The sequence below is a fragment of the Dromaius novaehollandiae genome, chromosome 17 (assembly GCF_036370855.1).
Source record: "Dromaius novaehollandiae isolate bDroNov1 chromosome 17, bDroNov1.hap1, whole genome shotgun sequence".
Classification (NCBI taxonomy): Eukaryota; Metazoa; Chordata; class Aves; order Casuariiformes; family Dromaiidae; genus Dromaius; species Dromaius novaehollandiae.
Window position 1 is genome coordinate 12,804,396 of NC_088114.1, and position 117,078 is coordinate 12,921,473.

Genomic DNA, 117,078 nt, shown 5'->3' on the forward strand with positions numbered 1-117,078 from the left:
CCGCCGGGGCTGCGGGGTCGCGGGGTGCGCTCGCTCCGCCGAGGCTCGGGGGAGGCACCGGAGCTTCCCCAACATGGAGGCAGCGGGGCCGTGCGGCTGCCCGAGCCGCCCGAGCCCCCGGCCCGCGGCCGCGCTTCTCCCCGCCGGGGGGGGGGGGTGGGGAATCGCGCTGCCCGCTGCGCCCCCTCCCCCGCAATGCCGCGCCCGGCCGCCCGCGCGGCTGCGAGCCGAGCGCCGGGGGGCGCCGCGCCGGGGGCCACCGCGCCGGGCGCCCCGCAGCCCCCGGGGCGCGGAGCGGCGCCGCATTGGGCGGCTCGCGCCTGGGGAGGGGGGTGACCGCAGCCCCCCCGCCCCGGCGGCCCCTCCTCTCCCGGCGGGGCGGGGGGGGAGGGGGCGAGCCGCAGCCCGGATATTTGGGGGAGGGGGCGAGCGCGGCCCCGCCACCCCCGCGCGCCGCGGGCGGGGGCCGCGCTGCCGGCTCGGCATTGGCGGAGCGGCGCCGGGGAGGGGGGACCGCAGCCCCCGGCCCCCGCGGGCGGGCGGGGTGGGGGCCGGCCTGCTGGCTCTGGCTGCTCTTGCATTGGCGGATGCGGCGAGGGAGGGGGGCAGGAAGCGGGGGGGCAGGGGGAGCCCGGGCGGCCGGAGGGGGGGTCTCTATGAATAGGGTGGGGGGCTCCGGCGCCGGAGAAGAGCGGAAAGTTGGCGGCGGCGGCGGCGCGGGCGCGGCGGAGCGGGCGGGGCCCGGAGCGGAGCCGGCGGCGGCGGCGCCTGGTCGGGGAGCAGCGGCCGGGGGGCCCCGCTGGATTTTTGTAGGGGGGGTGGTATCGCCCCCTCCTTCTCCTCCCCCCAGGGGTGAAAGTGCAAGAGGAAGTGCAGCCGCTGCCATCTTTCCTCCGCTCCAAACACACAGGGACGGACGGAGCCGGCAGCGCGGAGCCGCAGCCGCCGGAGCCCCCTCCCTGCCGGCTCGCTGCCGCCGCGCCGCGCACGCCCCTTCCCGCGGCGGCCTCCGCGGCCGCAGCGCCTCGTGGCGGCCGGGCCCGGGCGGCGCTCGCGCGCCGGCGGCCGCGGCGGCCCCGCGCGGCGCGCGCCCCTCCGCCGCCCGAGCCTTTTGTCTCGCCCCCCCGCCATCCCCTCGCGCTGTGCAGGGAGCGCAGCGCGCGCCGCCGCCGTCGGGCCCGCACAGGGGCGGGGAGCAGGAGGCGGCGCGCGCCGCCGGCGGCCTGAGAGCGCGCGCCCCCTGCGGGCGCCAGCGCGGCGGCGCAGCCCCATGGAGCGGGTGAGCGAGGCCGCCGCCTGCGGCCCCTCGGCGGGCTGCTACACGTACCAGGTGAGCCGGCACAGCGCCGACATGCTGCACAGCCTCAACCAGCAGCGCAAGAACGGCGGCCGCTTCTGCGACGTGCTGCTGCGCGTGGGCGACGAGAGCTTCCCGGCGCACCGGGCGGTGCTGGCCGCCTGCAGCGAGTACTTCGAGTCGGTGTTCAGCGCGCAGCTGGGCGACGGGGCCGCCGGCGGCGGCGGCGCGGAGGCGGGCGCGGAGGCGGCGGCGGCGGCCGGCGGGGCGGCGGCGGCGGCCGGCGGCGGCGGGCGGGAGCTGGAGATGCACACCATCAGCTCCAAGGTGTTCGGGGACATCCTGGACTTCGCCTACACGTCGCGCATCGTGGTGCGGCTGGAGAGCTTCCCGGAGCTCATGACGGCCGCCAAGTTCCTGCTGATGCGCTCCGTGATCGACATCTGCCAGGAGGTCATCAAGCAGTCCAACGTGCAGATCCTCGTGCCCCCCGCGCGCCCCGACATCATGCTCTTCCGCCCCGGGGCCGCCGACCTCGGCTTCCCGCTCGACATGACCAACGGCGCCGGCCTGGCGCCCAACGGCAACGGCATCGCCGGCATGCCCGAAGACGAGGCCGCGCGGGCTGCGCTCTCCGCCGCCCAGTCCTCCCTGCCTGTTCTGCAGGGGGTGGACCGCTTGCCCATGGTGGCAGGACCGCTGTCCCCACCGCTGCTGGCCTCGCCCTTCCAGAACGTCGCTGCTAACGCCCCTGCTTTAAGCACCAAGAGGGGCAGAGGTCGTCCCCGCAAAGCCAATCTCTTGGACTCCATGATGTTTGGTACCCCAGGGGGCCTGCGAGAGGCGGGTATCCTGCCTTGCGGCCTCTGCGGAAAAGTGTTTACGGATGCTAATCGTCTTCGGCAGCACGAGGCTCAGCACGGGGTGACAAGCTTACAGCTGGGCTACATAGACATCCCACCCCCGAGACTGGGTGAAAATGGCGTCCCTGGTCAGGATGACCCTGATGCACCCCGAAAAAGAAGCAGGACAAGGAAACAGGTGGCCTGTGAGATCTGTGGCAAGATTTTTCGGGACGTGTACCACCTGAATCGGCACAAGCTGTCACACTCTGGCGAGAAGCCGTACTCTTGTCCGGTGTGCGGGTTACGGTTCAAGCGGAAAGACAGGATGTCCTATCACGTTCGATCTCATGATGGCTCTGTGGGAAAGCCCTACATCTGCCAGAGCTGTGGAAAAGGCTTCTCCAGGTAAGAGGGAACTTAAGAGAGTTGTAGGCGTCAACAAAGACCTGAGAAGTTACCTGTCCCGTCCCTTGGGAAGTGAGAACAATCCGTACTTAGGATAGTTTGACTGTTCCAGTTTGAAGTGTCTCGAGAAATGAGACTTTACAATTTCCATGGGGAGGCTATTCTGCAGTCTCTTGAAAGGATTTAAAAGTAATTAAGACGTAGAACTGGGAGTCAGTTGGCTTCTGGGTAACATTCCCAGCTTTGTCCCAGGCTTGGTGTATGCGTGTCCTTGGGCAAATCAGTTAGTCTCTCCCTCAAATGACTCTTCTGTGAAATGGGTATTGAAATAATTACCTACCTCACGTAAGTGTCTAGAGACTTCTGATTTGTAAGTAGTTTGAAGGTGCTGTTGAAGTGCAAAATATTAGCACATCTCAAGATTATTATTTTTCTCGTATCCATTTTAAATTTTCTTCTTCTTAACTTCCCTTCATTTCTCTTAGTTCGTAATGTTTTTTATCACCCAAATGTGAAGGAAGAGGTGAGATTTCAAAGGCTGCAGCATCAAGTATCTTTTAATACATGATCTTTGTGTCCTTTGGGTTTACATCCTTCTGAAGGGGATCCTGTTTCTACCCTGCAACATACGTAAGATCTGTGCATTTAATGTTGCTGATTTTTTGTTGTCATTTTTTTGTTTGTGGGAGTTAATTTAATAGGTAGAGTTGTTTGAGACATGTAGCCATGTTAGTTGTATCTGACAGTCTGAGTTAATGAATTTGAAACTTTTTTTGAAGTTTGATGCTCACTTTGAGGCTAGAAGTAGTGGGGGCTGGGAGGGATGCACACACTCCGTGTTACTTCTATAGCAGCAGTTGATTTGCTCTAACAGGAGGGAAAGAATCAAGATAAGAAATATGAACCAAAAGTCTGCCAGGAGTTAGAATTATCCTAGCTATATAATCTTCAAAATTGTGCATCTGTTATCTCTCTTTTTGATAGAGGGACTTTTTTTTACTGAAACAAGTTTTAAATGTAGATTTTTCTTTTTAAAAAAATCAGCAATTATTAGTGAGTGCATTTTTTTTAAGGACTGCAGATTGAGGGATGGAAGATCTAGGACACAGATGAAATTTCGAGTCTATGAAATAAAGTATTTTTCTTATTAATATTTCTTATATATCTGAGATCATCTGCCAATTTTTATTATTTTTAGTCACACTTAAAGATTTCTGCTGTCGCTGTATGAAAGATTTCTATGAACAAGGGAAAGTGAAAGGTGTTGAGTTCTCGTTTTTTCTCAATGAGTTAACATGAACTGGCACTAATGATGTTATGAAAGTAAACAACGGAAACGTCTACCCATCTTTGTAAAATCGAAGTAGAGAATCTTTCATAAATTTCAGTACTCAGTCATAGGTGTTGCACAGAAATGAGCAAAAGCAAAGCTGGAAGCATGGTATCTAATTTTAGTATCCTTTGCTTGATCCAGAAGCAGCACAGCACGTGAGGTGGCTAGGTATGAAGTACCTAGAAGGACCCCCAACCAGTCTTTCCGGTTACACAGCTCCAGCCCGCTTGCTGGAGCATCAGGTTTAACAGCCGGACTGCAAAGTTCAGTATATTTTCTGTCCGCAGCGCGTGAATTCCGTCCCGCGTCCTCTCATTGGCGCAGCTGGAAAGTTGGGGGAGGAGAGGGTGGAGAACTTGTTTCCAAGCAGTTTTGGCCTCATACAATGAAAAGCTTTCTTCCCACTAGGAGAAACTCCCACCAGGAAAATCTGCAGCTATTCAGCCCTCTCTTCTTCAAAGTAGGCTTTACTGATTGTGAAGAATGGTCTAACTTTTTTTTTTTTTCCAGTAATAATTTGCTCTTCCATTGCACCTTCTACTCGGGACCTTCAGCACAGTTTATTTGTATTAATGCAGTCTCTCAACCAAGCTGTGAGTTTGAACAGTATTATTTTCACCTTGCTGATGGAAAATGGGTCACAGTTTAGGGTCAGTCTTTTTTCACAGAGGTGCTTAAAGTTGGATTCTTACATCTGTGTTTGGGACACAAACCAAAAGGGACCAATTTTCAAATATTCAGCAACTGTAAATCAAAGTGCCATGACTGTCTAGATCTAAATAGGATTTTGGAAGGAGACGTGCAGGTTTGAAAACTGTAGTTTGCACTTCCTGTTTCCTCTGATCACTGAGTCATAATTTTGTCCTGAGAAAATGCTGCTGCCTTAGCAAGTTGGAGAGAGTGCTTATCAAAGTAGAGCCCCAGTTGTTGGTGATCTGGTGCTTGAGAAGTTTAAATTTACTGCTAAATTTTTAATATACCCACCACAGAGAACTTCTCTTTTTGGTTAAAATAATAAACTCTTATTTTAGTATTTGTTTTAAGTGTGCGTATATGTACTTTTTTTTAAGGCCAGACCACTTGAATGGACACATCAAACAGGTGCATACCTCAGAGAGACCTCACAAGTGTCAGGTAGGAGTTGGGGGAGAGTGTTAGATTGATGTTTGGGTAATCTTTTTGTTTGTTTGTTAAGGTGTCGGATTTAAAAGTGTGAAGAGAATTACCAAGTATCAATAAAAAGACCATGAATGTGTGAATTGAGATAAATGTTTATAAATAATAGCATTCGACAGTGACAGCTGCTTTACATCCCTCCCACCCCCCTGGCCCCCTGTGTCATCTGATGCTTTGGTCCTTCTGCCTCCCTTCGCTTCTGCCAGATGTTCTTCCCTGCTGCTCTATCCCAGTCTCCACCCTGGACCTCATCCTGCCACTCTGACCCTGGGCTTTGAGTCAATGGCACAAATGATACCCCTTTTTTTTCTTTGGTATTGCAGTGGTAACCAGCAGGAGGCTCCAATGCTGACTTCAGTTTTTTTAGAATAATTTCAAATAAAATTGGTAATTTATCATCACTTGCCAAGATGCTCTTTTTTGTCAGATAGCCTTCAGAACATTGCACTGAGCAAAACTGGAAGTTTTTTTATCCCAGTGAGAATACAGATAACACCACCATGGTATCCTTTGTAATACGATGTCATAATGTTGCATATAGTTTTTGCAGTTAATAAATTATTCATCAGGATTTGGAAGAACAAATCAAGAAAGGTCTTCTGTAATTCATTTGTAGAAGGATTTAAGAGGTACTTGGAAGTATTAATTAAAGCTAAAGTTGAGAATTGGCTTCCATTTTCACCTACTGTCTTCGCATTGCTATTGTTGTAGGATAAACTTCTAAAACATTTGTTGGGCCAACAGTCTCCGTGCTTGGTCTCTGAAGGAAGATTTTATATATTTTTCTTTTACTTATTTTAAGAAGGTTGGAGTGAGATACCTCCCATTTTCTTTGAAGATGGTGAAGGTTGGAGAATTTTTTTTCTGTTGTAAAATTTCTAAGAACACGTCATGAACCTAGTCCATCCTACTTGACTGCTGCCTCCTAATTTGCATTTTTTTTCTGTCTCTTGACACACCTTTGCTATGTTTCCTCCAAACTGAGAGTTTTGGAATGTTTTTGCAACTTTAAGTAATAGAGTGAACAAGTTTTCAGACATATTGAGCCACCTAAAGGTTTCTGTTGACCTCAGTAGGATTTGTGGAACCTCAGCACCTTTGAAAATCAGGCCATTGAGCCTTCACATTGATTCATCAGCTTAACCGATCTAAAGTCTTAGGTTGGTTTAAGCTTCCTAAGATGATTTAATGCTATGAATTCATTGAAATTGGAAAATTCCACTCGCAGTGACTACCTCACAATTTGGGGATAACAAGGGGCCTAAGTAGATGAACTGAAGATGACTAAAGAATTTTAAGAATTTTGCCCATAAGCATGTAGTTGTGTGCAGGTACAAAAATGAGTATTTAGGACCCCAAACTGTCCTTTGCCAGGTGATACCTGTTACATGTTTTAAAGATTTCTTTTTTTAAATTGTTTTAAGAATTTTAAATATATATACTGTGTAAGCGTGAATCAGAGGATACACTCGGAACTAAAAAGTCAGGAAAAACGGAAATTGTACAGCCAAGCTCAACCCTGTCTCGTTGCATGCATGTATTTTGTGGTAGTATTTTCTAAGAACAGTCCTTCACATTTTGTGTTTGTTGTTTAAAGTGTCATGATATTATAGGCACTGTTCATTTCATTTTAGAGCTATAGTCTGTAAGTTACAAGCATGAGGGCAGAGTTGAGGTTGCCTCTTCAGGCTTGGTTCGTTCTTCATTTTTGACTGCTTAACCTTGCAAGGTTAAGTTTTCATTCATATCAAACAAGATGTAGAAAATCTGTTAAAGACCTGCTGCATGTCATCACTCAAGAACTCCTTGACAATATCCTGTCTGGTTTAGAAAGTCTTCTTAAACATGCACAGATCTGATATATATGGTACAAACCACAGAAAGGATGCTTTCACACTGAAAATTTGTTTCAAATCTGGAAGCTGATGTGTAAATTGATAAAATTCTCCTTCCGATTACCTTTATAACCAGTAACACTTCTCTTCCTTGACATTTTTCTAGACACAGAATTTGGCCACTAAGGAGGAAAGTAGCTTAATATTGGCATGTTGTTTCCCCACTTTCCATTCTGTTTTTCCGTTGATTTCATTTGGAAATTTAGATCCCCATGAGAATAGATTGAGCATCCATTTTGAATCTGTTGAATTCCTGTTGAAAATATATGAAAAAAATATTCCTGCTGCAGTTACTGTCAGACTGTGTTTACTGCAAAAGAGAAGGACTCTTTTGGTGAATAGAAAAGCTTTCCAGAATCCTGTATCCCAATGGCATTCTTGGAAGTGGCACTACGTAATGATTTAGACAACATCCACTAGCCATTTACCTGATCTCTTCATGCATTTTTGCAAACCAGTGTATATCTAACATTTTGTTGATGTGGCATCATAGTACGTTTTGGATTATCAAAGCAAAAGTGGGATGGTATTGGCACAACTTCAGGATGGATAAAATGAAACTGTGAGAAGCAGAATAATTTTAAGTTAAACGTCATTGTAACAGCTACGGTTTGCAGCGCTCAGCATGTCAACCTGCACTCATCCCCCTAAAATAACAGGTGGGCATCACAGATACTGAAAAAACTAGTCTAAGATTCAGCAGCGGTAGCACCAGGTGCCAGACAAAGACCTGATTCCAACTTTTTCATTACTCTTAAAACAGACTCAGAATGGGGAAGGAAGGCCTCCAGCAGAGCCAGGGCATCTGAGAAATCGGATCCAAGAAGTTGCTTTGGTGTCCAGACAAGACACCAAATGGAACTCTGGATGCTTTTCTCCTGGATTATTGTACTAGTGATATTTGAGTTTTTAAAATCTGACAGCTGAGTTCTTGATGTAGGAGAAGGGGTAAGTCAGCTTGCTGGCCATGATGGGATAGTTCAGCTTGTTAACTTGCCATGGGAAGGGGTGCGGCTGGGTATTGGCTTTTGAGTGTGAATGGTATGAATGTGAGACTGCAATTTGGGAGGAAACAGTGATCTGAAAACCTGTGGATGGAAAAGGGAAGGGGGAGAAAACAGACGTTCATTCCTTTTCAGAGGCAAGAGGCAGGTTGTTCATCTGGCAATTTAAATTAAAAAAAAAAGAGAAAGATGCAGGTTAAATTACAAAAAGACTTTTGAAAAATAAAAAATATTTAAAATTATTTAAATTAACCTAAAATTGGCATCCAAAGTCCAGTGCTTTTCCCATTGATTTCAATGCAGAATGAGTTTCTTCCTGTCCTAATTTCTCTTACTTCCTGCCTATTAGCAGGAAAATGGCAGCCACCATGGAATAAGCTCAGAGACATCCACAACCATAGAAAAGTTGAAACTTCAAGAGGTATTTCTTAAACAATGTTTTTTAAACTTTATATATATTCTTTTTTTATCTATTTATATACCTGTACAATGTTTGATAGGAAAGCACTGGAGTTTTCTTCTATTATTAACAATTAATGATAAATACTTAGCACTCATTTAGCACTTATATCTTTTATAAAATAAAACTTTTTACTTTTTTACTTTTTTTGCTCTATACCTTTTACAAATATTAACTATTTGAGTATTAACTTTGGGTTTTTCTTTAAACCTAGTCCTGTCTCCCATTGTTATGATTCAGCTAAACTGGTTCTTGCTTTCTCCACTGGACTTTTTTTAAGCTTCTTTGCAGATATACTTAACTATATAGTTTATCTAAAGGTGAACTTTGCAAAACTCAGCAAGAAGACTGAGAAGTCAAACACAGAAATGATTGTATTGCCTTTCCCTAGCTTTCCACTTGTTCAGTTCAATATGGGACAGATCTGTTTTTACTTCTGGTATCCCCATATTTATGTGGTTTGTCTCTGGTCTGCTTCATAAACTGATGCACTTCCAATACTTTTTTATGGACGCTTACTGTGGCGCAGTATTAGAATTATAAATAATGGACCTTTGGGCTGTCATCCTTGATTGTCTAGTAATACACCTGTAGCTGATACCTAGCAGGTTGACTAGTATCAGTCCTGGAATCCCGACTTAAATGAGTGTTTACTTCTAAAAACATTTTTATAAATGAAAGCTGCACCTGTTTTGCTCAGCGCTGTGTCCTGAGATTTCGACTGAAGAGAAATTTTTCATGTTCAAGGGTTTGCTTCTTCACCACTAGTGATTTATGAATCTTTGCCTGGTGAGCTTAGTTCAGCTCTGTGTATCACAGAAATCCAGGTTATTATACTGTTGTCTTTTTAAGTATATTAAGTCCTGATCCTGTGAGGTGCTAAGTCTTCTGCCTGCTGCAGAGTAGCCTCAGTTCTATGGGAGCTTACTGTACTTAAGCATCTCATAGGATTGAACAAGTAGTGTCTACAGCCTGTTGAAATCAATAGATACTTTCCAGTTGCCTTTAGCTTTTTTGGATTAAGCTTTTGATTAACTAAATTACATGAAATTATATGGGTTATTCTCCTCTATATTGTCAGTTTATTTTAATTTACTATTTTGTAATTTTAGTAGTTGTTACTTTACAAGTCTATTCTATAGTGAAACAGGTGTCTTGTTTAGTTACACACTGATCCTTAAAAAGACAGTATATATCCAGTTCCCATGTCACTTAATGTTCTCATATTATCTCGTAGGGGACTGTGGTTATACATCTTGAACTGCATTTTTCTATATAAAGAATACTCCACTATAAATCAGATGCTGTAGACTCTTGAATGTCACTGTTGCCCACTTGGTGTGGTCATTCTAACGTATGTTGCTTTTGTTTTTCTCCTGCACTTGTGAGCAATGGTTTCAGACTATACCTTTAATAACTTACACAGTGTATTGCTGATGCTTATTACTTTTATTCACATGTTAAAGATACAGCAAGCCTTTCAGAATTGGCAGGCCAGTTTAGTAGGCCACGTTCATGGTCTGTATACCTGCCAATCGCTAGGATTATAATAATGGGAAGGAACCCTCCCTCATCTGTCATATGACTTTCCTCTGGGGAGTGGGCAAATAGGACCAATATTATCTTATGCCAAATCAAACTTGTTTCATGGTAGTAAGTGGAATATGATACCTTGATCGGGGTAAGTTATAAACAGATTACAGTGTCATGCAGTTATTTTGATATCTGTTCCCTTCTGAGGCTTCACTTCTACACTTAACTTTTGTCTGCCCTGTCACTGTGGATACCAGGATGGCTCTTTGATACTGTCTTTGGTCATCTTCTCATCCCAGCCAATTCTCCGATGCTTCATTTATGTGTTGTGATAGTCTGAAGGGGAGATCCAGTGTAATGAAGTCAGACTGATCAAATCAAAGAGCAGAATTTAGGAAAGTGACAGAGAGGACATTTTGAGCTGTTTAAAGTGATTGTAATGTCTCAGTGAAATGGCAGAATTTACAGTAACTGGAGTGGTTTGTGCTATTTCTGTTATTAAATATTACTTAAAGTTTTAGTATCTTCATCCTCAATGAGGAACTAAGGCTTTACAAATCTGTCTTGATTTAAATTTTACTGACCGTAGTATGTTAGAGCTGTTTGCCCGCTTTCTTAATTCTTTTGAGTAGTAACATCACATCTTGTGTAGTGTGTTGGTGATCTGAATTTTCTGTTTGTGGGGAAATGGCTCATGAATCATGTCATTTGTGTAATTGCACAGGATCTGAGATATTAACTCTTAAGAATGCTAAATAGATTCAACAATATCAGTGTTTTTAGCAGAGTTGATAAGTCACATGGTTCTCATTGTACCCGCAGACTTGTAATGCTTCCTTTGCCACGCGTGACCGGCTGCGCTCACACCTAGCATGTCATGAAGACAAAGTTCCATGTCAGGTGTGTGGGAAGTACTTGCGGGCAGCATATATGGCAGATCATTTGAAGAAACATAGTGAAGGACCAAGCAATTTCTGCACTATCTGTAACCGAGGTAATGAAGAAACTGTTTCTTTATTTCAGCGGGCTGGGGCAACAGTTGAGGGCAGCTGTATGGCTATGTGATTCTGTCTGCAACAGGAGGAGGCTGTACCCTGCGTGTGTACACGTTCTTTCTTTGTTTCCTTATTGAATACGTAGTTTGAAACTGATGGAGTCATAGGTCTGGCCTTTTTACATGGCTAACAGTACCTGAGTAAATTCAGTTTAAATGTGAACCAAATTATTTTTAGACAGTTTGAAGAATTGTATTTGCCAAACTGCAAGATCCTTATAAAATAACCACTTTATGTTGCTTTGCCTTTGTTCAACATACACCTTTTTGCCAATACCTGGTTGGAACTGAGACCTGCATTCAGTTTGGGAGAAGAATCTTTGAAGTACACACCAAGTTGAAACTGATAAACTGTACGTGAAAGAGCTACGTGATGTTATCAGTCTTGCTTAACCTCCTGGTGCAGCAGTAAAGTCAAGCTGCTCCTCTCTCTTAACCCAAGAAATGGCTTTGTACTAACTTACATTTCTAAAACAAATCTTGTAAAGAAGAGCACGAGTAACATAATTTTATTTATATAAATACAGTTTTGGAAGCTTTTCCATCTGTTCGTGGTACTCTCAAATTGGAGAAAGAGTTGTAGATTTAGGCATTGTGGGATGTGAAGCAAGCTGGACAAATTTCAGAAAGAAAAGTCATTTTGTCTTACCAGTATCTTTATTTTATTTATTTATTTATTTATTTTTGAACAAAGAATATACAACTTCAAAGTATGTTGTTGGCTCAACAGACATACTGGAGCACCTAATGACTGTAGGAGGAGGCTGCTGTTGCGTTTTGGGATCTGATTCTTGGTTTCTCTGAGGAGTTAGTTTTGGATAACGTGTGTTCCCTTTTCTAATTGAAGAGAGGTGAAATCTTTTGCGGGAGTGTAGGTGTTCTGTATTTAATGTGAGGACTGTACAGGAATGGAGCTTTGGGGTGATTAGGAGATGATGAGTAACGTGAGGCATCAAATTGTAAAGGAGACATTTTCCAGTAGCTGAACCATCTGTTAGGTCCTGAAAGCTGTATTAACAGTTCTTGTGGAAATGATATATGGGTTGAAGATCTTCAGATTCCGAAACTCCAGGTAGATGATACAAAATGAAACGTGGCCGTCTTTTCAGGTAAAGGCCCGTCTTCTGAAAAGCTGCTTAAACTTATCCCCGTTCTTTTTGCGGTAACAAGACAGAAGACCCTGTCCAAGATCGAACCCCTATCTTGCTTTCCTTCGGTTGGACCTGGTTCTGAACAAGAACTCATTGGCTGAGGGGAATTGTCAAGTTTGCAGGGTTTGTAAGCCTGAGTTTCACCTTGAATACCACTGGATGTCACTGCAGCTCTTCAGAAATTCAGCCAGCATGGCAAAGACAGGTCTGGCATTCAAACAATGAAATGATTAGAAGGATTATTCACATTTTACAGGTTGAAATGTACAGTGGAAATGTAAATAAAAAGTACACTTCTGTGTGGAAGGATAGGGAACCTGTTGCACAGCAAAGTACAAGCAGCTACTTTCTTCCTGCAGCTTGTGTATTTCGTATACGTTATCTGTGAGAATTTAGTCTGCTGCTGTAAATTTCAGTTCATGTCAGTACTTACAAACAGTAATCAATCTGTTAAATTGTTGTTAAAGATTTACCCTTTGTTAAAATTCAAGAGAAAGGGAAGTTACAAAGTGGATTTGTTAAAAAACTGTTACGAACTCGGTATTATATCCTGTGAATTCTGGTTACAGCTTTGTGATCTGTGGTGTCAAGATTTATAGTTCAGTGTTCTAAAATCAAAAGGTAATGTTCATTGTTCTAAATATGTTTTAAATTGTAGAGTATGAAGATATGCAACATGCTGAAAAATTTTGAATTACAACCTCTATTTGATAGGCACTGAGATAGTCGGAAGCTACATGATTTTCCCTGCAGTCCCCCCACCGTGACTGTGCTATGATTATGGTGCTTGTGCAATGCAATTTTGTTTTATTCTTCCCTCAGCTAATGTGCTGGTGTATTTTTGAATTGAAACTTCATCAATGTTGGATATAGTAATTGTCAAGGAAGAAGGCAAAGATTTTTAAAAACTCCTTATAGAGAGAAGTTTGGATGCTGACAGAAAAAAGAAAGTCAGGACTCTGAAATGGAAGAAAAGGTGGCTCTCACACAGCTGAACATATCCTAGTGTTAAAGTCAGAATGGGAAATACAGGCTTAGAATCCATCACTTTATCCCATCAGACTGAGGACTTTCCTGTGGAATTTAATAAAGTACATCTTGCTCTCTTAAAGGTTTAATGGATTTAGGAGATAGGGAAATCAGTACCTTGACTGAAAGCAGTAGCCACTGGTTTACTATGAAAGGTGTGTTCCTATTTGCTGATTTTGTTTATTTACTTATTTATTTTAGAAATGGCAATATAATCTCCAAAAATTGCCATCTGTGAGTTGATAGTTTTTCCAGATTATTTTCTTATTTAGGATATTTCTGCTTAGAATAAATATGTAAGCAATCAAGTCTCTTTCAGTCAGGGAAGCTGTGCAGTGTTTTTTCTGAGAAGAGGTGTCTTTAAAGAAAACATGCAGTATACTAAGTAATTAGATTTCCATGTTTTTGCAGTTAGGAAAAACATCTTCACAAAATGTATCTCAAGATTTGTATCTATCCCCAGTGAGAAAGACTACTAAGTTAGAGGACAGCGATCCTGCCCTCCTGTGTTAGTATTGATGGCATGAGGCAGATTGACATTTCCCCCTCAAAAAATAAGTTTTTTAGAGTTTTTTGAAAGTTCTTCAGTTCTTGTTAACATTGAGTTGTTTAAATGAATGTTATTTTTAAGAATGCAACTAATGTGTGCTCATGAAATCTAAGCATCATTTTAAGATAAAGTCTCTTCAATCGGTTTATATTAAAAAGACCTGTTACTGCTTATTTGTTGCATATTCTTCTCTTACCATCCTTAGTAACTTGATTAGCTTGTGTGTTTTGTTTTTTTTTCTTCAAAATAACCTAAAATAGAGATTAATCACTTCGACAAGTCTAGCGCTGGTACTTCTGTAGTAAGGTGTAGCAATTAATAAGAGCAACTTAGAACATCCATTTCTGCACATAGGCATTGTCTGTTTCACAGAAATCAAGTTAGCAGAAGAGTAAATTTTCCTATGACACATTAGGTGGAATATTTTTTACTATAAGATGAATTATTTTATTTTTCATGTTGGATGCAGGGTTGATTAAAGCTGGAAGCCTATTCCAGATGTCCTAGCTAAACCCAAATTAGAGTTTTTGAAATGGGAGCATCCTGCAATTATTTGTATAGCCTATCTCCTTATAGGTGGTATCTAAGAGATCAGCAGCTAGATCTCATTTATAGGAAGCAGGCCATTTCCTTTTTATGCATGTTTTTAATGTTGGTTCCTCTGGTTTGAAGAAATATTTATTCTGCAAATCTGTGAGATGTGTATGGATAAAGCAATAAATACATTCCTTTGTTTAAAAAATGAAAAATACTGCCACTTTATTATTTGCATTAGCCTGATTTTGTTTTTAAAGAGTTTAACAAGTAGAGGATTACTGTTTAGGAATCTCCTCCACCTCTTCCTAGAGCAGGCATTCATGATTAAGGCCTGATGAATGTAAGTCATCATTAGTGTCTCAGAAAAAAATAGGATAAAAATAAAAAAAAATCTCACTTTAGCCAGTTTCCTATGAAGCAGTTGGCACTCTTACTGCTTTGATGGGAGTTGATGACTCACACATTCATCGGTCAAGTGCATAAAAGGGGGCTAACACTTTGCATGCAGTTTTCATTATATAAAGCAATGTAATCTGCAAATAGAATTGCAGAGGTCAGAAAATACAGTGTATTGCAGAGATTCTGACTCTAGATTTTCTTGTGTCATTTGTGGTGTAGGAAAACACTAAATATCTGTATGTAGTTCTCTCTTATGGCTGGCTGTGAGGTTTTGATGCATTGCCATATGAAGAGGCTCATCTCCGCATATTAGACACCGGTATGAAATAAGGGAAGTATCTTATAGTTGGAAGTATCACTGTTAGAGCCGTGCATTGTGTCCTTCCCTCTACCAGTCAAATTTTGGTTCTTTATCTATAGTGAATTTTGGTAGATAGAGAAATATATTTTCTGGTGGCATTTTATGTCTGAAGGTAGATCTTGCATTGTTTCAGAGGAGAATATCCTTATCTTAATTCCCCAGATGACGTGGCCTAGATGATTTGGCTCCCTTGTATTTTGTGAGTTGTTTTTTGTTGGTTCCTTTAGTTGTGGTTTTCTTGTTGGATCTATTTTCTGTACTTTTATCTTCAACTCAGGGATCTGCAGTAACTATCTTTTGTTCATTCTTGGCAACTTGCCATTTTTCCCCTCTGGCAGGTTGCCGTGGAGTTCTGTCTTGTTCTGTAGGTCCTATATATGCAATTCTTAGTAACTTCTGAAATTTGTAATAACTTCTGAAGACTTTGACCCCCGGGTTCCAACAAAAGTGTTTGCAGAGGGATATTCTGTAGGTTAGGCACAGGGAATTCTAGTGTAAAGCTACATTCATTATTAAATTCAGCACCTGAAAATAATGGCTGCTATCAGAAAATTCACCCCAGAAAGGTGTGCCAGTACTGGTTTTGCACCCTTCCTAATAAATTGTTACATTTCACCAAATTTAAATGCAATTATATCACTATAGAAGTGGCTTTGCAGTAGCATATCTATTCATATTTAAAGAGAAGTATTAGTATGAAAGTTGTCTTGCAAGGGCTTCTGCTGTAAATGCTGTATTAGTTTAAAAAACAGTACAAGTTTGTCTGCAGACCTTGCTCACATTAGTAACAAAAATTCTTAAGTCTTGGTTTTTCTCTGTTCAGAAAGGGAACCTGAAGCTCTGTGTCTGTGACAGTGGAACTTGTAGTGTGTTGTTAGTTCTTAAAGGAAAATCTAACATGAAAATACCATAACATTCTGTCTGGAATTTAAAAATGAAGGTTGTTGTCCATAGGCTTGCCTGCGTAGAAATTCTTCGGAACTTTGTCCTCTTTGTGCCTCATGTATGGTCCAAATGCTTCTAGTACTAATTGCAAAACTTTTTAAAATATGACTTTAAAAACATTCCAAAATATACTTGAGAGGATTTATTGCATTATAGGAAAAGGTCATAGTTGTGAGACTTAAAAAAAAAAAAAAAAAAAAAAAAAAAAAAGGATAAAAAAGATAAAAAAGCACATGCTCAAATGTCAAAAACTGTTGTGTTTCAAAATCAGTGGTTTGAAATATGTTTTTAATTTCCATGTTTTGGGTTTACAAATCAGAGCTAATAGATGTTTTGAAATTTCATCAAGAAAAAATAGTTTTTCCAAAGTTGTGCTGACTGCAGACAATCTAAGGTTTTTAAAACTCAGGATGAACTGAATGGGGGAAATACTATTTCTCAAAAATTTCTATAGAACAAAATTATATACCTTAAAAAAAAAACAATAGTTTTAACTTTCTGCCTTCCAGGAGTCGTTATAAATGCTAGAAACCTAAGGGTAAGCACACTAAGTGCTAAGAGGGGGTGTTATTAAATGGCATTCCTTCAAAACTTAACAGCGTGAAAGAAACCATTTTAAACTACCTCTCAAAAGTATGTCATACGATGAAGTCATTTTTTTAATTAAGATTATGAACCCCCCATAAACTGGTGAAGAGACATGGGTGCCCTTTGTGTCATGTCTCTTCTGCCTTTTTTCCTGAACATTTCATGTGATCTGCTAGATTTTTTTAACATAGGATCTGTTTCTCAAGGAGGCTGTTACTCTTTCATCATGACTTCCAAAAATGAAGTCTAATGAAGGATATGCATTGGATTCATTGCCTGATTATGTCTAGGTATCCTACTTGAGCATGCTATAGGCAACGAGAAATCAAGCTAGTAGTATAATGGCAACTTTGTAATAGGGAGTAGGAGCAAGAGAAAGATAAGAACAGGGAAGGCAGATGTGTGTCTTTGCTGGTGGCAGGATCTCATCTCCTTTTATCTTGTTTAGGTTTCTCCTCTGCCTCCTACTTAAAGGTCCATGTTAAAACCCACCACGGTGTTCCCCTTCCCCAGGTCTCCAGGCACCAGGAGTCCATCCCGAATGGGGGAGCAGCGTTCCACTGCGTCAGGACCTATGGCATCAAAGGCAAGAGACTCCCTGCTCTGCACCTTGCTGCTCTGTGCAGAACTCTGTGTTGTGGGATGTTGGGCTGGGCGTGAGGAAGGGGAGGGAGGAAGGACAAGGAAAATACTAGGAAGCAGCTTAGGGAGATGCAGAGAAATCTTGTAGGGTCATGTATGTAGGATGTAATGTCTATGCTTGGATACCAGCTTTGAAAGGTCTGGGGGAGTGAGGTGGGCAGGTGAGGGTACTTGAGTTCTTGGCAGCTTCTTTCACTTTAGCGATGGAAAAGGCCATGTTAGTTCATCTTGACCGTCTTCCTAGGAGCAATCAGTACTTGAATTTTACCTGAGGGATGCGGATCCTTGACAGTGACTTAGTCCAATATACTTGAGTCTCGCGTCAAACTGTGTTTCTGATTTCTGGTGAAGAAAGGGGGAGCCACAGACCGCAGTTCATAAAGATTCTTGAATGGTGAAAGCAACATCCATCCTCTGATGAGGAACCGTACAGCTATCTGTAGTTAAACTTCTACTTTTTAATGCTGTTGTTGGGGAGGAGAGGTAGAGGATGAAAATAGCGCTATTACTGTTTTGTTTTTAACCTGCCTTTTTAACCTGCCATTACTTCCTGCAAAAGCAAATGCAAGAATTATTTTTGTAAGAATACCTGAAGAGTACTTAACTTTTGAGTATGTAAAATTTTGTGTTACTCTATGTAAGATAGCTTGCTTTTTGCTTCTTGGTTCTGAGCTATCAGTATGCCAGGTAAAGCTGAAACAGCAGAAAATTCTTTGAAACCATGTTTGTCCCAGAAAGTTATGGCTACTCTTGCCTAGGACAACACAGCAGTCTGGATTAAACAAAGTCTGTGCTCTGCCTTATGCCAATGGGATGCTCCAGCTGTGTATTTTTTTTTTTCCTATTGAAGTCCTCATAGAGTTACTACACAAGCCCTTTGGTTCTGGGTGGTGTGCTGATTTAACAAGAGATTTACTCCAGCTCAGTGGTGTATTGATTTCATGCGTATCCTGTTTGGTTCGTAATGCCGAGTCCAGAGCAAATCTGTCTTTTGGGTTGTGCCAAGTGCTTCTTTGGTCTTATAGAGTTAACAGTTGATACAGCTTATTTGTATTCAAAGACTTGTTTAGGGAGTATGTCTGGGTTTCCCACGCTCATTCATCTGCGCTAAGCAAAAAGTGTGGACAAACTTTCTTGGCATAATGTCAGAGAAGAATGGGGAACACTCCAAACATACCAATGGCTTTGCCAGGATATGTATCCAAATGACTTAAAATAGTGTCTCTAAACTCTCTCCTACTTCACGCTACAGTGTTTAAGGATGAAACGATTTTAGGTTATGAAGTCTGCATCTTAACAGCCTTGTACTTAACTTGCAAAAAGGATCCCCACCAGATTAAATGCAGTTGCACCTCTGAGATTGCAGTAGCTCCCTACTGCTTTGCTGAGATATTAATGGGTAAAATATTTCCAGGTTTCTTCACAGCTTGTCATAGCTTGTTATACTTTATTAAGTTTCTAGGCTCTCCCCGAAAGTATTAGCTATATTTCAGAAGTGTGGGAAGTGACTTCTGTCGCTAAAAACTCATTATCAGGTCTACATTTTTATGATGCCTGGGGTATAAACTTTGTAAGACACCTTTTGGGACTAAAAGAAGTATTATATACACCTGAGACACATCATGGATGCACTCACTATCATTATAAATCCTTGATTAAAAATCTGGACGTGCTCTGATAGCAACTGTATTGTTTGTAAAGAAAACTATGGTCAAGGACTTTAGAATGCGGGGGATTGGTGATGTTAAGTTAAGATCATTCTTTCGTGATGGGCATTAATGAATCAGATGGTGACCGACATCACCTATTTGAATGCTTGTTAAATAAATGTTTTGGGCAGATGAGGTTCTGAAAATTTCTTTCTCTTCTTTTCTTTTCCCATAGAAGGCCAGAAATGTTCACATTCGGACCCGATTGAGAGTTCTGATTCATATGGAGACCTCTCTGACACCAGTGACCTCAAGACTCCTGAGAAACAGAGCACCAATGGGTCCTTCTCCTGTGACATGGCAGTCAGCAAAAACAAAATGGAGACGGAGGGAGAAAAGAAGTACCCTTGCCCTGAATGTGGCAGCTTTTTCAGATCAAAGTCTTATCTGAACAAACATATACAGAAAGTTCACGTCAGAGCCCTTGGTGGCCCGTTGGGGGACCTTGGTCCTGCTCTAGGATCCCCCTTTTCACCCCAACAGAACATGTCTCTCCTGGAGTCATTTGGGTTTCAGATCGTCCAGTCAGCATTTGCATCATCCCTAGTGGATCCAGAGGTCGACCAGCAACCAATGGGGCCAGAGGGGAAATGAGATCAGTTTGACCTTAACAAAGCAAAGCAGCAGTCTGGCTATAATGATAAGATGCTGTGAATGAAAGAGAAAATAATGAAATTTGGTTCTATAGCTGAGAATTTTTTTATTCATTTTAGCTTCCCTCTTTGTCTCATGCCCCACCCTACCTTTAAACCTTCACTGATGAGAGGGAGAAAAGGCTTCTTAGCTGATGAATTACAAAAGATCGTGACCTTGAATAGGAGACATGATTTAAAACATCAAATAGAGCTTTAGAGGCTCCTGCCGGTGTTCCATCGTGATCTTCTAGAATAAACAAAAGTTGCCAGCACTGATCTGAGAATTAGAGACAGTCCTAGTGACCCAGGCACCTGGGGAGCTACAGTTTATGCTTTTGTTCTCTCTCTATTCCCCACCTTCCCTAACCCACCCCAGAAAAACACAGTAAGTTTTAAAAACAGACCCATTATTGACTGAATATAACATTCAAGAAAAAGCCCCATGGTACCTAGCAGGTTACAATGCAGTTGTCCTTTTATAAACAGAAAGATCTTAAGAAGGTGAGAGAATTTGAACCCCTCCTGCCATTTGTGAGGCTGTGAGTGCTGCAGCAGGACTGAACTGCTGAGGAAAAATCACCATTCAGAACAGGTTGTTTTTGTTACTTTTAACCATTAAACTTGCTGTCAGGTTTTTAATTCTCTATTATTATTATTATTTTAGGACCTGTTGTAGTGAATTGCTACTGAAAAGCCGGTCTAAGGCGATATACAGAGCACTCTTAAAGCAGCAGTCACATTAGGGTTAGTATTAATTTTTTTTAGATGTATCATAATTAATAACTTGGCTAGTTGATTGTTTTAAGTCTATGAAAGAAATAGTTTTATGCAAAAAAAAAAAAAAAGTAAGGAAGAAAAAATACCATTGCAGTCTGCTTGACTGGTGCTCATTTTTCATGTGGGGACCTAGAGTATAAACATGATCAGCTATTGGGTAAACTCTATGTACCACTGACTTGTTTAGTGTGAATAAACCCGGGGGTTCAAAGAGTGATTTTGGTTTAATCGGATTGGACTTTATTAAAGAAGTTAGTATGTTACTTTATATCCCCTCGTTTTGTCTGGTTTTTGAGCAATTTAGCCACCTGTCCAAAAGGTGTGCAAATGAGAACCAGTAAGTAGGACGTTAGTCCTTCTCTTGACTGTACTGTACTCTCAGTGACCTGGACTTTTGGGCTCCAGTCCTGCTCTCCTGATCTGCCTTTAGTCAGGTTTGCAAAACCAGTCTTGCTCCTTTCTTTTCCAAAGAAGAAGGGTTTCTACTGTAAGAGATTGGAACTGCAAGCAGCAGATCTCTGACAAAGAACTGATTACAAAATACAAAGAAGCTGGGCTCTAGGCTGTCAGAGGTTCCATTTCATCTGAAAATACCACTTGTGCAGAAATAGCGTCCCTTCTTGGCCCTCCCTTTTCTCCCATGTAACTTGTCAAAGTCTTTATGTACCAAACCCAGGTATAAGTGTTGTATAATAACTGAACACAGGGTTAGGAGTTAGGAATACTCTGAGTTATAATTATGGTTCTGCTGTTGATGCTCAAGGTCACATAGGACAGCTCACTGAATTTATTCCTTAATTACCTATCTCCGAAATTAAGAGCTTTCCCTGCACCACCAGATTGTTGTGAGGGTTAACTAGCAAAAGTTTAAGCAGTGATTTGGTAATGTAAGCTGCTATGTATCTACTGAATATTGCTAGAAAGGCCCAAATGAAGAGCCTGAGTCCCACACCAAACTTACATTCTGTGAAACAATAGCTGTCTCCATCGTTAACATGGTGCTGGATCAGGATAGACCACGGCAAGCTAGGACCTACATCCTCTATAGGATGCATGTCTCTGTTAAAGGCAAACATTGCCACAAGCTGCTATTGTGGTGCTCTGCATTGCCCAGTTGTTCCTAATCCAAACCCCGCAACTAGCGCAGAGCTTAATTAAGACATTGGGGGATACATGTGATACTTTTTTTTGTGCTTGTTCCTGAGTATTTTAAACCAAGGATGAATAATCAATGGCTTTCTCTTTATAGCACCAGCACTTTCTAAATTGAGAGCATGTTGCTGTGGACTTGACATTTTGCTATTAATCTGGCTTAGGAGACTGAAGGACATGCTCTTCTCCATTCATCTTCCCCCAGAATCCCTGGAATAGGTATGATTCTCTTTTAAAAAGGGAATAAAAATCCCACAAAACTTCAAACCAAAGCTTCATGGAGTTGCTGTTGCTGCACTGATAAGCTTAGTGGACAAGTAGAAACAGAACATTTCAGAAAGGTAACAAACGTTTTAAAATACCTTACTAATCTAGACCATGACCAGACAACCCTGTGAGCTGCCAAGCTTGCATCTGATAGGAGCAAGTCAAGATAGAGCAGGCTTTCCAGTCAGCAGAACAATTCATCGGGATCGGCAAAAGCAACTGCAGCCACACTGACTTACTGATAGCTCGTGTTTAAGACACCAGGAGTAAGCCAACAGGAAAATGTCTGTTGAATTGAAGCTGTATCCTGAAAAGGGTTTGAGAAGTTTTGTGTTGCCTGTACGGGAATTGCTATATAACTGAACCTAGGATGGGAGGAGAAAGGAGCTTTAAGTAGAAAGGATATGGGAAGTTTCTGTCTCTGGTGTTCCTATATGCACTTGAAGGGAGTGCATTAGTCATAAAATTCAACTCCAAGTGCCAAGTCCAGAAAAAAGGACACTTTCATCCTGGTTTTAGCTCCACCGACTTCAGTGTTACTAGCAGGATGAATTTTGGCCATGTGTATGGGAATTAATTTTGAGTGCTACAGATCTTGACCTGATGAAACAAATGAAAAGCCTTGAGCTAAAAAGGAAACCTTCTAAAACACTAGCCATGCACTTTGCTTGTCAAAGAAAATGCTTACTAAGTTGGCATGAACAAATGGAATATAAGCTGCTTACTTCTCAGTCTAGTAGACAGGGAAACAGATAGACAGTAATTTAACAATCCTGAAATGGCAGTTCTGGATCATCCAGTGTAAATGGGAGAAATTTGCACCAACACAGTGAGCAGTGCAGACTAATGCCAACAGTGTAGGAAAGCAGATCTTTAGCAATTGTGTGTTTTAAGAGCTCTTGGCTTCTTTGGGGGCACATTGTTCATTTTTTTAATAGAAATTTAATCTACATGCAAATTATTTGTTCTCTACTTTGGGAAATGTCTGCTTCTCATAGAAGAAGACAGGTCCAAACAGAAAACCTGGCCTCAAGTTCAGAGTTCAAAGGGAAATACTTAACATGCCCTGAGCTGCAGCCTCACTCAGCTTTGTTTCTGTTGTGTTTTTAAGTGGCATGTCAGTGTATAGATGATGACTCTCTTTTTGGGCCAGCCCTTCTTTGCTTATATTCTTTGATGGGATTGCAATCCAGTGCTTGAGTCAGTGCATTTCTCTGCCCAGAAGTGCACTTCAGTTCATACAGATTTTGATTATCAAAGTAGTAGTATTTCTTTGTATTACAGAGGTGCTTAAACCCCTCAACTGAGGCTCAGACCCTTGTGTATGAGGTGTGATGAAAACATACAAGAAAGTTCCTATCTTCGACAATTTATAATATAAACATAAAGATAGGACAAGAAAGGAATAGTTGCTATCATTTTATGGGTTAATGAGTGAAACACAGGAGTAACTTAAAAACGCATGCATGCTTAAATGTGGTGTTGAATTTAGGGGCTCAGACTTATCATCAGGTTTTTCTTGTTGCCTAAAGTAATTTTATCTCTACGTGCTGTTAGTCCACAGCAAATGCAAGGTAAAACAATTTAATATGATTTCATAATGAGTTAAATTAAGTGACATTACCTTGTATTTGTCACGTGCTAGACATGTGCAAACAGACGACTGGTGTGGCTCATCTGATGCATAGTAATGTGACGGAGCGTGAGCTCTCAGTCTTAAATGATTTGCCTATGACTGTGTCAAAATTGATTGCAGAACCAGAAATTGAACCCAGATTTTCCTTCTCTCAATCCAGTGCCTTAACCATAGTAGGACAAAATATTATGTGTTTGGGGGATTGTTTTGTTTGTTTTTTAAAGCCTAGAACTATAAGATGGTGTGGAGTTGGTCTTTATACCCATCTTTGGAATAATTGCAAATGCCCAGTCACAGTTTTAGACCCATTTTGAGTGCCAGTGACTTAGGGAATAATTGTTATTTCCCAAGCATTCTCTAAAATTATTGTTCCTCCCTCAACTGCTATCAGCCGTAAGGAATGACTTGAATAGAAGAACTGTGTAACTGAATGTCTATCTAACTCAACTAATTGAATTGATAGTATGAAAGCTAACCTAGATTTTGTAGGCTCTGTTGTAACTTTAGTGTCTTGTTTTTTAACTAAATCTTTGTTCCTAGAAATCAATATCTGAACTTATGTGTTGAGTCTGGAGTGGGGTACCACTTTCAGCTTTAATTTTTTTAAGGTGCTTGCTTGAGGAAGTAGATGCCAAAGTAAATTTCAGAGGAACTCCAGACTTCAGTGTTGGAAGAATGAATAGAGAGTGAGAGCTCTGGGCTTCATGAGAGATAAATGGACAAAGTAAAAACCAGCTACCAAAATTTTATATAATGGGAACAGGAAAGGCTTTTCTTTATCACTCACAAATATAGTAGAATATTTTCAATTGTTCAGGATGACAGAAACTCTGAGAGCAAGTGCCGAACAAAACTGGAATGTGTTGGCTTTTTCAGCATTAAGAATATACCTTAACAGCATTATGAATATTTTAACATAAATTAAGCCAGCTTTGCACCATTCACCTTTTGCCTGGGCACAGTACCTGAGTTTTAATTGACTAGAATATAAACTCACATTGAATCTCTCTGCTTAACTCTCAGTTCCACCCCAACAGAAAGAACAAATCAGTGGAGGGGAAAAAAAATAGTAAGACTTTAAAAGGAAAAACAGATTTGGGAAGAATCCCAGGCATCCTGAGAGTCCCACCTTTTATCCTGAACATCCTTTTCAAAACAAGATCCTGCTGCTGTTGTGGATGAGCCCCTGGGTAGAGATTTGGCTTTCAGCCCCACCTGCTGCTCCATGTCCCTTTGAGAAGGCAGCGTGTTCTGGAGCAGCGAGCTCCCGGACTGTACGCCTGAGGCCACGCTTTACTGTTGCAGAGTCAGCAGCAACATTGGCTTAATGTATTCCTGCCCGCTCCCCTGTCACCTTCTCCCTCCACACGGATTGCTTTGCCAGTGTGTGTACCTACTCAGATGCATGCAGCTCCGCAAACAACTGTGCTAGCTATGAACCAGACCAGAGAACTATTTGGCTTCCAAAGTATCCTTTAAAAAGTAGTTATGTGACATAAGTGCAAAGCGGTGCAGAACAGGAGCAGGAGCCTTGGCTTTAAGGGGTTATGGGGATGGCTGGAACTGTTAAAGCCTTATATTGGAAAACCACAGTTGTTTGCCTTGTGGTAGGAGATAATGACTGCCTATTTGTAAAGAATTAACACCTTGTGTCATCTCTAGCCTCCTCCTTCTTTTTTCCCATCTGTAAAATGAGATGATGATAACCCGTGGGTAGGAATGTTTCAAGATTTGAATGGCATGCCGAACTCTGCTGGCAATTGTGCTGCTGAACTCTGCTACAAACGTTTGCCCCTCTTGACTTTAGGCATGATACAAAGTTAAACATTTGGCCACATTTTTCCTAAAAGGTGAAATATTTAAATTAATTTAAAGACTGCCTGCCCTTATTGATCTGCTCTCAGGGTTTATGTGAATGAAGCTTTTCCTGGGTGGCCTCTCTGCTTGCTCTGCAGTTTTGCAGACCTGGAAGTGCTCTGAGCTGAGATGCGCTGAAGGAAGGAGGTAATTGGTGTCTCACTGGCATTCCAGTGACTCCCTCCCAGCCCCTGGGTTCCACATGGACCATGGGGTCATTCATAAAGCCACTGGCTGCCATATATGCTCTTGAGTTTCCTGCAGTCACATAGTGAGCTTGGTAAGTGCTTTTTAAATAGATCAGTCTCTTATTGTTGTTAATAGATTTCTGGCTGCTGTGTCTACAAACTGGTGCCTTCTCCAGGCAATTTTTACATGCCCTCTGCAAAGTTGTCACACTGACTCTGCTGGCTCTCAGATATCAACCAAGCCTTGCTCTTGGGCTCAGAATTTCTCTCTTCAGTACTGTTGTACTCTGAAAGTTTGCTGCAATTAATGCTAATATACAGTGTAAGAGAGAAAATAAAAGGCCGTTCTCAGATGTCCTGTAGAGTGAACAACTGAAACATGAGTGTGGGATGAGCCAGGAAAACTGGCATTTTTCCCTGGCTCTATGCCGTATGGAAGAGACAGTGCCTTGGAAGGGAAGGAGGAGAAAAGCTTGCCATTGGCTCTGATGAATCCCAATCCTGCTTCTGCTGAAGTTGATGGGAATCCTCCCGTTACCTTCAGTGCAAGCAAGAAAGGATCTTAGGTGAGGATGGATGACTCTTTCCCTACTTCAGTGAAGTCTCTTGCCTATTTATAGGCCTGCTTCTATTGAAACCGAGCCTGTTTAGCCTTTTTGGGTTCTTAGGGACCTGTTTGTATAAAGCAACTTACCTACCTATCTTTTTTTTTTTTCTATTGTGTGTATTTTTTGTATGTTCTGTTGGAAGGTGAAGCCTCTGTAGAAGGGGATACAAAAACTGATTTTTAAATAGTAATAAACCAAAAGAGAATTAAACTCCGCAGGCTGCATGCCTTCATTTCCTGGAGACAAAGATTAGTGACCATGAGTGCACGGAGACACAGCCTGTATTTCTCATATTTCCAAATATTCCTCTTTTCAGAGACAGTTCCTGCCTTTGTCCATCTCTACAGCACTACTTGAAAATCTGTAGTGTCGTGGGCAGGTTGCAACACTGTGTGCCTGAATGACCTTATTTTAACTAGAAAATCCTCTCTCTGAGGCTGTGTGATGAGATTTTTTAACTTCTTTTAGCATAAGTGGATGGAGTAACAAATATCTGTGTGAAATTCAGTATTGTCCCTGTTTAATACCTGGAAGGCAGTGGAAATAAAAATGAAATAGGATACATAAACATATTTTGCAGTGTTTCTGGCCTGCCTGCCTCAGGTGCTAGGTCACTAGTCAAATGCACGGTGTTCTAAGCACAATTACATTATAAAGAAATAAGAAGAGTGTGAGGTGAAACTTCCCTAACGTTCGTCAACTCTCTGCTCCTTTCTGGTCTTTCTGCCTCCTCGTGATTTTACCGGTTTGGATCCTAACTCTATAAATGGTGAACTCTAACACCACAGTAACAATAGACATTTGTTCTATTCTGTAGATACATTTAAGGAACTGACTCTTTGCTTTTGTAATAGACGTAGAAAGTCTATGTACGGGTCCACGTATGAGAGTCGTGAAAGGAGCTATCTCTGCACGCCGATGGCATGTGGGCAACTTAAAGAGAAAACAAAGAGATTTGCCTTTCTGCAAGGGAAAGAAAAGGCAACTTCCCAAAATAAACGCAGCCCTCCCACGGCCTTCAGGCAAGCACCTGTGGAGAGAGAGGTCTTTCACAGTACCCTCTGTGCCAATGTTCTTGTCTGCTTTCAGGACAGAGGTGAGAGTTCTGCATTGTAAATGTGTTGTCTGTGAATCCTGCACTTCCATGAGTAAAGACGAGTAGCTCTGCTGAACAGTTTGGTATCTGCTCACATGCTGAATTACAAAGATGCCTCAGATCCCAGTCCCCAAAAGCCTAGGAAGGTAAAAAAAACGTAGCCTGTGTGAATAAGGACCAGCTCATGTGTTACAGATTTTTTTCATGGATACATGCGTATATCCCCATTGCTGTTCTGCTGGCATGGGGTAAAGGAGTTGCTTGGTTATAATCAGTGGTTGTGTTTTTTAGAGGTGGTTTATTTTCCGCAGCATCTGGAAGCCTTGCATGTTTAAGTGCAACTCTATAACCTCATTCTTTCCACAGTGGAAGCTAACTCTTACTCTGATAATATTCCATGATTATTGATGTTTAGACAGCAGAGTTTTAGGCCATCAGTTCTGTTTGACTGTGAAATCCCATGGTGAGTGAAATATTAGTAGAAGGACATTTGAATAATCCTGTCCGATTTGCTAGAAGTTCTTTTGTCTGCTACTAGAATAGAAATCTTGATTCCCTTTGACTCAAATCTCCAGGCATAGATTTTCATGCTGCCTTTTTCACATTTCTCATCTGCAGATAAACTATTATTTTTAGATCAACATTTGCTAACCAATAAGAACATTGGCTTAGCTGACTGCCTAGCTTTGCCAGTTACTGCTGTGTACAACAACAAATTAAGAAACCAGAAGCTACAAAGCTACTTTATACATTACAAAACAGCACATTCTCCTATTTTTCTTCCTGCATTAACGTTTAGTTGTGCTCTTCATCTGAGCCAGCACTACCCATGTAGGACTTGGGAACATCTTAGACTTTCCATGCGTACCCCTTTTCATGATTCCTTTTCCTTGAGTACTGTTTTGTGATGTAAATACTGCATATCCAAGGCTTTCAAAGCAGTTTGCAGATATTTCTTTGTCTTCTGTGGCATAAGTAGTGTTAACATGGAAAACTGAGGCAGAAACTTGCCTAAGGTCAGACAACAAATCAGTAAATGAATTTAGATTAAGGCTGCTAATTCTTGACTCATAGACCCATGTGTTCTCTGATTAGATCACAGTATCTTTCAAAATAACTTCCCTTCCTCCACCCTTAAATACATGCTCTGTTTTTTGTCAATAGCAGCCTGCATCTGCAGAAAGAAATGGAGCAAGTGGAGGCTGAAAGCTGGGATGGGCTATCCGTCCCCCTTCAGACAGCTCTGCCTTGTTCCCAAGAGCATCGCTAGGGCTTTATACCTCGCTAGGAGATGCACCCGCTGGAAAGCAGGTAAAATGAAGTGTCTGCAATTCAGATAAGGATTTTGAAATGCTCAAGCGGGGGAGAGGGCTGAGGGCAGTGATACCAACCGAGACCCTCACGACAGCCACCACAAACCCGCGGGAACACGGATGTGTGTGGGCACTCGGGTCCGTGGGGACCGCCGAGGGCCTTGCGCTAAGGCGCCGTGCAGTTTGTCCGGGAAGGACAAAGAGGAGCTGCTCTTAGAGAGGCCGCCGGGTGTAAAATCTCCTAAGTCAGTGGCTGCTGGGAGTATGTGGTGCTGATCTCGGTGCTGGGGCAGTGTAGCCGTGCTGCCCCGGGAGGCGACAGGACACAGCCTGCCCTCCCGAGGCCTCGTCCTTCCCCCCAGCCCACACAGCTCGGCCGAGCAGGGCCTTCAAGTGAGCAGAGCAAACTCTCCGAGCCAGTCTGAACCAGTTCAGATATCACAGACGGTTGTTTTGCTTCTGCAGACTTCCTTGTTAGTCCTTGGAGGCTGCGGCTGGCATTTACTTAGCCATAGCTCATGCTGTCAGATGGGGGGAGGGGAAGCCTCTCCTGCGCGTGTCGGCAGGGGGATGCAACAGTGCAGCGGAGACTTCTCCATCGCTCCACGCTGGCTCCTTTGTAGTGGCCGCCTCTGTCTTGATCTTTGGTTATACCTCAGCTCACAATTTCATAAACTTCACGTCTGATCTGTTTATTCCAACCTTTTTTCCTTTTCTTCTAATTTTTTTTTAGGTTAGGAATAAAACATATTTGTTTCTGACTCCTACGTCATTGCTTACAGAAGGCTTTTTATAGGTGAGACCCACGGCTATTTTTATGATCCAGACAGAGGCAACAAAGGAGTAAAAAAAAAAAAAAAAAAGTGCTTAGCTGGAGTAGTAAGTACTTAATAGTGTTTAGTAGCATTTGATGCTTACCATCTTTTAAGCTTAAAACAAAATTGCTGTATTATTTTGCCCTTGGTGGATGAGGCCTCAGAGCGTACTATCTTCAGTTTCAGGCGTCACAACTTACAAAGGATGCAGGAAAATTGCAGAAAGGGTGAACTGGAAGGAAGAGAGGTTTAGAAAAACTGCTTTTGAGGGAAAAACTGAAAAAAAGAATTTGTTTTGCCTAGACAGGATAAAGGGAGAGGTGGTGGGAATGTGACACATGACCTGCTACAAGGAGGGCAATGGTCAGCTTTCTCCATTTTAAGCAATCCCTTAATTTAATTATGTTAATTTGTCTAGGAAAGAATGCTTAGATTAGAAAATTGCTTTTGCTTATTTCTGCCAGTATCTAGTTAGTACGATAAAGTAATAAAGCATATTAGTTCATTCTCTAGGAGTTTGGACAAACTTTTCCCAGGGAAGATCTGAACATACTTGGCTGTGGCCAGAGAAGGGGGGTGGGTTTGATGGCTTTTTGCAGAGTCCCTTCCAGAGCTGTACATCTGTGGTTGCCTCCCCTTGCGTAGCGTGCTGTGCTACGTGTCAGCTTCCCGGTGTTTTTCTTCTTTAAGAAAATGTCCTATACACTTTGAATTTTTCCACAGGTGAAAAAGTAGAACAAAATAAAGCCCAGCGGAGAGGCAGGAGAGAGAAAACAGACATTGTTCACTCTGGAACCTGTGTAAGGTAAATGGCAGAAAGGTACCAGCACAATTGAAACTGGTTCACACTGAGTTTAGGGGGGTTTGTCAATCTCCCCCATTCCTAAAATAGCGTATTAATTCTCCTGTGAAGTGACTGTGGATGGTAGCATGTGTATGCTTTGTGGTGCACGTATGTGTATGTACATACATACTTTTATATGTAAAGTATGTGAGGGTGTAGATGCAGAGCTAATTGCTTGGTTATAGTTCAGATGGTTCCTTTAAAATCAAGTCTAAAGAACTAACGTCAGGTTTCATCTCTAAGGATGCAGCAAGAAGAGCAAACCCTTTCCCCAAAAGCAAAAAGAGCAATCAAGTCTGCCTCTGACAGCTGCCATTGGCATCCTATTAAACTTAACTCTGTGAAACTGCCAGGCATAAATCTTCCCTCATCCTGGAGAAAACTAGAGATGAAAGACAAAATTATACTTAGAAGTCAGTCATGGAAAGACTTTGATCTTCGCCATTCATATGAAGGCTTTGCATTTCTCCCACATTCCCCGTTGTCCTTCCGTGGACTAGAAACTCCAATTGTTTGCTGGAACTTGGCTGGGTGAAATGAGAAGTGCAAATTTATCTTGTTGCATAACAGGAGAGCTGGGAAAGTCTGGGATTTGTTTCCACAGAGATTACTGCCCAGCGCACAGTCCTGGGATCAGTATGTACAGGAGGAGGTGCTTTCTGTGCAAAGTGGCATGGAAGCTTTAGCTAGTCTTATGAAGTGAACTATGAGAAATTAATTGAACTATAAGAAATTAACAGCCCTCTGCAAATGGTTTTGGACAGACTATGCCTTTGGATGCATGTGTGTTCCTGTGATTTCCATCGGAATGGAATTTGGCCCTTACAATCTCTTACGAAGAGGTATTACATGCAGAGGGCCTGATCTGACAGTCATTAAAAATTCTTGCTTACTGCAGTAAGCGTTGCCTTTGCGGAGAGAAACTGGAGAGCATAAGGAGCAGAGTAGCTGAGAGTCTGTGCACACGAGGAGCGAAAGAGCATAAAGCAGACATTTTAGCTGGTGATGTCGGCCAGGATTGACGCACAGGCGCTTTTTCCCAACTTAGCAAGTCTGGCTGCAGTATTTTTAATCTGACGTTAGTAAATTAAGTTTTCTTGTGGTGTTAAATCATATTGTTGAAATGTGAATCACACAGAAGTGCTAAGGCTTATGGTTTCATGTTCAGTTGTAGTGCTGCTTAATTAACCTGCTCCCTCGTTACCCCTCTGTCATGCTGCTACATCTGTTTTTTCTGTGGCTGCATTGTGGACTGGATCCAGCAGGTGACCCGGCTGAAAAGGGTTGAAGTGCGGGTGACCTGTCAGAAAAGGGGACCAGCCAGGCTGGATCAGCACACGGAGCCGCTCATCACACCAGTACCTGTGCTGGCATGACAGGGAGCACTGCCAGGATGGAGACATCTGGGAGCGGAAGGGAAGGACTGCTGCTCCAGCCAGCGCTGCCCCGAAAAGCGATTTGTCAGGTGCTGAATACAATGTGCAGCTTCCTGGCATAGAAGTACTTTTGGTGTGTTTGCGGTTTTCCACGTGATTGCAAGGTACTTTAAGGGAAGGAAACTTCTCTGACCTCCTTTAAGGGGGGGGTTGTTTATCCCTCGTTTAATAGATAGAAAGTGAAAGAGCAAAGAAGCGAAGCAGACAAGTCGGCCAAGGTCAGAGGGAGCTGTGGGAAAGCCAGAAGCAGCACCGTGTGCTGCAGGCCGGGGCCTTGGCCACCGACCCATCAGTTGCCCCCGGGGCACCTTTGAGAGCTTTGTCAGGCAGGACGAGCGTTCAGCTGCTCGTGTTTCCCTCGTGTGAAACAGAAACATTGCTGATGACTCTAGATGCTTGTGTGCAGTCACTGGCATCGCAGCATCTGAACACCTTTGTTTGGAAGCAGAAGCGTATATTGTAGCTCGTTTGAAAGGTCTGCAAAAAGGTTCTATCGCTGTGGCTGAATGCCTGCAATGTAATTACCGTAAAGCTTTTTTCAGGCTTTTCACTTTGTTTTTCTATAAGCAGACGCAGCTCTTAATGCATGTGGCGTCGAAGCAAAACAGTCGATTCAGAGGGGCGAGAAGAAGGTAAATCTCTAACGCGGATGCGCGCAGCCTGCGTGCGCCCCCCCACGCGCGGCCCCCACGCGTGGCCCAGGGACCCCCGGGGGGAACAGGGAGCAGAATTCAGCCGTTCGCGGTGCCTCTCCGGGGGGAGGGCGACTGCGGGACCCCCGAGGCCCCCCCGACCCCCCGGCCGCGCTCCGCCCTCCGGGCACGCCGCGGGGCCGGGCTGCGCGCCGGGCGGGGCAGCGCTCCCCGCCGCTCCCCGCCGCCCCGGGGGCCGGGCCGGGTCCCCGCCCCGAGCCCTGCGCCGCCGCGGCCCTGCGCTGCCGGGGCTCGGGGCCGGGAGGCGCCCGGGGGCGGGCGGCGGGCGGCGGCGGCAGCGTTAGGACCCGGCGGCTGGCGGGCGGCGGGGCGGGGGGGCAGCGCAGCCCGGCGGTTGTTTACCGGGGCGGCGGGAGGGAGCGGGGCAGGTCTGGCCGAGCGGCGCGGAGCGCTGCGCGCCGAGGATGCTGCGCGGGGGCCCGCGGCGGGCGGCGCGGGGCGCGCTGCTGCTGGCCGCGCTGCTGCTGGCCGCCGCCCGCGGCGCCGAGGGTGAGTCGCCGCCGCCGCCGCCGCTTTGTTCGCGGGGGCGCCCCGGGCGCGGGGGCGGCGCGGCTGCCCGCCCGCCCTCCATGGCCTGGTCTCTCCGCAGAGTGTCTCCGCGGCGACGGCGCGTCCTACCGCGGCAGCCGGCGAGTGGCCTCCGGCGGCGCCCCGTGCCTCAACTGGCTGGCGGTGCGGAGCGGCGGCGCCGCGCTCCCGGCAGGTGGGTGCGGGGCCGCGGCCGGGGCGCGGGGCCGGGGCCGGGGCCGGGCGGTGCCCGCGCTGACGGCCCGGTGCCCCCCCGCAGCCGCCGCGGACCACAGCAGCTGCAGGAACCCGGACGGCGCCGCCGCGCCCTGGTGCTACGTCCGAGGCGCCGCCGGGGTCCCCGAGCGGAGACCCTGCGACATCGCCCCGTGCCCAGGTAGGAGCCGCCCGGCCCGGCCCGGCCCCCCGGCCCGGGGCGCTGCGGAGGCCGCCGCTGCCCCTCCCGGCCCCGGGGCCGTGGGTGGCGGCGTGTCCTGCCCGTCCTGCCTGCCGCCCCGGGGCTTGTCACAGGGCGGGGACCCCCTGCACCCCCCTGCACCCCAACAGCCCCCCCCGCACACCTACATCCCCCATACACCCCCCCGCACCCCAACAACCCCCCCGCACTCCAAATCCCTCTGCACACCCTCCCCCTTGCACACCAATAACCCCCTCACATGCACCCTTTGCACCCCCACCCCCTTGCACAACAGCCCCTGCACACCAACACCCCCTATACCCCCCCGCACTCCAACAGCCCTCCCCACATACCCTCTCCCTTGCATATCAACAGCACCCCTGCAAGCACCCTGTGCATACCAGCACCCCCTATGCACCCCCCTTGCATACCAACACCCCCCTGCATACAGCACCCCCCCACACACACCAGTGCCTCCTGCACAAACAACCCAGGCTGTGGCAGGCCTGCTTCCCATCCACGGGAACAGGGACCCGTGTCCCCAGGGCTCCCCTCTGCCCCTTGCCTGGCCATGCTGCTCCCGAAGCACAGCCCTGTGGGCGCACATCTGCCTCCCAGCTGTGCCATGCTCCACCCCTGGAGCTCTTCCCTTAGCGCCAGGAAAGGGCTGCACAAAGCCTTGACCCCCGTGCCGGTGCGACCCCCATGCCGGTGCCGTCTCGCTTGCTGCCGTGGGCTCTGGCCATGTGTGAGGTGGTCTGGGCATCCAGGAGCTGCAGAGATGTTGGCAGAGCATCAGGGTGGGGCGGTTACTGCTGTCTGAACTGTGAATGCTGGGCTGAGCTGGGGGGAAGGGGGAGGCTACAGGCAGGGGGGGAGAACTTGGAAAAAAGATAGCTGAGGGGAGGACAGTAAAAGAAGGAAACCCCAAAGACTGGATTCCTCCTGGGTAGTCGAGTGTGTCGGAGTGGGAAATAACCTGCCAAGAGAAGAACTGTAGCTGAAGCCTATATCCGGGAGAAGAGATGTTGGTATTGACCGAATCCAAAGTAACTGCTACTTTTTTGAGACATTTTCTTTTCAAGGGGGCTCTTGTGTCTCAAGTGTATGCGCTCCACTGTCCCTCAGGATTGCTATCCCTGCATGTAAACACTTCCCCCCACACGTACACCCTCCGTTTTCCTTCGCTCCTCGCCTTTTGCCTGCTTTTCCCTGAAGATAAAGCAAAACAAATGTTGCTGCCAAGATCTTTACTCCAAACACTCAATCCTGCAGCTTTGGGATCGGGGGAGTTGACTGACCTTTCAGCCAATTCACCATTTGCATGTTTAAGGAATCTGGCCATTTTGTGTCTCGGAGTGCGCACCTTTTTATTGTAGCCCTCTCCCGCTGCTCTCCTTGGTTGAGCTCTGGCTGACCTGATGCAGAGTAGCTTGCAGTGTGGGAGACCCCGATTTCCTGTCTCACTCCCCTTCTGCACTTCCATTTCACATTCCACCGAGGACTCAAAATGGCTGCAGATGGTATTGCGAGCTGTGGGGTGAGATCCAGGGCCCGCTGAGAGGTGGAGGGAGTTTTCAGGTGTGGATGCATACTGTGAATGGCATATCCAAAAGGTATGGGTTTTTTTTCATTTAGGGCTGGCCCGCACAGGCGGTAGATATGTTCCCCTGGCATAGCTTTTACTGTTCTACAGCTCTGATTTAAACTGTGGCACGAAAGAGGAAGCTGTCTTGCAAATAGGTCTCAAGGCTGTTGATAAAAGTCCACAGGGCTGGGAAGGAGTCTCTACCGTGAACATCCATCCTTATGTACCTTTCTTGGAGCTCTGGCTGAGGAGGGAGTTGGTGTAGTTATGCTAGTCAGTGACTGCTGCCTGAAGTGTTGCTGTGACTTAACCTGTCTGTCATGCTAAAGGAGTTCGCTACATGGCTGCAAGGAAGGACGGGGAAAGAAGAATGTCCCTGGGTTGTTTTCACACCAGCTGGAGTCTCCTTCCATCAAACCTTTCTGTGTCAAGAGGATTGAGGCAGAAGAGAGATAAATGCACGCCTGGGAGGTTTGGGATGGAGATGCTGATCATCTTGTTCATGTCTGTTCAGCATGATTGAAGTTGCAGCCTGTTTATTGATCTGTGCACTAAATGAAGTCATTGTGCATCCCCTGGACTGATGCCCTGAACCTGGATTTCATTCTGCTCTCTGACTCCTGTCTTGTCTGTGGTGGTGCCTTGCACTCCCTGTTAAACAGATTCAGGTTGAAGCAAAGTGGGGGAGGAGTGTGTTTCTTTCCTGTCTTGGTAGGATTTAGGATTTCTGGCAACAGTGTAAGAGGGAACAAGTGTTTGTCAGTGTACAATAAAGGCAGTTCAGTGATACCAGACTAGATCTGTCCTACTCACTAGGCACATGCTACTTTGAAGTATTCACTTCTGCTTGGTATTTAGCACGTCTCTGTTTTCTTCTCAACAGATGCTACTTCTACCGCAGCCCCAGTTCCTGCGACGGAGGCTGATATTTCTCAGGAGGTCGACCAAGTGTTTGAACCGGCTGATACCTTACCCTCCCGGAGCGAGGCAGCCGCTGTGCAGCCCGTCATTGGGATCAGTCAGAGAGTGCAAATGAACTCCAAAGAAAAGAAGGACTTAGGGACACTAGGTACAAACCGAGAATCAAACACTGGATCCATTCCTGTAATTCTGGCAGGATGGATTTCTTTTGAGGCTCTGAAAGCAATGTGATAGCTGGATTTATGGCCTCTGATTTTGCCTCTTCTTTCCTCACAGGGTATGTGCTGGGGCTGATCATGATAGTGATAATCATTGCCATTGGAGCCGGTATTGTCGTGGGATATGTCTACAAGAGGTCAGTGGCTTCCCTCCTTTGTCCAAAAGCTGGCGTAGGCGTGAAACAATCTGTACAGATCAGGAGTCTGAGCGCCTTCAGACCCAGCCAGATCCTAATGAAAAGGCAGATGGAAGCATGAATTCTCATACGTTACTGGTGCTGCAAGGGTTTGTCTTGTCACACTGAGAAAGTAACTATTTAAGAATTAATCCCATTCTTCTCCTTTTGACCCATCAATATGAGATTCTTTCCCATTTAAAGTTTCAAACTGCTCTTCTCTGTTTTTTGTTTGTTTTTGTCCCTCAGTGTGGCTTTCTCAGATGCTTCAAGGGGAGCTGAATTCTAGGTATAAGCTGGAGGGAGCAAATGGGTGAAGTGCCCTCACAGGAAGTTTCTTTTGCAATCAGAAAAAAAAGAGTTCCCCCAGCAGGCCAGCATCCCTTGTGGTCTTCTGGTTCCACTAGTCTAGCTAGCCTTAGGAGAAAAATAAATGGCAAAATCTTTTCTGAATGTGCATTGTGTCCCATATAGTGCTTTTCTGGGCGAACAAATTATATTTTGCCAAAGCTCCTGTCTGCTTTGGGGTCAGTTTTGATTCACCCTCAAGTTATGACTTGTGCAGCCACTTCACTGTGTTGGGCAGAAACCTTTCTGTAGCTCAGCAGCATTTGAGCATCAGAAGTGTTAGTGGTAATAGCAAGCAGCTTAGTTGTAAGAGTCAGAGCAGAATTAGCAAATAGCAGTGAATGTGGTTGCAAGTGGAGGCCCAGGCTCCCTCTTCCGGGAGGGTTTGCTTTGTATTTTGGCTGTTTGACAGCAGTCTGACACAGCCAAGCAGAAGGAGCCCTTTCCCAAGCTGGGACATGTCCTTATGTAAGTGTTTATAATAAATGCAGACAGAAAAAACACAGGGAGGAGTGTTACATAAGGGGCAAAACACAGAGTGCTGCTTGTCGAGGAATCTGATTTGAGGTGTCACTTCAGAGAATGCTCTCTGGTGTGCTGGCAGGAACGGCGGCCGCTGCTGCACGCGTGTAGGCAGCTTTGACAGGCAGCCAAGCTGCGTGTGTGCTGACTGGAAACCCCCGGCAGCTCTGCCTGGTTGTGATCGCAAGCCCCGAGAGGAGTGGGTGGTGCCTGTCTCACCTTGCTCCTGTCATCGGCAGGAAGGAGCAATAGACTGAGGTTGAGCCTTGCCCAAATGCAGCTTCACTCTGCGCTGCAGCCCCAGACGGCCCGCAGCAGGGCTGCAGTGCGGGATTACCTTCTCTCCCCCTCGCTCCCCAGTGCCTTGCTCTCAACGCTGCACGTCCAAGCTGGCAGGTGTGGGCGGGTGTGGTGAGAAGCCTTTAATGGGTTCAGTAGCTCTGTGGCTTTCAGTGTACACAACTCTTCTGGAGGCAATGTGCTATTAATGCTATCCATTTTTAAAGCGAGGCAGCTCTTCAGCTGTACAGATTACAGAGGTGTCACGTCCCTTAGCAACAGGCTGAAGAGTGGGGTGGGTTTGAGGAGCTGGTTATGCTATAAAGGTGTTAGCTGCAGCCACAGCAAGCAGGGCCAGCTCTAAAGTAGGGTTTAATACTTTCAGTAACAGCTTCATTTGCTACGTAAGTCTGTTTGCTGCAACAAAAGGCAGAATCTGCCACCACAGATGTATTTGTTCCTGTCAGATGAAGCAGGCCACAGAAGCTGTTCTGCACAGCAGTGGGCTCTGTGCTGTCTCAGTGCTCCCCTGGGCCTGCACTAGCCAGTGCCTCGAGATTATAAAGTATTAGGATGCAATTGTCAGTGCTGTGGCTTGAAGGAGAAGCCTGGCTTTACAGTCATGATTTAGCTGTAGCTCTGTCAGTGAATGAGCCAGTGTATGAGGGAGGAGCAGACACTGCTTGGCTGCTTCTTGTAGAGGTACACCCATAGGCTGTTCTGCTTACAGCAGTAAGAAGCAGGGAACGTTTCTGGGCCCTCTGTGTGTGGCTGAAACATCTGTTTGTAAGAGCTGAACCTCTTTCTTTCGGCTGCATCACTCTGTTGTGACTCCACAACCAAGCAGTGGCACTCACCCTTTGCACTTTTTTTGTTGTTGTTGTTTTAATTTCTAGGGGGAAAGACCTGAAGGACAAGCATGAGCAGAAAGTCTATGAGCGTGAAATGCAGCGCATCACACTGCCACTCTCAGCATTTACCAACCCTGCCTGTGAGCTTGTAGATGAGAACACAATCGTGGTGCACACTAATGAGACGCCTGTGGAGGACACGCACGATGGTAGTGGCCCACTCATGGGGCAGGCGGGTACCCCTGGTGCCTGAGCAGCTGGGGCAGGAGAGGTACAAGCTGAGCGAAGCCCCCAGCTTCCCACTGTGAGCGCAGGGGGCAGCGTGTGTGTTCATTTCTATTTTGTTTTCTTTTTGATGAAAGCCAGATGGAGGTGATGCAGAGGGATGGAGCAATGGGCTACTCATCACAATCTGTCCGGGGGAACCATTCAGTGCATGACCAGCTGGGGACTGGTGTGGGGGACCCTGCTGCTTCCTCCCACCTATCTCCATGGAGTGCCAAGGGGGCAGGGGGGATGATGGGCCAGGCTCACACCTGGCCGCAGAGCCCATTGTCCAGAGCACGGTCTTGGCTTCCTCTTTTTCTGTTCCTTTCCTGTTGAATGGGGCGCACTGTTACTTGCGTTTCAGCTGGAACCCCAGGAGGGAGCAGTACTGCAGGGACTGAGGGGAGCTTCGTGTCAGATATAGCTAGATAATTACACTCTGATTATAGTTCCTGCCTTTTCGCTTTAGTGGCTGAGAGCTGGAGACACGGTCCAGCATCCTGCTACTGGATCAGTTTTTTTTGAGGGAAGAGTGTATTTGAGGGATGGCTCTGGCCAGGAGCAGTATGTTTAGCCCAGCGTCAATTTGGAAAAGCTCTTCTCAAGCTGCTGACAAATCCAGGTCTTCCAAGGCTGAGGCCACATCTCCATTCCCCTGTGGTGCTACATGCACAGCCAGAGTTGTAGGTGTCCAGGCAGTCTCTGCCTCCTGCTCACTTACACACATCAGGAAACCAGAAGGCCAGCAGTAAATAGTTGTGGAGTGAAGAAAAATAACCTACCCTTCAGTTACCTACAGCAAGTTGAGCACTGAGGGTAGCTAGCGTCAGCTTCCAAATTCTCTTGACTTCCTACAGGGCCAGCTCTGGTCTGAGTGGTCAAGCCAGCTGTGGAGGTGACCTGGACACAGCAGCTCCTGCTCCTAGGGCAGGAGAGGGCAGCTGCTTTTGCAAGATCCCAAAGTGATGGCAGGGCTTCTGGCCCAGCCACCTTCACACACACACTCTGTTTGTGCAGCAAGACTCGCTTACAGAGCCTGGCCCCCTTAGAGTGGTTTTGTAACAATTTTTATCAGTGTTTCAGGGAGTTTGGAAGGGATGGCTGCTGCCGTGTCTCCCAAATGGCACCGAGGCAAGGCTAGTTCAGGGAAACATCCATCCCCATTTCAGGGGATTCAAGCCATTCAAGTGAGTTTTCTGGCCCTCTGCTGTGTAGCTGAGGGACTAATAGGGAACAGCACTTGGCAGCAGGGGTTTTTGTGTCAGTGTTTGATTCAGAAAAGGGAAACATTTTATTTTTAAATGCCTTTGAATACCATTTCTTTGTAAAATGTTTTAAATACCTCAAAATGAGAAGGTGCAGATTATGCTACATTGTGCTAAGGCTTAAAAGAAAAACGCTGTGTGGACACCTCTATGGGCTGTGGCTCATCTGTACGTTCCTTCCTGCCGGAGTACCGCCCTTTTGCTTGTTGCTGACTTCAAAGTGAGGAGAGGGGAAGATGCTACTTCAGCTTGCCAGGCACAGAGGTAAATCCGTACAAGCAGTGCCTCCACTCACCAGTGCTGACAAGGGGGCAGGGAGCTCATGCCCCTGCTGCCAGCAGCTGCCTTAGGACTGGGACACTGTTCCCAAAAAGCAGCTGTGGGCACACAAGCTAGCGAGCCACGCTGACTAAGCAGGCAGCCCCTGGGAAGACACGCTCGGTTAGCACCCCTTCCTGCGCTGATGCAGGTCTGTTCTGCTTTGGTGCCTCTCAGCAGCAGCTCTGGTCCTTGGGGGCTGGATGGACACAAAGCACAGCAGGTTACAGGATGCACTGACACAGCTAGCTTTTTCCCTTTGGTCCTGGCATCAACAAACGCACCTTAACTGCATATTTGGAGAGCATGGTTACTAAAAAACAGGCTGTATTCTTATCCCTGCTGCAGAAAAGTAAGCAGCTGGGCCACTGGAGAGAGGCTTAAGTCTACTCTTAAGTTTGCTTTTTTTAACAGCTTCTTCCCTTTCCACCACTCCAGCTAAATAGTGCTGTAGAGCATTTGCACTACATCAGTGCTACAAAGCTTCTGTGCAGTCTTGTAAAAGTGGCAGCCCTTTGGCTCAAAAAAGTGAGTTCTTGGATCTTATCTGATCTCTGCAGCTCTGACATTACTGTTTTGATACAGCACTAGAAACCCCAAGAAAGCTACAACTTCCTGCTTTACCTACCACAAAGAAAACACAGTCTTGTTTCCATAGCATACATTTATTGCTTTTAATTTAGTTAGAACATGGAGCTGTGCAAATCACAGTTCATAAACCCCACCCACACATCACCCAGGGCTCTCCCCTTCAGGGATCCCCTCACAAACCAGCCTGGGAGGGGGAAAGACAGGGCAAGTCCTATAGTAATACTGAATCCACTGGATCCAGTTTAGGGAGGCTCTCCCACTGACTCACAGCACAAGGAGTCCCCAGTGTTTCTAAAACACCACTACACAAACTAAAAACACCCCCCTCACACACACCTTTTGTCAGGTGATGGCTGATCCCATGTCATTTCACACAGTACTTTAAATTCATGGGTAGGGGGAAGAAGTCAAAGTAACAGCAAAGACGTAACACCCATTCCCCACCATTCAATACAGAAGGGGGGGCAGGAAAGGAGCACACAAAATCCAGTTAAACCATGAGGTTTGTGGAACTTAAGAGCAGGACTTGAGCCAGCTTTTTGTTTGGTTCTGCCAACCCCATGTGCTACTGCAGAAGTAGTTTATTTCTCCTCCTCCCCCAGGACAGGTGGTGGTGAGTGCTGGAAGACAATACCCCTGCTGACTCCCAGCCCTTTCTTCTCCCCAAAAGCAGGGCACAACCCTGAAGAAAGTTTCTGCTTGGAGACTCAGCTCAGGTGCTGCAGCAGCAGCTGCAAAAAAGGGACCTTCAAAGGAAGTAACTCACACAGCCTGCAGGGAAGGATGAGGCAATGGCAACCGAATTACTAGTTCTCGAGCTGCCACTCCCAGGAGAATGGGACACTCTCCAGCACTTTCCTGTTCACCACCAAGTCCATCCTTGAAGTAAGTGGGTGCATACCCCTTTACCATCATGCACACATGAAGTCTGAGCAATTTCAGACCTCAAGGGGGATTCTTCAGCTTTCTGAAGAGCACCATCTGCCACCCTTTCGGTCACCTCATCTCCACAGGCCAAGGGCTCCAGCAGCCTTAGTTCCCCAGGGACATACACAGCCAGTGCAGTTCCACATATTCAGGTTCAAATCCTCTCATCTGGATTAAGGTCCTTGGGCAGGCAGACTCATTGTGCAGGCTCAGGGTCTGAAGATGCTCAAGTGGTTCATTTGTTGCCTGCCTGGTTCACCATCAGGAGAGGCAAGCAGAGCTCAACCTTAGTGTTTCTGGACAGGCTTTTGGAGGTATTCAGAGATAGAGAAAGAAAAAAAAAAAAAAAACCACACACACACAAAAATCATACACACTTCCCCACAGACAAGATGTTTCAGGAGAGCTGCCCAGTTCCTGGGGCCTTTCACTCCCTCCCCTGACACACACACACACTAGAGGCCAAAATCTTAATAGGCAGTTCTGGAAAACACACACATGAACACACACACTGTCCTGGTGCGGTCTGTTGCCGGGTGCCTGATTTCCCCAGCTTTCGGAGCAGAGTAGTCAGTCTGGGAGAAGCAGTTTCAGAAGTGCTGGTCTTTACCAGGAGTCTCCTAAAGCAATTCCCTCCCTGGCAGACAGGCCAGGATGGCTTCACAGCTTGCAGCCAAGTTCTAAGGCACCACAGTAAAGAAGCCTGAAAGGGCCAGAGAAACACATTTCTCAAGCCAGAAAAATAGTGTTGAGCAGCTTTCCTAGGTGCAGTTGGCAGGAAACAGCCCTCTTCTCTTCTGAAGCATGCCACAAATCCACAGTGAATCAGGAGGTCCAAGAGGGGGGGCAAGTGTGTTGGATGTGGGGGGGAGAAGCAATGCAGCAAACGCACAGCGTGGTGCCCCATTAATGCCCTGGAAGTGGCTGAAGTGCATCTCCCTCCCTGTCGCTCATCTCAGCTCCCACAGGAGTGGTGCAGGCAGTAGGACGGACTGACTAGGTTGCGTTCTCAGGTAGCTTGTCACGGCTCAGTCCATACTGCACGCTCACGTTGTGGTCCAACTCTTCCAGCTCAGATGGGAGGGGGATGGCCAGTTCTCCCAGGAAGAGAGAGAGCGCTTCAAAGCAATCTTCCAGCTTGGAAAAAGTGGGCCTAGAAGGAGAAATGAGTAGATGTGAGTGGGGAAGAAGAGGAAGAACAGCATCTGGAATAGCTGGGTCAGGTGTCTATCCAGGCTACTGTCCCCTGCAGAGAGGTGTGAGCTTCCCCATTTAGTTTCAGAGACTGCAGAGATCACATCTATCTGGGGTTATCAGTTTTTACAGGTGATGACGAGGGAGGCCTGGCCCTTTTTGAACCCACCTGGCATCAATACTGTTTTGAAGCTACAAGTTTCACAACTGAAATCACATGTGGAATATTCACACTTCAGACCTGCTGCCAAGGACTGCCCCTGCTTTTCATACATGAGAAACTGAACAATCACTTCCTCCTTACCATCTCCATCTCAGACACTGGTTCAGAGGTCTGTCGTAGACAGAAGTCTCTTCCAAGCTGTTGAGTCCTTAGTCTCCCTTCACATGGAAGCTTCTGAGCATTCCCACAGAAGGTAGGAATACAACCCTCTTCCATCCTCTGTGCTGAGCAATCCTTCCACCAAGGACGTAAGGACACATCCTTCAGGTTTACAGGGAGCCCTCCTGCCCAAAACCTACCTGCTCTCTGGTTCCAGTCTGCAGCAAATGGCAGCCAGAGGAAAGAAGGCTGGAGGACAGTCAGCAGGAACAAACTTCTCCCAGAACAACTTGACGTTAAGGCCAAAATCCAGTGTGCGTGGGAGGCAGTCTGGATCAGCATACACCTGGCCTATGATCTAGTGGGAGAGGAGAGGAATGCTTAAGTACAGCAACAGTCCTGGAGAGTTAACAAGCAGGAGACTCCATCATCAGGCAGGGGCTTCTTCAAAGTATTAGGGCAAAAGGGAAAGAGCAGAAATATTGGCACTGCATGAGTCCCTCCTGTCTAGGGGGGCTAGCTGCACAATGGAGCAAGCAAGGCACTGAATGCAGACAAACTTCATGTGAAATTTTTGCAAGACCTGGCAACATGGCTGCTGTTGTGGAGGGAGGCCCAGCCACCTTCTCTTTCTCCCCAGGGTTTTCTGCTGGAAGGTACACCACAATGTGCATCTCCCAGAGAGCTGCACAGCATCTACCTGCTGGGCCAGCTACTCTACTGTCTGCTGCTGGGGACAACGCAGCCCCTCCCGATCGCAGGTAACTGACACAACCTGCATCACCGTTCCTTCCCTCCCCCTCCCACACAATCTTACTATATCACCAGCAAAGCTCTATCTTACAGAGCTTGTGAACCATGCTGTGAAGGCAACAGCACCACAAACTGAGCTCTCTGCTACCAGCAAACTCAACCCACCCACAGCCAGAAAGGAGAGGCAGGAAAGAAGAACAACCATAACAAACGCTCAGGGCTTGCAGAGCCAGGAGAGGAAAAGGATGGGTGGAACAGAGAGAGCCTGCCCCAGTGCTCAGAAAGTCCCAGTATTCAACACATTCCATTGAGGTGCACTCACCAAGTCCAGCACTAGGTGCCATCAAGCAAAGCTCAGAAGTGCCAGACAGACATGAGGGGTAGGAAGAGACAAGAACCCTCAGCAGGCAGCTGTAGGGTAATCTGGACCAAGAGAAGGTCAGCATTGCTACAGTCTCTCACATGCAGAAAAGTATCAGGTTTAAAGTCTCATCAGGTATCATGAAAAGGGTGTTCTTATTTATAAACACCCCAGCTTTCCTATGCCAATAACTCAGCAGGACAACCAGGTCCTGTAACTAGACAGTGGAACACCCATTATGTATTTTGGCAGAGTTATTTCCTTATCTGTTTTGAGTACACTACTGTTTTTTAGCATCTTTATTTTGGTGACAAGGGAAATGCTTATCTGCCACTATCCCTTTGTCTTTTTTCTAGATGAAACAATTTTTTTAATCTGTCATACAGATTTTTCAAGTTCCCAAATCCATCACTCACCAACCACAACATTCCCTAAGAGGAGGGCCCAGTTTAAATAGAGCTCCAGATGAGGCCACAAAGATTTATACTGAGGTATTTTCTTCATGTGCTTCATCCGAGCATGGAGGAAGAAACCATGCTGGTCTCCCCTCACATTCCTGAAACTGCTGTGTTATCTGTACACATAGCAACCTTAAAAAGCCACAAGGTATTTTCATTTTAAAAGGTGTATACGACAGTAGAAATGCACAGGAAGGGTAGGGTGTTCTTCGCTCTGCAGACAGAAAAGCCTGATACAGCAATAAGATCATGCATCAGCTCAGAGATATACTAAGCCTACAGACTTCAGGGTGAAAGCTTCATTAATCAACCTGCAAAGAGATTTCAACTTTGAAATCATCTGCCATCCAGGATGGAAACTCTGAATCTGTTGAGATAGTTACACAGCTGATTGTTCTTTTACTGAGGCGATAGGAAAAAACACTCAAGTTTTAAAGAGCAACTCCTCTGGCCAAACGGCCCCCAGGGCTCAGTCAGAACCAGCTGGACTTCTTTACAGCTTCTTTCAGTCCAGAAGATTCATGATTTCTTTCAGTCCAGGAGGAAACTCTCTGGGACCAAAAAGTTACAAGACAGGCATCTTCCTTGAGGGAGCAGAGACGGAGTGAGCTTGTTTGTACTCCAGCCTAACTCATTGTTAAGTCCCAGGCCGCAGACCCAGCCACTGGGAGCTGTCTGATGCAACGCGTGGCGGAGATGACAATGGGGAAGGAGAAGCACAAAGGTATCACATAACGACCTAAGCCTTACCTCACAGAGAACAATCCCAAATGAGAAGATATCCACAGTCTCATCATAGCTCTGTCCTGCAGGAAACATGAAATGCAGCTCTGTGAGACAGTTCCCCATCCAGCTATTCCAGGACCTGCTAGCATTGTCCCAGGCTTGACCTCCAAAGCTTAACTAAGCCTATTCCCATGAGGGCCCTATGAACAGAAGATATAGCAGGGCTTAAATCTGGGCTGGGTCAGTTGCCCCAGGATGGGAAATGATGTATGTATACCAATTGCATCTTCCCCCACACAACCACCACGTATTTTAACCCTGCTTCTTACTTCTACATGGGAAAGCCTCATGTGTCAGAGGTTTGAGCAAATTCTAAGGACACCTCTGGAAAGCTTTTGCCCAGTCCCATTGATTGCTGTTCTGGTGCCTCTCTACAGTGCGTGTGAGTTGTTGTTTGGCTTCCCTGGCAGTCAGCAAGTGCCCAGTCCCTGCTGCAGTGACTGCAGAGGTAATAAATTACACACTAGCAGCACTTTGAATCTGGGAAAGCAGACTGGCTCCTGCAGGCTATTCTCCATTTACAGACACTCCCCCTCCCCAGCCAATACTGGAATAATGGCTAGGAGTACAGAGCAGTGAATCTGGTAAACAGCCTTGCCTCGAGAGGTGATGTCAGACTGCACTCTTGCTGTTCTGACAAATGCCAGGTCTGAGGCAGCCTCTGAGAAGCAGGCTCAGACTCCAGCAGGGGCCTGCAGGCCTTGAGAAGGAGAATGGAGCAGCATACAAGAAAGCAACTCAGAGAAGGGTTGAGTATGGGGGAGAAGATCCATGTCCTCCCTTCCCTGGTGGACTAAGTCTAACCAGTTAGACAATGTCACAGCCAGCCCAACTGCCCAGCCTTGTCAGAAGACCTGTTCATCAGGAGAAAATTGTGCCCATTGTTTCACCCTTACCTCAACTCCTGCAGAGGCAGTTTTTCCCCTGAGGGACATGGTTCATCCCTAATGCAATTGATTGTTGCATGCCAAAAATAGATTTCCAGTGCCCTCAGACACTCCTGACCCTGAGGCTCCAGCAAACCTGGTAGCAGATGGCTTCTCCCTGGATCTATGCAACAGCACACCTAAGCTTCATCCTGGAGTTCAATAACTCCCTGCCTCACAAAGGGCAGTCATAAAGCACAAGGCTATTACAGAAATTGACTTCAGGTTCATCCTTGTTTCAAGCCTCTCTTTCTTCCCCAGACCATAGCAAGTTTAGGTCTACCTGGGCCATGGCCAGTTTAGGTCTATCGCTCTCCTGAGGAGTCCTGCTGCCTGCTAGAAAGATTGCCTCTGCTGGTACAAAGGCTTATCGGGGCAGGTACAGCAAGAGGAAGTGCAGCTGGGGCACTTCTGTGTACAAATAAGCTCACATATTAGCAGGTCTAAAACCATACGCTCTAATAGGTTTGACTGTTAATAAGGGATAGGAGCTTTCGGTAATCCTGTCATCCCTATACCTTGTCGCAGGCTGGCTCCTCATCTGCATCTGGTATCAGTATCTTACCATTTAACATCTCTGGGGCCATCCAGTATGGGTTCCCAACCACCGTGTAGCGCTTTTTCCTGTCACTCTTGCGCAGCGTTCGCTTCTTGGCGGAAGGCTTCTCCAAGGTGGGCTTTTTCCTCTCCTCCACAATCAGCCGAGACAGACCAAAGTCAGCCACCACCACCGTCTTATCCTACACAAGGAATTTAGTACAAGCCACTGGTTCCTCTCAGTTCCTTTCAGGAGCAAAAAGGCTGCAATTCCTATTCACTACTGACTATACTAAAAGGGCTACTGGCAAAGTTTCTTGCAGCCAGATGAGTACAGCAAGCCTATTTGGACAGGTGTAGGACACCCACTTCACAATCCCAACTTGTCATTTTCTCTCTTCATTGTCTAATTTCTTCCTGTGTGGTCATCAACACTAATCCCATTAACCTGGCTACACTTGCCAGAGCAAGCTTGGACTTTTCTTTTCAGATCTTCCTATTCCACCTGGCTGGAAATTAACTGAGACTTTGAGCTGGGTCATCTGAAGCCTAGATACCAATCTCATTCCAGCCAAGTGACCAGAGGCAGGACTTGAGGAAATGAAGCTACACAAAAATCTTCTGACCTAGCACTTCAAAAAGAGGGAGCACGGACAAGTGCATACATACCCACACACTTTTCTGAATCTTGAGTGGCAGTAAAAAAAGTCTGCAAGTGGTTAAAAGAACAGAATAAGCTGTAGAGAACAGTTCATAGTTGAGATAAGGAATATAGCTGATCTAATTCTCATAATATGACTGTTAACGGGAGATGCTACCACAGGAAAGAAGGTGAGAGAGCAAGATGGAGAAATGGTGAAAACAAGATCAAATTGGAATATCCTATGTGAAGAGGAAGCTCTGTAGTTAAAAGGTGCCCTGAGATCAGTTCCACATCCTGACAAGAGAGGGCTCCAAACTGAACATTACGTGGAGAAAACCAGAGAAGGAAGAGGCTGAGGAAGGAAGCAGCATGCTGTGGGGGAGAGGTGCAGCTCACCAACTTGATTAGGCAGTTATGTGAATTCAGGTCTCTGTGAATGATGCACATGGAGTGCAAGTAGGCCTGGAACAGAGGGAGAGAACTTGGCGTCAGGGGGTCCCAGACAAGAACCTTCGCATCTACAGCCCTCAGCACAAACCCAGTTCCTAGCAGCCAGGGAACATCCCCAAGCCCTCACACACCACACTGCTGAAGCAGCTAACCCTGGCCCTGGAGGTTTGCTCTGTGATGGAAGGGGCAGTCTGACTCACCATTCCAGAGGCAATTCCTTTGGCAAAGCTGACCTTCTGCTGCCAGGGAAATGGGTCCTGAAAGACAAGTCCTCAACAGTCAGGGGATATCTTACCAGCCAGGTGGTGACAGCTATTCCTTCTTAGCAGAGACTCTTACAGCAGTCAGAGAGAGATGATACAGCCCCAAGAAGGCAGCACCTCCACACTCCAGGCCCCCTATAGCTAGGGGAAGCTTTTCCATGAAGCTCCACAGGAGAAGACTAGCAACAAACACCATAAGGTGGACACAACCACAAGGCAGTGACAACCTCATCCCAGAGGGAGCAGAGGTCTACCAGACTCCCTCTCAGTACACACTCACCGCGTTGCGGAGGAAGTCCTTCAGGGTGCCCCCCTCGATGTACTCAGTGAGGAGATTCAGCTTCTTGTCCTTGTACAGTACTCCGATAAACTTCAGCACATTGGGGTGATCCAGGCTGCGCATCACTTTCACCTGGAAAGCAGAGATATCCCAACCCCAAAGAAGAGAATGGAACAAGTCCTGACAAATCTTCTGTGGTGACATTCATACTGCTCCTGCCCCAGAGGGGAGCACTCCAGTCCTGGAGGTTACCTCAAGTGATCACAGACTACACTCAAACCTCAACCTTAAGGCAGTCAATTACCTGTTGCCTCTTCATTTCCATATTGTGTGATTAGCCTGATCTTAGCCTTTAAGGAGACAGCCCTTAGGTTTGGCCAACTTTTAAGACACAATTGCTCTCCAGAGCAGCTAGCTGTTCTGTACTGCATGAGTCAGGGTGAGAAGAGCAGCACGGGGTGCTCAGGGATCCCTTTAAGCTAAGTCTGACTTCAATAAACATGGTAAGTGGCCACCAAGAAAACGGTTTAGCTTAATTACAGCAGAAGCCTTAAACATTGCATGGATATTGGCCCTCACCATGTGTATTTGTCCACAAGGCTCAAGGGATAAATCCTGTATATATTCACACAGCTCAATTTGCCTTAGACTCAGAATGCTTTTTATCATTGAAAAATTAATGAACTGGGAGCTGATGCCATGTCTATTGCTCAGTTTAGGTGAGTCACATTTCACTGCAGCAAGCATTCAGCTAGAGTCAGGCTTTTCCCAGTGTGACGTCTCCCTCCTCACTGCCTGATTCTTGCCAGGGTGCTGGCATGATCGCTCTCCCACTGGAGAAGAGAGGGAAAAATTAACACCATGCTATTAGCTCCGAAACTTCTTGAAATCTTGCTCCTACCTCTGTCAAGAAAGTCTTCTGTGTTTCCTCATCACAGCGAATCAGCTCCTTCATCACCATCACCTTTCCTGTTGCTTTGTGAGTCACCTGGTGGAAACAGACACCACAAATACAGGGAAGGTCTCAAATACATAGCTCCAATGCTCTTGCAATTCTTCTGAAAAAGAGGGTAACAGCTCCCTCCATCCAGAGAGGGATGTAGATGGGAGAAGATTCACAGCCCAGGGAGCTGCAGAAAACAACATAAAATTTCTCCTTTCAGAATTCAGCAAGGAATCTGTAAGTGAGACAAAAGCTACCTAAAGCTGACAGAAAGTCATACCAGGAGATCAGCAGCATCCCAAGTACCAGAGCTGAAGGTTCCATTTTAGGTAGCACGGGGCTGAGCGTGCACACAGGCCATCGAAGCCTCTGAAGGCATCAGTTCCATACTTGTGCAAGCCTTGAGTTCCCTTACAGAAAGGGTTTTCTCAACATAATGCTCACATTTTGTACACAGACCCTAACAGTTATGTTCTGTATCAGCAAAGGCACCAACGTTCATTTGCATTAGAAATCAAACCAAACAACCCAGAACTACATTTTAACGTGCTTTGGTGCCACGGGGACTTTGGAGCCTGCTAGCCTCTGATAAGCTTATCAAACTGACTCTCATGCAAGCTGAGCTGGGATGAGCAGGCTATTCAGTTAAGACAGGAAGCAGTTGTCTTTCCATGCTCCTTGGGAGTAGGGTATTGCTACCTGCAAGGAAGGTCCCAGAATGGTGGCCAACACCCAGAAATCCACCATAAACATCAGACAGTACACCTTCCAGCTCTTAAACGTGAAAGCATTTCTAGTTCCTCAAGAGCTGTTTGCCCTTATCCAACCAGCTCCTGGCATTTTGCTGTGTTCTGGAGGCTTCTTTTAACCAGATCTCTCCTCATTCCCACAACCCATGGAAGCAAGGTAAAGGGGCCAAATTCCAATGAGCAGGCTTTCCTGGAAATCCTCTCCCCCTTCATTTGTTTAGCTTGGACAGCTCAGTCTATCTAAGATCCTTCGATAATTAAACAAGCACCTTCTCTCTAGGAACAGAAAGGAACTATTCTGACCAGATACAAAACTTGTTGCATCAAAAACATTCAATCTGAAGCTAAAGAAAGTTGTTATTTCTTTTTGCTCCACACCTTTTAAAATAAAAAGCCTTTCAGAATACCTCCAGATCTGCAACTCAGAACAGAGGACTGAGTTATGGTATTTAGGAAACTGGTGAGCTCTTGCAAAAATTGTGGCATATCAGTGCTGTTTGGAACCATTGGATTTAGCAAGGTGGAATATCAATGCATGGAATGACAGAATAACACAAGAGAAGCAAGAGTATGATATTCTTCTGCTCCGGTCTGGAACGAAGCATCCAAATTTAAATAGCCAGCCAGGGAACACTACACATTTCAGCAACATGGAAGCCAGGGACATTAATACCCAAAGAAAAAGGGAAGTGAAAAGACAAAGACAAGACAAGGCTAAGTGTAATTCTTAAGCTGACATACCAGCAAAACTGGAATAAGTGCCATCATTGAACCCCAAGAGGGGGATTTTAACTCCTAGAGCATGCACCAGAACAAGATGGCTATCAGGCAATTTGAGTGGAAAAAAAATGCCTTTGTGCCATTAACTGTGTGAACACAGATGACAAAAGCATGCGACAGAGGAAAGGTTCTGCTTACCTGGACCTGCTATTTCTCTATGAGCAGAGGAGAAGAGAAATATGCTCATTAGTATAGATCAAAAGCATCAGGTTTGTAGTATTGTCTCACCAACTCTCATGGAAGCATGAGATGGATATGGTGGCTGGACACCTGAAGTTTACGCAGGTATAAGGAGAGAGGTCCCATAGCATGGCAAATGGCAATCAGAGGAGCTCACACCACCTTTGGTAAGGCAGAGGAAGCTGCTCCCTGATGCTATTAGAGATGCCAGGATAAGAGCTCCTGCAGCACCCTCAGTCAAGACCAGAGAGTTTAAGTATAAGACAGCAGAACTGCTATTAAAGGAGATTTTAATTCTGAGAGTCACGCAAGCCCTGACAGCTACCACCATACTGGCAAACCCATTTAGGCTCTGCTGGGTGTTCACAGATGGTCACTACATCCTCCACACACTCCTGAATGTCAGGCTGATCCCACACTAGGGGCAGTGAGAAGTGCTGAACAGAAGGATTCTTGTAAGAGCAAGTTTCCCATTACCCCCACCTCACCCAGATGGTGGCTGCGACACAGGCACTCTGGAGCTCTAAATCTAACCCAGGAGACTGGTGTGCATGGACAAGGCTGGCATTCAAAAGGGACACAGTCAAACCCATCTACTGCCAGAGACACTCAGAGACAGGGAACGAGACAGAAATGGATCTCACTGAGTGAACCAGGTGAGTTCCCAAACTGATCACTATCAGCAGGGCAATGAAAGGCCACTAACACAGTGATAAAGCCTCCAGTGATACACAAACACTGGTGATGTGATTAATGTTTGGGGAGCTCCCTCACCTTGATTGCTTGCCCAAAAAATCCTTTTCCTAGTACTTCGCCATGAATCAGGTCGCAGGGTCGGAAGATCTGCTGAGAGCAGCTAGAAGAGGAACGCAGGGATTCAGAGCGACTGATGTCACGGCTCAGAAGGAGTGGTTCCTTTGGAGAACTGGGACCAGGAGACTTAGAAATGCTGTTACTTCGCCTAGAAAGCAAAGGAGACAGGAAGATCAGGGAAGCTGTTAGGAAGCTTTCGGTTCAACATATATTATCATTAGCTCCTAAGGAACCAGTTTCCAAAGGTGCTTCAGTATTCATATCTCAAAAGCCAGACACACTCCGAGCACCATGGAAGCTCTTTACAAATCCCCAGTAGCTTCCAAGCCAGAGCTGCCTAACAACAACACATCTTCTGCCCTGTCAGTCAGAGGGGGAGTTCCTGAGAAGGAAGAAGCTGTGAAGAGGCAGCTCTTGCTAGCTCTAAACAAAAGTTAAAACATTGTGAAATGACTGAATGAGCAACTGAGGGCCCCAGTGTTAGACAAGATTTTTCCCAAAGCTGAAATCCCAGCTCTCATCTTCCCCCAGCCATACAAGGATGGTAAAAATCTGACCTTTCCATTTGCTAGCTATAAAACTAAGCAACTTTTCTAGCTTAAAGGTAGAGGTCCTTATTTTTATTAATGAAAGATTGCCAGCCTGGAAGGGAATGGAGAGCATACATGACAACAGCAGGACCAAGAGCTCTCCACCTCTTTGCCAGTGGTTTACACCACAGATTAGTCACGTCTCTGCAGTCATCTGCAATCACAGGGCCCAGGCACAGAGCAGCCTAGCCAGGTAGCACAGGGCCAAGCCAAGCTAGGTCAGATGCAGCGCTTCCAAGTCTCTACCTGAGGGAGCGCCGGCGGAGCGTTCCTTCCAGATTTTCCTTGATGTCCAGTGGAGAGATGGAGTGGGAGGAGATAGGAGGTTTTATGTGGGTGGGAAGCCGGGAGTCCAAACGAAGTCTGTCTAAGCGCTGCGAGACAGGGTCATGCTCTATCAGCAGTTGAAGCGTCTGGCTTGTCTTGCGAATCAAGTCTTCCACCTGAAATCAAACCAAAGGACAGGATGATAGCAAATAGGAGGAACATGAATGACAACAGATAGGAGACACAGCAGAATGCCCCTCGGGATTCAGAGTAGCGAGTTCAGTGAGATCACTCCATAGTTGTGGTTTAGTTGCGCACACCACAGCTGTCTACCAGACAAGTCAAGCTAGCTAAACAGAAGTTCCTCATCCTATCCAGATTCTCTTCTGTTCTGGTCAGCTACAAGAGACCAAACCCTTTTTTCTGAGAAGTGGCCAAAAGCTACATGAATTTCCATCCTGAACAGTACTGGGAAAAACAACTTTGCAAAAGAATCATTAAGCTACACAGAGATTTATCCGAGAGACATCAGCTGTGCTCCTGACATCCTCCTCAACACCAACAGTAAATAAAAACCTTGGGTAGTGAAGGCGATGGTGGTCTCACTATACCATTGCAGCATCACTTGATATCTATATAAAGCATTTACTTGTAAATACAGACACCAAATACATTTTTTTGCAATGTGAAACTCATCCCTAGGGTCAGCTGAGCCTCTGTCTATTCATAGTTGCCTCTAAAGGGATCAGAGCAGCACACTTCGCTGGCAACACACAGATAGTCTTCGCAGCCCCTCTGTTCTTAGATGTCAGAGCTCCACACCTTCCTTATCACCTTTCTTCGCCTTTGAATGCCATGAATTCAGAACTGCATCCCAGCTGCCTTTCCATCTGCTACATTTCCCTCCTCAACTGGAAGGGAGCAAGCTTATCTTCATACTAGCAGTAGGAATGAACACGAGTGCTACGGATCTACACATAGACACTATAAGCAGGGTGAGAGAACAGTGCCAAGAGATAGAAAAATTGTACAAAGGTAGATGAGAAAGATGCTTCGGGACAGAACTCTACCCACCTCCTCCACCTGTAACGTACGAATAGGAGCTCCGTTAATCTCCAGGATACGATCCGCAGGGTGGATGGCATTTCGGACATCTGGGCTGATGTGCATCCTGTTAACTCTAAACATGGGAAAGGGAGGGGAGAAAGAAATGGAGGGAAAAAGTCAGCTTAGCCTGTTTTCTCAAAGGCCATTTGGTCTCTGATGCTTCCCTTCCTACTGGTATTTTGAGATAAAGCAATGCTAATCTACGAAGACAGTGAGCTACCATTAGAGCAAGTGGTTAGGTCTGAGCTGATTTGGGGAGGGCTTTTCATGTGTCCAATGGCAAAAATCGCTAGTTCATTACAATTTCCTAAATGTTGCATGTTCATTGAAGGAGACATCACCGAGAAAAAAAAGCTACCATTTAAAGTCACCACAAGAGCAGAATGGAGACCAAACACAGATGGCTATTGGCTTCTGTATGCTCCTGTTGCACTGAGACAGATTCCCGTAGTAGTTAAAGCAGCTGGCAGGACAGCAGCAGAAGTGGAAGTTTTACCAGCTCCCTCTGCAGAGGGAGGTACCTAGCACGCAGCCTTGTCGTACTCACTCTTTCACCTGGACTCCCGTGGCATAGCTGGAGCAGCCACCTTCAACAGACACGGAGAACCCCCTCTTGCCATCAGTGGCTGCCGGCATGGAGATGAGGGTCAGCGTATAGGGCAGCTGCTCACGCAGAGACTCAGTTGAGTGTTTTTCTATCATCGGTGTCAGCACAATCTGGTTATGGCATTTTCCACTAAAAGAAGCAAAGAAAGTCACCGTGGCAGTGTCCCATCTCTCCCTGCCAAACCCACATATCTAAGTTCTCTTGCTGACCCTAAGCTATAATTTTTAGTGCTCACCCCCCTCCCCCAAAAGGGAGCTTCCTAGAGTTCCTTATTGTAGCATTCAGCTGAACCACCCTGAGCCAGCTGACAGACCAGGGAATGTGGCTTACACGTACAGCCAGGTGCAACACACATTTTCAGTGACGAAGTGTACAGCTGCATCTTACCAGTAGAGACTGGAATGTTGCACAAGTGCGTAAGTGTCCCCATCTTCAATGATCACTTTGCAGCTCATACAAGCAAAGCACTCGGGATGATACTTGTATTCGCCTGCCACCTGCACAGACAGAAAGGGAAGCAAAGCAGCTTAGTAGGGCAAAATCCATCAGGGGATGCAGACGGGGCTTCCCTCTTATTAGCATGTTCATCCAGATCAAGGCCAAGTAGTAGAGAGTTTTACTAGAGAGTAATATTAGCCCATTCTACTCTTCCTGAACCCCATCCTTGGCACCTTGGTCACAAAACTTCTCTGAAACAAACATCAACATGTGAAGCAAAGCTTGTGCCCCAGGAACCTCTGCTATATTTGGCAGCTGCTCAGCTATCAAAAATACTACTCTGCTGCAGCTTAGTAAACAAGATATTAAACCTTCCTGTTCAGTTGCTCTTGGCACAATAACTAATGTTATGCCTGAATTAGTAAAGCTGAAAGGGCTTTTTTTTTTTTCTTTTTTCTTTTTTCTTTGGCAGACAGGCAACATACAAATTCAGATACTTTACCAGCCAGCTGACAGGAAAAAAAACCAAAAACCTGAAACTGAGGCAATAGAATACCTTTAAAGAACATTTGGAATCATTGATCCGGTCTGTTGTCCTTACAAAACTTCCCCTATTGACAGTATTTTGTAAAGACTTCCACAGGCAATGAGAAACTGTCTGTGCTCTTCTCAGTACTTCCCTTTGAGGTAGCAAACCTGTTACTGAGTACCATGCTGCTTTTATTTAGGCATAAATAACGGTTACTTTCATTCTTGACAGTTTTAAAGGTTAAGTTTTTGGCAAGGAGGGGAACATTCAGGTGAACCCCATCCGTGCAGGTGGAAATCAATGCTTCAAGCAAGCAGGACTAACACTACTTCAAGACAATTCTGGCCAGAAAGCCACTGTGGCCATGGCCCAGATGGGACTTGGATGGCAACCTTCCCCAAAGCCAGAACCAGCACTGCTGCTTCTCCTGAGCTGAGGTAGGACTCCACAGGGAGACGGAGAACCACTGCATGGAGGGGCTGAGGCACCGCGCTACAGAAGCTGAACAGAAGTCCCCTCAGTCACCTTCCTATTTCTCATGCCTGTGCATTTCAGGGCCACACTCCCATCACCTATATATCCTCACAACTCCCTCCTTTAAGAGCTGTCCCCCTTCAAAATAAATCTATACCTCAAAGGTGGACAAAAAAGGCTAATTTTTAATCTCTTACACAAAAGCTGAGTAGCAAGTAGAATATTAACATGAGGTTTTTTTGGTTATCTGAGTAGCTAGGAGAACTCCCAGCTGAGGACAAGAAATTGAGGGCAAGCATGTCAGAGTCCTTACCATCACGGGTCCAGTCATCAGCAGAGAGCAGCCATGGCAAGATTCCCCAAACTTCCCCCAGTAGTCTTTGTGACAGTACAGCTTCCCGTCTTTCTCATAGTACCAGTTAGTGAGGGGATCCTGACATTCAGAGCACCTTGAAGGAAAAAGGAACAAGGTTCCAGTTAGCAACAAGTCACAAACCAACAGAAAAGGTTCTCTCGCGCGTAGACAAAACCGACATCGCCGCCGCAGCTTGCTCCGAGCTGTTCTAGTTACAGATGTACCAAATCCATTTCCCAATGCATGTTCAACTGAAGACTGGCACCAAAACCAGGGTTTGTAAGGAGAGGTCGTATCAGCCACCACAGTTGGAAAAGACAAGTTTTCAGACATATGAAATTTCAGATAGGTCTCACTCATTTCTTAAAATACATCAGTTGGTTTAAGGTATTACCTTGCCTTAAAAATTTTGTTTCTCTTTGCAAATGGCAAGACCCACCTCTGCTTTCCTCCTCCTTTCTTTGCGGATGCAAGCTCTGATTTGCAGAGTATTCCAGCACATGGACAGCTTCCCTACCTTTCTACTTAGTGTTTCTATAGCATCATGCCATCTTGTGGCAGAGCACTTGTCTCCTCAGCCTGAAGTAGGAGGGAAAACAACAGAGAGCCTGGATCCACATCCCTATGCAAGGCAAAGCCAGCTTTGCACCAGCCATTAGGAGAAGACCCTCTAATTTTCTATAGATAGCCCTCTCCCAAAAGGTCAGCTGCAACATTATCCTTTTGAGGAAGAGCTTTCAAAGCAGCTCGCCCTTACAGCTCCACATACTTCATTCATCCACCATTTAACTGTGATGAAAGTCTCCCACCTCTCTCCATCTATCTCTCTCCCCCTCCTTCTGCTCAGGACAGAGCGTGCACGCACACACACTCAACCCCTCACACACCCAAGTACTTCTCTAACTTCAGGAAGGGAGCCTCAAAACCCTTCAGACATCAGTGTTTGCCCTCTTTTCAACAAGCAACCATTATTAATCCTTTATCTACAAAAAGCAAAGGAAGAGATGCAGCAATGCTATTGCAGATACCATTTTAGCAAGGCAAAAGCAGAACCCAGATCTTCAGGCTTCCTGGACACACATCACCCTGCCTTAACAGGACACCCTGGGCAAGGGAGTTTACCTTCTTCAAGTTTGCCACACAGAGGTGCGACCTAATAGAGAGATAAGGCAGAGGCAGGACTACACCCCCTTGGCAGCTGCATCACTACCAATCATTCCACTAGCCCCGGGCAGCACGTAGGCAGACTTCACCAGGAAAAATAGCCTGGTAGAGGCCATCTCTGAGCGCAGAACCAAAGGCAGGTTAGTCACCATTAACCATGCTTCAAAGAACACCTAGAGGACCTACGTCTTTGTCAGCACAATGCTTTCCCAAAGGTGAAAGGAGGAGTTTCTCCTGCCCCCACCCCAACAGCTGGCTCAGCTACCGCACTGGGGGGAACCCGTCACGCTGCCGGGAGTTTTCGGCCAGGAGCGTGCCTCCCCAAACAGCAGGCCTCCCCACAGCACTGGGGGCAGCTAGTGGAGTGGGGGAGCACTTTTTTGTGCTCCTACGTCTAAGGTGAGAGCTACTGTCGGCTTCCTGAAAGCTTATTTGTGCCAAGACATTCCTTGTAAACTCCACCAGTTCGTAATAGGCACGCTGATCTAAGCAGCGGGTTGTGCTCCAACACGGAGAGCTATTTGCTCCGTCTCAAGAGCAAAGCAACAAGGCGAAGTTGCGTGTAAGCAGCCTATAGTTCGAGGGGAAAACACACCTCACGAGGTACTTAGTGCCGTATCCTACCCTCAGGAAAGTCGCTCTTTCCAACATATTGGGCTTTTATAGTGTTTGTTCTCCCAGCTGAGGAGCTCCAAATCCTGTCCCCACTCCTTTCCTCAGCGATGGGAAAGGACTTCAACACGTGCAGCAGCCCCTGCCAATCCTGTCCGAGGCAGGGGGAGCAGTGACTTCCTGCACGGTGATACAGGTTACGCTCATTGTCACAGCCTCAGCCTCGGGCACTGCCAGGGTTACACCCTGCTACTGGCATGCAAAAGACCTGGAGGGCATGGCAATGCATTCTGCCTTCCACCACTAGCCTGTGGCTTTCATTTGCAGTAAATATCCCACGCTGAATGATCAAGTAGGCGAGTGGGAGGGAGAACAGAGCAAGTGGAGACTAACAGCAGAGATCTCTATCAGCTTGTGGCAGAACATCTGGCTGAGCATGGGCAAATGGGATCCCTCACACTCGGCCGACCGCAGTGTGCATGCCTGTACCAGCGCGCGCTCCAGCAGCGATTACATCTGCAAACAGGGAGCTGTGACCAGACCTGCACTTGGGATGCAGACAGCAGTACTGGAGACAGGGGACTCCTTCACCAGGGCTTTAGGAGCTGCCCTTCCATCAAAGTCCTCTCCAAGCAGGTGGGTGAGGGTTTTTTTGGTTTTGATACTTTTTGATTTAAGAAAAGTGCAACACCTTCCCTTCCTCACCTCTCTCCAACTTCAGCTTCAACTACTCCCTTTTCACCCTAAGAAAATCTAAAGTTGCAGCAAAAGCAACACTTCTGCACTTTGATTTTGGCTCCAGAGGACCAGGTGCACATGTGCCCCCCTCACCTTTCCCCTACTTCTCCCCAGTTTGATCCACCCTTACAGCACTTGTTTAGTTTTGTTTCCATCCAGAAGTAAGCGCTGGTATCCAACTGGCAACACACCCTCAGCAAAACGAAGGTGAGGGGGTGGAGTCGGCGAGCAGTCAGCTCTCTGCTATGCGGTTAAACAAATCTGGGCAGGACAAGTCTGCAGCTCCCGGCTCAGGACCCCACCCAGGGCAGCAAGGCAGCAGGAGCAAAGCGCAGCCAGGCCCCGCAGATGCTGCTAGCTGCTGCGAAGGGGCCTCACCGGCTGCTCCATTAAACACCACCAGCGAGGGCAGCGCTGCGGCCCAGCTGCGGAGCGGCACCTTCTGCTGCTATTTACCACGCGTTCCTCGAGGTGGGAACGGCTGCAGATCTGCCAGCTACGGAGAACTGACGGGCAACACGCAGGTATACGTACAAGAACTGTTTCAGCTGTTTCAGTGCCCTCGCCCAAGCGATAAAGGCACCGCGTGACTGTGCCACAAGACTCAGCACGCAGATACAGCAAAACCTCACCGCAGGAGGTACGAGGGCTGCGCTCCTTCCTTCCCCCCTCACTAGCGAGCACGCGCCCCAGCACTGCCACTTCCAGGGCTCACAGCAGCCGAGACAGGAACACTATTGCACCTGGAGGCATTAAGCAAGCTAATCTTTGCCAGTCACCATGGTCAGAAGAAAGGAAGATTTCTTGCTCCTCGGTCTTTCAGATTAGAAACTGCTAGTCTTCTCCTAAATGATTTGGTATTCTTATTACAGGGCAACCAAGCACGGTAATCGAATTTCTCGGAGGACTGGAAGCAGCCACGCCTGACGTGTTTCCTCTTGCTGCCCAGCCCCTGTTCCCAGGGCTGCAGGACCCTCCTCTGATCATACAGCCCCACGCTGACTCTTCACCTCCCAGCCTCGGCAATCGAGGAGGAGTTAACCTGCCCCCAGAGCCACGGGCAGCACCTGGAAGGCCGTGCTCAGGCACACGGCAGGTGCAGAAAGAGTTCACAAATCGCTGCTCGATCGCTGCTCGGTTTTGTGGGGGGTAGGAGGAGGATCAGGTCACAACAGGTAACCAGCCCGGTTTTCAGCAAGAGAGAGATTGAACTGATGTGGCAAGCGTCTCCTTTACATCTAAATGAAAGCCAATACCCTCACGGAAGCGAAGACCTCCCTGGCACCGAAAAGAATGATCCCTTTGAGAAGGGCTCATTAATAAAGTCCCCCCCAGGCTGTCAGGCTAGATCAGTTAACGCTAGACAGGCAGCAAAGAGCTGGGCTCCGATTCTGCGGGCAGAGCAGGGGCAGGACAGCAGCCTGCAGCCTAACCCCAGCCCCCAGCTAACCCAGAGGCTGCCAGGCCCGGGTGAGAAGTGTGTGCACCGGCTACATAGGATACACTAGCCGAGGAAAAGCAGATGCTACAAATTGCAGACTAATTATGAGAAGACTGAGCATTTAAACCCCGATGATGCAAAACCATCTCCATACCACCTAGCACAAGGTATATCTATGGCTTAGCACGGCTACGCACATGCTAAGCCACAGCATGTGCATTCACGTACAATTCTGAATAACGAACGGCTGCTCACTTCCCTTTTTCTGAAAGCAGATGCTTTTTCAGAAAGTTGCCTAGATAAGCTTAGCAATTTGCACAACAGCACGTACTCCTATGAAACAGGAATCTGAGTCCTGAGCACTTCCTAGATTGTTTTAACAAAAGTCTCCTTACCCCCAAATCAGCACCACAGTGCTTGCAGGAACAGGATCAATAATAATGGAGAAATCCGGGTGGGGGGAAGAGGAGGGAGACAATGAAACTGCTGGCCTTGCCTTTCCCCATCCATCCACCTTATCAGCACATCAGCAATCAGTCAGCATGATGGCTGTGTCCAGCCCCACTAAGAGCTTTCACCATGGAGATAGAATGCAAGCAGAGCTTTATTTTGCAGCTAACACCTTCCTCGAGCCTTATTTGTTTGGCCAGACCAAGAAAGGACATGAACATAAACCAAGTATGACGGGGCAGGAATCCTTTCCGTGTAAGTGAAGTGTACTGCAAGTCCCTAATTACCTGCAAAGTACCTGATTTCTTTTCTCAAACAAGATTATACACCGCCTCGCTGCAGATTACCTCACCTTCCTGAACACGCAGCAGCGGCATGTGGCACTCCCTCACCCCGCGCTATGCCCAAGCACACGTAGCGCTGGAAGAGACGTTACAAGGAGCAGCCATAGCAATCTCAATCCTCCGGCACGGGGGCGCAGAGCAGGCACGGGGTGGGGCAGTGCCCACAGCGCTGCTCGGGCAGGGAGCCCGCTCGCCTGGGCTACGCGGACGCTGCCTCACCACCCAGGTGCCGTTCCCTTACCAGAGAGGGGCCAACACAAGCTGGCAGCAGGACTCTTCCCTGCCTCCTGCTCACAGCGTGACAGGCTCGCAGCCTGAGGCCGGCCGCTCCCTGCACACTAGCGCTGGACTTCATTCTTCACACCTCGCACACTTAACTGCTTAGACAGCATTACAGGGGAGAAAGGACAGTCTGGAGCTCCACTGCTAATCCCGTGCAAGACTTACCGAAAGGGATCCTTGGGAGCGAAGTAAGCTGGGGCAGACAAGTAACTTCCCATCTTCAACACTGGATAAACCGGCTCAGCCGCAAACCTGTCCAACAGCCTCTGAACAGCACTGTTCTGCCAACATGGCAGCAGCAAGCGCTCATTTCATCTTGCGCTGATTCAGATGCCTCATCGCCCTTTGAAGCTGCCCAAGGAATGCCAGGTCTCTCGGCTGCTCATTCCTTCTCAGATTTTTCCTGGCTCCCATGGCTATAACCATCTTCTCCTGCACTCAGCAGCCGCTGCACCCTTGGGAAGGATAGAATAACTGCTAACCAGGCTAGTTGGACATGCTTCTGCAATAGTTCCTACAAGCTCTGCTGCCTGCTAGCTATTGTCAAGTTTTCCCTTCTCTAGTTCCACCCAAGGGTGGGAGGAGCCACTGCAGGACAGCGAGTGGCTAAGGAGACTGAACAAGCTCTAATAAGCTCTACTTCTTCACGAGTGGTGGAACATTGATCCAAAGGGAGACTGCATTAATAAGTGCTGAAAGGTAGCAGCTTTTGCCAAAGTAAGAGCCAAGTGCATTAACGTGAAACTACTCTGCGCAGCAGTGGTATGATCTGATGGAGAAGTCGAGGAAAGCAGAGTCTGACAAAGACTGCTAGCCAAGTCTCCAAACGCATCAATTTAACATTTACTACATACCTTCCTAAATCCCACATAGCGAGCCGGGTTATACCACCTTCACAGTGCCTTCAACTTGTTTGCTCATCTTGCCGAAGGTAACTCCACAGTGCGCTTCATCCAAAGAAAAGTAACTTCCTTTCCAACACTGTTTCAGCACAGAGACCACTGCAATCATTTAACCCAATCTTCATCTCCTGAGTGAAAGCTGAGAGGTAGAAATCAGACCAGACAACTATTCCCTCCTGCTTGCAGCACACGTAGTTAGAGCACTTTGCTTACTCTGAAGCCAAGCGTGATCTCTAGTGGCCTAATCAGCTAAAGCTGTTTGCAAGATATTCAGAAATGCAACAAACATACACTGCTGCACTGAGCCCTCCCATTTTTGTACAGTCAGCAGAGCCCAGCATGCCTGAACACAGCCTGAAAAATCATGCTCTGTTCCAGAGGCAAGAGCACTAAAATATGCTTTTACGGGAGATGCTCATCTCAGCTGGCATACTGTTCAAGGGACACTTGGGGCTGGGACAACGAGGCAGCCTTGGCTGCAGACTTGACAGCTGCTGCTAGCTATTTCAGTAAACAGAAAGCCAGGCAGCCTTTTGGCTTTTTTTTTTTTTTTGGCAAGGACAAGCAGCAGCCACATTTATGGAGAAAAAGAAATCATCATTTTCTCCCATTCAGTGCTGTTACTAAGCCTGGCTGTAAAAGTGCAGTGAAACCTAGTGCTGCAGAGCCCGATGCGGTTGTCAGTTCCAGCACGGGTCTAATTCCTTCTGACATTTCACACAGCCCTGCTGGAAGCAGCAGCCCGGTGAGTCTGTGTCTAGGAATGCGCTCTGGTCTCCCACATTCGCTATATGTTGCACGCTGAAAAGGGGCCAGCGCTCCCAGTCCAGCGCTCCCAGGCTATCGGCACCTCCCCACGACGCACGCATACCTCCGGCACATCGCGGAGCCCCTGCCCTGCCCAGCATCACCCCCACGCGAAAGCTTCTCCCCACAACCCTGCTGCCAGGGGCTGAACTCCCTCCAAGGGGGATTCCACGTGACCTCGTAAATCCCAACTCTGCAGACGAAACCTTTGAAGATTTCATTCACAGATGCGATAAGCAGCCAGCTAGTCTGTGAATGAAGCCAGCAGATAAAGCCTAACTTCAAAGTAATAAAAACCACCCAGACAGCTAAGCAACTGGGAAGGGATTTTGTTTGAGACTTCCTTAAAGCCAAAGGACACATAATCAAATATCTATTCAAACAGGAAACATCTTATCAAAGTAATTTTACTTTTGCAAGTCCCAGCAGCAGTCAGCAAAAGTTAGTTTTTCTACACAAAATTCTCTTATGTTACTTTGTGCCTTTTTTATCGTCTCTATGACCTATTTGAGAACATAGCGGCCCTGATAAGAGGGCTCTGGAAAAGGTGTTAATCTTAATTCACTACATCAAATTCTGGGTCTGGATTCCTGCCAGAATGACTGTACTTCAAAAATACCGATAAACAGGTGGCAGAAGAGGTGAGGAGAAAAAACTTCTTCTGTATAGTTTTACCGATACTATCCTGAGTGTCAAAATACGTTTAAGTAAATTTCTTTTTAACCAGCCTAAGTCAGATGTCAGCATCTTCTCTCTTGCAAATGCTGACAGCATTTCCACTACAAACATGCAGCCATCATAAGCTGCTACCTTCCTTACTATGTCTTGGATTTGTATATTCATTATTCAGACTTTTATCTCTGGCAAAAATATACCTGGCAAATAAAGGGAACAAATGAAAAACCCAGACAATGACTTAACAGGAAGTTTACTGCAAATTGAGTCTCAATTTCACAGCTTTTACAGTTTTATTCCAGTTTCATGGTGTCCATCAGCATGCCTGCGTACAGATGCATTGCTCAGCATATCTCCAAACCTAACACCCGCAAATTTATCCTGGCACAGAGGGGCAGTTCAGTATGCCTGTGGGATTGGTATAAACTGGGGAAGGGGCATCTGCTTGATGCCTGAAGAGGCTGCAGCAAGTCTTTGTTTCAGCATGGGTACAATCTGAAGACATTCCAAATACTTTAATGCAATCCCAGTGCCTCATTGTATTTCCGAGGCACTGACATCAACTAACGTGTTTTGCTGGTGTTGAAAGACAGAGCCGACTCCTGACATCAGCTGCTGCAATAAATACCACTTCAGTATGCATTCACCTGTGAGTGAGCATTCTTGCGCACAGCGCTTCAGTAAACTAAAATGAACAGTGAAGCTTGGATCATTCACTTCACTGCATCTCACTTCTAAACACAACCAGAACAGAGCCAGAACTTCAGACCAACGCAGTAGTGCCTTCTCGGGATCTAATATCACTAAGCACAACATGAAGATGGAGAGGTAGTTTTTCTCTCCTCCATACTTGCCTAATAGCTGCAGACCGCATGAATATTTGTAGGCTAGGAGGCCGCAAACCACAGTAATTCAGCCTGTTGAAACTCTGTGATTTGCAGAAGCAGTGACTTCTGGTCTGTAAAAGCAGCATGGCACCTATGGCAATTAAGAGTGGCACTTAAACCACTGCTTCTTCACTTGCTTCCTAAATCACTGCTTTTGTCTGTGCAGACCGCTAAACTCCTCAGGGAAGGATCCCGTCTCATTCATGTGGAAAGCCTAGCACATACTGAGCTGTAATTCTAATTACACTGATACAATAATGCTTTGACAGCAGTGCCCTGAAGGACAAGCTGCACAAGTCAACTGGAAGAGTTGAGACTGGAATGCCCAGCTCCTCCTTAAGGAGGTGTCGCTGATATCCTGTAGCTGCAAGACTCCTCTAGGGAATTGGCCACTGCCACCTGCAAAGTGCTTCATTGTCACTTAGGATTTTTAAACTCCTTAAACTCAGTTCGTGGTGATCTGTGTGCAGACATACACTTAGCAAGAATTTCTCACTTAAATCTGATAGCTAGCTGCTGAATTTCAGTAACAATGAAGACACCATTAAAATGACATTCCCCAAAGTCTGCAGGATTAGTAGAGAAAAGCACCAAGCTTTAACTTCTAAGACCCTATCATGAGCTGTCCATAACTGCCAGAACCTGGAGGAGACCAGGAAGAAGGAGATTCTCACCTTCCTGCTTCTACAATAATTCAAATCCTCCGTGTTACAGCCAATATTTCCCTTGCTCTCAAACTCAGCTGTTGTGTGTTCAAACCTGACTGCCTTCACAGTGAAAAGCTAGAGGAAGCTTCGAAGCATCAAAGGTCCCCACATTCCAAATGCAGCTTAGCATACACCTTTGCTTCAGTCTGTATTTGTCAGCATATGCACATTTCAGTTTCACATCCTGTCACTATAGATCTATTTGTCCTGTTGTCTGTGGGGAGGAAGCAGCTCTTGGAAAATGAAGGCTTATGCCAAACAATTTGAACCAACAGAAGTGATCTAAAGTCTAGAAGATACAGCCTATGAAAAAGAAGCTAGAACTAGGGCTTATTTAGTCTAGGGGAGTACATGATTGCTGCTTTCAAATATGAAAAGATTACTTGGAGAATAGAAGGGGGAGGGGGGAACCTTTTTTTGATGTCCATGGGGAAGGTGGCTAGAAGAAATGGATTTTTATTGCAGCAAGGGAGTCTTCAGAAGATAGTAGAGAGAAATGCCTAACACTAAGGATAATTAAGTACTAGAAGATATAGCCTAGGAGACTGAAAACCTACAGTGATGGGAGACTGTTAGACGACCAGTTTCTCAACCATTCCTAAGCCACAGAAATCATTTGCTTCAAGTAGAAGCTGAAGTTTAATAGATTTCCTGAGAAACATAGAAAATACATCTGGAAAATACCCTCGTAAGTCATCTAGTCTATCCTCCAATCCCAAAACAGATTCAGCTAACTATACATAAGCAATTCCTAACACAAGTTTGCCTAGCTTGTGCCCCCTCTCCCCCAAAATGTAGGCAGAATTAAGGTGATTCACTAAGTTTTGCTGAGCAAAAAATATTTTTATATCAAACCAAATAACCCATCCAGTATGGAAAAGAACATGTCTCTGCTCTGCGAGAATCAGTTCATTTGAACTGACAAATTACTAGTCGCTTGCTTTCTATGCAGTAGCTTAGAGGACTGGGCGCCCTCAATGCATGGAACATCTCATTCAGTTCCATTTTCTGAACACTGGCAATTCTCACGCTGCACAGGAGCGCGCAGGGAGCAGGTTACAGAGGATCCGAGGGATCTGCTTCTGACCTTGCTGCACTGGTCATAGATGGACAGAAGAAGAATTGTTTCAATTCTTCAATTCACTTCGGAATACCAACAGGAGACAGAGCCAGTTCTTCTGCACTTTGTGAAAACCGTTTCACGTGTTAGGTATTCATCACATGAAAATAGCCTTCTGGTGGTTAGGATACTCTGTGTGCAGTTAACAAATCTCAGAATGGTTAGAACATCGTATCAAAAAGTGCAAGCACCTGACTCCAAATGGTCTGTCAGGTGAACTGATATAATTCTAAGCAATAAGGCAATTTTTATTGCCATTTAAATACACTTCATCTTATTAACTTAGACTTTTTGCATGTGCAAACATTTTCTTAAAAGCTTCAAGACCATATTTAGTTGAATAGAACATCTTTCACTGGAAAAAAATCAACTTGCTACTTAAAATTGCTTAAGTATATAACGTAGCCCCTGATTATCATAAAAGATTTAACGTATACTTAATCAGATACCAAGAGCTTACTTTTTTAATCAAACAACTGTTTATATTATTAACTTAGTAACAAGCTACTTCATAATATAATTTTAAAAAGTCAGAAAGCCATGACAACTTTTCTCCAGGTCAAGCTCCATTGCACATGCATTAAAAATCTGGTGCATTAAGCAAAAAGGAAATATTTGTCCAAGCTGAATTAACAGTTTCTGGTTACCATCATCTCCAATGCTTTAGACCTACTAATCACAAATTTTGGATTCATACAGAATGTCCTGTTCTTCCTTTCCTCTTCCAGAAAAAGGAAGATTATCATCTTCACTCTTCAGACTCCTGATGATTTTTCAGCTGTTAAACTGTTTTGTGGCATAGACTAAATAGTGTGTATTTAAACTTGTAACTGTAAAACCACCAGTAGCATATCACCATCAGGAACTCTGGTAGAAGATACACTGCCAACAGTTTTTCCTTCATGAGTTTTTTTTTTTTGTTTTGCTTTGAGATATTAGCAGCATGCCTGTGTTGCTTGGCTACTTAAATTAGATTTTATGGACCATAGTAATATACATCCTCTGTTATTTCACAGTTAGGAAGGAACAGCTGTCTTCCTTCCTATAAAGTTCTTAAGCACTGTGCTGTAGTAGGAATTCCTACCACTGTTTCCAAAAGTTTTGTTAATCTGGCTCAAAAACAAGCTTGATCTGAATTCATGGTTTTCAAATGATCAAAACTACATTTTTAACAAAGGCTATTTCCATAAAATGAAACCACACAGCTATATCTGGCTCTTCTCATCCCCTCCTACTCAGATTCAAATATGAAAAAATCCCTATGGAAAGGGTGAATAGTCTTTAACTTCATTTGTCTTCATCTGTGGGGAAAAAAAAGCCATGGACGGCAAAACATCAAGTGTCAATAAATTGTTCAAATGTATCATTCAAATCGGCACCTTTTATTTTGTGATACGGAAAAAAGTCAGTCAAACTGAAAGCAGCAAGAACAGCATGCTCTAGGTCAAAAAGAAAGTTTTCCTTCCAAGAACCCCCTTGGATAAAAGTGATCCAGACCTAGGAAAAAGATACATTACATAAAGCTTTGAATGCTCCACCAAGATAAGGAAGGAGAAGTAGCAAGGTAAGTTCCAAACCCAGGGAAACTATGCCACAGTGAAAAAACAATGACCTTTGAGAATGGATGCTATTGCAGCAGAATTCAGTAGAATTTGCAGGCATGAAAGTACATTCAGAGTTAATGCATAACAGACTCTGACAGAAACATCTGAGAAACTTCCTCAGCCAGCTCTGAACCAACGGATTCAAGCCTTGAACCAGCTAGCCAAAGAACAACTTAAAACATCCAAGATACACGAATAGCAATTTGCTTGTCCCTCCAGCCACACCAGAGTAAATACCGGACTCTGGGACAAAGCTCCTGTACATGCAGTTTGAGGAAGGAGGGAAGTGACAAAAAACTTAAATCCTCAGAGACATGCACGTACGTCAGCTACTGCCAGTGCCAAGCACGATCAGCAGCCTAGCCGACCAAGAATAAACAGAGCTAACGAGCCTGCAGAGGTGCCAATCAGCATTAGAGAAATTATGTGCCAGGCCAAAGAGTCAGCTAATCCACAGGAAGCCTGTAAAAAACACTCCGCAAGAGCTGCCGGAACTCACAGCTACCAGCTGCCAAAGGCTTCCTACCCTTAGAGGGTTTTTAAAGTTTGGCTCTGGGATATTAAGCACAAGACTGCTGCCCGGTATGGCTAGGGGATGACAGAAGAGAAGGGAGAACAGTGGCGACTGGGAATTTGTTTTCATGTACAGTCCTACCCTGAAACTAGGAAAAAGGGAAGGGTGGCTACCTCCGCTGCAGGTTCTAGTTGTTCATTCAGCATGGCAGCTTAACAGGGTGGTAGAGCTAATCAAAAGCACACGGCATAAGAGAAGCAGATGACACCAGCAAATGCAGATAGTTGGAACATCTCAAAAGTACATCTCAGAGAGAGTTGGCATCTTCACTTGTATTTAAAAAAAATAAATAAATAAATCAGATTTTCATTGTACACTATAATCTAGGGCATGTCAGCCTAGACCCTAGACTCAGCCACACAAGTGCTATTTCATAAGTTGTCACTAAGGGCAGGATTTCCCTCCAACCCAGCTGCTACCCTACCTCAACAGTCTCAATTGCAAGAAGCACCTAGACATTTGCAAATCAAGACCCACATCAGAAATATAGTCAAAGAAGAGGCAAGAAAGCAAGCCTTACTAGCACATGCAAATTTGGGTTTGACTAACAGCAGAATCTAGGGAAGCTCAACAACAGGATGCTAGTTTGTTAGGGAGAAGACAAGACCAGTGTTCAGAGAAGCTGATTCTGCATAGCCATACATGAATATGCAAACCAATAGAAACCGAAAAGATTGGGATTCGCAGCAATATAAAGCAGTAATTGCGATGATCAAGAAGTCATTCTACATAATAGCATTTTCCAAGCAGACAGAGCTAGCATCACTTTGGCAGCCTAATATGCGTTTTTTTATACACCAATAACCATAATAATAACAAGTAACATTGAAGTGAGGATTATTATTATTATTTTTAACCAGGACAGTAGATTCCTCTTGGCACAGCGAACATTCCTCCAAAGCCACACTTTGGCTTCTTTTCCCCCTCATCTGTTTTGACAACGTCCAAAACATCAGCCTCTCCAGATTCAAGCCAACGGCTGCTCCCATAAAGAAGCCCATAGGAGCTGCAGGTACTCAACCCCTCTCAGAAATCCAGGCCCCCTCAGAAGCATGGTTCCGGAGCATGAAAACCAGACTGACTATTCACGAGACACAGAGTGGAGACATTAATCCTACGGCCAGGAAGCAGAGCATGTCAGAGACCCCTTTTTGTCCTTGCTGCTAGCAACACTATCACAAGAGATTTCTGGCAAGTTTGTATGTCTTAATAGTCTGAAAGGGAGAGAAAGCAAAAAGGCAAGATCTCCCTCCATATCAGCCACACCCTGATATCCCTCTTGTACCACACGTGGAAACAGCAATGGGCTATCCCGACTGCCCGGGCATTACTTTGGAATGCAGCTGTAGAGAAATATGCAACCTGGGGCTTCTGCTACCACCAGTAAATCAGAGCTTTCATTTGTACTTTATCTGTATTCCCGAGTGTGTTGGCGTCAGCATGGCAACACTTTGCCAGACAGTTTCAGACTGCTATTAGAATGGAAAGTCGGTTCCAAAGTGCTACTGCCAGCACCAAAGTACAGCTGTGAACAGGGGAGCGCAACTGTTCTGCGAGAGGCTCCAGAACAGGTTAGACACAGATGACAGCAAGGTATTGTCACTAGCCTAACTCCCTATTAACGTTGGTACTTCATCCACTAGGTTCCTAGCTAGTTTATTAACACAAGGAGAGTTTAACAGGCTAAAATTTTACCCACCGAAAGCAGGAACTATGCCAAGCTTCATTAACAGTCCTGTAGATGCGCTGACCAGCAGCAATGCTGTCCCCACATCCTAGGCATCTCCAGACCTCTTCACCTGTATGCAGGAATAAGGTGAGTTAGAGTAACCATCTTACATCAAAGGAAACAAGGATTCCTGCATCCCTGACAAAGAACATCCTTAAATTATATAACTGACATCAGAGCCTTCACACACAGAAGTTAAGCCAATACCAGCCACTCTGTAACCCCAGAGGCAGAAGTTTCTAAATTGAACATCTAAGAACATCTAATATACTCTTTTTTTCCCTTCAGATTCCACACCATCAGCTTCCTCATATTCTGCAGAAGAAAGCAATATTATTTTTCACAAGGCCAGGAAGCCAAGCTACTGTTTCCCCCATGCCACTGACTCAGCACATAACATTTGCACTCATTTGTATAATTAACTGGATTTCCCAGAACAGAAATAAAGGAAAGGCAAACTTTATTCAGTAGAGAACAACTTGACTACCAGGAAGGAATTACACACTTGAACAGATATTCCAGTAGAGACTGTACAACGAACACCAGACTGGAGCTAGATTTAGGGAGAGGGGCAGATGCTACTGGCCTATTATCCCTTCAGAAAAAGCTGTGTGTAGTCAAAGAACTATAACAGCTTCTGCTAGAAGTGCCAGAAAGCCCCCGAGACAGCTGGTTCTTTAGAGGCATACAAGCTAGAAAACCTGTACAAAGACTCTTGCACAAAGAGTATTTGGCACAGTGATAAATGCTATCCCAAATCCAAACGGATATGCGTACTATTTTAAAGGAAGATTCCAGGATCTAGATGGGCACAAGATGGTGCAAGGAACTTGTTACACAGCTGCTTGGCAGATCTCAAACTTGTTTCTTCCTGCTACCAGAAGTTTACTTGCAGTAAGGTTGCATAAAGGAGGAAGGGGAAAGAAAAAAAAAAAAAAGCATGCTTAGAGAAGGAAAACCACTAACCACGGACTTCCAGTTTCTAAAGAACAGAAAAACCCAGCAGTCACTCAATTACCCTTTCTTTCTAAAGCATACATTAAGAGAGAGAGTTTTTCTCTGGGATCAATTGCAAGTATCAAATATTTGCAGCTGGGTGGAGTTGCACACTTGCAAGCAGTAAGCTGTCAGATGCACTCAGCTTCCTTCTGTAACTTCACCCTGTAACTTATACAGATATAAGATAGCTCTTAAATGGACCAAATCCTTTCCCACCATTTTCCTGCAGTTACTACCTCTGTAAGTTCACACAAAACAGGGGGAACACCTACCTATTAGCTGACCTGAAGTTCATTTCACAAGTCACTATTAGAGAATCTACAGGCTAGAAACCACCCAGGATATGCAAGTCCAGTACAGAAAAAACCAACACTATTTCTAGGGTTACACTTTTCACTTACTCCCCAGACTTTGCACGGCCAAGTCAAGACTAAACAGGTTCAAATGGTTACTCCAAGCAGAACCCAGCTAACTTTTACTCTCCAGAAATGACTCAGCTACAGCAGAAGCAGTCAGTTGTATGATGCTAGAGAAGAAAGCTATAGAAGGCCAACAGGTTAGTGTTTATAAAGTCAGTCTCAGCTTCATGGAAAAGACAGTTTCTTTCTCATAGTCTCTCTTTAGCTTCATAGTTTAAACTGAGAGAATGTTACCATCTCCAACAGATACAATTCAAGACATACGACCAGTAGATTATTATCAGAAAAATAGTTAAAAATAAAAAAAAGGACAATATCTAGTGCACCAGTAACACATCAGTATTGCGAAGGATTCTGGGACTAGTTAATGAAAGCCCCTGTGACAGCAGCCAAAAAAGTGGCATTCAATACGTACTGTGACATAGTAGTTATGATTACTGCAACGTGGATGGGTGAAGCATCACCCTCAAATGGTAGGGCAACAACCTGGGAGTGTTTAAAACAAAGAGCAGGGAACCAAATTAAAAGTAAGAACAAGAGAAGGAAAAAACCTGGATTCAGTGAATAAAGTAAAAGCTAAATATTCACCATAGACTGTGTAGAGGTGCTCAAGGCAAAGTATATTCCCCTTGCTCACCTATAGCTTTCTAAACATTACTAGATATTGAGGCCAAGTTCCTTGAAGTTACACAAAACAGAAGTCATTAGACTGCTACGCATTCTCACCCCACTGTGTGGGTCAGTTACAACATTTAAAAATAACTAAGCTGGAGATGTCCTCATACGTTGTCCCAGGTTTCAGAGATGAGACTTGTTGCTCAATCACAAACAAGCACCACCCTTGTCAGAGGATGAGCAGTACCCATAAAGGTCTCTAGGCAGGCTACACTGCTAGACAGGATTCATTCAGATGTGACATTTGGCATAAGTTGCTATTTCATTTCTCAAGAAAGCTTCAACTCGATACCTGGGAGTGCTTCTGCTCCCCCCTGCTATCTGGAGCAGAGCGACTTCCAGGTGAGCTGGGATCAGCACCACTGGATGAGAGTTAAGAGGCACTTGCAAAAAGCTTGCACTACTTCACACGTGCCTCTGTGAAGCGAGATGCTTTTCAGTGCACTACAACAGGCTTTGAAATGAAAGGCAAATCCACGTATGCCGGTGACATAACGGACAGGGAGCAGGAGCACTCCTCTCCCAGTAACATAACACGAGTCCTTGAAGCCAGCTGAACTACTGCTGGAATTCCTGCCATTCTGCAAGCCGAATCAGTCTGCAAATCAGACATCCTTCAGCTCCATCCCTCGAGGAGAGAGAGCCTATTTCAAGAAATTTAAAGACTACTTATTACACTTCTACTAACTAAAAGCAACAGGTATTCCTCTACAAGGATCATGCAGCTTTACAAATTAACTTCAAAGACTCTGTGTACTAGTCACTTCGAGCTGCAATACTGGAAGTTTAACCGCATCCAGTAAGGCTGATTATTCCACAGAAGGAAATGAATAATACTGTATCCAACTGACATTGCTTAGGTATCCAGGAGAAGTGATGGAAATGAAAAAAACAGAGCAGGAAACAGTGCGAAGGAAAAGCAGACAGACACGATCAGTGTAACAGGTCTGTCAGGTCCCCCAAGACGGGAGGAATGCTACGGAGACGGCCAGCGGCAAACGAGCACCTCCTCCAGCAGCAGACCCCGCCGAGCAGCCGCGGGCCCGACCCCGGCGGGGAGCAGGGAGGCCAGGCCGCCGCAGCAGAAGGGACAGAGCAGACAGCCCCAGGAGACAATTCCGCTAAGGAATCGCGACCAGGAAACAGAGGCGGCCTCGCCTAGCAGAGCCGGGCCAGGCAGCCCGCCACTCCCGGGCAGGAAAGCACGGCGCGGCCTCCGCAGGCGCCCGCCCGCCCCGCGCCCCCTCCCCGCGCTCGGGGCCCCGGTGCCCGGGCAGGGCCTCCCCGGAGACGCGCAGCAGCAACGCGGCAGAGGGAGGCACCCCGCGGGCGAGGGCCCGGAGCCTTCCGGCGCCCGCGGCGGCGAGCGCAGGGCAGCGGCCGGGCCCACCCACCGCCCGCCGCCAGGCCCGGGCGGGGCCGCGCGCACCCCGCACCTGGCGGCCGCCGGCCTGAGGGGAGCCGCAGCCTCGCGCTCCGCTGCGCCCCGCCCCGCCCCGCGCGAGGCTCCGGAGGGCGGCGGCGCTCAGCCCCAGGCGCCCGCGGAGGCGCAGCACAGCGGCCGAGCCCTCCTCCCCCTCACCTGGCAGCTCCTCCATCGCTGCCGCCGCCGCCGCCGGCCGCCCCGGGGCTCGCCCGCGCGTGACGTCAGCCGCTACGGAGCGCGCGGTAGGTCACACCGCACCTGGCTCGGGTGCGCGCTCGCCCACCTCCCCTCCCTCCTGTCTCTTTCCCCACTTCTATGCCTGCGCCGTGCCCCGCCCCGCCCTCTTCCTCGCCGCAGGCCAATCGGCGCCGCGCCAAGCCCCGTGCTACACCGCGGGGGCGCTCCCGCCCCTTCCGCGGCGGCGGGGGCCAATCGGGGCGCGGCCCCGCCCCCGGCCGCTCCCCCCACGCGGCGTGACGGGCTCCCGCCCCCGCCCCTCCCCCGCCCGGCGGCAGGTACCGAGCAACGGCCGCCGGGGCGCGCGGGCGCCGTGACCGGGCCCGGCGCAGCGGGGCGGCGCGGCGCGGAGAAAGGCCCGAGGCGCTCAGGTCAATGTAAAACCATTTTTTTATTCTAAATCACTTTCACAACAGTGAAAATTAGTGAACAGGAACGGTGACGCACTGAACGGGCCGCGCGCGGCCGGAGTACGGGGGCGGGGGGGTATAATACAAAAAGCACACCGAGAAGAGGGTACGAACCGGAGCGTTAACACTTTCAGACTGCTGCGCTCTTGGGCTGCCGGGGGGAGAAGGGCTCTCGGTCACGTTTCTGCGGCCACCTCAGTCTAAAGCCGTTGCGTCAGTAGATGGCAAACCCCCCAAAGCATTAAAATTCTGTATTTTAAAACATAAGTGTTAGTTGAATCTCGCTGAATACCTCTTCGGAGCCTGCGACAGTTGCTTTTCCGTCCCCTTTATAGGAAAAAGGCTTTAAAGGGGTACCCTGCTCCCGCCGGGGTGAGCCCGGCTTCGTCGGCACCGAGGCAGAACCATCCCTGGTACCGGCGCAGAGCTTTCCCTCGCCATCAGCAGGTGGTGCTGCCTCATCGCCAAAGCCAAAGCTGCGGCGTTTTTTGCAAACTACGGCCGGTTGCTTGTAAGAACGCAATAAATAGCCTTTCTCCTAGAAAGGGTCCTGCTTCCCGAGTTAGGCACTTGAGAAGAAGCAGACGTCAAAAGTTAAGCTTCTCAAAAGTGCCACACAACAAAAGTTGAAGCATGGCTTCAGCTATTGATAGTTGAGTGATATATTCTGCCAGATTATCATCATCAAGTCACGTATAATTTGACTGGATGTGGCAAAACACTGCAGAAGGTTTGCAAAATTCTACTTGCCAGATGCACTTTTGGAGGCGGGCAAGTTAAACCTCAGTCATCCTCTGACAGGACGATACTAGAAGTGAACAGTTTTTAATTACAGAAGTTAGCTTCTACAACAATTAATCAAGGTGCCCTGCCCGGGAACCTCATCCATAAACAGGAGAAAAAGCCTAACTATGGAAACAAAGCTTCTATGAGTTGATTTGTTTTGTCAGCTGTCAGTCTACTGCCAAGGAAGTCACAATATTCATCCTGCAGGAAATCATTATGACTGTCAGTGATCTGAATCAAAATGATCTAAAAACAATAAAAGAAAAAAAAGACTTTTGGAATTGCCTAGTCAGACGAAAAATCAAAACTGTTCATCTTGCTAGGGAACCCCTCTTATCTGCTGTTCTGAAGGAATCTACACAAATACATCAGGAATACTTTTTAAAGCTATATACCCAACAGGATTCCAAAAAGGCTACAGTCTCGTGTGCTCACCTTCTGAAACATTTTTCCCTCAGCACAGACATGGTTGCAGTTTCCTCCAGTATTTCCAATGAATATCTTTGGTAGATATTGCAATGACTCTTGCACTATAGCCATTCTGCTGTGGCATAGAGCAGCTCTACACACCTGTAGAGAGAAACTCTTCCAAATGCTCCCTACTGTGGCTAGCAAAGGTAGGATTTCATCTCCCCTCCCGTATAATTTTACAGTATGACAAGTTTAAAACATCAAAACTCTCTGTAAAATGTCCCTCGTTCCTCTCCCCCAAAAAGCTCATCTCAGATCTGTCAGTAGGATTTTATTTGGAGTACATGATCTTGCTTAATGTCTCACAACCTTGGGAATAAGAAAAGTAGCTACAGTGACAAGGTTGTGAGGGGATTATCCGTGAGTGCAGCCAGACTGCCGTGTAGAAACAGGGAAGACAACACTGTTTTGTCAGTGGGGAACCGAGCTGGGTGAGGCAGACAGGTGTGTCGTACTGTTCGGCAACCCCACCCAGCTCCACGACGAGAGCATCTTCCAGTGTCTGGCTCCAACAAATGCAGGTTTTAAGAAAATGCAGCATAAATTTGTATCCTTTCTTATAACAGCCACTGGAACCACTTCAGCAGGAAGTTTTCCATCACTCCATCAAATAACAGCAAGAAAAGAAACCAATCTCCAAAGCTGGTTCCATTTGCATCACAACTCATGCCCGAGGAGTCTCAGCAGTGCTGCAGATGACTTCCTGAAGAAGGCTGGATGTTGATGTGAAGACATTAAACAACATCCACAACTCCAGCTGATCCATCGTGGTTGCCAAATGTGAGATACTGATCGCACTGCAGAACTTTGCTTACCTGCCCAGCCTACCTTGGGGCAACTGTCTTTCACGTAAACCTGCTGTAACTGATTGGCACAGGATTTCAAAGCAGCACTCCTTTTAGAAGTGGAGCTCAAAGCTAGGCCCATGGTTTGTGGCAGGAACCTGTTGTACAAGATAGCTGAGCTGAAATACGCTTTCAAACCAATGTTTAATTTCCAACTCTGGTGCAAAGTGCGAGATTCCTCATTGTGCTGTGGTACCACCAATTTCTGGAACCTGTGATTAGCTATGGAACCAGACACCAAGAAGTTTAAAATGGGAAGGGGATGCAGTTTGTAACTGTTTCAGAGGCCTTGCTGGCCATGAATATACAGGATAATGGAAAAGATTTATGCAATCAACAGCCAGAACATTATCACCAGAGCCACAAACAGGAAGAGGCGGGATAGGAACTGCTCATCCACATATTGAGGAGTCCCTGGAACAGCTGGAAAACAGGAAGTGAAAAAAAACAAAAACAGTTCAGTTCTTTCCACTTCTCCAGAAGATTGTATATTCAGCATAGAGCACATTCATAAGTTCACAAATATGCAAGAAATCCACCTGCAGAAGAACTGTTGCTGTCAAGGTTTCCTACCCTTGGGTTGCCTAGCCAGGCCAGAAGGTCGAGAAGCATCAGTTCCTCAAAGCAAAACTGGCACTAGGCCTGCTCATGACTAACGGCAGCAGGCAGCTCTGAGTGCTAAAGTCCGGACAAGTCTGTTCGGAGTACTCCTGGGGATGAAGCTGAGCTAAGTTCATTGTTGCCAGGTGTTTCCATCCTGAGGAACTTTACAACCTCTGCCTCAGCCTGCCTTCCCTCTCAAGGTGAAACCCTTCTCTGCATAAGCAAATGGTGCAGAGTCAAAGCTGCACGCGTAGCCTTGACCAAGAGAACTAATGAAAAGCACACAAGCGTAAAGCTCTGGATGGGCCTTTCTGGAACTGCTGTATTGAGTCCACAGATGAAAAGCAGATAAAAGCGTTGGTTAAACGATGGATGTTACATCAGCATACATTTACATACTCCTCAGTTCAGGCACACCCCATGCAATTTTTCAGTGCAAAGCAAAGTATAGCTAATAGGCAAGTTCATTTGGCCCAAGGACAACACAGGTCCTTTTCAACACACGTATGACACGAAGAATGAGCTTGTTTTTTCCCTCGTATTTCCTAGGCCAAAACGCAATGTATCCTCAGCCCATATTACGCAGTCAAGTAGATTTACCAGGTGGAATCTTCCACACAGGAAATCCAGAAAATGCTGGGCAGTAGGTTTTCTTTTCAAAACAGGTAGACTTAGTTTTTGTACAGTGCTGATGGGGAGGAGTCTTTCTGGGGATTACCAAACAATTTTTAGAGAATGAAGCCACTGAACTGGTTTTTCTTAATTAAGAAAACAGTTAAATTATTTCACCAGAAGGTTACTTCTTGTGGAATACAGATGACTGTGTAGGAGAGAAGCTTCTGAGAAAGAAAAGGAGCACTCTTGGCTTTCATTATTTTTGAGACAGAGCACCAGTTTAATTTTTTCCTTCTCATGTTTTAGAAAATAGTCCTTTCCTGCTGTTTTCAAAATACGGATCTCCTCCACACACCTTTACCAACTCCTTTTTTAATATTAGAAACTCAAATTCAACTTGTCTGTTTTTTTGATTTGTTTTGTTTTTTCTGGAGTACCAGAGGAGAAATTTAAACTGAAGGGGAGAAGTCAATGTCACTATCCCTCTCCAGTTCTACTGTCCTCTTAACAGGGCCTTCAGCAAAACACGGGGAAGCGACAAACTTTCTTCTTATATAAGTTCTCTTACAAATGTTGTAACATACAGACTGTGTTCTCTACTGTGTGTTTTCCCTAATCCCATGTCTCTATATACAACAGTGAGTTACTTCACCATTCAAAAAATTTTGTCATTTAGCAGGCTGTTTGTTTAAAAGATACAAGTAAGTTTGTAAAACATTTGTTTATGGTAAGACTCTCCTAGAAGGTAGGATGCACAGTACCTGGAGGAGGTCGCCCATCGTTTATGTTGAATGCTGTGGCAAATATACCAAAGGGAAACGCCCCGATTCCAAACGACATTTGGAACCCACCATCACCAAACCCAAAGCCCTGGAATCCCTGCAGAGAACAAAGCAACAGAAGATTAAAAAAGGTTACAAATCATTTAAAACATATTTCAAAGTATTTTGCAAAACTGCAGACAAACATTCCCTCTTGCTGGCTTTCCTAAGCCTGAAGGAGTGGCATCCTGTCTGACAACTTTCAGTTTGCCACTGTTCTTACCTACCTCCCTAGTTCTCCTGGTTATGAAATGTTTCACACAGTAGCAACTTTCCCAGAGCAACCCAAAAGTTTGAGAAAAAGAAAACCAGGAAGTGCAGTTCTTGCTTGAAGGCCACAAATTAGCAAAAGCATCTTCTAATTTCTCAACCTAAAACCAGCATATATCTGACGACATATCAAAATTAACATTACCAATACTATTTAGAACATTTAAATACTGCAATTCTGTATTAATAGCTATTAGCCATATACATCTAAAACAAAGATATTGTGAAAAATAACCTATATTGATTTTTCTGATATACAGGCATCACGTAAACATTTTCAGTAAAGGGATAAATTGCCTGGGGGATGCATGGAGCACTGTAGGGAAGAACAATACTAAACCAAAAAAAAAAATCGGAACCTATAATTGAGTTGGCATATAAAGTCATCTGGGGCAGGAATGCAAGACAGGATAAAAGAGAGGAAAGGTTACAGTGCAACAACACTGACCCATGGGGGTCCAGAGCAAAATTCCCTGTCAAGTCAAAAGATAAGTCATCTGCATCAAGATGAACTGCAACATATAAAAGCAGCATATTGTTGAAGAACCAACTGTATATAAATCTTAAGCAGTTGTGTCATCTTTAACTCTGGGGAGCTCAGTGTCTGTGTCCTCTAATACAGCAAACCATTCTCTTGTCTCAGAATTATACCAGTGATATCAATTCTGAAAAACACTCTGGTCTGCCACCTCCCAGGGATGGAAGGGACAAAGATGAATTTCACTGGTATAATTTAAGCCAGATGCTTCTCTGTTGATCCTTGATTTGAGGAGTTAGTCTTGACTATGACTCTTCTCAATTGCTTTAACATTAACTCTGTCAGGGACAGCAAAGCACTCTGCATGGCAGGTCCTGCATTTGTTGGAAACAGGAAGGTCAGCATCACTACTGCTATGTCTTCATATCAGATTCCTCTGACTTATGGCAGCACCTGCTAAAAGGTTGAACTGACGTGCAGCAACTGATTTAATAAGAAGGCAACTCCCTGGAGAGAGAGAAGGACTGAGCTCCCAATCTATTCAGTGCAAAATGTTCCTTAATCACACCCAGCAGGGTTGTTTGTGTGAAGTGAGAGGCACACGAATGCTCTCTGAGGACCCTGCCTGAGTTACACGGAAATACGCAATTGTTTCATCAGGTCATGCTCACTGTCACTGTGCTAGAAAACACCATGGGGTCCAACCTAGTGGCCCTCCCACATGTCTGCTATCATGCATGAGCTGTTGTTTATATTCACTGTGCATAATCTCCTCAACAACAACACAGATTCCACTTCAAATTAACATGGATCCAACAGATAAATCTACATTCTTTCCATGCAATGCCATGGAACAGTAATATCCCATAGAGAGATGCTAGAAGTGGTTATCAGCGCCAAAATAGGTATATTCACACATGGATTACACATTTCCAAGACATCACCATTTGACAAAAATATATTTCCACTGAGAATCTGCAAAGCGTTTCTTGTATTTATCTATGGAGAATGATCAAGTATGAAGAACGGCATTTCCAGTGATGCCACAAAGGGTTTTCGTGAAGCATGACTGATGTTAACCCATTCTTTGGGATGCTAAGGAGTACCATAGGAATGGAGTTTCCCTGCCACACAGCAGCTATCAGTTATTCATGAACAACCTACTAGGGATTAGCAAGAAACAGTAAGTACAGGATCATCACACAGGCTCTTACGCACACATTATGGCCTCCAAGACAAATAAATACCACCATCAATAAAAGCAACTCATCTGCTCCAGTTTGTTTTTCCACTTACCCCTCTGTTCTCTGGTTCAGGTCTCTGACCTTGGGGTCGTGGTGGAGTTTTCTCTCTGCAGGAAATTCTGGAGTTAGCTCAAGCGCGAGGATAATCACGTGATAACAGTATCTGTCATAGCTTGGCTAATAAGGCAGAACAAACACGGAGCAATCTCTCACAGGGCCATGCTGCAGCAGAGCTGGAGGCAGTGTGAGAGAGTACACCCACCAGCTCTCTGAACCCTCAGGATCACATCTCTGAATTAAGAGTTTGCATTTTTGCATAACAAAGTCTCATGGCAAATGCCAGAAACTGAGGAGCAATAATGAAGTCTGAACACTTTACACAGCTGCTCCAATCAGATAATATTAATTGCAGCCTACCACTTGGAGCTGATAGTTAACACCCAATTCAAATTAAACTAAATTGCGAGATGAACAAGAAATAAGGTGTGCAAACCCAGGCCCTGCAAAAGCCAGAAATATTTGGCAGAAACGTCAGTTCTATCCAACTTCTGACAACATGGTATTTCACATCGTGAACATAACAATTTAGAAGTTTCATCTTGAGAGTTGGTAGTTTTCACATAAACATGGTTGTATTTGGGTTCCTTACCTGGGGTCCTGTTGCCCAGTGCTGCCTCTTCCATACAGAGGAATAACTTTATCTCGACTGATTCCTGCTTTGCATACAGGACACACTTGCCTGTTTGGCCTGGTCTCTAGCCACTGAAAGAAAGGAAATGAAAACAAAACAGATAAAGGACCATGAGAACAATAATTTGCAAACCTCTTTTTGCAGCCAAGTAGAGAGACTCTGGCAATTTCTCAGAAAGCCATGGAGCAAAACATCTTACTAAATGCCAAGTACTCTCCAAAATGTTGGCATTTTGGCTACTCTTCTGCTATGATCTACCTGCTGATGTGCAGACATTCAGAACTGCACTGAAAACACATGAGAAAATACACAGCAGCAACACCTGACACAGGCCAAAGGCTAGAGTAGCCTCCTTTCATCTTTCTTTTCTATGATGCTACTACAATGTACAACCCTACATACGCAAAAAGAAGTACATTCAACCTTTAGCCTAGAAACTAAAGCCCTGCCAATTGTCTACATAAACTCTCCTATCAAAAGAGGGAATAGTCAGTGGTTAAGACACTGGAAAGTGGGAGGGAGGTGGAATGGTATCTAAGTTTCACTGAAAGAATATATTGCAAGTTGTTGCACATGAAGTTGCATTTGCAAATTGTGGTTTCCCTGGAGAGAAAGGCGCACATTTGAAAAGAGGGGGATGTTCCAGCTTTTGACAGAATACTCTAGAGAACCAACGGTTTTATTGTGTAACAGAAGCTGATGAAAGACAAAGTAAAAGGTAACCTGTCTTACCTGGTGTAAACAAGGCCAACTGTGAGCATTCCCAGGACAATTTGTTCACAAAGCAGAAAAAGAGGGGAAAATAGAATTAGTTACTGAGAATTTGATCTGACAAATGTATAAAGTGTACCAGGGATAGCACAGCTTAGAGATGCCAGAACCTGGAATCCAGTCAGGCCAGTGCCGTAACCTCCCACTAAAATAATTTTTGAAAGCACAGCCCAAGCCTGATCTCCGCTGGTCTTTTCAGGTTATACAATCTAAGTAAGTTGCTAATGGGATTCTCTCCATATCACCTTTGACTGCTGTGTCCTCCTCCCTCCCAAAGGCCCAAGTAGAGGCTCAATTCATTTTATGGTGTTTACTGCACAGATTTTCTCTTCCGATTCCATGAAAAGATATCCCTGAGCTAAGATGCAAATTAGAAAAATGACAGTAATGAGACTTCAGAATCTTAACAGAAGTCATGTGAGGGATGTATAGCAAAACCATTGGCCACGTTCATAAAATCATAGATTAATTCAGGCTGGAAGGGACCTAAGGACGTCTTTAGCTGAACCCCCCTCCCTGCTCAAAACAGGGTCAGGTGTATGATCAGACCAGGTTGCCCAGGGCACAGAAATTCCCATTATACAATGCTACTCTTAAAATTCAATTCATGTGGCAACTTAAAAATGGTCAAAGACAAGCAAGCTACGAAGTAAAACCGCTAAGCAGCCATCTGCTTTCAAGTGGTCTTTACAACACTATTCAAACAAGATACAGGCTATTCCTTAAAGGTCCACTCTTCAAAATCCTTTTGTGATGTTAGCCATTGCAATAATTTTATCTTCAGGTATCATCAGCAAGTGATTCCCCATCTTCTAAAATAAAAACCTGGACCTTCAGATGTTTTATACATTTTCATAAAAGAGAACTGTTCCTTTTATTATTAAGCATAAATTAGCCTGCTATGTAAAACAAAACGTCAATCCTCATTAGCTTTTTGAACATCAAAAAGGTATATTCTAGACCAGTCTTCCCAAATAAGAAATGCTACACGCTTACTGTATTTGTGCAACATTCCCAAGTCAGATCAAAGAACCGAACGGCTAGTATTACAACCACAATACCATGGGAAAAGAGAAATAGCCCACAAGTAAAAGCATGGTCTCTAAAATTTTTTTATGGTTTCAAAAGAAAAAAAGAGCAACCTTATAGTAAGTATGAAAAATACAGTTTGGCCTCCAGAACCTACTTTCAGATTTAGTTTTAGATATGCACAGGCTAAAAAGGAATTTAGGTCTGAACAAGATATCTATGCTAGACCTGAAAGCACAAATAAGATAACATGCTTAGCCAAGCATTATCAATGAACACTGAACTATCTAAGGGGTTTTGCTTGTTTGTCTGTTCTTACAAAATTAGAAAATATAAAAATATTAAGATGCAAGAAAAATGTTCCCTGGACCATGTACGTATTTAACAGAGAAAAACAGTTTAGGAGCAAAAAAATAAGCTGCACCTAAACCAAAGTCAAAGGTCTTCTTCAGTTTTTACAAAACAATAGATTTTTATTTTATATTTAACACTGTAAAAACCATAGGCTTTTGGGTGATCAGAGACACCCAAATGAGCTATAGCAGATGTTTCAGTTTATCTGTGGGGACCTGAGTACTTACCAGAAGAGATGTCCACACAGGCTGATAACTGCATCCTTGGCAGTGTCTAAACAGATGTTACATTCGAAAGTGCTGTCCTGATTAGTACTGTCCCCGGCACCGTTGCTGCTGCTGCCACTGGTCCCTCCAGTGCTGGAGTTCTCCGTTGATGTGGAAGTCGTGGGTCCTTTGCTTGCCATCCTCAGGAGCTGCCCAGACACAAGGTCCAGAAAATTTTCCTACTGGAATCCTAGCAGCGAGAAAAGGAAAAACAATTTATTAGTATTATAATGTCCACATAAATAAAAGAAGCATTTGAATCCTATTAATGATGGCTTCAGTTTAACATAGCCAAGAGGGATCTTTTTTTAGAAACTAAGCTACTTTGTAGCTGTAGTTTGACCTGGCTGATCATGTGACATGTATTTCAAAATTACTGATCAGCAGTCTAGACCCACAGCCAAAACAAAACCAGCCTATTTTCTCATAAATGCCATTTTCTATGAGAAAAAATCAGCTCAGCTTGTCGTATGTGCTCTTCCAAAAACTCAGTGCAAACCATAACTCTCTAAGTGCAGTCTGAAATAGGATTTAATCATAAAGCGATTCTTGGGAAGAAGCTTATTTTCAGATTCAAATTGGGCAGACTGACTCAAGGCATATATTTAAGGTCAATGATCATTAGTATGGATTATCATGAATGATAATCATGGAAAGCAAAAGTGGCTTTGTACTTGATTTGTCTCATCAGCCACATCTTGCTCCTATCACAGCAGTGGGCTGACACAACTATCAAACATTTCTAGCACTTTCAAACTATCAAATATTTTTAATAATTCTAGTAGTGATCAGGAAGTACTAAAAATCTTACTTTAATATGCTGCTGACATGCTTTCAGCTCTCATTAACATCACTGTATCTATCAAAGAACACCATTTATTTTATTTCAGTAAAAACAACCTCCCCAGTCTATTTCCTAGATATACAAATCCCAGAGCACCTAAAGCTCTGAAACATGTCACGGGGCACCTGTATTTCCAGAAACACACATTTTTACCAGTACAAGATTTTTAATCCAAGAACCAAGAGAATTTCAGCAATGACAGAAAATAACCAAAACAAAAACATTTGAAAACTTCCACTGTGCTTTTCATGAAACTCTGACATCCTGCTGCTGCTGCAGGGATAGGAATACCTAGGTAAGGCTGTGAGAGAGGAACAGGTGACTATCTCAATCTTTTGCAAGTGCACAAACAGTTAAGCATTTCAGAAAGGCCATCTGAACCTTTCAGAAGCTAGTTTCTTTCTGAACTTACCCCACGAGTGCTAGCACAGGCTTCCTTCGTGTCCCCTCTTTGCAGCAGTGCTGCGGCACAGGTGCAGAGCAGCAAAACAAAATCTCTGTATCTCCAGCTGTTACTATCAACAGCTCTTTTCATACAATTCAATGCCACTACAGTGTCAAGAAAGCATCCCAGTCAAGCCTCAAGAAGGTATTGCATCAATGACACTAAATTACAGCTAGCGAGAAGAGGAAATTTATTTTTGCAGAGTTTTTTCACTGAGTTACATCATTTTGCACAGCGTCCCAGAAGGGCAGCTTAGCAGTCACAGATACTGTGCTTTAACATACACTGCTTTCAGCACTGCTGACTCTTAGCATTTCACACTATGACTTCATTTACACTCATCAGCAAAACAGTTCACTGTACATTTAAAATTAAAATTCATGTTAGTTCCAGGCAGATGGAAGTGCTGCCAGCCCACAAACTACACACTAAAGACACTTGGAGTTTTCACACATCCTCACTGCCAGAATCTTTAATATCACCAGCCTATTTTGCTCAGTATTTTAATGCTTGAAAACCTACCAACTTCAGACCTATACACATTTACTGGGAATTAAAATCAATGTCAAGGAAACCTCCCTTAAACTAAGGAAATCAATACATTCTCAAAAAAACACTGGCATCATTTTCTGGAATGGACATAGAAGAGGTCTGGCTATTATATCTTGCCATATAACATACGCAAAAACATGTAGAGAAAACAAATAAATGAGCTCTTCTGTCCCTAAAACCAATGAGGAAAACAGGATCTCCTTTTGTCCAAATTAAATTCCATATATTTAATACTCAAAACTTAGAGACTCAAAGAGCTAAAATCTGTATCTTCATAAACACCTGCTTTAAAACCCTTAGCTTATGGTAAATGTGAAAAAATAAATAAATCATCAAGTGTATGAAGAAGGATGACACAAAAATCCACAGGAGTATCATTAATGCAGTGGAATAAAGATGACTGAGACAGAACAAAGACCAAAATGATATAACATGACAGGCACTGAAAATATCCTCCTAGAAGGTCATTCCTTACTCTGTACCAGAATCCTCTTCTAGTTCTTCCTCCATACACTGTTTGGCCCTGATGCACCAAAAGGATTTAACCAACTTAAAATACCAAAAATTGATCAAAGCACAACAATAAAAATAACCAAACAGCAATCTTACTCTGAAAAACTTTCTCAATTCTTTGCTTTTGTCCATGGAATACTGTTTAATATAACTAAGTCTGTAACAGGCCCCGTAGGGGTCTGTGCATCTGCAAAGCACACTGTGCATATACGATGAAGCAAGCAGCAAAACAGCATCTGACGACTAAAAGGTGCATTTGGTAACTGCAGGTTGCATCACTCATGAGCTTAGCCTGTGAATCCTAAAGCAGTAGTTCAACCACAAATTCAGTTTGTCCAAGTTCAAAATTGTAGAAATGTCACTTGAACTACTTTAAATTCAGAGACAAAACTTTCGAAAAAAAACAGGACACCAGGCCAAACGGAGCCCAGTTTCTGTTTGATCTAGAGATCAGAAGAGCGGAAGATTGTGAGTGCACTGGGGCACACCATGGCTTTTGGGCTTAAGTAAACAGAACGTAGAGAGGACTGACTGGACAGATGCCAGTCCAGGTTTGCTAAACCCTTGTCCTTCAGATCAGCTCTTCAAATCCAAGTGTGATGGGTAGCAAACAAAACACGTGAAAGGATACAAAAGTCAGTCGACATCTAATGGCAAGCATGCAAAGATTTTCTCTTTCTTTCCTGCGCTTCTTTGCTCTCTAGATATTTCTAGGAAAATAATACTTTTGTACTTAAAAGCCATCTATATCTGCTGTTTGGTTCATTTAAATCATGACCTCCTATGATATCCCAGATCACTGGCAATTACTACATCCACAGAATCAAGAGTGGCACCAGATGAAGTAGCCTCCCTATATAAAGCATGCTGGGAGGGATGGAAGGTGAAGATGTGGCAGAGAAGACGTATGTCTAGGGATCCAGCGTGCATCCCACTGGGTTGCCCAAAGAAAAAGCATGGCTGATGGAGGTGGCACACCTGGACCTCTGAGAAGGAGATGGCACTCTGGGACCTGCAAGCTGGATGACAGCTGCGAGCACAGGTGGTCCGTGAAAGGATTAAGTGTGGGAAAGGGATAAGGACTGCGTATTAATACAAGTCTTACTCACAGACAATGAGAAAGAAATCTGAGTAAATATTTTTTTAATTAAAAACAAAAAACTATAGATCAAGTAGGAGAAACTGCACAACAGGAATATGCAAGCCCGATGGATACTGTAAAAGATCATATTTCTTAATGTAGCAAATGAAAAATTACTACATTTGCCAAAGTACACTGACCTGACTCTAAAAAGCAAGAGAAACTTTTCAAGACAGACTGGGACAGCTTCCACCGTAAGTTAAAGCATGCAAAAAAATCCATTGGAAACACAGCAGGTGAACAGTAATTCAACCTGAGAGAGACAGAGAGAGAATATGAATTAAAAGCTGATGTCACTACATGAGAAACAGTTGCAGAATATATGTTCATAGCACTGTAATATTAGAATGTTTGAAAAAATTATTTTTTAATGTTCTTTCATGAGCATTAAGAAAAAAAAATCCCAGAAAGGATATAGGACCCTGGCTAGTTTATTCATAAAGCATAAATTTTATTTCTCTTCGCAATGTCTAATATATAACAATGAAATAAAAAGAACAGCATTGTTGGATTAAAAATTCTACTAGAAAGACACACTTCCATATTTCTTTTGCTAATGAGATGTATGTTATCTGAGAGAAGTCCAATTGAAACAATCTAGATCTAGTTTGTTTCTGATACAAGTTCTGATTTAGTTTTTGAACTTCCTTCTGTTTAAATGTGGGGGAAAATTTGTCAGGCTGTTCTTCTTTTCTTAGCACTACTGTGACAATGTGATTTTCAGATGCAGATAGGACAAATTAAAAAAAAAAAAGAGTATTAATGTTAGAAAATCTATCCAAATCTAAGAACACTACCAAGATTTCATATAAATGGTCCTAATCATAAGTCTGGGAAAAATCTGACACTTCAACTATTCGAGTTGTCTGGACTTCAAGTAAGAGAAGTGTTGACAGTGCCTAGGAGAGAGTACAGTTACTTCTTGATAGTCATTTTTAGATAGATATCCATAGGAAATAGATGGCTGAAGTCCTGCTGTTAATTATTAAACGTGCATTTATCTCACTACCTTTTTATTCCATTCCGCCTCTCAGACACGTTACATTTTAACTCCTCCAGGCGCTTTTCTGCGAGTACAGCTCTTCCCCTAGGCTCTGCGGCATCGGGCACCGGCTTTTCGGTACCCCAGACCGTGGTCCCAGCCGACAGGCCTGCCCACCAGCCCGGCCCGCAAACGCATCCGCATCCGCTCGCCCCACGGAGCGATGTGCAATTGCTCGGCCTATTTGGTGAACTGGCTTCTGCCAGGGGTCCGTGCTCCGGCGCGGCGTGCGGGATGCAAGGCGCGTGGGACACAAGGTGTGCGGGATGCGAGGCGCGTGGGACACAAGGTGTGCGGGATGCGAGGCGCGTGGGGTGCGAGGCGCGTGGGACGCGAGGCGCGTGGGACGTGCGGCGTGCTCGGGCCGCGGCGGGCAGCCCTGGGCAGGCCCCGAGCCTGGCGAACGTGCCACACCGATGAGCCGTCGAAGGGCACGTGGTTAAATCCGAGTTACCCCCTTACGTCGAGAGGGCCAAGGGAAAAGGGAATCGGCGGTAACGGGCCGGGTGGTACGCCGGAACGCTTTCCCGGTCCGGGGGGTCACGTAAAACATGTCAGAATTAAGCGCCCTCGAAGCGGGCAGACCAGGCTGGCGCCCAGCGTGAAACCCCTCGTTACGGTGCGCTGCGGGCAGGGGCAGGGACAGGGGCAGGGGCAGGGACAGGGGCAGCCCCGAGCAGAGAGCGGCCGCGGCCGCCCCGGTACCAGGCCTCCCCGGGCCGCCGCCGCGTTGCCCGGGATCGCTGCGGCCCGCGGCCCCCCGGCCGCCGAGCGGGCGCGGCCCTCGGGGGTCCCCGGGAACGGCGGCTGCGGGGGGGGGCCCCGGGGCGGGCAGCGCCCGGCCTGGCAGCGGGGCCGGGGCCGCCTCGCTCGAGGACAACGGCCTTTAACCGCCCCCCGGCCGGGCCCGCCCCGCTCCGCCGCCGCCGCCGCCAGGCCTCGGCCCCCCCCCGCCGCCGCCGCCGCCGCCGCCAGCCGGGCGCGTCTCACCGGCAGGTCTCGCCGCCGCCGCCGCCCCGAGCCGCGGAGCCGCCGCCGCCGCCGTCACCTGGTGCCCCGGAAGCCCGGCGCTGACGGGAAGGGACCGGCCGCCCGCCCCGCCCGCCCCGCCCGCGGCTCCCTGCCTGCCTGCCTGCCTGCGCGCCCGGGGGAGCGGGGCCAGGGCCCGGCCGGAGCGGCGAGGGCAGCGGAGCGGGGGAGGGAGGCCGTGCGGCCCAGCCCGGGACGCGAGCGGGCAGATGCGCCGGCCGCCGCGCTGCTCCCGGGGCCGCCGGCCTGGCAGGGCCTGTGCTGCCGTCGGGCCGCCGGGCTGGGGCGGGCAGCGGGGCGAAGACGGAGGGGGCACCCGGACGCCACGGTCCTCGGGGCCGTAGGACGCGTATTCGCTAGTCAGGGGTTTTCTAGCTTACCCGTGTTCAACCGGCCCGGCACGGCTTGGCACGGCCTCGGTTCGTGCCAAAATTTGGCATCCCAAGGAGCGTCAGGCTAACGAGACGTTACCGAGGCCCCAGGGGTGTCTGTCGTGTCCTCCAGGTGCTGAGTAGAGCTGGGATGAGCTGCCGAAGTTTGGACCAGGTCAGACCGGTCGCCGTGTACGTCTACAGTCAAAAGAATGTCGGTATAAAAAGAAAAAGTTGTGTTTTAGTAGTATTATCATGGAATGAAGTGTAATACTCAGCCCTTATTGTTCCGGTATCTTATGATAACTAAAGCAATCTGAAAAGTAATAGTTACTGCCACAGACAGCACAGCCAGGGAATATATCCAGCGCTCAGTGATCATTTTCACGTTTTATTTATGTTTTAAGTCTCAGAAGACTGGAATGACATTATGCATTTCTGCAGTGACATATTGACAGTGTCCCCGTTGCACTTCTAGCGAGTATTTTCTTTTTAAAATAGAACAGATCCAGAGAAAGGCAATGAATAAGATGAATGGCAGATGCATGGAAAGGATTACGTCCAAGAAGATGATGAAAACATTAGTCTCGTTTACAGACAAGGTTAATAGGAGGGGACAGATTTATTTAAAATAGTAGGTCAGATGGAGAATGTACATGGGACATTCAGATTTGCTCTCATTATCAAAGAATAATTAAATTGAAGGGCATTAATAAATGATTGCAAGGGGATGCTTGCTTTATTGAAGCCAAGAAATTACCAGCTTTCAAAGAGCTGTATATCACGTGTGCAATGGGGACATATATATATATATATATATATGTATATGTCTCTTTTCTAATGGTGATATGTGTATCATTCTTCAGCGTGGCTGGTAGCCACTAACTGATCAGCGTTAGAAGAGCTTGTCGTACCGTGGCTGCCGGTTCCTTCTCATGGTGTATTAGGGCACACTGATTCCTTCACTTCTTAAGGACTGGCTCACAGGACTGACAAACGTAATGTTGGTGTTTACAGCGCACACAAAGCCCTTCCTAAAATTCTCATAATTACAAAGCGGTCGTACACACACCGGGAATCCAAGCCCTCTGGCCTCACATCAGTCTTTTTCTCATCAATCCTGTCTGTTTTATCCTGTTACTTGTATTTTCAACCCGCTGTTATTTTCCTTCAGTGTCAAGCCACGTTTGAGAATACCCTGAAATTTCCGTGCTGAAGAGTTCCCATCTCTCAGGGGCCTCTTGGCCTTGTCTAACAAAACGAGCCCTTTCCACAACTGTCTGTTCACTTCACTTCTCGGGTTTCGGTACCCACCAGAAAGGTGGGAAATCACAGAGCTGTTTGGTGACAGGCTTTCCTCGGGCTTTTTTCCCCTCTCTGTACTGCAACCCTGAGAACTGCCGTATGTCGAGGACTGGGCCCGTGAGCACGCTGGAGTTTGCCTGTCTGCTCGAGGAAAACACACTTTGGAGCATCTGGTGTTTGTCATCCGCAAAGGTAAACACCCGAGCTAAAACACGCTCGCAGTCTGTTCCGGAAATCCCCGTGCCTTGGCCAGGAACGGCCGGGCAGGGCGCTGTCGGGCAGGCGGAAAGGTCCGCGCACAGCCCGGGGGGGCTGGGTGAGAGCAGCACCCCCCACCCCTCCCCGCTGAAAGCGGAGTACTACAGCCCCCAGCATGCCCCGCGGCGGGGGCGGGACTGCGGCCCCCAGCGTGCCCCGCGGCCGGACTGCGGCTCCCAGCGTGCCTCGCGCCCGGCAGGACTGCGGCTCCCAGCGTGCCTCGCGCCCGGCGTGGTCTCAAGATGGCGGCGCCCAGGGGCGGCTCGGGCCTGGACACGGGCTCGGACTCGGACAGCAGCGGCGGCGGCGATGCGGCGGCGGCGGAGCGGTTCCGGGAGGCCGCCTGGGACTGCGCCGGGCAGGCAGCGGCGGCGCGGGCGGGGCTGCCTGGCGGTGAGGAGCGGCGGCAGCCGGGCTCTGCCCTCCGGCCGGTTTGGACCGCGGCCCCCGCGCAGCGTCGCTTGCCCCGGGGCGGGGGCCGGGCCGGGCCGCTCCGGGAGCGCCGCCGCCCCCGGGTGCCGCTGGGCCCCTGGGGCGGTTCCTCCCCCCGCTCCGAGCTGTTTCCCCGTGAAGTTTTGCAGTGCAAAATGACATCTGCCGGAAGCAGCGTTAAAGATGTGCTCGCGGGTTTTTCTGACTCGCTTTTGCTTTCTGTCTTCGTCAGGTGGTTTTAAGAAGGATCGTCTGCAGCCAGCTCGGCCCAGCCTGAGGTACTTCTGCTTCTTGTTTCAACATTCCGTTTCCATGAAAAAAATATAACGTGGCAGTGTATCTGTGCTGCCTGCCGTTAGTGCCTCGGGATGCTTCCTACCGCAAGGCGTTGCTCGCTCGGAAACTGCTCCACTGTAACCTGCAGTGGTGCTGAAACCAGAAAAAAAAGCTCTCAGTTCTTCTTTAAGTACATTTCTCATCCCTCTAGTGGCAGGTCCATGCAGAAGTTGAAAGCTGTTGCTGCTTTCAGTTACAGCCTTAGTGCAGACTGTGGAACCTACTGCTTTGCAAGGGCCCTATGCAGTAGTTAGTGCACTGATATATGATGAAATTGCTATTTCTTTTAGAAATAGAGAGTTCTATGTAGAAAGACAAATTCAAAAAAGGGGTTACAGCTGCAAAGCTAAATAAATGGCTAAATAGCATTCAGCTCTTTTTTGGGTGCTGAACTGATGCTGCTGAGCTATTTTGCACCTGTTTAGCAGCCTTCCCTAACAACCAAGTAGGAATTGGTTACTAGAGGCTAGGAGATTTTACAGTGGCTTATCTCCTGTGTGGGTGCGAGCAGCAGATCTTGTTGGCCTTGAGAAAGATGATCATTGTTCTTATTTTCAACAGACGCAAGGTGAATGGTCATGATGAGGATGGAAATGAGCTACAGACCACACCAGAGTTCAGAGCACATGTCGCAAAGAAGCTGGGAGCAATGCTGGACGGGTATTGGCATGCAATATTAAAAGGCTTATTCTGGGGGTAAAGTAGCACTGATGCTTCTGCATTCTCAAAATGGGAAATTAAAGATTTGAGTGCAACATGGATATGGAGAAGAAACTGTTTCTTCTCCTGTCTCCTTCATTCCTGTATCTACTGCAAGCTTCCACTCCTCTGTGAGCTGACGTGGCCTGTGTGCTGTGCTCTGCTACAGACCTCCCGTGCAGTACAGCCTGTCTCCATCTGCCTGTGGTGAACGTGGTCTGGGGAGGAGAAAGCAGAACTGAAGTGCACTTTCACCACTTAAAAGCTGCCATGAGAATCTTTCATTTATTCTTACAATCTAAAACATTACCTGGCTCAGGGTTGTGCTGGCAGCATGCTGTGTTCAGAAGCTGCATCTGACTGTGGGCTGCTGCTGTCCTTATTGTGTAAATGTGGCTCTGAGAACTAGAGTTCCTGGTGTTCAGAGCTGGCTTTTTGAAACACTGCTTGCAAGTCGTTCTTGTGGCGTATGTTCGTAACGGGTGAAGGCATGGTCTGCTCTGAAAGCAGGAAGATGAAACAACTTCACTAGGAAAAAGTAAAAAACTATGTAACGTCTCCCTACAGTCTTGTTTCCTAGAAGTATCCAACTTTAGCTCAGTTTGGCTGCACAAACCTATCTGACTGTGGTTTTCTGCTTAGTTTTATCACTGTCTTGAAGGATTCATCAGGACCCTCACAAACTTCTGTGCAGGAGTCTGACTCTGGAGATGATGGTGAGTGCTAGTCACAGCCATTGTGGCTCTCTTCTGACACTGTAAGTTAAATAATGAGTGGTGTGGATCCTGTCCGGTGCCAGTTGTGCACACAACTAATTAAAGAGCACTTCCAGTAGAAGAATATGTGCTAATCTCACTAAGGACTGGCACGTTGATATTATGATCTCTGTGCCTGATCTGGTTCCTCTCGGATTTTTAGTCCCAAATAATTGCTGTCTAGCACTTTATCAATAGGAAGATTAACAGCAGTGAGGCCTCCTGGAGAGGTTGCTGTTGATTGCTTTCATCTCTGTATTATATTTTAGCTAAAATTCTCTTTGTGCCTTTTGCATGTTTTAGGCTTTCGCCTCTTCTCCTCCTCTGTCCCGGGAGACTCTGGGAAATCGGAGCCTTGCCCTCCAGCAAGGAGGAGACAGCCATCCAGCTCCAGGTGAGGTGCTGTCAGCTGCTTTGCTCCTGAAGTACTACTATTCCACCGCCTGTTTCAGAGGCAGCTGGGACACTCCCATGGGAATAGAAAGCTGAAGAGCTTGAGAAGCTTTTTATGACTCTTATATCTAACTTTAGCTTTTTTTTTTATGTTGGGGAAGTAGAAACATTTATGAGAAATGTTCTTCCCCCTCCTAGTATGTGTGAAGAACGCTTGGCCTTCAAACGCGTTAAATGCTAACTGGAGTACGTGCTGGAGTCCCAGAGTCACGGGTTGTTTTGACCAGGTGTTCATCAGGTGTTCTGATGTTAATCACTCTGCTCTCTGTGCTTTGGGTGAATTCAAAGCAAATGGTAACCCAGTTCCCTTCCCTTTTGTCACCTTTCCAGTGACCTGGACAGTGATGAAGAATGGCAAAGGTACCAGGAGGCTGCTGTGTCAGCTGCAGACATTCTGAAGCAAAGTGCTTTTCCTGCGCTGTCCCCAGATCCCAGCCAGGATCTGAATCACGGTTGTGCAGAGCCCAGCCAGAAGAAAAAGAAGAAAAAGAAAATCAGGCAAAAGGACAAAATTCAAGACAAAATAGTAGACATGGCAGAGTGTGACCAGATCAGAAAAGATTTGCAGTGTTTGGTGTCTACAAATGGACAGGATGAGAGACAGCACAGAAATAATACAGAGACAACACTGTTGCCAGATATAGTGAGGAAGAAAAAAAAGAAGAAAGGAGAATGAAGATTTTGCTCTGCAAATGGCAGATGATTGCGATAATTTCTTTTCAGTGTCCTTCATCTAACAAAGAAAAAGTTGCTGCAGATGAGGGAAAATTAACTGGCAGAGCTTCAGTTTTGAAAGCTCAGTGGCCTGAGATTTTTATTAAATGAATTCCTTTGTTGTTGGCATCTCTTGAGGACGGGAACATTGTTCTTCCATCACAGCGGTTACATATGCCGCTGCTTCTGCGGACCTAGTGCTAAAGGATTAAATACTGTGCATAGACTTATGTGACAAAGGGATGTAATCATAGCTGCACCCCTCCTGGTGTGTTACTTCTCTTGGTTAAACCAAATCTTGTGTCCTGGAGAAAGTATGTGATGGGTTGAGTCTGAGTTGTACAAACAGGCGATCAACTCCTCTTTCTCCTTTGCTCCTGCTAGAGGCCTGGGAGGAATAGCTCCAGCCCATGGGAGAGACTCATTTGTCAAAAGCATCCTGGCAGATGTCAGGGCCTACTTATTTTTTCTATGATCATCGTAACAATCTGTTGTTGGAACCTGCCGTGTTATTAATCCCTCAGTAATCTGCACCTCTCCAGGGCCCCTGTGTATAACAGCTAAACAAAGAGCTTATTGCTGTGTTCTTATAAACAGGTAGTTCTGTTCAAGTTGTCTCCTCTGAAATTTATTTTCACTTACAGTGTCTTCTGTGGCATTTGTTATTAAATTCTGCTACGCTTTTAGTCTTACTTAGTTTGGCAGGTTTTGTACAGCAGTGGATCTCTTGCTCTGTTCAGATGGGTCACCCACCAGCGATAAAGACTGCTTAAGTTGACTCCTTAATTGCATCGTGATCTATGTTATAAAATTGCCACAGGGAGGACTTAAATCACATTTCAAAGTCACTGTGTTTCAGTTCTTATTTTGATGAGTTAGGTCTGTCTACGTCTCTGAAATAGAGTGGGTTTTGGTAGTTTTCAATATGGTTCTTAGTCCATTTATAGAGACCAAACCTTCAGCTCCACTGTTTCAGGAAACAACCTGTTATTTGAATATATATTCTGTTCTTAAGGTTGCTTGGTCTCAATAGCTCTAACTTGTTGGCCCCCTTCAGGACACCTGAAAGCCAGATTAGAGGAGCCAAAATAGAGAACTGTTGCTCTTTGAGCATGGGAAAAACCCAGATGTTTTCATTGCTACTATAAGATCCTTCTTGTTTTTCACTCAAGACAACACTGTTGGCATCTGGAAATGGAAAGGCTGAACAGAAAATTGGCTCGTAAACTAACTGAACATGCCAACAAAAATTACTTTATGGACAGCTGAAACTTCAGTATAGTGAAGCTAGTACATGGCTTCTCTGGATTCCTTAAACCTTGGGGTTTATTTGTTCTTTAAAAAATGTAAATGGCTAGTGGTCTAAACATTATTGTTGACTTGTTTTATGATAATTATTTTTATACAGACTGGAAGGTAAATGTATTTGCAAGTAATGCACATAGGAGGTTAGGGACCAATTCTAGGGTTAGGGACCAATTCTAGGGTGAAATTGCACAGAGACTCTAGTTACTGAAATTGGTCTCTGATGGTTGATGGTATCTAGGGGAAGCTCTTATCAATATGAATTGTAATTGACACCTGTAATTTTGAAATCTGCAGATATGATAACTTACGAGTTCACTATTAGGTTTTTTTTAATTCTTCCTTAACCTTAATCCTAACCTTTTAAGTCTTGACCGTGTTCTAGTCTGGAGGATTTTTGTCCTTTTTGTGGGCAAAAGATATTTTTGTCATTGTGACAGAAACAGAGCTATGTTAATTGGGGCTGCTTTCATGTCTGGCTACTGACATATCAGCGATGCGAAGATTGAGAGTAAATAGCGAAGAGAAGAATAATTAGAAGAGGAATTATATAAGTAGATCCTTTGGGCAGAAAACCTTCACTTAGTGCAAATAAGGCTTTTAGACCCCAGGGAAATTATTTGCATGGTAGATTCTAGCCTACAGGGAAACTAAGAATGAGCTGTGTTCTGTAAAATCCATCCAAGTTGAGATCTTTATAGAGGGTAACGTAGGGAGCTACTGATCTTTGTGGAGCATGGGAAAACCCCAGACATCATGCAGTGTCGAGGACCTGGGGAGAGTGCCGTCCCCCTGGGTCGTTCAGCAGGATGCGTGAGATGAGAATCCACATAATTAATGCAGAAAACTGGAATTTCCGTACTGCTTTTAAATTTTAATTTCTGCATTTAAAACAAAGCAGAGCTATATCAAAAATAACCAAGCCATTTCCACTAGGATAGCATGATTTTTAAAGCAGGTCATTTTGAACTGACAAGTTGGAAACGTTTGGGTTTTCGGTTTGGGGGTATTTTAGTTAAGTAATGGAACTGTAGCTTGTAGTCAATGATCCCGTGCTGACGGGGTTGCGCCAAGCCGTTCCTGAATCTGCTGCTCCGTGGGTTTAGTTGCAAAGCCGGGAGCCAGGTTCTCCTCCTCTTGCCTCCAAGAAAATATTATTTCTCAGAGTTGCCGTTGGTGCTGCGTTACGGCAGAGGAGGTGAGTGTGCTGAAGACGGTGTCGGGTCGGTGGCGGCTCGGCTCGGCTCTTTCCCGCGCGGTTTAGCTGGCGTTGGCAGGTTTGTGCAGGCCCGGCCTGACCAAGCGGCTGAGCAGAACGAAAATCCCGTCCGACTGCAATACGGCAGAAACGCCAGGCCGCGGGTCCCGTCTTGATGGGATTCCTTGTTTAGCAGCCCCGAGGATTTCTGGTCTGCCTGGGCTGGCTGCAGGGGTTCGGTGTTGGGGGGACGTGGCGGGTGGCAGTGGATTCTAGCAGTGCCGGCGTTGTCTTTGTGTGGCTCCTGCCCTGTGCCGGGGACGTCCTGTCCCGCGGAGGCAGCTGAGCGAGGGGTTCGTACGAGGCGGTGGGGGCCGCTGGGCGCGGCAGCCTTCCCTGCCCGCTGAAGGCAGCGGTGACGGCGACGGCAGGCGCGGTTGGAGTCGCTCCTGACAGCTGGGTCGCAGCGGTCGCCCTCGAGCTGGTTGCCGTGGTTACTGAGTGGAAGATGCCATCTGCGTGGAGATGAAGGTCTCGATGACGTTGTGAGTGGACGGCAGCAGCTGACTGTGGCTGTTGGTGGAGTCGGAGCTCTGGTACAGCACGAGGCTGCTGGAGGACACTGTCAAAGGCACAGGCAGAAGTCAGGAGCAAATCCTCACTGCCGCCCCTCCTCCCGTGCATGCATGCTCGCGTTTCCAGCACGCCCCAAACCTCTCGGCCTAGGAGCACAGCTCCTTTCTCTGTTTGTGCTGTTATGTACCTCGGCTAGGTCCAAAGCTAGCCCAAAAGCCTCATGAGAGATGACCTTCTGGGAGCTCAGGTGTGAGGAGCCTAGCTGGTGGTTAATGTCCTGGTTACTGTCTTCTCTTAGAGCTGGAAAGCTCCAGCATGAGCCCGTACGTGAAGGAGGCTTGGGCTTTTCAGCTCAAACTGCCTGCAGGCCTGGCAGTGTGCGGACCCTGCCCTTGTCGATACCGTTAAGGTTATTCTCCTCCATAAGTTCTGAAGAGGGGTCCCGTTTTCACGATCCTGCCTCACACAGTCGCTGCAGACGGTTCCCTGCTATGAACTGTGCTCTGAATCTTTTTTCTGCTTGTACCAGCTTTCCAACCCGCCCCGGGCACCGGTGGAGCCCTCTTAGGGGATGGTGGCCCTGGTTTCTGTTTCGGAAGGGGCGTTACGGCGCGGGCAGGAGGAGCTGGGCAATACGCGGTGTAAAGTACCGGCGGCTGCTGCTCTTACCAGCAGGGCTGGAGGTGAGGCGAGGGCCTGGCTGCAGGTGCTGGATGGTCGTGTCCTGGTTCTGTAAATGTATCGTCGGCGCCTGCGACACTGGCGTGTGGATCCCAGACTCTGTGTGGGTCTCTGAGTCAGGTGTGAAGGCCTAGAGAAAAGGAAGTTAGCGGTGCCTGGTTTCTGTGTCCCTTTTTACAGGCACAAGAGACAAGTATTAGGAAGAGTGAGCAGATGCTGTTTCCAAGGAGATCAAATCCTCCTTGACGATGGAGTAAAGAGCTTGCTCTAATGCCTCCCGTATTGCAGCTGGTACCAGCAAGGTGAGGAGGTGGGAAGGGCTGTCCTGCTGCGGTGGCATAGGCCACGCACCCAAAAACCTCTTTGGCGCAGGCAAGGAGCTACCTGCAGACTGGTGCAGTTCTGAGGTGGGGGAAGAAAGGCAGGTGCCAAAGGCTGTTACCTGTTTAGTTGGTGTCAGGTTAGTCAGGGCGCTGAGATTGGCAGTATCTGTTATCACCATGGTTTGTGGCAAGAGGCCTGTATGTGTGTATTGGGCCACTTCAGACTTGGGGCCGTAGAGAGCTGTGCATGAAAGAAAACAAGATCATGTGGGTGCCGGAGCTTTGCATGAGAATAGTTTGGCTGAGCTGTTCTCCTCATGCCTGTGGACCTGCTGTCTGTCCCCAAAACAGTGGGAGTGGAGGGATGGGGAGATGAATGCAAGAGAAAAAGAACTTCAAAGTTAGGACAACAATAACAGAAGGGGAAAAGGGAGTGCTGCAAGCCCGAGGACCCGGCAAACGCTCCAGAGCAGAGCCGGTTTTGGTCTGAGCAAACGCCCGCATGCTCTTACCGTGAGGGCTCTGTATCTGGGCCATGGTGGCCATGAAGGGGCTCTGGTTGATGTGGCTCTGCACCTGCTGCATGAGGGGCTGCTGGTAGGACGGGTGCAGCTGCTGGGAGAACTGGACGGGCTGCAGGGTGGTGAGGCTGCTCCCCATGCTGTTGATCACCGGTACGCTCTGGGGCTGCGTCGAGGCCAGGCCTGGAACCAAAGAGCAGAGACACGCTGAGACCTTCCCCGGTGCTGCCGCGCGCTGCGGGAGGAGCCTGGCCGCTCTGCAGCGGGGGCATCGGAAGCGGTCGGCGCGGCTGGTCCGTCGCAGCAGGGCGAGCGCGGTTGCTGCTTTTCGGGAGGTCCTGTCGTGTCCTCCGTGATTACGCGCGTGAAGATGGAGCGGGAGCACGCACAGCGCGTAACGCAGTCGGGAGCCGCGGAAGCCCCTGTGCGCCAGCGTGGGTTCCTGCGGCACAGCCTGCCGTGCCAGCGCAGAGCATCGCCCTGCGCCTTCCCCACAGCCTGGGGTAAACCTCCGCGGGGAGGCCTCGCTCGGAAGCACAACTGCAGTTTCATTTCAGCGCCCAGTTCACTCCTCTATTATTTTTTTTAATGAAGTTGTTGGCAGCACAGATAACTGCTGTAGCTGCCCAGCGCCTTGGAACCGAGTTGGAGCTCATCTCGCTTAGGCTGCCAAATTATGGGATTTGGACCAGCGAGAGGGAGGGAGAAGGTTTCGTGCATTGCTGCCTGTGTCCCACAGCTGTCCAGACCCCGTTCCTGTGAATCAGCGAGTCCGTACAGCACTGAGGTACTGTTAACACTGGGTGGAAATTTCTGCTTTTTTTTGTTTTGCACAGAATTAGACTCTATATCATAACAGTCCTGGGTGTAAATGAGGAAATGGAAACAGCTCACAGCTGTCACCATGGAACAAAACAGGACCTCTTTCTTCCTGGGAAGAAGGTGTAAGAAGAGTGTAGCTTTGTTTTCTTTTATCTAATGAGATGCACTTTGGCAATAGAATAGTCCAGGAATGAAAAGAAATCTCATACAAGCCCAGAGAAGCTGCAAAAGTGAAAAATGTATTTAAAAAAAAAAGACAAGCAGTAATTACTGCTGCAGCTTCCACAGGAATACGCTGCTCTTTGTGGGAAGTAGAACAGGGTGTTTTGTCTTTCAAGGGATATGAACGTGCTTCAATTTCCATCGCTGTGAGGGAGTATTACCTTTACGTTACCCTTATGCTTGGGACGATGGAAACAGAAGCAGAGCAGCAGGACAAAGCACTGGCATGGGAACAGGCTGCAGAAGGTCCCTGGCTCCGAGGACTTGGGTTTCTGTGCAACTGCGTTCTGCCACGAGTGAGGCTCTTCTGTCCCCGATCCATGAGTACTTGTCAGTAGTGCTGCTGGAGGGCCTCAGTGTTGGCTGATTTCCCCAGCTCCCCATCATTGCCAGCCCAGTGCTTCCGCCTCTGGAAGCGAGGCAGGTGATTCTGGCAGTGAATCCCCATAAACAGAGACGTTGCAGAAACCACAAGCAGCCAAACAAGCGACTCACCTATCACCAGCGTGGAGGCCCCGGTGTTGGTGAAGGCCGGCGTGAGGGAGGAGGTCTCGCCGGCGCCGATGGCCATCACGCCGGGCAGCGATGCCATGATGAGGTTCTGCGTCTGCTGGCTCAGCGCGTGCGGGTTTTGCTCCAGGCTGTGCAAGGCCGTCAGGGTGCTGACGGGCGGGAGGGTTCCTCCGGGCGCCGAGATCTGTGGGAAGGGAGGCCCGTGGAAGTGCCGTCCGCAGGGGTCTGCCTACGGCAGGTCCTGCAGCCCCCGTAAACTTCCTCCTCCCTCTCCTGCCTGCCCTGGCCCTTCCAGCTAGAAACACTCTGCGTTTGCTTATGTGCCGTTTCTCTGGTTTTTCATGCTCGTCAGCTAACTGGTAAAGGTCAGCTGTTGAAAAATCAAGAGTAAACCTTCACTCTGCTTCAATTCTCCGCATCCAGCTCATAAGGGCTGTCCCGGCAGGAAGGGGGGCACTATGTTCCCTATAGGGAAGGCCGGGCCCCTGTTAATTGGGGGCACTACATTCCCTATAGGGAAGGCCGGGCCCCTGTTAATTGGGGGCACTATGTTCCCTATAGGGAAGGCCGGGCCCCTGTTAATTGGGGGCACTACGTTCCCTATAGGGAAGGCCGGGCCCCTGTTAATTGGGGGCACTACGTTCCCTATAGGGAAGGCCGGGCCCCTGTTAATTATGCAGGTTTAGCTGTTCAGCACAGAACCCGGGGTTCCTCTTTCCTCACTCGCTTTTTCTCTGAGAAATGCCTGTGATTTCCCTTCTTCTCAGCAAGTGTCTTTTCGTGGCCAGTGAGTTTTCAGACTGAGATTTTAAAGGAGCTGCTGAAATGTTTCCTTATATCTTTTTCCGCCCCGTATGTTCTTCAGGCCATGCTAACTGGCAGCTGCCCGCTCTCGGAAGAAGCCAATCTGCTGGGTGGAGCAGGGCTGTTGCAGACTTGGGTGACTTGCTGACTCAGTCTGTGTCCTCGAATTACTGAGAAATTTAATAACTTGACCGTTCCCTCAACCTCTAAAATGAGCTCTGTAACCTGTGTCTATGCTGTAATGGGTTTCTGAGTGTGCAAAGCCCTTTAAAGCTTCATAGTTTAAAAAAAATATTTGGCTGATAAAGTTCAGTGCTTTCTATTATACCTTTTTTCCAGCCCAAAGACAAAAAGCTGTAGGGACTCTTCAGTAAGAGCTAAACAGTGGGACAAATCATCTTGATATCAATTTTAAGCATCTAAATCTAAAACGACTTTCAGTGCCTCGTGAAAGACTACTTTTCTTTGGGGGGAGACCAGAAAACCAGCAAAGCAAGTGGGCGACTGTAGAGATTTAAATCGTACATATTCACAGTGAACTTAACTTTGCCTCAGGCCAGCATGCACTCATGCACCCTTCTGCCTACAGATACCTTCCCTTGCTTGCAGCATGTCCAAACCAAAAATGATCGGTCACATAATTAGCAGTGAAGTATTAGGACTATGTGGAAAGAGGTTTACTGAAGAAAAACTCGGTCTGCTTTGAGAAGGCAGGTGGCTACAGTCCAGATATCCAGACATGTCCTCCTGGAAGGTGCTGCTCACAGGCTGTTGGACTTGCATTTATCCTATCTATAAAATTAAGTAACCAGGCTCTAATCTGTTAATCCCACTGGAGTCTGATCAACTATCTTGAGATGTGCAGACTATGAGAGCCGGAGATGATGACAGTTTCATTGGGGAAGGAGGAGAGAGAAAAAGGCCTCCTGGGAGGAAGGAAATAATGTCTTATCTTGAGCTCTGTTTTCTCAGAATATAGTGGTTTTGTTAGTCTTAAGGAAATGGCTGTACTTCTTGTTCTCATGCCCCCCTCACCAGGAGCGCGGAGGCACAGGTATGCTGAGGCTGCTCCTATGTGGGCAGCGTGAAGCTGACCGTGGGATGTTGCTGCAAGAAGGTTGTTTTTAAGAGTACTCTAGGAAATGCCATGTCTGAGTGGTGCATGCTGTGACCGCAGGCAGAGGATGTGACCTCCTGCAGTCACCGGTACATCAGTACAGATCACTCACCAGCTTGGTATCTGTGCTCAGGAGGTTCTGGCTGGGCTCCAGTCCAGGGGGAGAAACCTGGTGCAGGATGGTTTGGGTGGTCACCATGGAGCTGTTCCCGTGGTGGCTGCTGCTGGGGGACTCTGCCTCGGTGGCTGGCTGCTGGTTGTACCTCACTCCTGGGCCATAACAAAAATGAGACACTGTGGCAAGTGCCAAACCCAGTTTCCTTTGCAGTCGCTTGTCTTTGGCGTTCAGAGCAAAGAGGCGAGCTGGGTGGCAGAGGAACCGGGCGTTCTCACCGCCGTGCCCTAGACTTCCTCTGCGACTTGCCCAAACTGCTCCCTCAGTGCTGACGCTCGGGCGTGGTGGTGTGCGCTGCAGGGAGCGAGCTGGGCTGGCCAGCGGCCCCCCTGGACGTGGGTGCGGAGAGGAGGGAGCCTTAGCAAGACCTCAGTTACCAGCCCTGGCCTGGGGAGCTGGCAGAGCTCTTGTTCCTGGGTGGGGAGTGACCTTTCCTGACGCCTGAAAACTCAGCTGTGGAGTCTGCTGCTGCTGGTACCGGGTGTTGGAAGGAGCGGCAGGCACACGCGCGTGCAAGGATGGAGAGCTAAGCTGTGACGGCAGCCCGGCACGTCACCCCTGGAAAGGGGTTGGGGCCTGCCGGCCGCGAGGGAGGAGCAGGCTGAGAGACAGTGAGCAGACTTGGCTGAACGTTTGTTACTGAACTTAGTGTCGCCTTTGCTTTTCTAGCCACCCTCCTGTCCTTGCCCAGAGACGTGGTCTCTTTGTCACCCATGCTCATCCCTCGTACCAAATCTGCCTTTTCCATCTGTAGATCCACCTCCTAAAGTGGTGGACTGGGGAGATAGTCCTGATGACTGAGATTAGGCAAGTTTTGTTTTTCCTCCAGATCTCTCCCCGGTTGTTTCTTACCGTGGACTTTGCTGGGTGAAAGAGCAGACGGCGGCTGGAGGGAGGAGGAGTTGTGGGGAGTCAGAGGGGGAGCAGAGGTGGGCTGGGGCCCGCTGAAGGTGTCCATGGCCAGCTTGTGCCGGAAAGCCTCCTCCTTCCTGCGGTTGGCAAACCAGTTGTAAACTCTCACCTCCGTCACCAGGTTGGAGCCCAGCCCCTGGGCCTGGGATGGGGAGACGCCTCTCTGAATACACTCTGCTCTGTGGGGGGAACACAGAGAGTCCTGCTGAGCCGGAGTCGAAGATGTGGAGTTAAGTGGGCAGCCCCGAACTGTCTGCGGCCAGGCACTCTGTCAGGGGCCTGCCGGAAAGAGCAGGACACGGGGCGTTTCTGCATCCTTTGCGAGCGCTCAGTAGCGGCATTACATTTGAGGCTGGCTGGCGGCAGTGGTGACATCCACTGCTGTGCCGTTAGCTTGCCTGTCTTGAGCGCTAGCAAACAGCAAGGACACAGAGGTCCTGCTCTGCCCTTCTCCCTCAAAGCCAGGCACCCAGCGTCACCTGTTGCACTCCTCCACCAGTGACTCTCTCTCCTCTTTGCTGGGGTTTTTCTGTCTCTCGTAGGCTTGGAACAGGATCTGTTGTGAGGCAGGACCCCACTTGAAGCGGTTTCTTCTTCCCTTCTTGGTGGGCAGGTCTTCTCCCATGGGCTCCTCCGTCAAGATGCCCTGGCCAGCGTGCGTGAATTCTGAGGGCACAAGGGGACAAGGCGATTGCCTGCTAGGAGGATTTCCAGCAGTGTTTGTGCTGTATCTACCTGCATCTCCCCTTCCACCTTGGAGTGGTCAAAGCCAGCGCAGCAGAGCCTAGAGTAAACGTGGCTGGTGGAGCCCTGCTCTCCAGAGTCACCCAGAGGCCAAGTGCCTCGTCTTACTTGCAGCCCCTAAATGCAAAACTAAGAATCCAGCCAGGCTCACGGGTGTGGAACGTGCGGCAGGGACGTGCTCCCAGCGCGCACCTGAAACGAAGGGGCGCAGAGCGCGTGAGGCGACGGCCCGTGGTGGTGCGTCCCAGGGAGTCCAGCAGCCTGCTGTGCTTTGCAGCTAGAGGAGCTGCTGCTTTGGCTGCATTTGCAAAAGCCTAGTTCTCGGGCAGAAACTCTGTCTGTTTTGTCCTCTGAGCAGTGCCCTGTTTTAGTCTGAGGGTGGATCTAGACCTGTCATCACAAATAGACAGTATTAATTTGCTTCTCTTCCACCAAATATTGGTGGGGGTGGGGGGATGACTGCGGGCTGTTTTATGGGGGAGCGTTTTCCTGCGCACGGTTTAGTGCGCCCGCACTGAGTACTGACCTAGACTTTCCCAAGCTTCCTGCTGCGAGTGGCTCCTTTCTCCTTGGTGGGAATGGGGAGCAGGGCTCAGCAGGGCAGGGGGGAGGCGTTTCTGAGATCAGGGATAGGAGAGCAGTCGTTGCTGTACTTACGCTGGGCCACCTCTCGCTGCTTGCGGACGTACCAGGTGTAGAGGGCCGCCCTTTTCTGGGTCTTCATGGGAGTGCCCTTGTTGAGGTGTTGTGAGAGGTGAGACTGGTTCAGGCCAGTCGTGTCCACCACCTCGCGCTGAGGGATGTTGTGCTGTTGGAGGTAGGATTTCACCACCTTTGCCACCCGCCAGGGATCCTCTCTGGAAGGAGCAGAAAACACGTCTCAGGAAAGAGAGGTCTGACGGCTGTGGGCGGCCGCCCTGGTTTCCACGGAGGTGCTCGAGTGCTTCCCGAGGTGCATCTTGCACACCGGTGTTTTTCCCACCGTTGCCCTGGGTGAGGCGAGAGTGGTGGACGGCCGCTAAGGGGAAGCTGTTGCTCGCCGTGGTACCTTGTGCGGCGTGGCCCTGCATTCAGGGGCCTCAGAAACGAAGCGGCAAAGCTGCAGCGCTAGCTTCCTTTAAACTGCTTTTGTAGGTACTTCTGATTGCCCTAGAAGAAGGGGATGGTCCAGTTTTCACGGGAATTTCCCAATGCATCGCCACAGTCTTTGCCATCTTCGCTCATTTTTTATACAAGGCTTTGCCTCGTTTTATCTAGACAATTGTTATTTGTAAATTGTTATTTGTAAAGGGAAGTGATGTCCCATTTCACTGTTCAGCTGGATGTTTTATGAGCACAGCTCCTCCCTCCCTCCCTCCCCCATCCAGTACCTACCTTTTCCTCCCTATCCCCCTTTCTTTTAGGCCTGGGTACTCGGCGTAGGTGAACTTCATTTTCCTGAGACAAATTCCCTGTGATACTGGACAGCCTGAACCCAGCTCATGCCCTGATCTGGTCAAGGTTGAGTTACCTTGCAATGACTAGGAAAACAAAGACCAGCTTTCATCGTACTGCTACACATGACACGTATGTGTATCCCAAGCCATCCAGGATCATGTCCTTGCACATCTGCTGTGTGTTACTCGTAACACCTGCTGATTCACTTCCAGATCTACTCAGACATCTAAAGCCAATGGAAAGCAACAGGCAAAACACGGGTTCCTCTGATCACCACCCTTCTTCAAGGTAATAGCTCAGGGAACAGACCTGTCCGAGACCTACTCACAAAACTCCGGAAGCCGATTTGATTTGGGATTTCATAATGGATGTGAATCTCTGATTGTTAAGATCTCTGATGACTACAATATCCATGAAGGTTTCCAAGGAAGGTAGAGAGAAAACATAGACTTTGTGACCATGATTTCTTTGCTGTGTGTATTGATTTCACCAAAGCTGAAAATCATAGTAAAAATAGGAAGGTGCGAAACGAGGCAGTGTAGAACCAGCCGGTGCAGGTGCCTCTCTACAGAAAAGCCCCGGTTTCTGGTCCGTTTTGACAGAGCATCCTCTCTGATCTTGTACGGGAAACGTCCGGTGGAACAGAGGGGAGTGGAAACGGTCTGCGGGCTGCAGAAATACCCTGATGTCATTTCCAACTCCAGCATCAAAGGAGCAACGGGGAGAGGAAAAAAAAAAAAGAAAAAGTACCTAGGAGGATTATGGAAAAACTATTGCAGGAACACACAGGTCTGATCAACAGGTCACAACTGTAGCGTTCAGCGCTTTGTTGACTCAGTAGGTTGCCAGAGGCTGCACAGTGATAAGGAGAACAAAGTCCACATCTGTTCCCTCAGTGCAAACACCCTTATCTCTGTTCCCCTCGCAGTCTCTTTCGCAGTGGCTGGACGGTCCAAGGAGCAAGCTCTGCTGCAGTTAAAGTATGACAGGAGCACTGCCAGCTACAGCTTCCTGAAAGATCTGTTTTCTTAAAATAGCACCGTTTGTTCCTGTTATGATGGGTCAGTTCCAGAGGCCTCAGTTTTGTAGCTTCTTCCCTTAACCGTCTTTGCCTTCCAAAAGCCTCAGATTGGGCTGAACTCATGGAAGCTTTTCCTTCCTCAGTGGTTTGTTCTCCTGCTGTCCAAGCCAAGGACCAATCTCCTCCCTTCGTATTTGTGATAGCGGTCTAGCCGGCATTTGTACCCTGGATCTGTTGCACAAATCCCTATACAAAGGAGAAAGGGCTCGAATGTGGAATCTCTGATCTTAGACGTGAGCTCTGGCTCAGGCGGGAAGAGGGGGGACCTCATTATCACCAATGGAAACCTCAGTTACGTGTTGATTTCCTTCCTGCATCCCAGGCACGAGTCATTCTGTCCCTCTTGTCAAGGTCCCACTTCGTGGTAGGAATAGAGCAGGAAGTATCTGAGCGCTCACTTTGCTCACAGCGGTTCAAAGCCCTGTGGCTTCCTTTTGTTTTGAGACCCAGCGGAGAGGGTTTTCTGAGGTACAACAGTGCAGGGCATCTTGGTACGGTATGACTTGGTAGGACAGTTGTGTGAAATCCTGACCACCCTGTGAGCTGTCAAGGCCCAGGCTCTAGTTCCAGTGCAGCAGCTCCTGTTGGCTCCAGGCTACGTCACAGACCAAGCGATGGCATTCGGTCAGCTGAGCCCTCACGTGAACCATTGCCCAAATCCACAGTTTCCCCTGCAAAGCCTTCACCGTTGACTAAAACACCGTAAGATGAAACCTTCACTCTGCTGAAGTTGGTGGCAAAACTGTCATTGACTGTCAGAGAGGAGGATTTCACCCCAAGCCTAGCCTTCCTGGCAAAATCTCGACCAAGTCAGAGCTGTGGAAGTGGGTCTGCTTTGCTCAAGCTCTCCTCTTCCATCTTCAAGCCTATTTTTTTGCTTTTAACTTCCCTTTCTCCTCAGATGCAAGCTGTCTCCGCATTCCTATCCTATCCTTCTTCTCTAAGGTCTAATCTTGATCTCCAGATTCTTCTTCTCGCAAAGGCAGTCTTTACTTCCTTCTTCCTAGTCTTGCTCTCCGGCTGTCTGCTGCTGCTTGCCTCTGAGCACAGCCCCTCTCCCTAGCTCCACTCAACCCAGGGGGGCCGGGGTCCTCTCTCCATTCCAGCTTCCCATTTTCTTAGTTCTGAGGTGACTTTTTAAGGGCGTTTTCACCTCCCTTTTGTTACCTGAACAATAAGTAACCCAGGTAGTTAGTTATAAACTCAAAGGGAACAAGAGGCTGGTTGATAATTTATAGCAACATCTCAAATTTAAATGGAAAGTAAATATCAAGTTGCTAGCATTAAAGAAAACCCATTCCAGAGAGCTGGGGATGTAACATTCGGGGGACCTTCTCTCTCCTTCACTCTTCCCGACTCTTCTTTCTTTTTCCTTTGTTCCTTTCTTTCCCCTCCTCTTCCTCATTCCCTCTCTCTCCTTTCCTCCTTCCCCCTTTTCCAGGTTCCCGGGCAAGAGAAGCCCCCATTTCTCTGAAGTAGACTCTGAAGCGCTGCTTTGGACCAGACCTTGGTTAAACAGAGGTTCAGAGCTGTGGAGTGCTCAGGACCCTCCTCTGGCCCTTTCCTCTGGAGCCCGCCAGACAACTCCCGCTGGTACCAGAGCACAGCCCGGAGCCGGGCTAGGCAGAGAGCGGGGAAGGTAAGACCATCCCGGCTGGGTTCCTTTCTGCTGGACGTGGCCTGGTTTGCCTCATCTTGGTTTATATGTGGAAATGGAAGGGGTGTGGCAGCTTCATCTCCAGGTTCCTCAGGCAGAGCCGTTCTAAGGCACCACTGACACGGGGAAAAGACCCGATCGGTATCATTACATCTTTGTTTTTCTTTCTTCCTTCTGGAAACCAGGCTTTTATCCCTGCCTCCAGGGGAAATCTGTTGCTTATCTCAATTTCTCTCTTTGCTAGTGGAATTTCACCCCTCGCCCTGCAGGTGAATTGTTGCTTTACCTCTTTCTGTTTGCGGTACCTCTGGTAGTATGGTCTGTCCATACCCCCAGGCCATCTTTATTCTGCCTTTACTCCAGGGAATATCTGGGAATCACTGCACACATCTCCATCTTCCTAGTGAGTTTATCCTTTAGCATAGACACAACTCTTTTTCTTTGTGGAGTGATCTGGAGAGAACATTATTTTCCAATTTTCAAATCTATGGAAGATCAGTGAGACTGATTTAGGCACACAATAAAACAACATAAATCCATCGCTAGAGAAACCTTTCTCTGAAGTGCCTTTATCAATCCTGTCCCCAAAGGACTGAACGGAACAGATGCCTGCAGTTGCACCCAGCTGTGTGGGTGTATCTTGCCCACATCCAGGTTTACTCAGTGTTGCTTAGTGGTTCCCAAACTGTGGTTTCCTCTTTAGTGGTCCTTTGAAGGCAGATTTGGTCTCTTGGTGCTGTCATTTTTTGTTTCCAGCTTCTGGAAAACCTAGCAATGGACACTTTTCTGATACTACCTCACTAGAGGAGCAGTGGTTGCAGCTACCACAAAGACTTTCTTGTAGCACTTATTGCTGCCCACAAGTCAATCTCTCTCCTAAAATGTGGTCTAAGTATTAGTACAGGACTTGTTAGTAATGCTCCAAGATGCTTCTGCCTAGAGGTAGGAGTGCCTCCATCTGGTTTCTGGATTTGAAATCCTTGCGTAGATGCTGAGACAGCTTTGCAAGCATTGAAGTTCTGCAAGTTATCCTTGGGCTTGGGGATCAGTTTTTGCCTTCCTTCCTTTCATCTGCTGCTGGGAGTAATTTCTGCTGAAGACTGTTCTCCTGCATCTATAATTACCTGTAACGCTATTTTAAGGACATTACCTTTAGGTGTTTGTTAATGGAAAAGTTTGTTCCTAAAAAAAAAAAACCCCAAAGTTTATTAGTTGGTAGCTACTTCTCATGTATTATCAGACCCTGATATTGCCTGAGGTGTTTTGAGTATACTCCCCAGACGTACAGAGGCTATTTTTTTTAATCTTTGACCTGAAATACGAAATCTGTCAATACAGACTTCCTACTCTCTCCGTTTCACCTTGAATAGTTTTGGTCCATTATATCCCCTATAAGGACACTTGTAAGTTTTTGGCTGAAATGGTGCCTTCTGGTGCCCTCTCTGCTGTCCTGAACAGCAGAAGCAAACCGCTTTGTCCTGTGACGTTGGGGAGTGAAGAAAGCAAGCCCTGAGGCGAACCCAAAGTGTTGCGGTTAAGGCCCAATACAAGGCTTAAGAGATCCTGGCTTTTGCCCAGTCCCCTCACCACTGTCTTAGGGGTCTCGAGGCGAGTCATAGGATCTCTCTGTGCCTCAGTGTCCACTCCCGTAAAATGGGAATGCCGCTCAATTGGCCGTCTGCAAAGAGACGGGAGACCATTGCCTGGAAAGCACAACTAGCGCCGCAGGTACGCGAGCGAGACAGGTGAGAGCGTTGCGCTGAGCCTGGTCGGGAGCAGAGGACAGGCTGGTGGCCAGCTCCTGGAGAGCCAGGGAGGTCAGAAACCAGAATTCGCGCTGCAGTGAGGGTGGCAGGAGGGAACCCCTCCCGCCTGCGAGTCCCTGCTCGGATCGCAGCGGACGGCCCTCCGGCCCCGCGGCACCCATTCATTAGAGCGGGACAAAGCCGGGTGCTCTTCTCCAGCCCGCATGGTGCCTTTCTGGAGAGATACCTGCTAAACCATCACAAGTTAATGATCAAAAAGCTTATCAGGGTCTTTTCATCTATAAATTTATAAGACAAAAGAGAAATAATAAAGCCATTGGATAATTAGTAACTAGCCAGGGCCCGCCCGGTGCCACTGGTCTCAAACTACCCCAAGACCTGTACGCAGACTCAGGGAGAAGAGAAGGAGACGAGGATGAAGGGGAGGAAAAGTGTGGCAGGGTGTGAGAGAGAATTAGCCAGGAAGGCATCAAAATGGGAGGATTAGCAGCAGCGACGAAAGTGAGGAGAGAAAGGGAACACGTGAAGGGAACGGGGGAGAGTGAGGGAAATGGGAGATGAAAAGATGTAGCAGAGCTAGAAGGGTGGGAGGGGGGAAGAGAGACAGACTTTGGGACCAAAAAGAAGACTGAACTATTGAGAACATTTCCCCTCCCAGGTAAGAGGTGATCTAGCGAATTTTCTTCCATTAGGAACTGCAGAGTCAGCAGCTCCCAGCTGCTCTTCCCTTAAATATTCACAGCAAATGCTAACGCCTGTCACGCTGTTTTCCCAGCTCTGGCCTTTTGGGGGGGCATTTGATGTTTGCTTCTTGTTGTCGCGTTCTGTGTTGATTCCCTTTGCCCGGGAAGAGGGTGATCAGAAGGCCCAAAAAATTCTCTAACTGGATTTTAGTTTCAGCGGAGGTTTCACACGCAGGACGCTGCTGCACCTCGTGTCTCCCAACGGCGCGCGAGTCCAGAGCACCTCCAAAGCGGGGGGGAGGTTCTGCTCGTGCGGGGCCGGGGGGGCCTGTCCCTGCCTGGAGAAACCTCCGAGGGCTGTTAGCAGGACTCGCGCCCCAGTAACGATCCCAGATGCGAGTCCTGGGTCTGTCACGAGACTGATTTAGGGAACTCTTGCTGTCTTTGGACTCGGCGCGTCCATGCGAAGGCAAGTCTGCGCGGCAGTAAAACCGGGACTCGTTCCCGCGCGTGTGCTCTGCGGCTGCGGCGGGCAGCGGGGGTAGGAGCACAGCCAGCTCTCTTTAACCTCTGCTATATTTGGTTTTTGCTCTTTGTACAAGAAAAATCCCCACTTATGTCAGGAGAACTTTGCACATGCACGAAAGACAGGGACGAGCTCTCTTGGTTTGTCTTTGACAAATAAAATCTATACGAAAAGTGAGTAGAATAAAAATATTAACCTCCGTAAGCATAGCAGGAAAAATTAAAACCGTCTACCATAAATTCTCAGACTGCCGCGAGGCCAGTTAAGAGTGGCCGGATTTTATGGGCTTCTCTTATTTTTGTTTTTTCCTCCCTTTATGGCAGAAACCGTGACTCCCGTACAAACTAACACTTAGCGGAGAGGCGCGGGCGGCGCAGGCCTCGGGGTGCCCCGCAGCCCCTTCCCTGGCGGCGTGAGCGCTCGTAACGCGTGCCCGGGCTCCACAGCTCCCTTCACGCGGTGGGAGCGAGGTGAAGGGGAAGTTTGGGCATCTGCCAAGAGCTTGGGGGGCTGCTAGTCCCGGCCTGGAAGGAGACGGCGCGGTGACCGCCAGGGACGCTGAGCGGAAGGGGGAGGAAAAAGGGATTTAGAGGGAGAGAAGATGAGAAAGAGCAGCAAAGAGGAGGAGCGAGTCTGTCCTTACTGTAGCAGCCTTTCCACCACAGCCGTCTGGTGAGCGGCCTCCTCGGGGCTCAGGTTCTCCAGCTCCTTCATTATCGGCGGGGTAAATTCCTCCCCGTCGTCGTCGGTCTCCTCTTCCGACAGCCGGGCCTCCCCCAGGCCGTTGGGGAGCGCGGCGATGTCGGGGCACGCGTCGCCCTTCTCCGCCTGGAGCGCATGGATGGCGCGCTGGCTCTCGCTCTGCAGCGCGTAGGGCTCCACCTCGCTCAGCGCCTTGATGAGGGTCTCCTTGGTCAGCCCCGACTCCAGCAGCGCGCCCAGCAGCTCCACCTGGAGATGGCTCAGCTTCGACACCATGGTCTCCAGCCTGGGGTCGCCCGGTTGGGGTCTCGGCTCGTCCTGCCGCCGCCTCCCTACACCATGTTCCCGAGGTAACGCGCCCGACTGCCGGCGGAGTGGGCACCGCGCAGCCGCCCGCCTTCGCGCCCCCCCCCAGAAAAGCAAAACACAAAATCAAGCCACTTCAGACCCCCCACGACTGTCCTGAGCCCGTGCTGATAAAGGGACCCTTGGCTACCTGTTTACATTGGAGCAATGCAAATTCTCCCAGGTTCATATTTACCTGTGCGTTTAGCAAGCTGCTGAACTTTGGACTTCAAAGCACAAAGTGCAGTGGGGAGCGCGGGAGGGGGAGGGAGGCAGCCGGGGGCAGCAGGTCCGCCAGCGCGGAGGGGGAAATGGTACGGGGAGAAAATTAGGGAGACGGACGCAGAGGAAGGCGGCTGGTTTCTGGCGCCGTGAGCTCTGGAGGAGGACGGAGGCGGAGGAGCCCAAAGCGAGGGGTGGGTTTGGCGGTGCCGCGCGGGCGAAGGTGCCGAGCTCCGGCAATGGAGAGGCTCCATCGACCCCGGCCAAGGGCGGTGGTGACAGCCTCGCTCGCCTTCGGGTGTCCCCCCGGGCGACGAGCGCGCCCGCCGGGTCTGCGTGGAGGTTCCCCAGCCTCGGTGCCTCCGGGAGCTCCGGCCGACTGAAGTGACTTGCCCCTGCTGGCGTTGGCTTGCTGGCGTCCCTCGACACGCAGACACCGGCGCCTCCTTGGCAGCTCGCCGCGTTTGTCGTCTAAGCGATGGGCGCAGGCAGCGTACCCGTGCCCGCGGCTTGCCCATTGAGCTGGTGGTTCGAGCACGTGATAAGGAGCAGCCCTGGGTGCTGGTTCACACCAAAAGTCCCTGCCCTACTTCCGGCTGCTCCGGAGAAGTGCCCTGGGCGGGTCGGTGGTTCCCAGTCAGCATCTCCCTCCATCCCCTCCTGGTGCCAACTGTGCCTTACGGTTCCCCCCCACACACCTCTCAGGTGTCTTTCTAAAACCCTGGCTAGCTCGGCTGGAGGTGCTTTTTGTGGGGGCCACCAGGACGAGGTGGTCTTTTCCCATCTGCAAGTATATGATGAAGTTGCGTAAGTAGCTAGGGAATAACCTGGTATGCGAGTGTGGACTGATGGTCTCGTGTGAACGATCCCTTCCTGTGTGATCATGGCAGAAGGATTTAAACCGTTGTCTTCATGGGGATTTCCTGAGAGCAGCTACTCATCTATTTTTATGTATTCCCATCGGGCGCAAGCTGAGAGGAGCCTCCCAGGGTGGCCCGGACCGAGCGCTGGCCCAAGGCGCTGCCGCAGGGCGACCTTGGCCCCCGCTTCCCCTTCGCGGGCAGCGTGAGCCGGGCGCCCGCGGGGCGGCACGGAGGGCTCAGCTCCAGCGGGTCGGACCCCCCGGCCCCACAGCCAGGGCTGTTCGTAGCTGCTGCCTTTCGTTTCAGACGGCGTCCGCAGCCGAGGGCCAGCTCCCCTGGCCGCAGCAAGTTGAGAGGGCTCAGACGGGGCTCCAGAAGCCTCCCTCCGTCTGCCGAAACGGGAGTATCAGTTCAGAGTCCGTGTGAAAACATTTAGTGTAAAAAACATCTTTAGTTTCTAAAGACTTCATTATTTTTGTAGCAGGTTTAATAAAAAACATTTAAAAATGTTCAGCTTTTTTTGCATTGTCCCATGTTTTGATATAATTCCTGTGCATTTTACTTTTGATTACAATTTTCCTCATTCCCCCCATCAGGTGGTAGAGAGGCTAACGACGCTGGCTGATAACAGTCATTGCCCGCTGTAATGACAGTTCCCAACCATGATGCATGGTTTCTGCATGATGCAGCCTTGTAATTCAAGGGTTTTGCATACAGAGACAACAGATTGTGGGCTCACTGCAGTATGGGACAGGGAAGATGCTGCTGTATCATGTTACTTACTTCTGCCTTTTTGTGCACAGTGATTTCTTTTACCTAAACTAAAAAGGATGGAAAATACTAACATTGTTTTCATTTATAGACTATCCAGTCTATCTTCTGTGAATATATATTTCCACTGTATGCTTGCAGGAAAAAAAAATAGTGCAGTTTAGACAAAGAGCAGCAATATTTGTCAAGGGAAACTGTAAAGAAGGAAAAAACGTAGCAACAAATTACCTGTATTTATCATGTGGTTGTAAGGATTCCTCACGCACCAGACGCTCCCTCCCTCTTGGTTCTGCTTGCCCTGGAGGCCTGCAGCTACAGATGCTTTTAGAACGGCCTCTCTTGAAACCAATGAACTTTAAAGGCCATAAACCCAGAAATGAACATCTGCCTGTATGTGAGGACCTGCAGGATGCTGCAGCTGGATACCAGGTGAGGAATCCTGAGTTTAATGTGGAAACCTTTCAGAGACTGAGGAAGAGGTAAATGTTCTCTGCCCCTTTATCCTGAAGATCTTTTTCCCTTGATCTATTAGACTTGCCCATCTTAAATGCCAGGAGCCTGGACAATCAGGGAAGAGGTAAACTTGCCTTAAAACCTTCTACACTGTCATTTTTATATTCACTGTAACCTGCCAAACCAGATATGCTAGCAAATGATTCAACACTCCATTAAGTATCTAATTCAGATCCTTTGATGCAAGAAAACCAGTGTTTCTCAGACGTTACAAATTGCTAGCGATGAGAACAGACAACTGGGAGGTAGGAAGGAGACCACTGCTAGGAATTAACCAGCATCCCTGTTTTACATGTTGGCACTGAGGGTTGCAATCTCAGATTATTACAACTGCCACACTACCCTGCTGGGAGGTAATGAGGGTAGTGGAGGTCGGGGTGGAAGCTGCAGAGCGTTAGCCAGCTGGATTATAGCTCTAGCAGTAGGGCAAGAGCTGAACTGTGGAGTACCATAATCCAAACAACATACTCCCGTAACCAAATTGTGCCTTGTGGATTTTGCCTTGAGAAGGAATGTTTGCCAGAAAAGGACTTGGTTTTGCTGTACCCATTTTCATTTAGTATCAGTTGGTTTTGTTGATTTTCTTACTTGCAAAAACTTACTGGGGCATGTCTTGATTCTGAAGTCAACCTGAATAACACGATGTTGGTAGTTGTAATGGAGAGGCAGTTTCTGAAGTATGAAAGCCCCGAGCGATACCTGCCTCCTTCTCATGTTGGTCTGCAGTACCTGGTTTTGTATTCTTTTCTCCTGCAAACTTATTTTTCATTAAGCGTAACTAGTATGGTGGTCGAGACCCCTCAAATTCAATAGGTCGGTAACAAGGAATAAGCAGCTTTACAACAATAAACTGGTAAGCTTAACAGAAAGCTCATGAAAAATGTTTTACTTCCAAAATGGTTTGGATGCAGATTGGAGAAATATGTCAATCAGCAATCACACTTGAGGATTCTGAGCTCTATAGGTCTTCTATTTTAATGGTATGCTTAATAAAAATTATTTAAACATGTTCAACTATCTTGCATTGTGCTACCTACACCTTAATACAATGGCTATGCATTTTACTTTTGATTATAATTTTCTTCCTTTCCCTTCAAGCAGTAGGCAGCCTGATAACGCTGTGAGACAGCTATCTCATAAAACCGGGTTGCTGGCATTCTCCAACAGGCTTCCAGGCAAGGGTGTCTTCTGTTCCTCTATTTTATTCTACTTCATTGATAAATAATAGTCTGCCTTGATAAACTGTTCCAGTGTAATGCCGTCTCCCAAGAACATGTAATAAGGTAGTTGAACTGTGGATTAATTAATAATGAGGCCTACTCCACGAAAGTATAAATGGGTATATAATAGGAACATTAGTCTTGTTTTAGACCTATTGGTCTGCATTCTGCTTATTACAGGAAAGCAAAACTGGCTGAATAGTCGCACAACAGCGTAATGTAAATGGAATGGCAGGTGGATTATAGGTTCCCAAAGCCTGACTCTTGTATCAATACAATTGTTACCTTCAATGTTTTCATTTATTGAATTATATCCATCACCAAGTATACACAGTGAAAAATGTAGTAATTTCCTAGGATAAAGCCAGCCTAATGTCATGACTTCAAGGAACATGCAGAGAAAGAAAGAAACCTAAATATTTCTATAGTAAAATTGCTGGCAGAGGGAGCCTATATAGTTCCATGAATACGGCGATAAAACTGCCATTGGCATAAGAAATATTTAGAAGTGGTTCCTTTAATAATTCTTTGCCATTTTACGCTTCCTCCTGCTGAGCCTGCCAAATGCTTTATTGGCCTGAATGACATTAACATCATCCCCTCCTTGAAATGTGAGAATTATTGTTACCGTTGTGTTCACCCCTATTTCTGTGATTGGATAAAATAAAGCTGTACAAGTGCCAAAACTGATTATTGTTTGTGCCCTGGGAGCTTGGCCCCAAGCGGCAAGCAGGAGAGCGAAAAATCCCAGATAATTGTCATTTGATGTTTTCGTAGGGTTGGATTTCAGCTA

The 117,078-nt window shown here is 47.0% G+C and overlaps 6 protein-coding genes and 1 long non-coding RNA gene across 21 annotated transcripts; 4 read left to right on the forward strand and 3 right to left on the reverse strand.

Annotated features, from left to right (window-relative positions):
• The first annotated feature begins 655 nt into the window (after nt 1-655).
• Nucleotides 656-26,243, forward strand: PATZ1 (POZ/BTB and AT hook containing zinc finger 1). Of its 5 annotated transcripts, XM_026119083.2 has the most exons (6): nt 661-2,547; nt 4,951-5,014; nt 8,305-8,376; nt 10,771-10,942; nt 17,011-17,148; nt 19,089-26,243. In XM_026119083.2, the coding sequence occupies exons 1-6, from the start codon at nt 1,271-1,273 to the stop codon at nt 19,505-19,507; spliced, it is 2,142 nt and encodes a 713-aa protein (XP_025974868.2). In that variant the 5' UTR covers nt 661-1,270; the 3' UTR covers nt 19,508-26,243. The 5 variants fall into 5 exon arrangements, with proteins under 5 accessions (XP_064378322.1, XP_025974871.2, XP_064378321.1 ...); XM_064522252.1 differs by lacking the exon at nt 8,305-8,376 and having other exon boundaries at nt 656-2,547; nt 17,076-17,148; nt 19,089-19,257; XM_026119086.2 differs by lacking the exon at nt 17,011-17,148 and having other exon boundaries at nt 660-2,547.
• Nucleotides 26,244-31,355: 5,112 nt separating this feature from the next.
• On the forward strand, nt 31,356-39,761 carry PIK3IP1 (phosphoinositide-3-kinase interacting protein 1). 3 transcript variants are annotated; one of them, XM_064522255.1, is made up of 7 exons: nt 31,356-31,641; nt 32,108-32,169; nt 32,840-32,953; nt 33,038-33,154; nt 35,647-35,832; nt 35,961-36,039; nt 38,124-39,761. In XM_064522255.1, the coding sequence occupies exons 2-7, from the start codon at nt 32,124-32,126 to the stop codon at nt 38,329-38,331; spliced, it is 750 nt and encodes a 249-aa protein (XP_064378325.1). In that variant the 5' UTR covers nt 31,356-31,641; nt 32,108-32,123; the 3' UTR covers nt 38,332-39,761. The 3 variants fall into 3 exon arrangements, with proteins under 3 accessions (XP_064378325.1, XP_064378326.1, XP_064378324.1); XM_064522256.1 differs by having other exon boundaries at nt 31,356-31,566; XM_064522254.1 differs by lacking the exons at nt 31,356-31,641; nt 32,108-32,169 and adding an exon at nt 32,421-32,739.
• An 813-nt stretch (nt 39,762-40,574) lies between these two features.
• On the reverse strand, nt 40,575-74,151 carry LIMK2 (LIM domain kinase 2). Of its 5 annotated transcripts, XM_026119118.2 has the most exons (18): nt 72,121-72,138; nt 70,258-70,357; nt 62,137-62,323; nt 61,448-61,737; nt 56,210-56,345; nt 54,843-54,952; nt 54,396-54,584; nt 53,816-53,921; nt 52,721-52,917; nt 51,846-52,032; nt 49,321-49,407; nt 48,420-48,551; nt 48,077-48,133; nt 47,823-47,888; nt 46,812-46,986; nt 45,285-45,340; nt 43,163-43,320; nt 40,575-42,599 (listed from the first exon to the last, which is right to left on the reverse strand). In XM_026119118.2, exons 4-18 carry the CDS (start codon nt 61,498-61,500, stop codon nt 42,443-42,445), a joined length of 1,866 nt encoding a protein of 621 aa, XP_025974903.1. In that variant the 5' UTR covers nt 61,501-61,737; nt 62,137-62,323; nt 70,258-70,357; nt 72,121-72,138; the 3' UTR covers nt 40,575-42,442. The 5 variants fall into 5 exon arrangements, with proteins under 5 accessions (XP_025974903.1, XP_025974901.1, XP_025974905.1 ...); XM_026119116.2 differs by lacking the exons at nt 61,448-61,737; nt 62,137-62,323; nt 72,121-72,138 and adding an exon at nt 73,963-74,151; XM_026119120.2 differs by lacking the exons at nt 61,448-61,737; nt 72,121-72,138.
• Nucleotides 74,152-74,415: 264 nt separating this feature from the next.
• On the reverse strand, nt 74,416-89,829 carry RNF185 (ring finger protein 185). 4 transcript variants are annotated; one of them, XM_064522260.1, is made up of 8 exons: nt 89,225-89,359; nt 87,333-87,445; nt 83,659-83,887; nt 82,010-82,028; nt 81,236-81,348; nt 80,639-80,693; nt 78,535-78,652; nt 74,416-76,978 (listed from the first exon to the last, which is right to left on the reverse strand). In XM_064522260.1, the coding sequence occupies exons 3-8, from the start codon at nt 83,835-83,837 to the stop codon at nt 76,881-76,883; spliced, it is 582 nt and encodes a 193-aa protein (XP_064378330.1). In that variant the 5' UTR covers nt 83,838-83,887; nt 87,333-87,445; nt 89,225-89,359; the 3' UTR covers nt 74,416-76,880. The 4 variants fall into 4 exon arrangements, with proteins under 4 accessions (XP_064378330.1, XP_025974894.1, XP_064378329.1 ...); XM_026119109.2 differs by lacking the exons at nt 87,333-87,445; nt 89,225-89,359 and adding an exon at nt 89,644-89,829; XM_064522259.1 differs by lacking the exon at nt 87,333-87,445 and having other exon boundaries at nt 89,225-89,358.
• A 1,526-nt stretch (nt 89,830-91,355) lies between these two features.
• C17H12orf43 (chromosome 17 C12orf43 homolog) lies at nt 91,356-95,278 on the forward strand. Its single transcript, XM_064522257.1, has 6 exons — nt 91,356-91,590; nt 91,862-91,907; nt 92,527-92,625; nt 93,307-93,380; nt 93,723-93,813; nt 94,203-95,278. The coding sequence occupies exons 1-6, from the start codon at nt 91,440-91,442 to the stop codon at nt 94,546-94,548; spliced, it is 807 nt and encodes a 268-aa protein (XP_064378327.1). The 5' UTR covers nt 91,356-91,439; the 3' UTR covers nt 94,549-95,278.
• Nucleotides 95,279-96,744: 1,466 nt separating this feature from the next.
• On the reverse strand, nt 96,745-113,164 carry HNF1A (HNF1 homeobox A). Of its 2 annotated transcripts, none has more exons than XM_026119220.2 (10): nt 112,293-113,164; nt 105,157-105,356; nt 104,235-104,421; nt 103,696-103,934; nt 102,781-102,938; nt 100,730-100,931; nt 99,182-99,373; nt 98,789-98,910; nt 98,335-98,476; nt 96,745-97,711 (listed from the first exon to the last, which is right to left on the reverse strand). In XM_026119220.2, exons 1-10 carry the CDS (start codon nt 112,625-112,627, stop codon nt 97,584-97,586), a joined length of 1,905 nt encoding a protein of 634 aa, XP_025975005.1. In that variant the 5' UTR covers nt 112,628-113,164; the 3' UTR covers nt 96,745-97,583. The 2 variants fall into 2 exon arrangements, with proteins under 2 accessions (XP_025975005.1, XP_025975006.1); XM_026119221.2 differs by lacking the exon at nt 112,293-113,164 and adding an exon at nt 105,874-108,320.
• On the forward strand, nt 112,568-115,971 carry LOC112994695 (uncharacterized). Its single transcript, XR_003262001.2, has 2 exons — nt 112,568-112,701; nt 114,088-115,971. It is a non-coding gene; the product is annotated as an uncharacterized LOC112994695 (long non-coding RNA).
• Nucleotides 115,972-117,078: the final 1,107 nt, after the last annotated feature.

Coding starts and splice junctions, on each gene's coding strand:
- PATZ1 (XM_026119083.2), top strand. CDS start 1,271: ATGGAGCGGGTGAGCGAGGCCGCCGCCTGCGGCCCCTCGGCGGGCTGC. Junction 10,943..17,010: donor CTGCACTATCTGTAACCGAG/GTAATGAAGAAA, acceptor TATCTTGTTTAG/GTTTCTCCTCTGCCTCCTAC. Junction 17,149..19,088: donor CAGGACCTATGGCATCAAAG/GCAAGAGACTCC, acceptor CTTTTCCCATAG/AAGGCCAGAAATGTTCACAT.
- PIK3IP1 (XM_064522254.1), top strand. CDS start 32,655: ATGCTGCGCGGGGGCCCGCGGCGGGCGGCGCGGGGCGCGCTGCTGCTG. Junction 33,155..35,646: donor CGACATCGCCCCGTGCCCAG/GTAGGAGCCGCC, acceptor TCTTCTCAACAG/ATGCTACTTCTACCGCAGCC. Junction 36,040..38,123: donor GTGGGATATGTCTACAAGAG/GTCAGTGGCTTC, acceptor TTTAATTTCTAG/GGGGAAAGACCTGAAGGACA.
- LIMK2 (XM_026119116.2), bottom strand. Junction 48,552..49,320: donor AGAAGACTTTCTTGACAGAG/GTAGGAGCAAGA, acceptor TCTGCTTTCCAG/GTGAAAGTGATGCGCAGCCT. Junction 48,134..48,419: donor AGGACTTCCTCCGCAACGCG/GTGAGTGTGTAC, acceptor CTTGTCTTTCAG/GACCCATTTCCCTGGCAGCA.
- RNF185 (XM_026119109.2), bottom strand. CDS start 83,837: ATGGCAAGCAAAGGACCCACGACTTCCACATCAACGGAGAACTCCAGC. Junction 78,653..80,638: donor CTGAACCAGAGAACAGAGGG/GTAAGTGGAAAA, acceptor TGTTCTCTGCAG/GGATTCCAGGGCTTTGGGTT. Junction 76,979..78,534: donor CGATGGGCGACCTCCTCCAG/GTACTGTGCATC, acceptor CCTGTTTTCCAG/CTGTTCCAGGGACTCCTCAA.
- C17H12orf43 (XM_064522257.1), top strand. CDS start 91,440: ATGGCGGCGCCCAGGGGCGGCTCGGGCCTGGACACGGGCTCGGACTCG. Junction 91,591..91,861: donor GCGGGCGGGGCTGCCTGGCG/GTGAGGAGCGGC, acceptor TGTCTTCGTCAG/GTGGTTTTAAGAAGGATCGT. Junction 91,908..92,526: donor CCAGCTCGGCCCAGCCTGAG/GTACTTCTGCTT, acceptor TATTTTCAACAG/ACGCAAGGTGAATGGTCATG.
- HNF1A (XM_026119220.2), bottom strand. CDS start 112,627: ATGGTGTCGAAGCTGAGCCATCTCCAGGTGGAGCTGCTGGGCGCGCTG. Junction 104,422..105,156: donor GCAGCGAGAGGTGGCCCAGC/GTAAGTACAGCA, acceptor TTGTGCCCTCAG/AATTCACGCACGCTGGCCAG. Junction 99,374..100,729: donor GGCCTCCACGCTGGTGATAG/GTGAGTCGCTTG, acceptor CTTTGGTTCCAG/GCCTGGCCTCGACGCAGCCC.